The 142,908-nt window shown below is 39.2% G+C and overlaps 7 protein-coding genes across 21 annotated transcripts; 2 read left to right on the top strand and 5 right to left on the bottom strand.

Moving 5' to 3' along the window:
- Positions 1-28,992: 28,992 nt before the first annotated feature.
- Positions 28,993-44,720, bottom strand: adamts15a (ADAM metallopeptidase with thrombospondin type 1 motif, 15a). The gene is made up of 8 exons (XM_028030688.1): positions 43,196-44,720; positions 36,891-37,023; positions 35,855-36,022; positions 33,212-33,495; positions 32,959-33,136; positions 32,663-32,835; positions 30,448-30,623; positions 28,993-30,315 (listed from the first exon to the last, which is right to left on the bottom strand). Exons 1-8 carry the CDS (start codon positions 44,108-44,110, stop codon positions 29,520-29,522), a joined length of 2,823 nt encoding a protein of 940 aa, XP_027886489.1. The 5' UTR covers positions 44,111-44,720; the 3' UTR covers positions 28,993-29,519.
- A 1,141-nt stretch (positions 44,721-45,861) lies between these two features.
- On the top strand, positions 45,862-54,221 carry stk36 (serine/threonine kinase 36 (fused homolog, Drosophila)). Of its 4 annotated transcripts, none has more exons than XM_028030685.1 (20): positions 45,862-46,074; positions 46,158-46,298; positions 46,446-46,523; positions 47,040-47,170; positions 47,244-47,493; positions 47,684-47,777; positions 48,371-48,531; positions 48,630-48,787; positions 48,866-48,968; positions 49,097-49,147; positions 49,220-49,351; positions 49,433-49,609; positions 49,692-49,783; positions 49,874-49,937; positions 50,121-50,219; positions 50,300-50,374; positions 50,455-50,572; positions 50,661-50,787; positions 51,951-52,131; positions 52,333-54,221. In XM_028030685.1, exons 1-20 carry the CDS (start codon positions 45,991-45,993, stop codon positions 53,257-53,259), a joined length of 3,243 nt encoding a protein of 1,080 aa, XP_027886486.1. In that variant the 5' UTR covers positions 45,862-45,990; the 3' UTR covers positions 53,260-54,221. The 4 variants fall into 4 exon arrangements, with proteins under 4 accessions (XP_027886486.1, XP_027886485.1, XP_027886488.1 ...); XM_028030684.1 differs by having other exon boundaries at positions 48,368-48,531; XM_028030687.1 differs by lacking the exon at positions 49,097-49,147.
- A 1,166-nt stretch (positions 54,222-55,387) lies between these two features.
- atf5a (activating transcription factor 5a) lies at positions 55,388-60,489 on the bottom strand. 2 transcript variants are annotated; one of them, XM_028030689.1, is made up of 4 exons: positions 59,787-60,489; positions 58,635-58,883; positions 57,165-58,353; positions 55,388-57,052 (listed from the first exon to the last, which is right to left on the bottom strand). In XM_028030689.1, exons 2-4 carry the CDS (start codon positions 58,774-58,776, stop codon positions 56,866-56,868), a joined length of 1,518 nt encoding a protein of 505 aa, XP_027886490.1. In that variant the 5' UTR covers positions 58,777-58,883; positions 59,787-60,489; the 3' UTR covers positions 55,388-56,865. The 2 variants fall into 2 exon arrangements, with proteins under 2 accessions (XP_027886490.1, XP_027886491.1); XM_028030690.1 differs by lacking the exon at positions 59,787-60,489 and having other exon boundaries at positions 58,550-58,660.
- Positions 60,490-67,143: 6,654 nt separating this feature from the next.
- Positions 67,144-102,776, bottom strand: phldb1a (pleckstrin homology-like domain, family B, member 1a). 9 transcript variants are annotated; one of them, XM_028030442.1, is made up of 25 exons: positions 102,448-102,776; positions 94,978-95,076; positions 92,811-92,934; positions 91,729-91,899; positions 89,172-89,297; positions 86,532-87,538; positions 83,453-83,677; positions 83,228-83,359; positions 82,707-82,844; positions 81,503-81,631; positions 80,165-80,320; positions 79,221-79,331; positions 79,000-79,089; positions 78,772-78,888; positions 77,239-77,349; positions 76,929-77,087; positions 76,653-76,793; positions 75,247-75,366; positions 75,094-75,160; positions 73,841-73,985; positions 73,410-73,500; positions 72,528-72,674; positions 71,055-71,274; positions 68,877-68,962; positions 67,144-67,988 (listed from the first exon to the last, which is right to left on the bottom strand). In XM_028030442.1, the coding sequence occupies exons 2-25, from the start codon at positions 95,035-95,037 to the stop codon at positions 67,848-67,850; spliced, it is 4,014 nt and encodes a 1,337-aa protein (XP_027886243.1). In that variant the 5' UTR covers positions 95,038-95,076; positions 102,448-102,776; the 3' UTR covers positions 67,144-67,847. The 9 variants fall into 9 exon arrangements, with proteins under 9 accessions (XP_027886243.1, XP_027886242.1, XP_027886241.1 ...); XM_028030441.1 differs by lacking the exon at positions 102,448-102,776 and adding an exon at positions 97,544-98,104 and having other exon boundaries at positions 83,228-83,335; XM_028030440.1 differs by lacking the exon at positions 102,448-102,776 and adding an exon at positions 97,544-98,097.
- A 2,752-nt stretch (positions 102,777-105,528) lies between these two features.
- On the bottom strand, positions 105,529-109,502 carry h2ax (H2A.X variant histone). The gene is made up of 2 exons (XM_028030454.1): positions 109,419-109,502; positions 105,529-106,123 (listed from the first exon to the last, which is right to left on the bottom strand). Exon 2 carries the CDS (start codon positions 106,093-106,095, stop codon positions 105,667-105,669), a length of 429 nt encoding a protein of 142 aa, XP_027886255.1. The 5' UTR covers positions 106,096-106,123; positions 109,419-109,502; the 3' UTR covers positions 105,529-105,666.
- On the top strand, positions 108,821-116,330 carry LOC114152535 (uncharacterized). Of its 2 annotated transcripts, none has more exons than XM_028030452.1 (8): positions 108,821-109,203; positions 110,365-110,591; positions 110,871-111,414; positions 112,061-112,247; positions 112,468-112,707; positions 113,451-113,622; positions 113,889-114,037; positions 114,209-116,330. In XM_028030452.1, the coding sequence occupies exons 1-8, from the start codon at positions 108,937-108,939 to the stop codon at positions 114,298-114,300; spliced, it is 1,878 nt and encodes a 625-aa protein (XP_027886253.1). In that variant the 5' UTR covers positions 108,821-108,936; the 3' UTR covers positions 114,301-116,330. The 2 variants fall into 2 exon arrangements, with proteins under 2 accessions (XP_027886253.1, XP_027886254.1); XM_028030453.1 differs by having other exon boundaries at positions 109,094-109,203; positions 110,489-110,591.
- A 1,144-nt stretch (positions 116,331-117,474) lies between these two features.
- On the bottom strand, positions 117,475-137,550 carry c2cd2l (c2cd2 like). Of its 2 annotated transcripts, none has more exons than XM_028030451.1 (15): positions 137,168-137,550; positions 136,422-136,881; positions 124,731-124,826; positions 124,150-124,269; positions 123,825-123,935; positions 123,188-123,301; positions 122,933-123,032; positions 122,687-122,819; positions 122,393-122,457; positions 121,249-121,370; positions 120,859-121,030; positions 120,677-120,781; positions 120,290-120,384; positions 118,840-119,053; positions 117,475-117,883 (listed from the first exon to the last, which is right to left on the bottom strand). In XM_028030451.1, exons 2-15 carry the CDS (start codon positions 136,800-136,802, stop codon positions 117,630-117,632), a joined length of 2,082 nt encoding a protein of 693 aa, XP_027886252.1. In that variant the 5' UTR covers positions 136,803-136,881; positions 137,168-137,550; the 3' UTR covers positions 117,475-117,629. The 2 variants fall into 2 exon arrangements, with proteins under 2 accessions (XP_027886252.1, XP_027886251.1); XM_028030450.1 differs by having other exon boundaries at positions 120,290-120,423; positions 137,168-137,548.
- Between the last annotated feature and the right edge of the window lie 5,358 nt (positions 137,551-142,908).

Genomic DNA, 142,908 nt, shown 5'->3' with positions numbered 1-142,908 from the left:
CAGATAGTATTTTGCATACTTTGGTTGTACTAAATGGCTTCAACAAAGATTTATATGGCCCCTTACATAAACGAGATATTTTCATCCATACATCTGTCATTAACAAGATATTTCAGACATTACTGAACATTATTATTTAAATCTCATTTCTCCCTCATTTTGGGGCAAAGATTGAGCTTCAGCAGCACATCTTTGTGACGTCTTCTTGTCTTAAACATAAACAATTTTTTTTTCCATGTGATTCTCTGAATCACTGTTTGTGTCAACAAGCAGTGCAGTTAAACAGATTTGTTTTGTGGGCACACAAATGTTGGCTGGCAGCTTTGTGGGTTCATCTAGGTGGATTCAAACATTTCTTTGGAGATGGGCAAAGAACTAAAAATTCAGAGATCTCTTAATTGTATGTTCACACAGTGTGTGTTGTAACACATAATCTAAAATATAAACAAACTGTTGTTTGATTGTTTTCTCCAAAACAAGCTGTTTACTTTAAAATCCCCAAATATCTGATTTCAGGGAAACAACAGCAAACTATACACGTCATTATAATTACACAAATCATTTTAAAACACTCCCGATCTCAATTTAAAAATATATATCAAAATGTTTGTACTGATGTATAATTTCCATAAAAGACTGAAGAATTTGAATTTTCTGCAGATATTGGCTCTTTAATAAAACTTAAGTTTGTCCTGAAAAGTATTAAGAACTGAAGAAATAACAAGCATTAGGATAGAAATGTTTTTTTAATATATGCAAAAACTGATTTAACTCATCCACCCAGTGTTTCCTGCACCTTGTAAGCACAGACAATGTCTTAAATTGCCAGAAGAATGAGGCGTTGTTAGTTATTTCTCTTCCTTTTTTCCAAACATTTGGCCTTATTGTGCCTTGCCTGAATCATTCGAACTTTAAATCCTGTTTGCTAATTTAATCATTACTCTGGGATACATCACAGTAAATATTTTTGGAAGAGCTCCACTTCCGATAAGTTCTGCCTTCTCTGTAGACTGAATGTGTTATCCTGTTTTATATGAGCTGATAAATCGTGCAACTGCACCCACTGGTGAGAGAACGCTTTAAAACTGAAGTGGAAAATAAAGTGGAAAAACTATGCATTTCATTAGAAAATGATTTGTTTGTTCATGAATAATACAAGAACAGAGCTATGCTTGCGGTGTCACATCATCCACAAAAGAAGAGGCAAAGAGACAAGCATTAGTGTAGGGCGCTCTGATTGACCGCTCATGATTTCAGGCCATCTTTACATCTGACATTACATTTTCTTCTCATATGCAAATCAGGTCTAGATGTGAGTTTTCGTGAGTGGAGAAGTCTCCCAGAAAGCACTCTATGGAGTGCAGCTGTTCTCATTAGAGCTGTGGTCAGTGTCAGCACAATTTAGATGTGTTCAAGATGGGAGCTGGGATTAATGGAGCAAAGTTATCATCTGAGCTCTTCTCTGGATGAGACCCCAAACTAAGAGTAATAATCATGTCTCTTTCTCAGTTACCATTGCCAAGTCAGTAATGTTTTCTGCACCATTTAGCTTCTTCTCATTCTAACCAAGACCGCACATGACCCAGAACAATCCATCACCATGGTAAAATGGAGTCATGATGCTGCACTTTTCTTTAGCAGAAACTGGACTAGTGGGAAGAAGGATAGAGTTAAAGGAATAGTATGGACAATGAACTTGTTATGCAATTCTTTAGTCATGCTGAAGAGGACATGCATTGTGCAGTAGAATGAGTTATATTCATCTAATTGGACTCACAGTCCTCACATATTTCTACACCAATGCACAGGTCAGTAGGCAACTTGGGGTCAAGTGCTTTCCCTAAAGGGCATGTTGACGTGTAGAGGGGGAAACTGGAATCAAACTTACAACCTTTTCTACTCTTACTGCTGAAGCACAAGGCACTTCAGACAAAGTCTTATTGAAGTGTCAGTGCGGCCCGGTCAAAGTCCAGACCTAAATCTCATTGAGATTTGAAAAATGTGGCAGACCTTGAAGATTGATGTTCACAGATGTTATTTATCAAGTCTGGATCTGCTCGAGCAACTTTGCAAAGAAATGACAAAGATGTCAGTCATGTGGAGGGCTGGTAGAGACACACTCCAGAAAACTTGGAGCTGTAAAAAAAAAAAAAAAAAAGGAATTCACTAAGGCAGTCTGAATGTATATGCATTCCCCACTTTACAAATGAAAAACATTAAAAACAGTGCATAATTTTCTATTTATACATCACAATCATGGACTTTTTTGTGTTGGTTGCATGAAAGTTTGTGGCTATAATATGACAAGATCTGATGAGGTAGGGGTAATTTAAAGGCATAATGTTTAGTCTTTTAGCTTTGTAAATTAATCTTTTAGTTTGTAAAAAAAAAAAACAGAGGCTTCCAGCTCATGAACATATGTTAATCAAAGCATTTTCAGATGAGGATTATACACTTTTTGCTCATCATTTTCTGCCAGGATTTCAAGTCTTAAAGAATCAAAACTGTTTCCATACGAGTATGTTTGCTCTTTAAAACAAATTTTATATATTTTTAATTGTTAACTGTTAAAGGCCCTGCTGTGTTAAAGTTAGTGGAGCCAATTCTTCTGTTAACTGTGTTTCCATATGGTGTAAAGGCTCCACCCTCACACTTTAAGTTGCGTAATGCAACACGTAGTTTATGTACTGCAACTATAAATCAGTTTAAAACATCAAGTTCAGTTCAATTTGTTTTTATCCCATTAAAATTTAATTATGTAAAATACATAACCAAATCATTAAATTTCATTCTTACACAATCTAATCATAAGGGCAGATTCATATTTAACTGCATACAATTTTTGTCCCTGTTGTTCATTGTAATTTAAGGATATAGTTAGTTGAGCCGATAGCTATTATGTTTGGGTGAAAAGATTTTATTTTTGCAGTCAGCTGCCTCTTTTCCAACCACAGTCTGTGCAGGCGTGTCACATCCTGAGCCAAAGCAGAAATCCCAGATACTGGTGTTATTTCTAGAATCTTCTGCAAAGAATGTTCTTCAACCTTATCTTCATTAGGAGAAAATTAAATACTTGCTTCATGTGAAATGCTTGCAAAAACTAAAATATTTCATAATGAAGAAGACGAGAGATTAAATTCTCTCTTTCAGCAGGAGGGAGGCCAGTAGGGATGTAACTGTACATATTTCCTATTTAAGTGCATAGATTCACACTGACTGTGCTTTTGCTGAAAATAGACTTTCAGAGAAAACTAGGTGTGTTTCTCAAATGTCTGCAGTCAAATTGGTAGTGGCCCAGTTCACGGCTGCACAACTACTTGAATCTGCATTTCAATTTTCCAAACAAACAAACAAACAAAAAAATATATATAACCACTAAATTGATATCAGTGTATGTTAATTTGGCAACATTATGCTTTGCAGGTATAGTCTGATTATTCCAGGCACAAGGTTAGATACACCCACCATCATGGTTTATTCAAATCGGATATTCATTACTAAAGTAAACTGTCTTCAAATGGTCTGCAACTAAAATAAACACTGTGATTATGAACAGAATAATCTGAACACAAACTGAAAAGTAAATGTTAGCAGAGCTTTATTCAGCCTTACTGAAACACTTAAGATTTTTCAAGACTACAGATAAGATCTCCTTGCTGTATTACAGCCCTATCTTAAAAAAAAACAACTTTTTATTTTTCCCATGAAAAAAACTGAAACTCCTCTTTTCAATGAGTAGCCATCCAGCTATGTTTCTCACAGTTTTTAACATGTTTTTTTTCCTGTTCAAAATTTCATGCCAAGATTTCCATTTTATGTGACACACCATTTGTTGGAGTGCATCTCTTCATATGGATTCAATCTGGTGTGAGCTAATGAGTTTCGCAGGTGGCTGGAGTTACGTGCTTGACTGTAGTTGGAAAGAGAGGGAAGACCCCGCAGTTTGGGTGAGGTAACTATTGCCTGCATTATGAAAGCTCCAGACACACCAGTTACCATGCTGAGCTTCATCCTTTTTGTTTTACCACTACTCATTAGTTCTTTCTTGGAGAATCTGTAAAGTACTGCTGCCACTATCTGTGAAAGATACTGGATTCATATCTGTAAAGAAATGAGGAAGTGCTGCTATGAAGCTTCTGTTAAAACAAGAAACTAGGTTAGCTGACAGCTGTTTCAAGCCATCACTAAATAAAATGGATGGCTAAAACCTTGGGGAGAAACGAGAAGAAATGAGAAGGAAAAGAATTGAATATTCTGTCAATGAGTCAGAGTGCAGGTTGGGCTGAAGTTGACCTAATCTTTACAGATCAGAGATAGACAATGTGTGGGGGTGTAGTTGTGGGTTTATGGGTCACTGTGCAGCTTGAGCTGTTGTTTGTAGATTTCTACAAAGAATAGGGCAAACAACCCAATCATATTTTTACAATTATGACAGGTGTGAACATTTTATCACAAAACATTTTGAAAATATGGTATTCTAAGACTGACGCGACTTGTAGTTTGAAATTTGAGGAATCAAGAAAGTCCTTTGAACCTTCTTAGAAAAAGGAGCTGTGCCATCTGTAGAGGTGTGTCTGATCATTCAGATTTTTAACATGAACCAGAAGGAAGACGTACGCAACCTATAACTGCAAAGTTGCTCTTGCTAGTTCTTTGTTGTTTTATCCCTTTGAGCTTCACACTGTTGCTCTTAAGGAAAATGATTCATCACAGGGAATACACAAAGGCTAATGCGAGTAATGCTAAACAGGTTTATGATGTTAATAGCTCATATAGCATTATAAACTGTAAAACAGTTAAGTTTTACAAAACTGGAAATAGCCTCCAAATCACATATTTTGTGATAAATGGCAATAATATACAACAACAAGTCTTGCTTCTCATTACCAAGTTTTGTGTAACAACAAACCACATCAAGGCTTCACTGTATAAACTCATTCATCACTACTGCATATTGCAGTTCAGACTATATTGAAATGAAAATTGTGTGCGGATTTGGGTCAGCCTTGATGACCCAAATCTGGCTAACCATCAAACATCTCTGCCAGATGTTTGATGGTTAACTCAACTGTGCAGGAAGTTGCCAGATAAATTATAGCTTTGGCAGAGACTTCATGTGCGCATCTGTGTTTTCATGTTCATTTTAGCAGACACAGGCCTGTCTGTTTAATAGGAGAAAAACATATCCTTTATTTTACAGCAGAGTATAAAAATGGCAGCTCAGTCAAGTTTTTAAAACTGAGGTGACTACAAAACTTGTGATAGACATCTGTCATCTCAGCCCATCCTTAACACTTTCACTTCTTAACAAATACAAATGTTAATAAACTTTTATTTGTGAAAAACTTGACTAGATGTATAAATAAATAACAGCTCAGTCATCATTCAAGATTAAAATATACACAAAAGTTTTTTTAAATAATAATTATCCATAACCCTTTTAATATGTGCTCATTTTTCACTGAAAGCGCTGCCCTTTTGTGAAGTGGAGGGATAAGAATGAATGCTTTTCATAATCTCTGGCAAACAAAACTAAAAATGCATAAATTTTCAAAGCTTTTAGAAATACTGGGATGCCTGACTCCTTTGTGTGAACATGCAAATGTAGCATTAGTCATTACCAAAACACAAAAGTTGCATTTCAGGGACCTAACGGAAGTTTAAGGCTTTAACTGTACTTATAAACAATGACTAAACCAAAATACTGACTATACAGTCAGAGGATAACTAAACTAAGAGACTGAACTAAGTAAAACAAAACAAGGCAAGTAATAATAACTAAGGCAAGCACAATTAATTATAACTGTGAACCCATATACAAATATTAAATTGACATCATAGATCATGCGCAAACATTGGCGATTAGGCAAAATTTGAAACGTCAACACTGTCCACGCCTTCAGGAAATGATCGTTTCTTGACAGCCAAGAGTCCAAACCCTGTGGATGAAGCAAAGAGTGTAGCACAAGGAGCTGGTTTTGACCAGGATAAAGAAAAGAAACACTGTAAGTGAATGGAAAGGACAGGACAAGTATAAAACAAGCCAAGTGGTTACAAGTGGAAAAAATGGTTGAGAGAGGTAGAACAACTGGGTCACTTGAGGAAGTGACTCACTGACTGCCATGTAGACCTAAAAATGTGTTAGTTTAGCTATTCTTCATTACAATTAGATTCATTTTCCAACTTCCCTTGTTTGTATACTGTCCCTCACCACCTTGTGCCATTCTCTCTCTCTCTTTTTTTTCTTCAGTCTGCCGTCTGCTTGCTCCCCTCACATCTGCAACCCGTTAGCCAATCAGCCCTGGTCTATTGTTCCAATATTCACTCTCTCAGTATTTTACAAACTCTCTTTCGCTCACTCTTTGCTCAATCCCCTTGTTATTTTTCCATTATACCCCTTTGTTTCTCTGTACCTGTTACTCTGCTCATACCTATAAGTGTATTACTTTTATTAAATGTATTCAAACTCATCTCTGCCTTCAACACTGCCTGCATTTTAGGGTCAACTGCCTCATCATGACAATCAGGTTTTCTTCTCAAAATGGAACATTTGTTAAAATAATCAACCACTATTATTGGGTAGAAATAGGCTTCCACCATTCTGTTAAAGTAGTGCTTCATAATTTTTAGAGAGGATGACTTGCACACTTTGTGATTAAATAAAAGAATCATACCAAAAATCAAAAGGATCCATACGAAAAAGAGTGCATGAAGTTAATTTCATTTGTCAAAAGATAAGATAAATCTATTTAGGTCTTTGTGTCTGCAGTACTTTTAGTGAAATACTTGTGATGTATTGTCATAGAAAAATGACAATACATCACACAAGACTTGTTTGCTTACCCAGTAAATATTGTAATTTATGGCAAAGTAATGACTGATTAAGATTAACTCGAGGTTCAGGTTGCTGCTCTGCAACTTCTTACAAATTGGCAGAGCTTTGTGAGGGTGGATTAAGAATACAAACCACTCCCCCATGATACATGGTGGAGTTTGAAAGCTTTCTGTCTGTTTTAAACATACAAAAGAACTGTTGTGAGATTGAGGATTCATTAAAGCAAATAACAGCATAAAACCCCTATACACTGGCCTTATTCCAAGGCTAAAAATGATCCTTTTATTCTTTTTGCAATGCCAAAAGAAAAAAAAAGCACCATACTCAGCCTCTCCCTGAAAAGAGATCAGTGTATGCTGCACTCCCTGTGGAGAAGTGCACACCACTCCAAATCAGGCATATAATTTCGTTGATATGAAACTTATTTCAATACTGAAGTCAGATGTGGATCTTCTTTGGAAAAGAATCCATGATGCATCATTAGTTTTGATTTAAACTATCTTGGCCAAGCAAAAATGTGTAAACTGAAAGAGATCAGGTTAGAGACATAAACTCAAATTCATAAAGTCAAGAATCAATTTATAGAATATTGATTATTTACTATATATCATGATGTGTAAGGATGGTGGACCCAAATGCAGCAGGCTGAGATGGTGAGTAGATACTGAAGATTTAATGAAAAAACAAAATCTTACAATAGAAAACTGTGGGGAACGCAGGGAGCCAGAGCAGAACAAAAACACAGGGACCTGAAATAAGAGTGCACAGGGGATTAAGAAATAAATCTAACACTAAAGAGTGAATAGACATAACCAATATAATTAAAGTACAAGGAATAACTAGACACAGAAAATAATAAAACATAATAAACTAGAATCACTAGGACTAACTAAGTAAAACATAAACAACTTATTTAATGAAAGACAGAGACCAAGAAAATATTAACAATATCTCATCTGGCAAGATTTTTTGTGATGAGAACAGAGGAGGAGGAAAAGCTGTGAGCACTTAAAGTTTATTTTTATACAATGTAGAAGAGCTCACAAAAAATGCACTCCTTTGTTACCAGTGTTTAGTGATCAGTGAAACTCAGAAACAGGTTTGGTAAATTGATTTATTCTTTCATCTTGCACTCTTCAAAAATATTCAGATTAAAATTATTGCATAAAATGAAAACTCCTGTTGGCGTGTAGATTGCTATACAGAAAATCCGCCCCATCTGCATCCCCTCATTCTGCGGATAAGCTGATACAAACATAAATTATACTCTTCCACAACACTTTTGGTGAGAAAATTTTCAGTCTAGCAATTTTCCCGAGATTGTCAGGAAACATCTTTGTACAAAAGTAATGCTAGTGGGACTGGAATTGTGGTTGGACGGGCAGAAAACCAGCAGTAATCAACCCATGTCCCAAAAACTAAGAGAGCAGTTGGAACATGATTTCCTTCACACTGAAATTAGGTTTTACAGATTTGTTGCCAACCAGAGTGTTCAAAAAAAAAAAAATAATTAGAGCTCCAGGATACTGCAGGGTGGTCTGAGTCTGGTGTGAAAGGTGCTTTAAGAGCAGAGTGGAGTGGCTTCCTTCACCCCTTAATTCTGCCGGCTGTAAAAACAAATGGATGAATAGATAACGTCTTACAGCATTCAAACCCTTTCCTGAGTTGGATTATACTGTTCAATGACATCATTCCAGCTCCAGTCACAAATTTACACCTGTGTTAGGATAAAAAATGAGAGGCTTGGTTTGCTGAAAGAGCCCTGTAATGCAGTGACAGCCATAATGAAGACATGCATATCCTTTCAAGCTAAGTTCGTCGCTGAATGATGTTTTTGGCAGTTGACCAAGTAGGGCATATTGGTCAATATGCATCAGAGGTGCTGACTGAAGTCCCCAAAAGAGAAAGAAAATCACTCACATGTGTGCATTTCACATTTAGACATGCCTAGTCTGTCATTCGAACCTTCAAAAAATGATGCATGTACTTATCATTTTGCATACACAGCCTTCCAACCAAACAAGCATGAAATGGGGCAGGGTTATAAATCACTCATATCAAGTTCACTCCCATGCAAGCTTGCCTTGAGACACAGAGGGGGAGGCCATTCCTTTGCACACTATGTCTGTTCATAATTTCTCACCCAGAGAATTTGTGTTTTTTATATCTATTATTCAAAATAACAAATCAAAGCAAGAGTTGTGTCCAAATGTCTTGGTGTATACATTTGGTTTTGAAAAAAATACTTTACACTTTGTAATAAAAAGAGCTAGACCTATGGGTAAATAGGAGTAATGGCATGGGAGTTTGAGAGCATGAGAAGTCCAAGACCTTCTTGAGAAACATTTTTTTCATTTATTTAAAAATCCACAAAGCTGTAAAATAGTCCTTAGATGACCCCTAGTCCAGATCTGATTGGTCACTGGGATGCTTCACACTGAGGAGTGGAAATATTGTTCACATGTCCTTGATTTACCTTGGAGACACACGTTAGTGTAATTCAGCAAGTGATTATGAATAGCGTTTTCTTCATCATAGCCATGTTTTGGTGATCCAAAGTTAAGTTCATCCACACATTCAAAACCCTAGGCCATAAGGAACAGCCTGTTCTGTCCCTGAGTGACCTCAGCTGTTTGTGCAGAGACTTCTCCATCTTCCAAGCTGAGAGGTTAGTGTCCAGAGTTAGACATTCACAGAGATTCAGGCAGGGTCTGGGATGTGAAAGTTATTATTCAGATTTTATCAATAAAACCCTTTTTCTCCTATTTTTCTGAGAGCCTAATAATCTCCTGGTGCCTTTTGAACTTTTCTGCAAAGTGTTTCTTCCTGGTCATTAACTTAGTCTTCAATAGTAAGTACGTATATTAGAATTAGATTTGCTTTGTATGTCAATTGTTACATTTGTTTTATTTGTTTTTTTTAGTCTTGTGTGAAGGTGCATTTTTGTTCATTTTTATTTTAAAAAGGAATTGTTTCTCAGTTTCTTTACTTATATTTAACAATGCTGAAACAGTTTTATTGTATGTGTAATATAATCCCACGAGCTCTCATAAGCGAGATCGTCACAGTGACTAGCCAGACCATGAGGCAGGAATGTTGTTCAGTGGAAGACAAGCAAAATTTGTTCTACAAAATTGTTTCCCAATGCATTGTGTCATGACCTTCACTCCAGGGACCATTCAAAAATTCCCAGCCTGAACCTGGACATCAGTCATAATTTAATTTTTAAAAGAAAGTGACATGGACTGAAGAAACTCTGGCTTCGATTGTGGGTTTTCTGACCACTAAACCTGCTTCTCCTGGGACATGTTTCAACCTGAATAATAAGTAAAAACTCCCAGGGAAGCTTGCCAGCAAAGGCAAAGCTCCAAACCATGCCGTAGCTCTGAGTGTGTGGCTGGGAAGTACCGTATCAATTCCCTCACAACTTTGCAATGAACATAAGTAATGGATTTTATTTAGAGGTGTCACCTTACTTCAGTTTGCATTTGTACCGCTAGCAAGGCAGATAGTTTCTAGGTTTTTCTGCTCTCTCCACAGTCTTTTTATTATGAACCGCTGGGGAATAGTAAAGAAATATGACATAAATCTTCTTGTCCCATGACACAAAGCTGAACTTTGTTTTTACTCTTTGCTTTAAAGAGGAATATTACTTGAACCACAACGGTGGTTCAGGGACTAATATGTTAAGTTATTAATACTTCTGATGGTTCAGTGTATAAAAACACATTAAATAGAAAAACAAAGTTTGAACTAAAACTCAAATAAATTGATTTATTACTAACTTTCTCGTGGAGTCACATGGAAACTTGAGTTATTTTTCCTACAAGTATACCAATAAATTTGTCACAATCCTTAGGACTTCAAGCTCAGCTATATTGGTTTGCTTTGTCTTCATTATGTGATTCTGTTTACTCCTCGGTTTTGGTATTTTTATACTCTTGGTGTTTGATCATGCTAATGTTTCTTCTGTATTTGTTTTGCGTTAATTAGTCATTTTCCTTCAGCTTCTCCAGTCATTCTACCCACACAGCTGTTTGCACAACCAACTGTTCCTTGCTTTAGTAATTATTATCCCGGGACTTTTTTTTGTTTGCAATGGATTATTTTTGCTTCCAGTGCTTGATCATCCATGTATCCATTGTCTATAGCCGCTTTTATTAGAGGGTTGCAGGGCGGCTGGTGTTTATCTCCAGCAGTCATTGGGTGAAAGGTGAGGTACATGACTGTGGAAAAAAAAAAATCTTTCAAAGCTGCTGCAGTGGGAGTGGCACACCCAGTTGTTAGATTTAGGCGGCAATTCATTTTTCACATTTGGTCAGGCTGTTTTGGATAGCCTTTTCCTCTTAATTAATTTATCACTAAACATTTTATTTATTTTAGTTATCTCTGTCTGTATGGGAGGAAATACATTTCCCCAGTACTGCAGTACTTTTTATCTTTTTTAAAAAAAAATTTAAGTTGTATGTCTGTGTGAACTCTTTCCTAAATGAGTCACCAGAGAGGATTTGTGGAACCACATACTCTGAGGGGATTATTGTCCAGTAAAGTTTCTGGGAAAAAGGAATCGAGCCTTTATTCATCATGTAAACATCTCTGTATGTTGATCCCAGGGCTACAACAAATGGGAGCCACACAAAATCAACTTTGAGGCAGAAAGAATAAAAAAAGTGTAAATAGTGGTAATAATAGGAGAACACGGGACTTGTTTCAAACCAAAGAAAAACCTGTATTATTCAATTCAGTTCAAGTTTATTTAATCAAGGACAGCACAGTACACAATGTTGCTTGATAAAAACAAAGCAATCATTGTTTTGTACTGAAGGTTTTCTAGCCACAGGCCACGTGAAAATGCATATTAGAGAAAATGAGTTCTCCACAACAATAGGTTGGTGTACCTTAGTGTTCACATATTTGTTTTTGTTTCAGCCATTGGGAACTGAAAACACTTTTTCAGTTGCAAGAATCTATATTTGTAGGACCTGTAACAAAGACAGGGGTCAATAATAAAACTATCAATCGACATGTTTTACAGGGTTTACAGCATTTTTTGCATTTGTTTGTTTCGCAGAATCATCAGAATTGGAAACACTTTACCAATCCATCCAGCATAAAGCATTAGAACAAAAGCCTCCCTTTAAGCTGCAGTATGTAACTTTGGTCATTTCTTTTACATGTTTGTTGAAACTGTCACTATGTTGTGACAGTATGGCGTAAGACACATGACCTATTAAAAAAATCAAGCTCCTCTCCCAGTGCTAACTAAAAACAACCAATCTGAGTCCTGAAAATAATAGAGGATCTGTGATACTGTGGGCCTCTTTTACCTCCAAAGTACTTGTGAACCGGGTGCATTAAATAGCAGGAGATCATAAATACCAGTGCATTGGACCCTGCTAACAAACTGAAAATGCGTCATCACAGAGTCTTTCATAACCTGATCAAGTTCTGGCTGAAGTGTTCAAGGCAGTGACTATCTTGCTTAATGTTTGCTTGTACTGCTCTTTTCTGTCATGTACAATTACAGTGATGTTGTTTTCAAGGCCTTTACGACTAAAACAATCTAGTAGTGCTGCCTTGCTTGCACTGCCTCAAAGCCCAAGCTGTCATTCTTGGAGACATTTTAGATTTTGTTTAGGAAGATGTAAATCCTTAATCACATATTCAGCACATCTGACATCACCATGCATATTGATTCTTGCCATCTTATTTCTGTGGAAAACCACAAAAAGCTCTCCAGGTCACACGAATGATTCTTGGAGTGCAGCTGCTTTAAAATCTGGAATACGTAGTCTCATTCTTTTGTGCTCTGTTTGGCGTTACATTTGGCAGGCTGGCCTCTATTCATAACAGCCCTTTGAGCAATGGGCTCATAATTTAAGCTCTGGCCCATGTTCGGTTGGCGTTCCTCCACACAGCTTCATCTAAATGTGGGAGTGACTGACAAATGTACATAGCTCAATGTTGTCATTACCATGAAATAATAGTGAAATGGGACCGTTATGGTCTTCTGTACATCTGAAGGGGATTTAGGTCATAATAAATTTTTCTCTCTATTCCTACTCTTGACCTTCAGTGTTTGTGCATCTTTTTAATCAGATTTTTGCGTCTTTCATAAATAGTGAGGCAGAGTGTTATCTCTGTTGCAGAAACCAGTTTTATATGTATTTAAACTTTATCTTCTGGTTTTATTACTTGTTCTAGTCATCTTCCATCAGCACTTTGGTGTTTCTTTAATCGCCCATAATTGCACAGCGGATTTGTGGAAGTCCACAAATTTAAGATGATTAAAATCTTTTCAGAAAATCATGGCACATACATGTTATTATCTGGCATTCAACCAAATGCTCTTTGGACTTGAGTCATCCTAAAAGTGTAAAAAGAGAGAGAAAGGAGGAAAAAAAGCTAATTTTACTCCCAGTTATGTACAGTAGAGGATTCGTGATGCTGTGGACTGATAAAGATTACAGTGGCATTGATGGAAGCATTTACATTCATTGGCTTCTGCAGTTTTGTGTAGCGATATACCTTATTTTAATAGAATAGAATATACTTTATTGATCCCCAAGGGGAAATTGCTTATTAGTTGACAAGCTAATAAGGTGTGAGGTGTTTTATCTTTGGAGATCAGTTGTTTTGATCACAGTCTGTAGTGACAGGATTATATCAATTAATCGATCAAGTTTATTTGTATAGCACATTTCAACAGCAAGTTGCTCTACATAATAAAAACACAAAATTACAAAGTCTAATGGAAACACCATACAGTCAATAATTGACTGTATGATGGCACTCAGCAAAACATCACATTTGGATGAGTGCCATCACCAAAGTCACACACATTAAACAGGCAGAGACTGAAATTGAGAATTTACATTACTCCACAAGGCACAAGTATTTACTGAAAATTAAAACGCAAGTAAACAAAAACTAGCTAACATACATAAACAACAACGTTTTCCTCAAAATTTGAATTTATGTAGGCCTTCAGTCTTTTGCTCATAGCGAAGGACCAGAACGTACAATTTTGTTCAGCTGCTTGATTTGTTTTCATGGTAGCTTTCTCTTTTACCACCCATGAGAAATTGATCATAAGCTCAACTTTAATTTGGCATATAGTTGAGTGTGATATCCAGCCTCCGAGAGATGAGGTTGTCGCTGGTTCTCCCTACTTCAGTGTGACTCTTCTTTGGAAAAACAAAGTCGTTATTCATTGTCATAATCCCAGTAAATCCTCATGACCAATTTCACAGCTGCACAATAATGATGTGTTATAAATTTGATAAATCAGACTCACAAGAACAACAACTCAGGCTGACTCACCAAAAACGTTCGGCATCTGAAAGTAATTTATCAGTACTGATGTTTGGTTTGCATCTGACTGGTTTTATGCAAACATTTTAAGGAGCTTTACTTTGTTACTGAAATGGGATCAAAAATGAAAGAAAAATAAAGACTGGAAACAACACGTTGCATGGAGTACACAAATTATGACTCAGTCAAATTTGTCATTTAATCTTTATCATAATCAAAGACTTCTCTTATGACTGCCCTCATATGAACTCTGTTAGCTATTCCTTAATTTTGTGTCAAAGTACAAAAAAACTTCCTTGAATACTGCATATATTGCCCATCATTTCCCTAACAACAAAAATATTTAAATTTACTCATAATTTTCTTGTTCCCCACTCTTACCCTTTTGATGTTGCAAATAACATTCATTCATTTCCAGAGCTCTGGACACAGTTTCTGTGACTTTTAATCAAATCAAACTCCAGCAACAAAATTAAAAACTTTAACCACGACTTGATAAAGTTGCAAAGCAGCTTGACTTGAAAATACTTCATATCTTACACTCAACGTAAAGTGTGTTACAGTGAAACTAAGTCATATAGCAAGAGAAAAAACAATTTTCTTTGACTTGGAAAAGAGGAGAAAGTGAAGGCTACTATGCAGCATAACTCTGTCCAATGAGAGTAACACATTTTTAATTTTGTTCTAAATACATAAAGATGCATGCGTCAGGACTGATTCTTAATCGAAGGTCTGGAGACAGTGACTGTAATTCAAGTGCTTCCAGATGTTGTATCACCATTTTATATGGGATATCAGAGCTGCCATCAATGTTTGGGCATCGTGTTGGATAAGCTTCTGCAGAACTTCATGCTCTTACAATTGAGAGCTCTCGTATTATATTTTACAAACCCAAAGAAAACTTTAGAAGTTTTTTTTATCCTTTCCAAAAAAAAAAAAAGCCAGGGGTGATCCAGATAAAATTATTTCTTTATTGTTGTTCTTTATTTTTAATTAATGCTAGAAATACAGAGATCTAGCATATAATGTAAGATGAAGCACTCTGTTAAGTTGGAAATTTAATAAACGTTTTAGTGTGGGGCTGGTGTTGATCTGGGTGACAGGCTGGAACTAATTATTTGAATATCCTTTGTTTCCACTTGCAAGTTTTTAACCCTTCCACGGTCTGAAGAGACAGAGTTGCACTGACTCCACGTGGGTGATTACAAGTTTTTGCTTTTTTTGTTTTTGTGTGGTTTGGGGAACTGATCATTTGACAGGTCAAATCCACACACTTTTTTCCTGACTGACAGTGACATCTGCCGCGATCCTCTTGAGCATTGCGCTACATCTATGGGAAGGTTAAGACTATATTCAGAGGTTGGGTTCCTCTGGGTTCCTCCCACAATTAACAGAAAATTGTGTAAAGAAATCTAGTTTTTTGTTACAGATGATGGATGGATAGTTTACTCATGAATTTTTCTGTTTTTGGTAATAATAATTGTAAAAAACAACTGTGGCATTGATGTTTCTGATGTTCTTGAAGTTCCGTTTGATGGCATACAAATACGCCTTTTGAAAAAAGATGCATAAATTCTGGAAATGAATTATTAGTCTGTGAATAAATTAGAAATTTGCTCAAATCCTACTTTTGCTGATAAACATTCGCCCACTCTCTTTCAGATCTGCAGATCAAAAAGCAAAGTGGGGCTCGATGCCTTCCTTAGGAACGTTTAACATTTGTGGTGGAAAATGGGACTGAACTCACAAACCTCACTGCCAGATGATTACTGATGCCTGCTGAACAAGATGCATGTGTAAGCCTGAAGGCTAGTTCCTTATTTTCCTTATTTTTCATTTTCTATGAATTTCAGGCTGTTTTGCAGCAGAAGTTTTTAATTTGCGGCCGTCTGTCCTTGATTGCTGTTGTTCATAAATCATTAGTTATAATTAGAGCTCTCGGCTGCTCATTTAAAAGATTAGGTTTTAAGGCCAGAACCAGAAAATGTTATAATGACATGCTGTGTTTTTATGATGCACTTAAAAATATCACCATGACAATAAATTAGCCTTGTTCCGATTTGGTTAATTAAAATTTGAACCATATGTTTTTTATATACATAGAAAATGTAAATAAAACATTTCTGTTTTTTCACATTATCTTAATTTCTTTCACATATTTGTAACACTTTTTTTTACTTAAAACTTATTATTAATGTTCTTTTCAGAATTTGAGAAGACTAACTTTCAAATACTAATTAAGTATTATATAAACGGTGATGTCATAATTCAATTATTGTGCGTACATAAGCATCAGTTGCAGTACATTTTTGTAATGAAAACCCATTTGCAAATAAAAGTGCAACTCTTACATTTTTAGTGTCATTTGATAGAGTCTGACACTGTAAAAATATAAAAATATATCCTATGTATACAGTCATGTTTGATAAATTAGTTTATTGTTATTCCTGTAACTGAATACACCAACCGAAACACAATGTACAGAGTAAATACTCACAGACGGACGTTTTCAAGTATTTATTTCTGTTAATTATTGCCTGCTGCTCATACTGGGTGGATTTGATTCTAGTCCCTCAAACTCCTGGTGTGAAACACACTAACAGCACACATCATCCTGATCAGATGTTTTGCTGAAGAGATGAAGTGATTCAGAGTTGATGTGAAGGTGGATGGGGCTAACTTCAGGGCAATCCTGGAAAAAGAAAACCTGTAAGAGGCTGCAAAACTTCGTGCTGGAGTGAGATGTTACCTTCACCGACACCGACCATAAACATATAGCCAGGGCTACAATAAAATGGTATTAATGGCATCAATTAATCAGTATGTGGGCTGTGTAAACACTGTGAGCACGCCTTCAAGATTTTGCAGATAAGAAGACATTCAACAGAGTTCTTGTTTTCAGTGAGGTAAATCAGCAACACACTCTAACGCCTGGGGAATGGGTGGACCAGGATCATGACTGATCCCAGCTTGGCCAAAACCTGATGTTAAATAATAGGTTAACAACGACTTGATTTCTTGAACAGCAACATATTGCCTTGGCTGAAAAAGGCCTCCTCAGATAATCACCATTCCCTTCGGATACCACTGAAAACGCTGGTTTCTGACTGAAACCTGGAGAAAAAAACAAAACACAGATGTAATGTTATTTTGGAAGAAAGGTTAGCCTATGTCATTTTTAACCAACTTGTTGTTGTCTTTTCATTCCCATAATACAGGCAAAACAAACTTGCTTTGATATGGTTTGAGAAAAATACCCAACACAAACAGACCACCCAAAACACTTAGTTTATGGCAGCCCAAGCCAGGTTCCATCCTGCACCTTCATCGTTGTGTTATGGACTCTTGATTAATGCCATATTTTCACTTGCCCACGTTTGTCTTTTTGATCCAAATTACAGTGTGAACAATAAATGTCAGAACCTTCCAACAACCCCACTCCCACACAGTCGCGGTACTTCCCCTCTCCCAAAGACACACATGGTTCTGTTTAACCTCTTTCTTTAAACTCGGACCTGAGAAGCCACATCATTTAGGTAAATGGAAACCCAAGAGTTGAACCTTTTGATGAGCAACTCAAATAAAACGTTATAGTTTTGTTTTGTTCAGACAAACAGAAGTAGCTCAGCTGGCTGCAAAACGTGACAAGTGCATATTCAGTATTGTGCATAAAACATCATGCTTATAAGAATTCTAGTTTCTGTAAACTTTAAACTCAGTGTTATAATTGAAGAAATCCATAGGTGTCTCTCAACCACAGACAGCTGCTCCAACTTAAACTTATCATACACTGAACCATGTTGAGAAATAAAGGGGGATTCCCCCCACCAACCCACATGATTATGGTTTTGACCCCATTGAAAGAGGTAAAAATAGCACATTGGAGGGTAAAACACACTTAGAAATTCTACGTTCCTTCTTCCCTTACTTCAAAATACTAAATATATTTTATAAGAAAAGTGTTTGCATTATAAATTTAAAATTAGTTAGAAACAAGCAGCTGTACATGCTGTATGATGGCCCTTCCTGCCTATTAAGTCACGTTTCTGGCAGTTTTCCTCTAGAATAGGTTGTATGATGTGCGACTACATGCGTACTGTGCTGTGCGTGTCCCAGAGGAGAAGACCCGGTTGTCTGACACCGAGTGGTCAGACTGTTGGCTTCTGAAGATAGATTATTGATCAAAAGTTCGTCCTTCTTTATTTTAAATGTTAATATAGAAAAGGAAATGCTATTGCAATGCAGTATCCTCTAGTTTTTGTAGCTGTTTTGCTAGCTGCATTGACTTTTCCATGCTGATCGCATTAAATGCAGCAGGAGGAAACGGGCCATCAAGTCTTCCAGCTGAAAACAACTTGAATCTTTTTGTATCGACTCGCACCTTGTCTCTCCTGAGTCACAAGCAGTGAGAAACTTTACTGCCATTTCCGCTTCAATGCACAAGATAATGAGAATAAAACCAGGTCACCATTTGGAAAGTTTTACTTGCTGATGTAACTAATGTGTAAGTGATGTAAGATGTCATCTACTTGTGCCTGACTTTTGTTTTTGAAAAGGTATCTCATGAAAATGATCATGTTAATCTGAACTAGCACTGTTTAGAGCTCTAGACTTAAATTAGGAGTTTCGGTGATGAACTGAATTCAGTTTTTATCTGTGTGAATTGAACTTTAGTACCAGGAGGAAGTCTGCTACCTAAGAGTCAGCAGACTGGCAAGGGTTTCTTGTTTGTTTGTTTGTGTGTGTGCGTGTGAGTGAGGGATATTTTCTGTTCAAAATGGGTGAAAAAGAGCAGTTGGAACAATTTATTTTTCCCGTTGTGTCAAATTGTGACTCCAAAACTAAATTACCTAAAGAATCATGATTTATGTGTACAGTTAAACCCCTAATTGTTGCCCATTGTAGAGTTAATGCAGTATCTGATTTGTTTTGTCTGTATGTATCTGTGTAGTGCAATTGTAGTTAATGTCTGCATTTTGCAATCTGCTGATAAAGGTTTTCATTCAGTCACTGACCCTGAGTGCTGAGTTAAGAAGGAAGATAATGGTAATTATTCTTCTCTATCGGCTCATACTAAACTCTGGCCAAAAGACTGTCCTCAGTGAACCTACCAAACACTGACATACCAGACGAAAAGTTCACCCCGAGGTTGAGCGTTTATCTCCTTTCATATCACCAAATGGGAAGGCAGCCGGCTTTTTTCCATGAAGTTATTGTGAGTCAGATTAAAGAGCATGTTCTACACAATATAAACAAGATGTAAAAATAAATCCAGATATGTTTAACCTACTATGTTACTTTTTAATCTTTATGTATCATCTAAAAGCCAAAGGTGAAGGTTCAGAAAGAGGTCAATAAATCACCTTGTTGAGGGGGGAAGTTTAGAGTTGCAGTTGATTTTGTGTTTTGTTTCCAAGACATTTTAAAGGAAATCAAATCTCAAAACATTGATGTCGCATGGATATAATTTCATAAAACATACCAGGGGCCAATTTCTCTGACTTAAACTTAAACAACTTGTTTGTAGCGACTTTGTCAATAAATTTCGAAGTGTCCCAAAATGAAAGTATAAGTAACATGGAAATATATACCGATCTCCTATGATTTGCTCCGTCTCTTTTCAGAAATTTTCAACGCCAAAGAGGACAAATAATTTCCCCGTCGTTGCCTGAATATGTGCAATTTTCTCCGACCAGATAGACGTTTTCCTCACGTCTGATCTTTTTGTTAAATATATTTTACTGTGACTTTTAATTCTACCTCCTGTGTCCTGTTTGGACATTTGAAGCCCATGAACAAACAGATGAAGGCCAAAATATATTATGTGAGCATCTGTATCTCGCTTGACACGACCTCAGAACGGCAGGAGTAGAAAGACAACAGCAGATGAAGTTACAATGAAAAACACTGAATCATCTGCAAATGGTGAAATTCAAGTCAGAGATTTTCCAAACTGTGCATAGCGCAGCCTTTATGTCTGCCTTTAGAGTGTGACTAATAGATAGATAAGGCACAGGCCCAGAACTTCCTTGAATCCGGTAAACTTGCCGGACGTACAGCAGAATAACGAGGACACACTATCTGCATGCTTGCAACTCCTTAAAAAGCGACCTTTTCAAGGATGTTTCTCAACAAATGTATCAACTAAAAGGCCAGATGGATTCATTCACATGAGTAAGCATATTTCCAGACCAGAACTCAGCAGCAGAGGCGTGAATTATGTGTTTAGACCGAATGTTTTGCGGTTAATGAAGCCATCGTGGCATTCGCAACCCAAATGTGTCACTGAAGTGTCACACAGGGTAACTCGGCTGCGAGGCGCTGAATCACTGCGTTGCAGTTTTCCCTCAGCAGAGGTCAGCTGTAGGTCTATCATCACAACTCTGCAGGCAGTCCAGTTTCTGCGGAGCTCAGCACATTCCCACTTAGATTTGGAAAAACGGGGCTTGTTGAGCCTTTACAAGAACCCGTTTTTAATCATGAGAGCAACATACAAAACGCTATTGATGGTTTTTAAAATTTGTTGTGGTTTGTGGACAGTTCGACTCAACCACAAATAAAATGCTTACATCTGATCGGAAAAAAATATGTATCATTAGTCAAATAAAATAATAAAACTGAGCTTTTCACTTTTAAACGTTTGCAGACTCTTTCAGCCTTTTAAAAGTTTGCAATATTTCACAGTGGGTTGCTTTATTGTCATTGATGAAGCATGAAAAAGCAAAAGAATTTAGAGTGTCGGGATATTTATTTAAACGGGAAATGAAATGAAGCTTGTTATTAAATGCCAAGCCCTCACAGCTGTGGAGAGCATAACACATGAGAAAATGGGATGTATTGTTTATGAAATAAATTACTTGAAAGCCTTGTCTGCTTGTTCAGTTGTAAACTTTCAGTATATACATATCTTTCTTCCACATCCGAGGAAGATTTTTTTCTACACAGTCCACTGAAAAAATATCTGTATCTCTTGAACTTCTTCACATTTTGTCACATTTTATAGCTACATTATGTGGTAGGCCAAACTGAGTAGCATACAGTTGTGAAGTGGATGGAAATTATAATTTTTTTCTTTAACATGGTGTAACAAATAAAAATTTGAAACCGTGGGAAAAGGCCGGATTTATTGTTGCACATAAATATGCTCTTCTAGAGCACATTCATGACCTTTTTCCATCTATGAATATCTTCTTGCAATTTTGTTAAACGTCGGATTTGTGACAGTTCTTCTGTATAATATTTGCAGCTATGCTTTCCATTTTATATATTGAATATATAAAATATTCAAGGGTGAGGAGTGGAAGGAAGAGGCAACAAAGATGATAAAAATTTTCTGACACAGAACTGCCGCTTTCTGCGCACCTTAAGAAAAGATCTGTCTTTTTTCCCATGACATGTTATATGTTAGTTTTAGGTTTAACAAAAGTATACAAATGTCAGGAGTTAATCAAATTTTCTATAACTGGCAAATGTATACCCAAGAATGCTCAATGCCAGAATTGAAATAAAAACGTGTTAAAGTAAGGGTATGCACTTATTTTTCATCACATTTAAATGAATACATTTTTTCTTCTCCCATCTTAAAAGCTAAATTCAAGAAACTTTTTCAACCATACATTCCTCTGATAAGGCAATCTGGCCTAATCAAACACATCACACTTGCACCGAGATGGGTGTAAATCCAGGTGAAAGGCAACTGGTCAGACAAATAAATACTTCACAGGCTCTGCTCCAGTTTCTTTCCTTATCTTTTCTTATCTAGGTCAAACCCCTGAGAGTCTTTTCTTTTTCTTTGTTTTTGAAAGGCTGCTTTCTTTCACTAATTCAAAAAAATGTCTGAAATGAGACCGCCCGCAGATTCACAGACCTATTTCTTAAAGTCAGACAGTCAGACACGTCATGTGAAAATTGCACAATTCAACATTTCCACTTCAGCTCACAGCTGCACTCTTGGACTGGTCACAGACATGGACAGGGAGAATGAGTTCACATCGCTGCTCAACCGGTGGAAAATACTTGCAGTTGCATGACTGAAATGTTGACTGTGAAACTTGTGCAATGCAAAGTAGACTTTATGGGCTACATGGGAATTGCTGCAAGGTATGCTGGCCACCCATGCTTTATTACAACACTTTCTTGCAGATGATAGTATAAGTAACTGGCGTAGAAATCAAACAGGAGCAGATAATTCATGGGGGAATTAACAGATGAGTACTAGTATTCTCAAAGTCTCACACTTGTTTTGCTTCCTGGTGGCATCAGGACTGGAGAAGGTTTTCTTCTTGAAAGAGGAGGGAAGAGCAGGACTTATGCTGATCATGGAGAAACACTCTTCAACCTTCAAAAACAGTCTGATTCTGCAGGTTGCATGGCAGTAATCTTGCAGTAATCAATGCTGTTTTCTTGTTTTAGTTAACTGATCACTAAATAAAATGCCGGCTCTTTTACATCTATCTACAAAAAGCTTTCCAGATGCACTTGCAGTTTGTGTGGCCCTCAAATATGTGACATTTTTAACCTTTTCTTTTTAATTTCGGTTGAGCCGACTGACTAACCAATCAATGTGTGAAGGAGAGTGTTATTGCTTTCATTTAGTGTGTTCAGGGCCAGACTTTGAGGTTTCATAAAAACACAGTTTTTTCCAACTCAGAAGGCTGGATAACTTCAATCCTTTACTGCTTATTTTGTAGTTTCAATTCTAAGTAAATATTGCTTCACACTTAAATAAATATACAGTGATTATTAATTTTATGGTTGGAATGTTGATGTGGTTGCAATGGAAGATTTTATGTTAATTGTAATGTGATGTCTCACAATGGGATTGTTTTAAAATATTTGATAAAACTGTCACTGTGTAGTGACAGTATGATATGAGGCAGATAATCTGTGAAGAAGTCGAGTTCCTCTGCATCCCTGTGGTCCTACTGCCACCTGCAGAAATACACCGCTCTCAGTCAAAAACAACCAATCAAAGCCAAGAGGAATTGATAAGGATTGTGGGTCAAAATGACAATTTTTTTTAGTTTGCTTAAAAAAACAACTACAGCTACCGTGGTTATTAGATGTTGAAATAAAGACTTTTAACATTCATTCCTTGAGTTATTACAAATCCATCCATCCATCTTCCACTTTACCCGGGGTTGGGTCATGGGGGTAGCAGCTTAAAAATGGAGGCCCAGACTTCCCTCTCCCCAGCCACTTGTTCCAGCTCCTCCAGGGGAATCGCAAGGCGTTCCCAGGCCAGCCGAGAGTCATAGTCCCTCCATCGTGCCCCGAGTCTTCCCGGGGCCTCCTCACCAGGGAGGCGTCCAGGAGGCATCCTGACCAGATGCCCGAGCCACCTCAACTGGCTCCTCTCGATGTGAAGGAGAAACGACTCTACTCTGAGTCCCTCCTGGATGACTGAGCTTCTCACCCTATCTCTAAGGAAGAGCCCAGACACCCTACGGAGAAAACCCATTTCTGCCGCTAGTATCCGCGATCTCGTTCTTTAGGTCATGACCCAAAGCTCATGACCATAGATGAGGGTGGGAACGTAGATTGACTGGTAAATTGAGAACTTCGCATTTTGACTCAACTCTCTCTTCACCACGACAGACCGGTACAGCGCCCGCTTCCCAGCAGACGCTTCGCCAATCCGCCTGTCGATCTCCCGCTCCCTTCTTCCCTCATTCGTGAACAAGATCCCGAGATACTTAAACTCCTCCACTTGGGGCAGGACACCCCCCCTGACCCGGAAAAGGCACTCTACCCTTTTCCGGCTCCAGACCATGGCCTCGGATTTGGAGGCACTGATCCTCATCACACTTCACACTCAGCTGCAAACCGCTCCAGTGAGAGCTGCAGGGGATTCCACCAGAGGTCTGACCGGCATTCTCCCCCACCACCGGAGCCGACTCACCACCAGATAGTGGTCAGTGGACAGCTCCGCTCAGCACCTCTCTTCACCTGAGTGTCCAAGACATACTGCCGCAGATCTGATGAAATGATGACAAAGTCAATCATCGAACTGCGGCCTAGGGTGTTCTGGTGCCAAGTGCACATATGGACACCCTTATGCCTGAACATGGTGTTCGTTATGGACAATCTGTGATGAGCACAGAAGTCCAACAACAGAACACCACTCAAGTTCAGATCGGGGGGGCCGTTCCTCCCAACCACGCCCCTCCAGGTCTCACTGTCATTGCCCACGCGAGCGTTGAAGTCCCCCAGCAGAACAAGGGAGTCCCCAGGAGGGGCACTCTCCAGTACGCCTTCTAAGGACTCAAAGAAGGGTGGGTAATCTTAACTGTTGTTCAGCCCGTAAGCACAAACAACAGTCAGGACCCGTCCCCCACCTATAGGTGGAGGGAGGCTAACCTCTCGTTCACCGGGGTAAACCCCAAGATGGGGTGCAACAAGAATGCCCACTCCTGCCTGACGCCTCTCACCGTGGGCAACTCCAGAGTGGAAGTACAGTATGTCTAGCCCCTCTCAAGGAGACTGGTTCCAAAACCAGAGTCATGCGTCGAGGTGAGACCAACTATTTCTAGCCGGAACCTCTCAACCTCACACACTAGCTCTGGCTCTTTCCCCACCAGAAAGGTGACATTCCACGTCCCAAGAGCGAGCTTCTTCAACTGAGAATCGGACCGCCAGGGTCCCCTCCCTCGACCCCCACCCATCTCACATTGCACCCGACCCCTTTGGCCCATCTCATAGGTGGTGGGTCCATGGGAGGGGGAACATGTTTCCTCTTCGGGCTAAGCCCGGCCACCAGGCACTCGCCATCGTGCCCCCCCTCCAGGCCTGGCTCCAGAGTGGTGGAGCCAGGCGGTGACCCGCGTCCTGGCGAGGGAACACTAAGTCCGAAGTTCTTATCCATCATTGGGGTCTTCGGGCTGCGCTTTTTCTGGTCCTTCACCTAGGACCTGTCTGCCTTGGTGACCCTACCAGGGGCATAAAGCTCCAGACAGCATAGCTCCTAGGATCATTGGGGCACTCAAACCCCTCCACCACGATAAGGTGGCAGCCCAAGGAGAGGTATTACAAATCCTTGAAATAGATTTTCCTATGATGGATAACGTTTGGTTTATTCCAGTATGTCTAGATCCAAATCTTGAAATTACTTCTTCCTTTTTTCGTGCTCCTTTCTGCAATATTCATGCTGAACTCTACAAAATCATCTTCTGGTGACCCTCCCCTCCCCTCACCCAGCCAGTCTTTACATTAGTTCCTGATAAGCCTTAATGAGCCGCAGCTGGAGATGGTTAGACCTGTCAGCCTTTCAGGAAAGAAACCGACCCACACAGAACTGCTGCACTCAACCCAGTAGATATGACAGACCCAGGACAGTCTGAGGGGCTACAGGCTGAGGAAGAGATAAGACACTGAACATGATGTCATGCCTGATAGCCGAGGAGTTCAAACCCAGAGAGCAAGAAGGTGGCATTCTCCTTTTATGGAACTGGATATGAATAAATGTAAGAGAGAAGACTTCTTCCTAACCTTTGCCCTTTTCCGTAAGACCAGATAAAAATCTGGAGATCTTTTTATCCAAGCTTTTATGAAAGTCTAATTAAAGATGGATAGTCCAACAGGCTCTGGTCAACTTCAGGCCAAAATTGCAACTTTTGTTAGGCAACAACCCCCATCGACTGTGGCGGGGCTGCTTCAAGAACCCAGGAAGATGCTTCTTCACAAGATGTAAACCAAAATGGAGTGGCATCAGATCTTAGATTTTGTTGTCTTTGGAAGAAAAACATGAAAGTTCTCCTGCCAGAGCGAGACTCGTGTGTTTGTTTTGATTGTATTTACCCAGAATGCCCTGAGCTGCAGTCCGTTTCCTGCTTTTAAAGCGGGCTCACATGTTCTTGATATTCACATGTGCATTGGAACAGCATTGGGATTTCCTTCAACCGAACCAAGACTTTTTAGGCAAACTACAGTTCGCTTTAAATTTTAATGCACACAATCTTGTAAAAAAAAAAAAAAAAAAAAAAACTTCCTGGGCATTTGACATTTCTATTTTGAAATTTTATATTTTATAAAACATACATACATGTTTTTGTTTTTATGAAATGGCTTGCTCTTAGAAAATTTATATTTTCAAAAATGGATCGTTTGAATAGTTCTTTCGAACAGCTCGTTGAAGTGAATGAATTCTGAACATTCGATTCCCTCCAAAGAGGCATCACTAGTAATCAATTGAATAATATTATTGTTAAACATTTATTTGACAGTGACTCTTTTATTTGTATGACCAGAAGTAGACTTCTTGTTCCTTACGTGTTATTTTGATCAGTAAGAACATGTAAATGTATATTAGTTACACGTATAAATATATTACACGTCTACATAAGTTATGATTTGGAAAAAAATCAGATGTACCATTGACAAATAAATTAAACCTTGATCTTTTTAAATGTTCTCTTCCATTCCCTGGAAGAGAAGGGATTTATTACAGACTGATACAGAAGAGGTTCATATTAGTAGTTCATAGTTCATTAAACTTGAGCTTCATTTCAATTTCCAACATAAAGCTTTCAACACACAGAGCTGTGGTTTCTGATCCTTCCTTTTAGTGCTTTTTTTTCTTTTGCTAAAATGTTGCATAAGGAATCAAGTTTAAATTAATTTTGTTTTCAGATGTAAGTTTCATCACAACCTACTGAGAGCCTCAAATCTGAGTTCAGTAGCCATTGCTCTAAAGTGTCTGTCAGGGTTTTTACAGTCAGAGAATGCATGTTACACCTCTTACATCAATAAAGGAGAGAAAAGTTTAAATATCATTTAATTGCTTTATTTTGGAATAAATATGCAGAAGTCAATAACAATTACAAATACATGTGAAAAAAAAAAAATTTGCACAGAGCTGAGAAAATGTATACATAGTATACAGTACAGCTCATGTAAGTCATTGTTTTCTTTTGCTGTACAAAGTGCAAAAGCTGATTAAGAACATAGAAAAATATAAACGACTAACACTAATATAACATCCATTTTGTAGTTGATTGCGAGATGGATCTTATATTGTTTAATCTGGCCTCTTAAAAAAATAAGTACATAACAAATGGCAGGATTACATCTAGCATTCAGGAACAAGTTAGTTCAGACTCTGGGGCCAGGAATAAAGATATACAAGGATAACAACATTCCCTCTGTGTTTTTTTATTTTATTGACCTTAAATTATTTGCGGTATCTGTTCCAGACAGGCTTGACGTAACAGGCTTTAGGACGTGATGACATTGAACAGCGAAGGCAAAAGGCGGAGGTCAAACGAGGGTCGCAGATTAAAGGCTTTGCACAACAAGTCCATATTTTTCATACATGAGTGAATGTTAACCAGTTTGTATTATGTCAGGGAAATTGAGAGGTTTAATTCTTATTTATTAATTTGTATCAGGAAGATATGTTTTCAAGAGTTGCTCTAATTATCCAATTTTCTAAAATGATATTTGACAAACACAATCAGTAGAGAAAAAGAGCTTAAAATTTGGTGGAGAGGTGAAATGACCCAAAGGTTTCTTCAATATTTAATAATATTTTAGATAGTGTCACAACAATGCACAAATAGACGAATCATCTGAAGAGATACAAATAAAAATTTGTTTTGAGATTTTTGAGATATGGCATACTGTTATGGATTTTTAATCAACGTCTCTTTAAAACGTAGAAGAATAACAGCAAAAATATTTTTTACAACTCTACTCTGACTTTTATTAAACATTAGTGGACATCACTAAAAGGGCAGTCATTGTAAAACAAGTTTGACTATTTAAAAACAAAGACAAAATGACTACACACTTTAGCATTTTTTGCTAATAATTATCATGGTTAGCATTAATAACCAACTCATTAGTCTCATTGTGCATATTCTAGAGAATTTAGATCTTTAGCTTGGCTAACTGATTTCCAGAAAAACATTTTCAAATGCAGCATGTTCTATCAGATAAATATAATATATAAAGGATAAATATAATACTCCGGTGTATGCGGTTGGGCCTTACTGCTACCTGTTTTAAATCTTGGTCTTTCAGAGCCTAAATAAACTGCAAACATCTTAGTTTTGTCTTGGTTTGCTTCTCAAAATCTCTGTGACAAAATTTTAAGCACCTCAGTAATACTGGAAATGACTAACCTAATTCTCCTTCACTCATTAACAGCATTAACACCATTACAGAGTTTATCACGGTGCTTATGCTGGTTGGAAAAAGAAAACATTTTTTCAGTTTTTGACTGGTCGATTGAAAATCGGGACATGTCAAGCTCAAAATTAGTCAATTCCAGTCACCAGCATCTCTTTGTGAAGACATCCAATTTTGAAAAATCATGTATGCAGAATACAGACTTGATATGGAAGTACATTAGCCTTTTAAGGTTTATTGAGCAATAACAGAGCACTGATGTCAAACCAGTATTTTAGATTATTGGAACATAATTAACCACATAATGAAGATTTGCCTTTAAATTGGTGGAAAAAATAAAGTGTCCTATCAATGCTGTCGACAGTCATTCGCCTTTTCTGATTCTGTTTAGCTGGAAACATAATTATTATATTGCTAATAAATAACTGTTGCTACAGCAGTATCTGCATAACTTTGTGAATTTCATGATGATTTTATGATTAAATGAAGACACTGTCGGGCGTGCCGTGGTGGCATAGTGGTTAGCGCGACCCACATTTGGAGGTCTCAAGTCCTCGACGCGGCCGTCGCGGGTTCGACTCCCGGACCCTGCGACGTTTACCGCATGTCTTCCCCCCTCTCCTTCCCCCTTTCCTGTCAGCCTACTTCATGAAAAGGGACTCTAGAGCCCACGAAAAGACCCCCTGGAGGAGTTAAAAAAAATAAAAAATGAAGACACACTGTCAGGAAACATCAAAAGTTTGCCAGCTGTCAGTTTAGATAACTTTGCAGATTTTTTTGACACCCAGCTGACTTCACCAATGTTTGTGAGATATAGCTAAAACTCTGACATCTGTGCAATTTAACTATTGTGACATAAAATGGATTGCAGACTCACTCTGTTAAAATAGGCTGATTGCTTAAAGGTTCTGTATCAACTAGCAGTGCAGGGGATCTATGTTTGATTTGACTTTCAAATTGAGTAGCTTTCATCAAGCTACAGCGAGGTGATTTTTTTTGAAAGCCAAACTGATGTCATTGAAACTGATCTGCCAGAACTCATTCCTTGGCTGCTGCTCTTTCGTGTTCTTGTTTTTCTTCTGAGCACTCTCCATTAATATCCTCCAGCAGTCCAACAATGCAGGATGCAACAGCTGAAACCACTAGATATGGTGTAATACTAGCTAGAGGGTTCGTTTTGGTTCCTTTGAAACACAGAATTTTATTTATTATTAACATTATTTTTTTAATATATAGTTTCACGTTACTGACAAGTGCTTAGGTTACAGAAGTCCAGCTCCTGAGGTTTACGTAAGCCCTTGCAAAGATCCCTTGGGAGCAGAAGCCCAGTGTGGTCTTTGCAGTGGAGAGGTCGTCTCTTGAAGCCCTTCCCACAGGTTCTGGAGCAGGGGGACCACTGCCCAATATACCAATCAGCACAAGGGTCTCCGCAAACCCTGGTGGCAGAGGGTCTTTGTGAAGAATCACAGTCCAGCCCTGGCTTGCCATCTGATTTTAGACACTGCACCATCCTCCTCTGGAAACCACGGCCGCAGGACACCGAGCACTCTTCCCAGGGTGCAGATATCCATTTCCCGACAAGAGCATTCATCTTGCTGTAAGAGCTTTTAAGATTGTCTTCCTCATCCTCCGTCATTTCGTCTTTTGTCAGGACGCTGTTCTCCAAATTTGCACGCTCCCCCTTCTTCAGCATTTTGTCTTCCTTGGTCTGACGGTGAAGGTAAAAGGAGTAGCGTATGCGAGGAGGTGTTATCTTGCCTGCACACAGCACTTCCACAGTCAAGGCCTCTCCTAGGGGATTCACGGCATGCAGGGTCTCGGAGAGGCCGGTGGTGCCGCTGTAGCGCAACAGGCTGTTGTTTACAATGATGTCTCTCTCGCCAGCGGACACAATATAATTCCCATTGAGAAGGTAATGCCCCTTGCTGTTCTTCACTGCCAAGTAGTTGTCATCACCCATCATTCCCTTGTAGCCTCGCTGACGGATGTCCACATTGGCAGCACCCACTGGCAACACGACAACGAAGTTGTAGCCGTGCCTGCATGCCAAAACATTTACAGTCAATGAGTGCTTTTGTCAAGGGTGAAGCTAATGAAGTTCTGCTGAAGTGAGAGTGGGGAAAAAGGCAGGCACAAGAATCCCTTAGTGGGATGTCACTGGTTTTACTCACACAGGCTTGGTGAAGAGTCCCGACACCTTCTTGCAGCTCTTGTTGTCGCCTCCACAGACTCCACACTTATCAAACTTCTTTGTGGAGCCAATTACTCTGTCACATCCAGCTTTGATGCACTTCCCTTGGACACAAACGCCTGTGGAGTCTGGCGAGCATGGAGTCCCATCAACAACCTGTATTATACAAATAGAAATCAAGGTCAAATTTCCATACTTAATAAGCTACGTTAAGTCCAACTCTTATGTCAATAAGAGCAAGAAAACCTATTCCATTAAAAAACAATAGTCTTAAGACACGTTTCCACTACTTCAACCATTCCTAGGGTAGATTATTAACCCCTATGTTTCCACAGCATTTACCAGTGTACAGATAAATTAACTATGTCATATGTAACCAGAGAAAGTCCCCAAGCCGTAAGTTGCACTTTTTTATCGAGCAGGAACCTTTCATTTGAGTTTTGAAATTAAAACTAAAAATGAAAATTATTTAACTTTTTAAATAATAAAAGTTGGATTATTTAAAAATCCAACTTTTTAAATAAGTGGATTTTTTTTTCAGCTTTGTAAGTCAGTTATACAAGTTTACATCTCGCACCTATTACTAGCGTTAGCTGCAACACATTTTAAACCACTGATATGTGTTTACAAGTAAAAATAACTAGCAGTCTGGTGGGTCACTGACAACTTTGTTTAATCATTTGCCAATTAAATGCTTATCTGGTAAACTGCAGTGAAAGTTTACATAACTTCAGTTATAGGCTTATTACATAATTATTCATATATTATGCTGCTCATCTGTGTGGAAGATTTATGCCCCTTTTACACAAAGTTTTATTTAATATAAATGTCTGTGAATCTTACAAACTTCCTCAAACATTGAAGTGATTATAATCCAGTTTTAAAGCGTGAACACTGTGAAGAACATGCAAATACAGTGAGTGGTCAGAGCTGATTCTTCTTTTCTCTCCCCTTTACTAATTATCGTAGTTTGTAACAACTCTGTATGTTATAAAGTGCAACTGCTGTGACAAAATTATGAGTCATAGCTTTATTGCAGAAAATCTCAGCTTATAATTCTGCATTTGGAGCCTCTTTTCCACTCTCACCCACTGAGGGAGACCTTGACAAAACTGCAGTAGGAGGAGTCACTGCTTAGCATCTGCTGAGGTAATGAATCTGTTTTGGACTCCAAAGTGGAAACATTCACAAAAGAAAATCTGTTAGGATGATGTACATTTCTATCCCGATTTTTTTAATTATTGTGAACTCTAATCCTTTTTGAACTGACTCCAACACACCAATTTATGCTTTCGGATTAGCTGTTGGGGAAAAAAAGAGTATATTTTCATTAATATCATGTCTCTGTGGGTAAAATATCCAGTGGTAATTCAGAGCTTTATTCCTTCAAGGACTCAGAGCTGGAGAGAGGAGTGAACCCACTTCTGCTCCTGCTCACCGGACGCCCTGATGTCTGATGGAGACAAGCTGTTATCCCTCCATTGCCTTACTTCTCTCGACGTTAAGATGGCTCTGTACATAAACACTATTTGGATGTTTTACCCTCTTAGCTGCTTTTACAAGTCAATCATGACCATATTTTTTTTTTTTTTTGTCAAAAGAAAATTGCAAACGAAACTTTATCGAAGTCAAAACTGATTTCTTGAAAATTATACACTGTATTTTATGTGATAGGGCAATAAATGGTAGGGAAGTGGAAGGCAGTGATGTATTTTTATTTTTTTTACAGACAAAAATCCAGCTGAGAAAAGAGAGCATTAATCGGAGAAGCAGCCAAGTGGCAGATGGTAACTGTGGAGGAGCTGCAGAAATTCACAGCTCAGGTTGTAGAATCTGTTAATAGGACAAATATTATTCCAGAAATCGAGTTTTCTGTAAGAGTTGAAGGGAAAGCCATGTGGAAACTAAGTGGCTCCAAACCAACATTGCACATCACTGTGATCACCATTGTGAAACATGCTGGTCACGTGACAAAATGAGAGAAAGTTCAGAGTTTAAATAGTTTTGAAATACAATGCACTTATCCTGACCCTTAAAATAAATATATTTTTTTATTAAAACCTGAGTTATTACTTGTCCCATGAGTTACTTTATCTACAGGCTCAGTTTGTTCTAAATTTAGTTCAACAGGAAAACTAATCTAAAAAAATAAAATAATAAAATAAAGTACAAGAGTAAATCCAACATCTGCTTACTTTGGGAGACAGTACATAGAAATAGCCAGTCCCGTTAGCTCTGCAGATGAGTTTGCATCTGTCCTTTGGTGAAACTCCGGAGTATTTTGGCACCCACACCACAGACTGGGCAACACGGCTACTGCTGAAAGTCTGGCCAGAGGTCTCACACTGCTCTTCTCGATACGTCTTATCTACACAAAGAGATGGATGAGGACAGAAAAGAAGAGATGAAGCTGCTGTTGGGCGTATCTAACATGGGACTGGGTTTTCAATTCAGACTTTCATTGTTAAAATTTTCTTTGAGTGACTCCCACCTGTCTCAGGGCAGCGGTTGAGGCTGCAGGAGCGATATTTGACCCGTACTCCTTGGCAGTATTTGCCCCCGTTTGAAGGGGCTGGGTTGTTACATTCTCGTTTAGACAGCTGGACCCCGCTTCCACATGTGCGGGAACAGGAACCGAATGGACCCCACTTACCCCAACGACCATCCAACTGAAAGAATAATGTCCATTAATCACACCCTGTTGTCTACTGATGAGACTTAGTAAGTCCTTCCTTCAGTCATACCTTCACAGTTTGTAGCTGTTTGTCAGAGCAGACGCCTCGATCGCAGACCTGCCCGTCACCACAGCGGGTCCCGTCTGCCCAGGGGAAATGTCGAGTCATGCACACCAGATGGCCGCTGGACTTCCCTGTGCACCACAGTCGGCTGCATGGCGGCTGCAGGAAAGGGCATGGCTTGGAGCCTTCTCCGAAGGCGAGCTCACACTGACGGTCGAGATCGTAGGAGGAACCAGGCAGCACATCTGGAAGAACTAGTGTTTTCTGAGGCTGGTCGAGCAAACAATCCCCTACAAGACAGAAGCTTCGGTAGTTAGTAAGAGTAAATAAGTGAGACAATTTTAGAAACATCTTATGACGTAGGACAAAATTTTACTAGCTTTGCTAAACAAACAAACAAGATCACTTTTTGAAAAACTGCATGTTAAGGTCAGAACTTTATCTTCATCATGAAACATGGCAGAGTGAGTATCATGTTTGTGCCAGACTTGCTATGTTAGGTCATAATAATAATACAGTATAAAACAGTGAAAGCACTACTGGATCCAAATTAAATAACTTTGCATACTTTGGATTGTCATGGTCTTTTATCCCTAACTAATAAAAATGGATTTGGTGTGGCCAGTTTAAAAAAGCTGATGAATTTAAGCTGTTTTCACAGATAATGGGACTGAAGTTTCCTCAGCTGTTATCACAAAGCAGTATGTTTTAGTACAGGTGTAATGAGGTCTTACTGTACAAATCTTGTTATATTTAATTGATACAATGCTTTTTTTCAGTGAGGTTTATCACTGGCAGGTTTTTTGCCTAAATGATTTGCTTTCTCTCCAGTTCACACACAAACATACTTTTCATAGAAAAAAATTAAAGAAATTAGTCCTAAAACACATTCCAAAAGTCAGTCACATAGAGGTCATCTTAAAACATGCTCACTCCATCTCTGCTAAAACAAAACAGTGAAATCATTGTGCATGTTATCTTCCCACATCTTTCTTTCATTTGTCCTCACCCTGTTCCCATTAAAGTCCAAATCTGAGATGGGACTGATTGTGACGAAAGAGTAATGACAGTCATATAAAATACACACTAAAATGTTTTATTTTGAGCCTAGCACTGCTTTAGCCATGCTCAATATCTACTTTTGAACTTTGGTCAACTTTATTGTTATAACATCAAGTCCTGCTAATGTAGTGAAAGTATTTTGCCTCTTTAATTTTCAATTCCTGCCAAATATCAATGGTTTCTGAACCTTCTACTACAAAACTTTGCAGATGTCAGTAAATTTTTAACAAAAAAATGTAGAAAACAATGTGATCCATACTTATTATCCCTGTAATAATTGCTCAGTGTTTCTTTTGTTTTGTTTTGTTGTTTTTTTTGCTTTGTTGGGGGGAATGGCACCTTGTGGGATACACGTCATTCACATATATCCCACACTCTACAGCCATCTTGACTCCAGCACATCCATAAGTTCCCCTAAAAACCCACCAGCCCACCCTTGTTGCTGAACATGCAGAAACATTTTGACCAAACATGGTTAGACTTTTTTGTGATACTGGTTTAAAATTAAAGGCAGCTTGTAAATTATGCAAAGATTAAAGCACTGTTACCACTAGATACAGATGGCACACGAGAACTTTCCAAGTAATGAGGTACTTTAAGAAGGTGGTTTTGATTCCTTGCAATCGTCCACAACTTCTCCTTGTGGGCAATCTTTGCATCCAAAAGCACTTATGTGCAGAGGGGGAAAAAAACAGTGTCTGACTCTGAACTGCTGTTGCATTCCTGCTATAAAGCTAAATGGATACGCAGCAGCTGGTGGTATATTTGTTTCATTCCATTTCACAGCAAATTTGGCAGAGAAGCCAGACAAATTAGCTGATGGCTAACAGCTATATATACACTCACTCTACACCCAATAAACTGAACCGCTCCTCTTCCTTCCTAATCTCCCTCTGAAGAGCAGTCAAAGAAAACAATATCTGTGTAGCGAGATGAGCAGGTAGCATTATTCTGGAAACATCCAGCCATTTGTGGCAACAGCTATTAAAAGTCAGTGTTAGGAGAACGGGTTGTAACAATGTCCTGAAATAAAAGACAATGCTTTTGGTTGTGTTAAGAATGATTGTTAGCCTTTCTCGCAAATTTATATTGTAGTATTTTCATTTCAAAAACGGAGGTGAAGAAAAACAAAAGATGTTTGCCTGTTTGTAGTGAACCTGCATGGGAAGCACTGGGCAGAGCCATCTCGTCTCCAAACCACAGTGGTGGCTCTCGCAAAGCCAAATCCTGTAATTTGGGACACATGTGGGTGCAGTTTTGAAATAAGTTTTGCGTTGCTCTAAGGCTGGGTCCTGTGGTTTGGCCTGGTTGGCAAACAATCTGCATCCCAAATGTATGAATTGCTTTTTTTTTTTTTTTTTTGCAATTTTCCTCTGAGCTCAGTAATAGAAAAGGTTTGGCTGATGCAAGACTAGAAACCCAAGGTCTGATGTTTGTTTAATAAAAACTCCTGTTGTCTGGAGGAAAAGCACAAGAAAAAGTCAAGAGCTTTTATTTTCACTCACATACCCAAAGATCAAATCGTAATGTGGTTCAATTCAAACACATTAACATTTCAAGATATTAGAAATATGATCAATAACTCACCATGCCCACTGTCCAGAAACTCGGTGATGATGGCAGCACTGCAAGGAGACCAGGGACTGGTGCGGTTGATCTGAATAAGCGTAGGGGACATCATGTGGTTTTCCTGCAGCTTTCCAAACACATCTTCACAGGCCTTCACATTGTCATGTGGCATGTTGAACACATGGCCTGTTGAACACATGTCAGATATCTCTATTATATAAAGTGTCTTTCAAAAGTATTCAGGTCAATTAGAGGTCTTTACATTTTGTCATGTCACAACCACATACATCCGTGTATTTAATTAGAGTTTTATGACATAAAGCAGCACAAAGCAATGCATAATTGTGAGCTGGAATGTTTAGGATTGCTGCTCTGCTGGGAGGTGAATATAAACTTCAGTCCCAAGTTTTATGCAGCTTCTAACTGGTTTTCTTCCAGTACTGCCGTGAAGCTCCATCTATCTTCCCATCTACTCTGATTAGCTACACGATCCCAGCGGCTGAGAAAAATCCACACAACATGATGCTGACACCGCCGCGTTTCCCATTGGGGAAAGTTGTCTTTAGTTTGATCTGCAGTGTTATTTTTGCTAATAGGTTAAAAAGTAAAAAAAAAAAAAAATTGTCATTGACTCAGAACAACTTCTTCTTCTACAACTTTCTCTCTAACATGTTTACTAATGTTCTCTGATACCTTTATAGAACAGCTGGATTAATAAATTAAAAACTAAATCCTACACAGGTAGACTGATTTTCTAATTAAAAGGAAATTAGTCACACTGCATTTGATTTAGGGGTATCAGAGTAAAGGGACTGAATGGAAATGCATGCCACATTTTCAGAGTATTATCTAATATGTTGTTTATTTCATAACTATACAGCAGCTTGTGTTGGTCTATCAGATAAAACCCCAATCAAATATGTGGCTGTAATGCGACAAATTGTGATTAACTTCAACAGATATCAATCATTTCTGGAGGACAAAATCTTCTGAATATACATGCACAACAACAAATGTGTGTTTTGGATGAAGCCATGTCAGAACTGGGTATTACCGAGCTCATGAGCGGTGGTGAAGGCCGAGGGGAGGCCGTCGTCTTCGATGACAGAGCAGCTCCTCTTCGGGTCGCACATGGTGCCAACGTCTGCCATGCCAAGAGTGTCGCAGGTGGAGGCTCCACAAAGATCCTGCATTAAAACAGCAACACATCTGAGCAGGGCAGGGGGCGAACACAAGCCAAGCGAGAGAATCGCTTGCATTAGCAGATTTTTCGGCCACGTAGACACACTGGAAACCTGTTGTAAACAATCAGGAGCTAAGGAATAATGTCAGAAGTGGAACCCCATGAGTTATTATTATTTTCCTTCTAATGCTGTACCAAAAATGCAGCATGAGAAGCAAAGCTGAAATGAGAAGGAAATACGATGCTTGGCTCAGTTGTAGGAAATATGCTTCCAAAGGAATAGCAGCATGGCTTGCCAGATGGTTACTGTGTAATTAAGGTATAAACATTGGATTTTAAAAAGGCTGCGCCTGTCGCACTTTAAATAATATTTCTTGGAACATTAAGGCATAAATTCAGTTTGAAGAAGCAAAATTGGTATGAAAACATGGCTACAGATTATCAGATGATACATCTTATGGCGCTGTTGCCAATCATCAGTCCATGTTTGAAAACAACTAGAACAAAATGTTTGAGCCAAAATTATGAAAAGGACACTACATACCAGAAAAATATAGGCGATAGAATTTCAAAATCATTTTGGGACAACAATCCACCACAATGTCGAGTGCCATGTTGGATTACTGTCAGTTTATTTAAACCCTGGAACAATTTGCTGTGAAGTGGAAGAAACTGAATATAAAATGTGGAACCCCACACAGGACTGAAGAGCCAAAGTCAAAACTTTATATCAGCAAGTACTGTTGAGATCAAAATTATTCATACTGCAGTAATCTCTTAATTTTGGCACCATGTTTCTTCTGCCTGGAGTTAATATTAACATTAACTTGAACCCTGTAGAGAGATTAGGATGATGGCAAGGAGGCCTTCCAACCTTTATCACTTAAGATAAATTGTCAGAAAAAAACATAATCTCAGCTATTATAAGATACGTTGCTGTAATTTCATTGAAGATGATTCCTCTGATTATAGAAACACGTGTTTTAAATCGAAATGTGAGTATCTTTTCAGAGATTTCTGTTTAATTTCATATCAGAAGCAGACTTCTTGGCTGAAGGCTCTAAATTTGCAGCTAAGCCTGACTTTGCAGTGATACCACACGGCTGACAGACCTAAAGAAATGTCATGACTGAGTATAATGCCATTACACTTAAAGAAGAATGATGTTATTCAAAAAGTGGGAATATTAAATATGATTTAGTTTTTTTTAATGGTCTCTGTAAGGAGCTGTGCTCTGGAGACTTGGAAAAGACCCAGTAATGCTCAGTATTGCCTTTCACCACCCAGTCTTTAAATCTTCCTAGTGAGAAACAGTGTTTAGAGCACACCGTCTTCTATGAGGTAACTGTCCCAACCTATAATATTTCCATGCCAGAGCTGTTTCCAATTGACCCATTTCTCCATTGCTGAAGTTTTAAAACCCAATACTTGACTTTGTGTCCGTTTCAACCTGAACCCCGTAATCACAGGACTTTTTTTCAGCACTGGTTGCCACAAACAACTGCCCATCTGCCTGGAGCTGAAAGAGGCCTCTAACCCTATGAACTTCTCACAAACACTAAACTCCTATGGCAGCCGGCATACTCACTGTCTGACCACGTCCAGCCCTGAAAATCCTGGGGTGAGCTAAATGCGAACATAAAACCCGGTGCCAAGTGAAGACATTGAGTGCTATGACAAATATTTCCAAAAGTAAACCGCAGAAACCACAGTTGTTGGCCTGTAAAAATCTAGTCCAGATGTGCTAATGTGTATTGTTGACATGTGAAAATTTGGACAGGCTAAGTAGAAGAATAAGAAATAACATAGCAGGAGAGAAGAAATTGCCATATTAGGGAGTTAGTTCTTTGCTATGACTTAATTCGCCCCACTGGTGTAGAGCTTTTCTTTTTTTTGTATTCAGAAACAAACACCTCAAACTAGAAATATGCTAAAGCTTTTGATTCCTCTCTTAATGATCACAGTTTCTTCCTTTTTTGTGCCATATTAGGAAATAAACATGTGGAGCCGCTGACAGGATCAAGAAAGTTTGATTGTCCAGTCTATGTAAGTTTTGTGAATTTGGAGAGGGGTTATGTTTTTGTGGGGCTGTTTCAGAACTTATTAAATGTTTTTAAAAGCTAACTGGTCCTCGTATAACCAAAGCAGAAGCTGTATTCACATTCTCTACAAAAAGTTGGGATTATTCCAAATGTGCGGGTTGGATTACGTCAGGGCTATTCCTTGTCTTCAGTCCTGTTTGTGTAGGTCATATGCTGGATCTTTAGACATAATTTCCGTAGAGGAGATAATCTGGTTTGTTTTTGCAGATTATGTGGCTCTGTTGGCATTTTTAGGTAATGCACTTCAATGCTTTCTTGTTCTGAAGTGATGGGAGATGGACAGATAGATTTGGACTTTGTCGGGGTGCTTTCTCCCTCAGCCATTCTAAGAGGCAATAAAATAAAATACCATAAGCTATTAGCTACAATGCAATACCTCTCCCAGGGGAAAAACCACAAATTTATGGTTTGATTTGACCTCTTGGCTGCTTTTGTGCAGTAATCAGACAGTGTAGTATAATGACATGAGCAATTTTGCAACATTCATTTAACTGTAATCAGGCCATTAGCAGGGTTTAAGCCCAAACCACAGTTGCCTCTGGACAACATCAAGTTGGTCTTCATAAAATCTACAAAATTACTCTGTCGGTTAGTTAACAGCACACAATGGAAGAGACTTTAATACCAAATAAATGTTACGGTAAACAATAAAAAACACACTGACTAAACCTTACAGTCAACACTGACATGGATCAACAGAAGATGCTCCAAATGTTCCCCTTGCGAAAGAAGATATATGGAAAAACTCAATTGTAGGGTATCTAAAGCTAAACCTCCAAATTTTCTTAGTCTCTTGGGAGGGGAAGTAGCCAATTTCCCAAATTCTGTTCAGTATCTTGAAAAAATATTCATGCCTCAAACATGAGTATGTTTTGTTGGGATTGTAGGTGACAAAACAAAACCAGGTACCACATGAGATGCAAAATGTGCAAAATGATTAATGTTTTTCAGATTTGACTGACAAAAGCCATGCTGTGGGGAAGCTCTTTTCCAGCAGGAGAGGGAAGCTGGTGATGGGAAAAAGGATGAAGTTAAATACAGGGGAATTCTGGAAGAAAGCTACAATGAAATAGTTTGACCCACAGATGTCAAACTGTGATACACCCTTTGGGGCAGTCTTTCCTGTTACTCGGGGGAGGCCAAATTATTTGCAGGAAAAATAGAAAATTTGTGCATAATTGTCAGTTAATAAGCCCCAGTAGACAGAAAGATGATTTGCTTAAACATGAGATTTGGTGACCAGTCTGACTCATATTACTGGAACAAAGCATTTACAATGTATTCTTCAGCATTTTCTACTTTCAAACATTGTAACAAAATGTTAAATAAAGAATATGTGAAAGATCTGACAAGATACAAGATGACTGAAAAGTATATCAACTTTTCCAATATAACTGCATGCAATTATATTGGATTTTCCATTAGAAACCTCTGACTTTTCCCAAGGTAATTCTGACTTCAGTTTTTAAGCTAAGAACTGATGTGCACAGATGTTCTCCATCTAATCTGACAGTCCTTTGAGTTATTTTGAAGAGAACCATGGAAACAATTCGAGTTACTCAAAGTGCAAAAGAACAAAATATTTTCTTTCCTCTTTGCAAATGTTTGCTGCTTTTTTTGTTGCTCTGTGAAATAAAATCCCAATGAAATACATTCAAGTTTGTGGTTGGAATGTGACAGAGAAGCTAGAACTGAATTAGAAATGTCCTGCTTCCATGCCTTAAATGGTAAAACATGTTAAGTTACAACCAATTCCTGATCATATTTGGTAAGACTTTTTAAAACTGTCCTTCTGATTGATTTGATTGTATAAAAGCTAACCAAATTGAAAACTTATATTGCTTTCTTTTGGTCACAAAATGTACAAGAATATTGATCTATTTTTTATTAAAACCTAAAGTTTTGTTTGAGCTGAATCATTTTAAGCAGGTTTTGTGCATACTGTAGGTCTTGGCCATGCATGCTGTAACAATTGTGTTCAATTTCTGAACATTTAAGTTGCTGTTAATGGTTTGTATAAGAAATTTCTTGTAAATGCTGTTTTTTGTGCTTGTAACAGTCCTTGATTAAAGCAGATGAGGTCACTGAAAGACATGCTTGCTGCAACAGAGCTGGAATCCCTTGTCGCCTGCCTTCCTGCTTTATATAGCAAATTGTATCCACATTACTCATCGTGGGCCGGCCCTGTGCAGTTTATTAGGGTCATCTGAACTGGCTCTGTAGTTTGTAATGTCAGCTGCGGAGCCAAAACAATCCGGATTTTATGAAATACCTAAGTGCAACCTTTTTGAGTTCCGTGCTCTGGAGACTGAGGGAATGTGGTGCAGAATCAACACAGCACAGATAATGAATGCGAGAGGAAGTTTATGTCAGATGCAATGGTGTGTTGTAAAGATCCAACTGTGTGAGCTGTCTGCAGCTGTGCAGAGTTGCTTGTTCCTGGCTCGGAGCAAGCAGCTGGGGCAAATACGCTGAAGGATGCGACTCTGATCAGTTCCCTAACCGATTCAGTCCTCCCTTCAGGGGCCGGTTTAATGAGGTGCAGGCAGGATGGTGGGCAGGGCTGGAAAAACCCCAGCTGGAGGAGGGCTGGAGGAGAATGGGAAGGGCTGAACGAAGCAAGATGCTTCCAACAAGTGCATCCCAGAGGACACTGACGTTTAATGTTTGGCAAAAGTCAGAACTATACCAAAGCTCACAGTAGAAGTGGCCAAAAGTAATTCAACACCTTATATTGCATTTTTCTTTTTATTCTGGATGGACCTGCTTTTGGATGAATCCTGTTTTACTTTAAATCAGGGGTGTCAAACTCCAGTCCTCGAGGGCCGCTGTCCTGCAGTTTTTAGATGTGCCACAGGTACAAAACACTGGAATGAAATGGCTTAATGACCTCCTCCTTGTGTAGATCAGTTCTCCCAGCCTTGCTAATGACCTAATTATTCTGTTCAGGTGTGGTGCAGCAGAGGCACATCTAAAAGTTGCAGGACTGGAGGCCATGACAGCATGGCAAAGTGTCTGTCATGATGTCTCAGTCTAGAAAGCTTGTTATATATGGTTTAAAATTTATACCTACATAGTGTTTGTTCTATGAGGTTTACATCAGTGTTGTAACACTAGTTGTGTTGAGGTTTTCCACAAAGATGGGAATTATGTTTCAGAGCTGACCAAAAAACCGACAAGACTGATTTTGACAGGAAGACCACCATGTATGTGAAATATGCCTGTGTGCATACATTCTTTTGTTTTCGTTTAAATCTGAAAAATTAGGTATGCGTTTTTGTTTTTAGCCATTTAGAGTCGATACTTCATAGAGCCACCATTTGGCATCTTGCAGCTTCAGGTCTGTTGGTGTATGTCTTTACTTGTCTGTCCTTTCTTCTTCACAAAATAACTTGAGCGTAGGCAAATTAGACGTAGGGCGTCCGTGTACATACATTTTCCAAGTGCTGCTACAGATTCACAAATGGATTTTGGCCTGGGATTTGATTAGGCCACATAACACATGAATATGAGTCCATCTAAGAGCTCTTCATTGTAGCTCTGGTTGTTTAGGATCATTGAAGCGCAGGAAGATTAATCTCCTCCTCTTTCTGAAGGACTTTTGCAGCCTCTGGCATATTTTTTTTCTGAATTCATCTGAATCTAGGTCAGTCCATCTTCCCATCAACTCTGACAAGATTTTCTGCTCCTGCTTAAAGGAAACATCTCCACAGGATCATGCTGCTACCACCAAGTGTTACCATGGTGATTATGTGTTCAGGGCAATGTGCAGTGTGTGCATAGCACTTTGCTACTGTGTTTCTTGGTAATACATTCCATTTTATTTAGGGATAACAGACTAAAGAGGCATAAATACATAGCATGTAATAGTTTCGATAGTTTTTTAAAAATAGTTTCTTTCCAATAATGTGTTTTTCTTACTTTATATCATTTTAATCTACAAATAAACATCTTGTTTTGGTCTAACGTTATCAGATTCCAAAACAATATAAGCTTGTGGTTGTATATATGTTGAAGAAAGGCTCTAGGGTGTAAATAGTTTTTCTCGCCTTATTGTGAACTATGTTATCTTACCTGTCTAGTAAAGAGAATCGCTGTATCCCAGTAGTCCGGGTGCTTGTCGTTGTGTTTGTTCATCTTCTTTTGCCAAGTGCAAAAGTTACGCAGCGTCATGGCTGCGTTCCCGGAGACTTTGGGACCTTTGTCCTCCTCGGATATAATCACGATCTTCACCACTGTAATGCTGATGGAGTTGAGGATGCTGGGGTGCCTGTACAGCCTCGCTGCGACCGACATCAGCGTCAAGAGGTAGTGCTTCAGGTCATCCCCATGGAAGCTCAGCATGGACTCGTCCGCAGCCACCAGCGTCTCCACGTACCGGGGGACAGACGCGAACCTTTTAGCTCTGCCCATCTTCTTCAGCATCGTTTCGGTCACATTATTGAGGTCCGTCATCTGCTTATATTTCTGCAGGGATTGCGCGTCTAAGGGGCTCAGATCGCTCTCCACTGCGCACCTGGAAGTGGAGTTCTGCTTGAGGTCGTTGCTGGGTCTGCGTCGGACGATGTGCGCGTCTTGTGCGCTCCGGGTGTCATTGCGCACCGGGCGGATGAAATATTCCCAACCCTGGAAGCCAAAGGCGCCATTCAAACCCTTGCAGAGGCTTAAAGCAGCATATGAACCTCTGTCGCCGTTCACATATCCAGAGTAAAAACACCCTCTCAAGTCAGTGCTGACATCAGTGTTGGAGAACCAAAACCCGTCTTGGATGGAGATGGAGGGAGCAATGAAATCTGAATCTTGCTGTAAATCGATCACTAATTCTTGCTGGAAAGCTTGTATCTTCATGACATGCTTTCTAACACTGATATCCAAGTCGTTGTTAAGATCTCCCCTGTCGTCATCCAGCTTAATCGGAAAGCAAATCTCACTTTCCATGCATCGAATAAATTTGACAAAGTGGAGGAGAAAAACTGTCCTGACAAACATGTCGATGTTTGCATCAAGTGAGGAACGCTATGACCAACAGAGCAAAGAAAACTAAGCTGAATGTAAGATCTCAGCGGAAGCGGAAAAGTGCACAGATAAGGGTGAAGAGCATTATCCAAAGCGCAGGGCTCTTAACACAATGCCACCGGTCGTACAAGTTCACTCAGAGTAAACTCCTCCCGGTCATGGTCCATTTTCATGTTCCACCTGTAAGCGCTGAGGCGACCGGTGCTTTCTGAGGACGGAGCAGTTCTGTCATATGTTAAAATATGGACACACAATCTCTCCTTTACCGGGGGCAGTCTCTGGAGGCGCTCATAGGATGCACAGTTCAGATGAGGACTTCATCTGCAGTTCCTCACAACTGTGTAACGACCTTCTTTTGTTGACTAAAGTTAGATTACACTTAATTGTTCTGGACCGATTTGGATATCCTTTAAACTGAATTGAATATATATAACTGGAAATTACATAGACCTACCTTGAAATGACAATTGCGGTGAATTGATGCTACGTAAATAAACAGAACTGATTCTATATACTTATCTAGAAGGGGTGTGACACATTTGTTCCGGGTGGGAAAAGAGACAAATTTAAAAAAGATCTTGTCTAAACATGCAAAGCATCACAAATCTACTGTTGTAACTTGATTCTTTGAGAATTTGTCAGTTGGCAGCATAAATTATAGGGAAATGAATATGGTACGTATCACTAACAGCAAAAGCCAGGACGCGCTTGTTGTTCGGATAAAACACTTGCGCCCTCTAGCGAATAGCTGAGTAAATAGATGCTCTTCGGTTTTTGCTAAATCCACGTTGCAGTTGGCACAAAGGGAGGCTGGGCGAAAGAAGATAGGTACACGAGCAGGCCTGCTGCAATTTTAAAGCAATTAATAATATGACCATTACAGAATAATAAAACTGTTATCAGTCATTCAATCACTTTATGTATAATATTTTTTATTCAGTCCATTCCAGAGTGTTTGACTGTGGTTAAAGCAGACCCTTACATTAGAAATGGTAAAACTACATTAAAAACTAAGAAAAACTTAATCATCATGGAGAATTTCAATATATAATTTCTTATTAGAAAAAAATGCAGATGGAGGCTAGATTTGATTTTCTATATAACTTTTCTAATTTAGCTTTTTCTAATTCCCCTTGAGGGTTTTATAGGTTTACTATTATTTTATTATCTTCATTTTATTTAATTACATATTCAGTATCCAGTCAAGTTCTCCAGAGTCCCGCTAATGATCTGATTATTTGAGTCAAGTGTGTTGAAAGATTTTGTTCTGTTTCGTTCTGACGACAGTGAAAGTGGTGATGATCACATTCACAACCAACAGCGCCCTCTGATGGTTGCAGATTTCGTTGTAACAAAGCCACAGAGCGCTTTGTTTTCCTCATGAAGAAGCCCTGTTGCTAGGAACGCAACAGCTGTTGCTAGGCTTAGGGCCCCCGTCCATTTCTTTGTCCACAGAAATGCCGGATTTGAATTATTCACTATGTCGTAAAATTATTTTAAAATATATATTTATTGTTGATATGGTGCCGTAATTTGTCCAAGCTATGATAACTTCTAAAGGTTTACGCATGAAAAGCCAAATTAAAGGAGTTAAATAATAACTTTTATTGCTAGGCAGTTAAGTAGGTCCACACAACCGTTTCTTCAGTTACTCGAAACACAACTCAACATTAACTTTAGGCTTTGTCAGTCTCCAGACGTAACAAAAAGCATCGTCGTTAGTCTTAATAACTTGTTTTATGTAAGTTGTACGTTTTGCTCATAACGCTGACTGCCACTTGTGTTTTCACATAGGAGCTACATTATCATCGCAGTGTTTGTTTCGGCTCGACCGTTAGCCCGCGGTGGTTCAGATGGATTCTTATCACGTACTGAACCTGGTGGGAGAGGGCTCGTTCGGCCGAGTTTATAAGGGGAGAAAAAAGTTCACAGGCAAGGTAAATTTTCCTTTATCCGAACTTTTTATTGCCAAGTTTGTTTGACGCTCCGTCTCATTCATTTTGTTGGTTTACATCATTAGGTCGTAGCTCTAAAGTTCATGCCGAAAGTGGGTCGGACTGAAAAGGAGCTGCGAAGTTTGAAGAGAGAAATAGAAATTATGAGAGATCTTCGGCACCCAAATATAGTCCAGCTCTTTGACAGTTTTGAGACTGAAACCGAGGTACTTTTAACTCTCTGCTCAATTTGCTGTTGTTTGCACACAAACACACGCAGACACGCAAAATGAATCAAAAAGTATAACCTTTGTAAGAATTTGCAGTTTCTAGAACATTTGCCTTGTCAAAAATCTAATGTTTCGTTGTAATAGGTTGTGGTTGTAACTGAGTATGCAGAAGGCCAGTTGTTCCAGATTTTGGAGGATGATGGAAACTTGCCAGAAAGCCAGGTATTCATTGCTCAAAGTCATGGCGTGTGTGAGATCCAGAGGCAGTGGTAGGGCCCACACACAGTGGGGGCTTATCCCAGACCAGAAAATGTTCTACTGTCTAATAACAGCAGAACCAACCACACCTATTCACTTTAGACTTTTTATAGACTACTATAGAATACTTTAAAGTAAAATGTTTGTTTGCTGTATTTATATAGAATACTTACTTGTACTATTATTTTTGGTTGTTTTGTTACCTAACTCTGACGTATGAAATAATGAGATATAAAACATATAAAGCACATGATTACCTGAAGGACGATGCAAGTCTGTCCTGTGTGACTTCTTTTTTAGGTTTCCCTGTTTGTAGTTTTGTATTCTGAACGCACATTCTTTCTACAGAATATGCTGTCGTAATCTGATAAAAACTATTATTAAAACCATAATAATGCAGATCATAAACTTTAGTTTTGCCTATGACTTTCTCCACTTGATTGTACAAAATGCATATTTGACTCCTCAACATTTTCCAAGGTGCGAGAGATTGCCTGCCAGCTGGTCTCTGCTCTGTATTATTTACACTCCCATCGCATCCTTCACCGTGACATGAAACCACAAAATATCCTGCTTGGAAAAAGCGGTGAGGTGAAGCTCTGCGACTTTGGGTGAGGTTTCGTCTTTTAGTGTTTAAATGCAGCTATTTCCAAACTTCTTATTTACCCAAAAATCTTGCCACAGGTTTGCCAGAGCGATGAGCGTCTCCACCCTGGTCCTGACTTCCATCAAGGGAACACCGCTGTACATGTCGCCTGAGATCGTAGAGGAGAAGCCATACGACCACACCGCTGATCTGTGGGCGCTGGGCTGCATTTTGTATGAGCTCCACACGGGGGTGCCACCATTCTACACCAACTCCATCTTCCACTTGGTGCAGCTCATTGTGAAAGATCCGATCAAATGGCCGGACACGATGAGCGACAGCTGCATGGTACAGTACAGCCCTTTAGCATCCTAAAGTTTCCAGTCAAGTCAAGTAGATTGAACGAACTGTTCTGTGTGACAAGCAGAGGAAAGAGATTTTAATCAGCATGTTAAGTTTCAGATTCGTTGTTACACATCCCAACCAATACAATCTGATCAGCCATAAAGAAAAACATACGTTTTTGTGCCTTTCACAGAGTTTCCTGAAAGGTTTGTTGACTAAAGACCCACAGAAACGTTTGTCATGGCCAGACCTCCTGCACCATTCCTTTGTTGCTGATGGTGTTTTAGGTAATCCTTAAACATTTTTTGTATCATTATAGATGATATCTGATGATTTCTCTTCTACAAGAAAAATGTATTCAAGTCATTAAAACACACCTGACTACTGAAGTAAGAATTTCCAACTCAGGTTATTGTTAGACAATACAACATTCTTGAAAAACACAGCAAAGAATAACATTTCTGCTTTGTCTTTTTGTATTGATGTCATCACAAGAGGTACAAAAATTAAGCTAAATTGTTTTCAAATCCGTGCAGTATTCACATATATGTCTGAAATGTTACACAATCTCATTCATAAAGTTTGAAGGAGGCAACTGTAGAGATATTTGAAACACCACTGATATTTTGCCCTGTGTTTTCTCACTGTGCAGGCAGAAGCTTGTTTTGGAAGAGTAGATTTTATCTTCGTTAAATACTTACAACAGATATTGCCAAAACAAATAGAAAAACTGACTTCTTTTTGTTGATAACAAGCTTTATATTTTGGACCATGAGTTTAATAGATTTTCCAAAGCTTTAAATAGTTGTCTGTAGGACTCTGTTATTTCAGATTGCTTACATTTCTAAATTGAATAACTTTGTTTTTGTGGCGATAGCAGTGATGTCAGACACAAACCTCTTCAGCCCCCTGACGGTCACACCTAGCCCAGACGTGGTGGCCATGAAGATGAAGCAAGTGGCAGAAAAATCTGTGCCGACGTCAGGAGAGAGCATATTAATGAGAAAGGCCAGGGAGGAGATGGAGCTCAAAAAGAGAGAGGTTAGCAGTGACGGTGCTAAAGTTAGCTAGCGGTAAATTTGAGAGTTTTTGAGGTCATTTTCAGATGCTCATTTAAGCTGTTTGGTGTCGCTTAACAGAAAAAGAAGGAAGGATGTGAAAGGATGAATTCTGCTACAGTAATGGCGTCGCCTAAAGCCCTCTGCATTGATGTTCCTGCAGCTTCTGGCCAGTTGGCCATGACAGCCAATCAAAGCATGAACCCGAAGAGTAAAACACGCGCCACATCAAAACAAAGGTTTGTTTCAGGAAGCATAGAAAGTAATGAAACCTGTACACCTGAATTATACTGTTACTCTGCTCATTTCCTCATCAGGGGTCAGATCAGCAGAGACTATGAACAGGAGTTTCCCTCTGTTGAGGTCGGGCCGCGACTCGTGCTCAGAGGGAATGACAGACCAGCCGCACTTCATAGGCAGGTCAGCAACTTTCAGCTTTCACTCTGCATTTGCAAAAGTATTTGTACTTTTTAAGCTTTTCACATTTTGTCACACGTGAGCTACAAACTTCAATATATTTATATTTTGTTTTGGATTTAATGTAATAGGTTATCATAGAAAGTGAACGACTGAGCCAAGCCGATGTCTGTTCAAGGGATGTAAGTACTTTTGCTGCGATTTAGAAAGTATTGAGACAACTGTCCTGAGAAAATAATTTCTTCTTCCTTCAGGATGTTGCTACCGAAAGGCACCGGGAGAATCTTGTCCAGGAAACAGACCTAAGCAAGCAGCAGAAGAAGCGTATAAACTACAATGACATCATATGTCAAATTAAATCTAGCATTACAGCATTTCAGGTCCAGGTAAGTGATTTTATTTTGTTTCCACAATTAATTAATGATTCTGTCCTAAAATAACTTAAAGGTTACTCTTGTTCTGTTCAGCTGATAGGTGTTGGTGTTATAAATGTGCAGCATATTGAGCATGTGCTAAAGGTCCTACGTAACTTGATCCTGACCCCTGACCTCGAGAAGTCTCACCACATCAGCCATGAACTTAAACTACCACAATCCTTCTTTGAGCTGATCAGAGATTCTGTTTCAAACTCTGATTTTATCAAGGTCACTTTTCTGTAATACAAGCACACCTAAAATAATTCTTGTTTACTAGAAACCTGCTGACTTTCTTGTATTTTCTCTTCAGGAGCAGAGGAATGTGCTTACTCTTGGAGAAATTATTAAATTTATTCTGTTCTACTGGGAAAGGCATTGTGGTTGGGTGGAAGAGGAGCCCAGGTTTTCTTCCTTTCTTTTTTGTTGAATACTGTACAGCACAACTACAGGCTGACTATTTATTACATACCTTCCTCTGGTTTCACCCTGCAGACTGGAAGAGTTCGCTAAGCCGCTCGAGACGATTATCAATCAGTCAAATCTTACTGCTCTGGCAGTAAGTATTCACTTAAATCAGTCCAATAAGCACATTTTTGTTCTTTGGAAGTACGACGTCTTCTTCATCTGTATTGATTTGACCATGACTTGTGTTCCTGACAATATTTTATGAGATCAAGCTGCCCCTTTTAAATCAGATTAGATTTTGATGCTTCTTCTCTGTTGTTGTTTTTTTTTTTAGCCGCTTGCTGCTTCTCTTTTATCTCTCTTCACTCTACATGGTGTTGATGTTTTTGTTGACGTGGAGAATTTGACTTCCCTGCTGAAAATGCATCCCTCGGTACCGAGCAATGCGTCATTCATTACAGTCTATTCTTTCCTGCACTTGTTTATAACATGTTTGTTTCTGTGCACTCTAAGCCTCTGGTGTTGCCGCCTCCTGGTTGGGGACTGTATGATGGCCTCCTGTCTTTACTCCTACACGCGTTGTCTGAGGTGAGGCGCTGGACAAAACATACTACATTTTCAGGAATAAATCTCTACTCATTGTGAGTTTCATTTATTATTTTCCTCAGGATGACAATGCATCAGTCTCATCTAAGTTAAATCCACATTTGTTCTTGGATTTGTGGAAAAAAGTTGGTTCTTCGCTCGCAAGCCCAACGCCGAACCTGGACTTCTTTTCAGCAAGTGGTAAAACCCAAATCTCAAAACTATTTTTTTTTTTTCCATTTAGTATTGAAAATGTCAAAAATGACCTTTTTTTTCTTTCGTTTTTCAGGAGTTTACTCCTTTCTGTCTATTGCGCTGCTTATCTTCACAAAGGACCTACACTCATGCATTCCTCTTTTTTCTGACAAAACATCTCAATGTGTATACACGCTCTGCTGGTTGCTGAGCAACGACTGGTTAGTGTTTTACAACGCCGTGTAAAGCACTTACAACTTTTCAAAATTTTCTTTTTATAATAGACCAATACCAAGTAGTGCATTAACGTGATGTGGAAAGAAAATGATGCATCATTTTTAAAAATGTTTTTTTTTTCAGATTAAGATGTAGAGTTTATTTCTCTGAGCCAAAAACTTTTTAGAACCGTCATTTCTGCCCATTCTTCTTTGCAAAATGTCTCTTGCTCCGTTTGGATGAAAAGTGCCGCCAGTTTTTAGGCGGATTGTGCTATAAAATGGCACAATCAACTAACTATGTTGCCTTCAGTTGTTATGAAAATGATGCATATGTTAAAAATAATTAAAAATACATTTTAAATTGGGAGTCTATCTCTTTAACTCTCCTGCAGTCTTAAGTAATGGGATCATTTGAACTCCACAAGTGTTTTTTTACTCTGTACACAATCCGGTGGGGTCACACTAACCTCATGTGCGCTATTACCAGTTTGTTTTGTGCATATGTGGTTTCGGGAATTGACGATCTGACTGGACAACACTCCCCCACTTCCCTGCTGTCTGACCATAACATTTGCTGCACTCTTCCAGAGCGCCGCGCTAAGAAGCTTATGCTCTTTCTGACACTGCCTTCAGCATGTCTTCACGACATTATGCTGTTTTACCGCCATTCTTAGGAGTGTCAGACTGAGAAGTAGTTCCTGTGTCAAGCTCGGCAGACATGCAGTTCTACCACGTGTTTCATAATTGCTGCTGCCGCTAGTCTGGAGGAACTGTGTGGCACAGACTTTAAGGCAAATAGGCGGTGTATTGTATGAGCAAGCATTTAGGCACACCTGAATGGTTGACATGGGAGATTGAAGGATTTCCCAACATGTAAGAAAGAATCAAAGCAACACTACAGGTGTGTTTTTGATGAGGGAATAACATTGTAACATGATATAAAGCTCAAAAATGTTGGTTTTACATAACAAACTTCTCCACGGTGTCATTTTTTAAAATTCCTTCCACTTCACAGTAATGCACTATGTTGTGTTTGCTTGTCACTTTGAATCCCAGTAAAAATTGCTAAAGTGTGTTGTCCTAATTTAACCATTATGGATTAGAAGTCACAAATCCACAGAGCTCCAGCACTGTGAGCTAACAGCAGCATCATTTATACCCTGCAGTCCTCATTTATCAGCCAAGCCTCCCTGTGGGAGCGCCGACATGGAGCTGAGCTGCGATGCCCTGTCCACGTTGAGCTGCCACCTGCTCTGCTTTCCGTTTGCTCTGGACCTGCCGCCACACACCATGGCCGGCGTCCTGCAGGTGTATGACAGCTGTCAAGTTGCTTCCAGCCTCCTGCAGGTCAGTGGCCTTCCCATGCTCCTATTAAGACCTCAATGTCAAACAAAAGTCTGATGCAACACACAATGGCTCTTGCACCGTGCTCATCTCTGAGAAGCAATACTTTACAATTTAACATCTTTGTACTTTGCAAGGCAGAGCTGTCAAATGTTGGATGTGTGACAAGTGCTCTGATATTTTTTTTTTTTTGTGGCTTTGCAGGTAATTCAGACATTCCCTCCTTCTCAGCTGGAGCTGCCTCTCTCCCTGCTGAGCCGTTTGCTGTTGTGTGATTCTGAGCGCTCTGTGTCCCACGTCAGAGGAGGTGCTTCTGGCTTTTTTTCGTCAACTCAGAGCAACCAGCTCTTTCCCTCCAAAAATCCGACTGCTGTGACCAGAACTGCCAGCTCTCTGCTCTCTGACTTGCTGCGGCAGGATGAGCTGTGGGACTGTGCTGTGGAGCTCCTGAATCTCTTGTCCCAAGTGGCCCGCTGCTCCTCTCATCCCGCTTCCCTTCGGATATCTGTCGAGGCCGCAGCGCTGCAGCAGGCGCTGACTCATCCGTGCGACCAGATCAGAGCTGCCACATGTAGGTTTGTGGGGAATTTGGAACCATTCAGAGCTAATCAAGCACGTAACCTGCAGGCTGACATTTTCAGACAGATGATAGACTCTCTTAATGACTCCTGCGCACAGGTGCGGCGGATGGCTTGCAGGGCGGTGGGGAACTGGCTGGGATACATTGCAGCAAAGTTTAAAATGGGAGGAAGCTGCAGTGACTCTTCAGGGTGGGGCAAAGAGAACAATCTCAGTAAACAAGCGCATTCACCTGTCGAAGCAGCTGGCGACGCGGTGACGGAGCAGATGTTTGATGCAGATGAGCAGAGACGGTGGACAGACGAAGCTCAGAGGTCAGCGACCTCGCTGACCTGTCTGCTCTCGGACCGCGACGCCGTCACGCGGCGTCACTGCTGTGCGGCTCTGGGAAACCTGGTAAATGTTGACGGTGTCGTGTCGGTGTTGGATGAAGACGTGTACAGCTCTCTTCTCAGAGTCGCGTGCAATGATCCAAACAACGACGTGAGAGAAGCTGCGATCGCAGCTCTAAACCTCTGCAGCCAGCAGGATGCGGTGCAGCGGGGAAGTTAACGAGAAGAGGGACGTCAGCACTACACCATATCCCTTAGAAGTGTGCTGCACAATGGTTGGACGACTGGAGCAATAACGAAATCACACTTCTGACTGCTTTAAATATGCAGTGGGAATAAAAACTCCACCAACCTGGGTTAAAAAAAAAAGCTTTTTTCCAACATGTAGAAGCTGCAGCGACCTGCTTGCTCCTTCACCTTTTTCTCCAATTTTATCGTTCAATCTTATTCTGCAAAGTTAGGTGAATTCATGTTCAGCTTTCTAGCAAATACCTAAAGATTTTAGTTCTTTACAAATGTTTCTGATTTTTATCCACCTGGAGAAAATCTTTTTCCATCTGAACAAAACATTACCAGTTCATGATGCTGCCACCACCACATTTCACAGTGGATTTTGTATTCTTGTAACTGATGTGCAGTTTTTGTGTTTGTTCCCAAGTTAGCCTAAAGTTCAAGTTGGGTTTCTACATAATGTAGCAGCACATTCTTCCTCAAGGGTTTAGGTGATTTTTGTCTGGTCAAAATCCCCCCTTTTGTTTTGGAAGAAAAGGTTTGTGTCTTTCAACCATTATCCTTAATGGTTGAAAGACACATGGAGAGTAGAAGAAACATGTAGACCAGAACTTCCTGTTGGTTATTTACTGTTGATCCTTGGTAATTTGCAACATCTCTACAAACAAACTCTTTAGCTAAAGGATGTAAATGTCAAGAAAACCGTCCCAGAACTGCTGACCTTTATTTAATGTTAAATAACTCCACTTTGGTTAATGGCAGGTGTGTACCAAAGAAGACTCCATACCGAAACGGAGTGGTTTAACTAAGTAGCTTAGGATGTAAACAGGCAACAACCAGGTTACTGCAGCTTTTGTATTCTTCTTTATTTGAACCTTGTCACTCATTTGTTTGTTTCCAGTTTAGCTGTACATGAAAAATATCTCATTAAAATAAAATATTTAAGGGATTTATTATTGCACAATTTTTTTTTACATCATGAAAGCTCTGTATTTTAACAAGCAGGTGTAGACTTTTTATATATTTGTTCCACCTTAAGATGCGTTTCTCGGTTTTATCATTCCTTAAAACTTTTACAGGCGCTAAAACACAAACACCTAAACTTCAGCAACAGCGACAAATGCCACCGAGATCAATTATCTAAAAGTAAAACGAATTCAGATTGCTCTTAATTTGTTGTTCATGTTTAACAGCTATTTTCTGATGAAGTTTTTTTTCTCGCGTTAAAATGTCAAATGAGGCATTAAAGGTGAAGCATTTATTTTTGAGCGCTGGCTCAAAATGGGAATCCGTTTAGCGATGACGTTCATTTATACATTTCAAACATACATTTTTTTTCTTCTTAGAGGCAATAATGTTTAGAAATTAATACGGCAAAACACACTATATTTAAATCATTGTCATTTATTTTATACAGGCTGTGAGCTGCAAGATTAAGAGGCTTTGAGTGCATAACAGCATTTTAATGTCTCCGTTCTTCTAAATGAATTAAGGGTCGTTTATTGCAAACGAAAGTGGGGAGGGGGGAGATTATCTTTAATAAATATTTTAAACCGCAGAAAAAAACATATTTTACGTCGCGGGGATGTGATGTTTCCTGTCACAGCGGAGTTGTTTTCAGTTTTGAAATAAAACCGTCGGATCGGGCTGCGGAGTTTTAGGGACTTTTTTTTTATGTGAACGGATTGGATCGTAAATAATTTTTTATTCACCTTTTTGTTTATTCTAAATAGATTTAAAGCGCTGGCCTTAGATCCCTTTGCATAAATAAAAGGGCCCAAAGGATGAACGCACGGAGAACAATTCAACAACTCACCGCCAAGTTTAAATGATTAATACAGAAAATGCTCGTTTCATCTCTTTGCATTTGCTTCAATTTAACAAGAAACTAAAGACACAAAGACGATCAGATCAATAAGGTTGGATGAAAACTAAATGCTTTTGGTTTTCTTGTTCTTGTCCGGCGTCCCGCGGAATCTTGCTTTAATCTACAGAAACCGAAATTATCCAACTAAAAGAAAAGAAGAAAACACATTCAGGTCAGTTGTTTTTAATTCAGATCCTGCAGGTTTAAAGCCATTTCAATTCCGGAAGGTTGAGGGAAAAAAACACACGGGTTCAAGTTAATGACGCTTTTATTTATGTTTTTTTTTTTAATGGAAAGTTTACACCACACAGAAAGAAACACACATAGTAGATAAATCGCTTTAAAATTACAAAGAGATACAATGAGTTGTCGGCCCGTATTTTTTGGTTTAAACATGTTTTGTTGATAGTACACCGCAGGGGGTTAAACATCATGAATCCCATGCCAAAAAAAAACAAATAGAAACACAAAGTGCAAAAAATAATGATTGTCTAAAAAAATAAATGTGCAAAGAAAAAAGGAAAAGCTTTGTAAAGTAATGTGCAAAAGAGTTTCTATTAGTTAAATAAATGACTTGTAAAATATTTCACACGGCCTAAAAATAAACAATCTGATGAATTTGTTTCTTTTTTCAACATTTTTTTTAGAAAAAGAAAATCAACACACTACTCCCTGAACATATAAAAAGTTACAAATTAGTGCAGCTCAGCTGGAGACCTATAAAACTTATTGCCTTAAGCAGTTTAAGGAGACAATCCTCATTTCTGAATCTCTAAATATTCTGTTTCAGAGAAGAAAAAAATACATTAATGGAAGAGCATGCAGAGAAAGGCTGCTAAAACACCACTAATTACAATATAAGCACCCAAATATAAAAGTTTTTTTTCAACATCTCAGTTTACTTTAAAGCATTTAGGATTACACTTGTTTGCACAGAATTAATTGGAGATTTCTTGCAGCAGTTGCTGCAAAAATATTGCAGCGATTTGATCTTTTATATTAAGTTATGAAACAGCAGAGGAATTAGACAGTCCCAGTATGATCGTGAGAGCAACTCAAGTTGTTTAAAAATATCTGAAGTCATATTTAAATAGGAAAAACATATCAGATTGTTTCACAGAACTTTCTTTAATTTTAAAACTTAACAGTTCTGATTAGTCTACAATTACAAGGAATGATTGTTAAAGAAGAAATGTCGGAACCTCATTATAAGGAAAAGTTTGTTAAAGCTGAAATGTTTCACCAAAACACAAGTACTAATCCATCTACTTCCATACAGCAACTTTATTCCAAAAGAAATAATTAAATAGGAATAAAAGGAGACTCTTTAGATTCTATTGCTGACATCAATTTCAATGTAAGGCTAAAAATAAATACGTAACCTGCTGTTTAAATGACATTATATCCCCCCCCCAAAAAAAGAAAGTTATTCAGTAGATTCAGAGAAAGAGGAAGATCTGTTAAAGATGATTGTCAGGTAGAGCATTGCAGCGCCACAGTGAAGGCTCAGGTGATTTCAGTGCCAAAAACAAATGAGAACGAATTGATTGAAAAATTCAGAAAACAATTCACATCAGCAAAGCATGCAGTGGCCCCCCCATCATAAAAACAACACCAATGGAAAAAGAAAAAAAAAAAACATGAAACATTCAGTTCACGAGAAGACAAATAAAAGTTGTGCATTTTCTCGGCTTTGCCCGGTCTGAGTGTACTTGCAGTCATGTGGCGTTACGGTGTTGTGTCCTGCTTGAGCCTTTGGCTGCGTGCCTTGTAAACTTCGATCAGCAGGTCTTTAACGTACTGGATTTCACGTTCCACGGACTCTGCCTTGTCTCGCAGCTCGCGGTTCCTCCCCTCCAGGCAGTGCAGCTGCTCCTCCAAAGAATCTAGCTCCGCCCTTTTTCGCTGGCGATACCTAAGTCAAGCAAAAGATGTTGAGTTTTGTTTGTTTGTTTTTTTTTTTAATCGCAAGTCATATGAAAATTGTTGCTGCTTTTAAAGAAATTCAGTAGGTGCGAAGATTTTACCTATGGGCGGCGGTTTTGTTCTGATCCCTTTTCTTTTGCTTTCGCTCGCCGCCTTCGTGTGGAATGATGTCTTCTTCGTATTTCACAGCGCAGTGGTCTTCTCTTAGCCTGCATGCCTGCCTGTGCCCTGAGCTGTCCAGATTCAGACTCTCCCTCGCCATCAGAAAGCATTCTGGGGCCTGATCGTCAAGGTAATTGCAGTGTAAATCAGGCTGTAGCATCTGCAGACTCTCTGTTTTCACCTGCTCGTTGATGTTCCCCAAGAAGCTGCTGAAGGCCTCGGACTGAGGCGTCGCTGGAATGTAACAGCTTTCACCGCTGTCGGTTTTCCAAGACACGGTGGCCTTGGTCACCTCCACGCTGGCCTTGATGCTGCTCAGCACCTCGCTGTTCGCGGTGCTTCCGCTGACCTCCCTCATGCTGTACATCATCACATCCTCTTTCTTCTGAGGAGGGTCCAGTGTTCCACCAAAGCCAAACCCGCCACCAACAACCTTGGCGCCACTCATCACATCTTGGGTAAAGCAGCAATTTTTCTCGTCTTTGGATAAGCCAGCACATCGTCTAAGCTCGATTGCATTACCCAGGCAGTAGCTTTTCCCTACCAGCTGCTCGTCCTCAACAGAGCCGTAATTACTCGCCAGGGCCACAGCAGAGTTACCTGAGTTACTTCCTTTGGAACCCAACACGTTGCTTTCATAGCCTTCGCCAAACCTCATGCTCTCCAGAACTCTTTTCCTACCACACCCACTGGGGCGGCTGCAGCTGTACGGGGCATGTCTAGGAATTTTGGATCGCCCTATGGGCCCACCACAGATGCTCAGCAGGTCCAGCTCCCCGGTTGCCAGGGTAACAAGAAGTGGGTTGGACTCCGATTGGGTGGACGCAGAGTACGAGGCGTATGGCAGTTGACTGAATGGCTGAGGACCCGCCGGCAGTGGACCCCTGTCGCATTTTCCCAGCCTCTGCCCTTTCTCTGGCAGTGGCTCAGACAGGAAGTAGTCCTCAAGCTGGGCGAGTTCCTCTTGCAGCAAAGAGGTCATGACCTCCAAGTCAGAGGGCACCTGGATATCATTCTGAAGGGGTGAAGGGGGAAGGGAGGCATTGGTGGAGGAGGGAGGGGAAGGAGGATTTGGGAGGTACGAGGAGAAATCCACTTCTTCCGTCATCCAGTCAGTGAGACCATCACCTACACAGGAGGAGGAAAAATGTTTGGAACAATCTGTTAGATGCACAAAATGTCAGTGCTAGGAGGAAAAACAAAAGTTTAAAATATCAAGCTAGCAATGCAGGCACAATTTGATCGACAATCGTAAATGCAGAACATTTTTCCTGAAGTCGCCCGACAATATCGACAAAACAATCGTAGCTAGTTTTTTACTTACTGTTCAAGAAGGACGAATGTGCTGCAGTGCCGAGCCCACCTGAAATGGGGAAAAATATAAAAAAAACGCACTCGCTGCGACTCACCAATTAAATGCGGGCTCTTCTCTGACACCTCCCCCCTGCACCCCTGTGATTGGCTGTGGTTAGCCTGTGGGTGAGAGAGAGCGAGGGGGTCTGCCGGGCAGACACGAAGAGTCCTCCAAACATGAGCTGATGTTGCCATCATTTTGCTTGTTGACGCCTTGATTTAGTCCAAGTCCGAGCACACGCTGAGAGCGAGCGGGGTCTGACAGATGGGCCACAGAGAGCAGGGCAGGCCGAGCATAATGAAACCTGCAGGGGCAAGAGGAGGCAGGGATCAGAACGCCGTGCAACTTTGAAAACATCCGGATTATTCAATCAAATCATGAAATAACCAGTGATAGACAGTGCTTCCTTCTGCAAGTAATGTCCACACAATAACATGTTTTGATGAGATGTAGCAGGAAAGAAAATGGCTACAAATCAGATGAAGTTACATGCAAATGCCCTTAATTAAAGAACCAAAATGGACTATCTCAAATAAAAAACTATTGTAGCAAAAAGTGATCCAGAAGACACGGCTGTCTCCTTTGGATATTTAACTGGCCCTCAAAGCAAAAGTGCAAAAAGTGCACTTCACATCTGAAAACACGTGGGACCTTTCAGTAGTGCTGTCATGGGCTCCAATGTTGATGTAGAAACTCCACAGTAACCATGTGTCTCAAGTGAGAAGCACCCTGGTGGTTAAATGGGATTAATGAAGATCAACTACCTCCAATCCAGGTTCCTTTTAAATTAATCCTCTGCTTGATCACTTAAACGGTTCAGATTACAACAATGACAATTTATAGGCTGTTACCAGGGAGTCGTTTAATTTTCATAATCTTACACAACAACTGGGTAGTAAGTAAGTAAGTAAGTAAAATAATTTAAAACTATTGGGACATACAACTGAAAAGTGACAATATATGCCTGAATTTATGATACATCTAAAAGGTTGAATGCACGTGTTTACACAAAAGTACGGTTTAGCAAAAAATATATATATAAACTCTTATTGAAGTAACCACAAAAAACGGTGACAACTGGGCAAACAATACGTTTAAAATTAAACAGGAAACTGCAAACAAAGTGGGAAGTAAACAAGTCAGTGACCTCCAACGGTCAGCCATAACAACAACAACAAAAAGGAAGAAGTAGAAGAGTTTGACTTACTCCATTCTTGCGGGGAAACTGTAGAGCACTTGGGGGTGCGTTGCTAAAGCAAAGCACGACTTCGTTTCTGGTCCAGCGACGTCAACAAGAACTCAAAGAGTCATGTTTAGCTCCGAATAACCCCGGAACGACGCACAAAAACAGAGAGGGGAAGATGCTGCTTTGTTGTGGTCGACCTGTAAACTGAGGAGCCGCCTGGCCGAGACAAAGCATCAGTTCATTCACACCTAGCAACCGACTGCGTCACCGGGGTGGAACGTGTTGTTGTTGTTCTGTGTAGATCACTCCGCCCACTCCCTCCCTCCGCGGAGGACCACCGAAGGACGGCCCACTCCTTCTCCCAGCTGTTATTGATGACTTGTTTCAAAAGTTGCGATTCCAACATCTCAATTAAGTCATTTTAGACGCAATCATAGTTTAGTTGTGTCAATTCCAGGTCATGCTCTTGCCGTGAAAACACAGAACGTTTAGTAAGACAGAAAGTAGTTTTAATAAGTCAGTTACTGCAGGGTTTTGATGAGATGTAACAGAGACAAGCCAGCAATGTCCGTTTCTAAACTCAGCGGGGCAGTACTGTTCATATCCAGCAACTTAAACAGTGTATCTCCGTAGTGTACATAGGATTCAGTTTACCATAGACCACGGTATATTGTTGTAGACGTACTATTTTACTCTTCGTGTTCAGTAGGAGGCTGTTGCAGGTCCGTTGCATCAGTGGTCCTCGCTCACTGTGATTGGCTGTTCGACCTCCTACTGCCGCGCTCTCATTGGCTAGAATATGGTCGCTGCGAAATATGATTGGATAGTGGTAGGCAAGGCGAAGCAACAACGTTGTCTTTTTTTCCCCTGCAGTACAGACGGTGCACATGTTTCATGTAAACAAACCGGGTGTGGTGACAGGTACAGCACTTTTCCACACTAACAAAAAGCTGCACTTTAGGTTTCAGTTTTAAATATTATAATTATAAATATTATAATAATAATTAGTTCTTATTTTTGAAAACCAAAATTGCTTTTGCTGATTAAATATTGAGTTACATTTTCTGATTATATAGTTTTTAAAATAGCTTTTAGTATTATAATTCTAATTTTGACTTAAATGGTTTTACTTTTAATGTATGTTTATAGTACGTTTATACCAACTAGCTCATCGTTCCACAAGCAATTTGTTGATGAAAATGTCAGAAAGTCAATGAATAAGACATTAATTGTTCAAGATAATACATTGTTATCCAAATGCAGGCTGAGTAGCATTTTATTTCTTGCTAATTCGGTGATATACAGCCCACATAGTGACTGACAAGGTCTATCAATTATAATTTTGTTAGAATTAAAGCTTTGTTTTTCTCCTCTCAGCAAATCCCAAAGCTGAGTGTATGCTGTTCTTCTGTTGCTATAGCAATAGCGGACACTGCCCTTATTTTAGACTTGTTTTCTGGTTGCTGTTGCCATGGGATTTGCATCTCTCTCTCTCTTCCCTCCTTACCTACTGTTCTTCTCTCAGATTACCTCTATATCACCAGACGTCTCCGTCCGACCATTCCTCCGTCTCATTTGCTGAGTTGCTTTTCTTCAACGTTATCTGTTTGCCAGAATCAATAGGTTTATTTACAGTTCTGCTCAAGTGACAGATTGATAGGCCAGTAAACAGTTTGTCCACTGGGAAGCTTCCAACTCAGATAATGACATCGTCTCGACAGTGGAGCTGTCTGTGCTTAAAGTGGAAAGTTGAAACGCACATTGTTGTAAAATACTTCTTGTGTTTTTGCTTTTTTGTCACACTTGCAGGTTTCAAACTGTAAAAGGAATGTTTAATACTAAGATAATCTGAGTAAATTATAAACACATTGATCAAAGAATGATTTCATTAAAATTACAAGTTATCCAAACCACCCAGGACTTTGATGTCTTTGCTTAGGGTTATGATTTTACAATTATAAAAAGGCTGGACAAAAATGGCATACAATGGACAGTAGGTCAAACAAAACTCAAATAATTATACATAGATCTTTGTCTTCTTTGCCAAAACAAATCATCATGAAATGAGGAATGTCTGGCCAACAGTTTTTGACTTTAAGCTCAGTTGCACTTGAGTTATGCAACAAAACAATGATCCAAATCACATCAGCAAGTCCGTCACTCAATAGATGAAAAAAGAAAACACAAGTTTTTAGTGACTGGGCCTAAATTCATTGTGATGCTGTTGTTTAAACTAAAAAGTGTGAGGGGTTTTTGTGCACAAGAACACTTAAATCTAAATGAGAGTAGCCCAAAAACATCTTAACAATCTCATAGTCAGTTGTTGCAAACACTTAAAGGTAAATCTTGGCCAGATCGTTTATTATGGTTAGAAGCCAATAACTTTTTCACAAAAGTGTATGCTGGTCTGGGTTGAGTCTTCCCTTAAATAAATGAAATATTGTAATATCATCTTTGTCACACATTGAAACATTAAATATTGAAATGTCATGAAAACAGAAGAAAATCTGCGAGAGGACAAATATTTTTCTCAACTCTGTATTTGTTCTTCTATGTCTCGATGATTTCTCTATTGAGCCTAACATGTTGTATCTGCTGTATAAGAAGCAATTGGAGAGATTTGTAGAAAGGCAACCTGATGCAATCAAGATAAATGTGGTCGTAATGGAAACCAGATTGAGATAGTAGTAGCTGGTGAAGTTGGCAGGTCTCACAGGAAACCGCTGACTGCTCTCTCTGTTCGTATTAATTGGCCCACTGAGAGCTTCCTGTTTATGTGTCATGGTAAGAGATAGCCGAGGTGCTGCTCATGAGTGGATCGCTGCTTTTCTCCGTTGTCGCCACCGTGAAGAAGAACAATTTGTTTATTTTTTGTTTTATATTCAGGAAGACACCTGCTTAGAACATCTGTAGGGCTTACAGGATGGAAGACAGATTTTTCAAGTCACACAAACTTCCCAACTGAAGTTAACAAACCCGCTTCGACAGAGCGAACGACATTAGATCAAACTGATCCTCGAATGTGTTTAAGATATTTGAACATAACTCTTCCATAACTGATGCCCAGGCTAATTGAATATTGTGCATGAGCCGAGAAGTTGGAAAAGTCTACGCTTGCATGCCAAGTGCATGTATGGCACGTTAGTGAGGGTTACAGCATCATTTCATCATCATCTCTCTCAGAATTTATTGTCCTCAACTTTTGCCCCTCTTTGAACACATGAGGAAAACATGCAGTGCAGTTACCACTTGTGAATGGAAGCCCCCTCAGAGGGGATTTGCGGATGTCCCTGCTTGTGTTCAGTCCAGTGACTGCTTGCATGTTTGTGCGTTTGGCATAAAAACAGGTAATCAATTCTCGACAAGGTAACAATTTAATTTCCTTCATGAATTTTAAAACAAGACTAACCTGCTTTGGTTTCGAACCGTGACGAAAGCGGTGACTCGCGGGGTTGTGTTTATGTACTGGTCCTCGAGGACTTGACGGTGAATTAGAGGTGTATGATGTAAAGAAAAAACAAAAATACTATGAAGTCCTTCTTTGAGATCCCACAGGATATCACTTGCTTTTATCAACTCGAACTCCAAAGCGCAAGATTTGTTGATCTGGCACAATAAAGTAAACTCCTGAAAGTGACGGTTGATATCATGTGTCAGCAGTTAGATACAAATTTTGATTTTTTTATGTTGTGGAAAATGGCAAATAAGATAAAAAAGAAAAGTACAACAGTTCAAAAAATAAAGTTAGTGTGGCGTTAAGTCCCAGAAGATCCATCCAGGTTATTTACAGCACTGAGAGTGTGATTCAGTGGTACAAAACCCCAAAGGCTCATCGTCTGTCACCTTTGAGCTTTACAGCTGATGTGCAAGATAGTTTCATGGCCGCTTGAGACAAACAAAAAAATCATTTCAATGATGAAAATCTGTGTACTTTGAGTTATTTATTACACTTCAGGTTTGTGTTGCAGCTTTGTTTTGTGTTTTTACAGTTTTTATGTACTGTTACTGGATGCTTTCAGGGAGAGGTTTTCATCAAACACAGGCTGCTCTGCTGTGCTGCAAATGGATAAACGGTACATGAGGTTTAACAAGTGCAACATGCAATATTTTTCCTACTTCTTCTAAAGGGTCAGCAACATTTTCAATGCAGTCACTTTTGTCCTTTTTCATAGTAAATAAAATCTGTTGAGGCCTGTAAAACCCTTTGAAAAATTATGAAGCCTAATATATAATTATTATGCAAAAATGATATGATTTGAAGTTAGGTTAGAAAAACCTACTTGCTTCTTTTTATCCTTTGTGAGATCTTAGACTAGTGAAGCTGTTCTGCTTTTAAGAGCTTTCTCTTTATATTATTAAACCTTTTTAAATATAACTTTGTGTTATTATTTATTTAATTCCACAATTCAAGAGAAGCAACATTGTTCTTGTTGTGTTAGTTTTGCAACATCTATGAAATGGATGAACTTCCTCATGTAATTCAGCTCCAGATTAATCATTTATTTAATTTAGGTGCTTTGGAGCCGGGAGGAATCTAAAATCTGTAGGATAGTATCTCTCAGGGATTGATCTTAAATATCAGCTTCTCTAATAGGCACTACATTGTGTTGGTCTGTCACACAAAATGTCAATAGAAAACATTGAAGTTTTCAGTTTTAAAATGACAAAAGTTCAAGAAAACTTACCCAAAGTAGAGTTATTCAGCTAATTTTTTTATTGCAACATACAAAAATAATAATGTCCAGCAGGTGGTTACATGTATGCTGTTCATTCCTTTGCTGTCTTTATTCTTGTCATTTATTTCGCCCTGTTACAATATTTGGTAACACTTTATTTGAAGGCATGAAACCGTCATAAACACAACACCTGTTATAAACATGAAGAAGTCTTTATGAATGTTTATGACTGTTGTCATGAAATGTCAGTCGGTAAATAATGACACGTTTAGTGCAAAGTTGACAATTGAATGTCCTTTTTTTATTTTATTTTTTTTACCCCTCCAGGGGGTCTTTTCGTGGGCTCTAGTGTCCGTTATATGACAGTAGGCTGACAGGAAACGGGGAAGGAGAGGAGGGAAGACATGCGGCAAATGTCGCCGGGTCCGGGAGTCGAACCCGCGCCGACCACGTCGAGGACTCAAGGCCTCCAAATATGGGTCGCGCTATCCCCTACGCCACCATGGCACGCCCCTTAATGCCCTTTTAATGCAAGTTTTAGTACAACTTTGCATTAAAAGTGTCCTTATTTACCAAATGACATTTCATGACAACAGTCATAAACATTCATAAAGACTCCTTCATGTTTATAACAGGTGTTGTGTTTATGACAGTGTACACCCCTTCAAATACAGCATTACCAAATATTTTTGGCCAAGTATTGTAGCGGTTGCCATAACACCAAAAAACACTGATTAAATGACCAAGTACTGTATTATAATCTCGTCTGTTTCCATTCATTACAATGAGAGATCTATGTAACGCAGTAAACATCAGGAGGTAAGTTCTGCCGTTTCAAATGAAACCTGCTTTGATCCGTGACGCCTGCGTGTGTGTCTCAGTAAGCAGAAGGCGTGTTTAGGGATGGGCATCGGAAATCTTCCCTCTTTAATCTCCTAAATTAATCTGAACTCACATGTGGATATGAAAGCGTATGAATCGGGGGCGCACGCTGTGAAGGCGGTGGAAGCAGAGCCTTTGACAGGGAACCGCTGTAAACTTTCTGCCTGAGCTGGCAGGACGTCTCTGTTTCATCGGGAATTTGAAAGGGTTGTTTTTAGACAAGCCTAATTTCTCCCATTAATGCTGGGAAACTCAAATGAGAGCTGCGCTGATTTGCAGCCCATCTTATTTGAACTGCAAGGCCTGGGCGGCGAAGGCCTGGTCTACTCCTATGAAAGAAAGTAGAGATCATCCTGGGCTCATTAATATTTCGCCAACAATAAGGCGAGGTGCCACTCATGCTCGTCGCCGCGGTAATGAGCTCACATTGCCCTCTTAAAAGATCTGTTTACTATGCGGCCTGGTGCTCTGGAGGCTCAGAGATACACAGATGTGTGGAAATCTCTCCCAAGGTCAGAGGAATGCAAATCTTCATAAGGTCGCAGACTGTCTCTCTTCTCACCTGCACGGATCTCAAAAAGGACAGCAGCTCATTTTCATAAATATTACACAACATGTTTTCACTTCAACTAAGGAAATAGGGGATTAACATTTCAAGTGCTGAATCTAATTGCTATCTGTCAGGAGCAAGGTGTGTTTTCATGATTAACTACACATCTGCTAAATATTCCTCCGATTACTGCAGGTGAATTAATCATGCAGTCCAGTCAAATGTTATCATTATCAAAGCTCCTCATTCACTTTTCTTTTTTCTAATCTATGGTGGATGTGATGTGAAATAGGTGCAGGAGAAGGAGGTTCACTTCATGAGGAGATAAGAAGTATGTTGTGCTGCATGTGTGGGGTTCAGATTTCTCCATGTTGAATCATGCATGTTGCATGTAATTTCATTTTCTCTTTTCATTATTTTTATGTAGCTCACCTACTGCAGACAAGTCATGTAATTAATTAGGCTACCGAAAGAAAAAAAAAAAACGCAAACATGTTGGTCTGATTTGAGTTGATCTGGTCCATCTAGTATAAATGTATTTAAACAAAATAAAAAAGTTAATGAGCCAATTAATACAACACACCACCTGAATGTTATGTAAACAGATAAGGAGCGAGGATTTAAAGAGAACACCTTCGTGAAAGTTAGCAGCTCATTAGAGTGTGTGAGGATATTTACAGAAAGCTCGTAATTAATGACTTGTTTGTGTAGCTTCTAATTAAGAGAGGAAGAACAGGGTTGTGACTTTGTTCAGTTTAACTAAAATGTCCCGTTTGCTGCTGGTATGGCCGGGGGGGACAGAGACGCTTTGCTTTTATTTAAATTATTATTGTTATTATTTTATTGCTACACCTTGTTTTGTATTATTATTGCTTTCATTTCTGTGCCCTCTGTCAATCCTCCACTCTAAGTGGAAACTTGAAATGTAAAAAGTGATTTTGCTTTTGTCAATTTTAAACGATTCAGATCATCGAATAACTGCAAACAACAACAATAAAATATAATCTTAGTCAATAAAAATAAATCCTTTCACAAGTGATAATTTTATGTATGAAGGGATTAAGGCTATCCTGACAGTATCTGTAAAAAGAATCATAATGTAATCAGTTTTTGTGTCATCATTTTAATAAAGTTAGTCGGGGGAATAAGATATTTTCTGCCTTGACACTAAGGTGACCAATTTCCTAAGCTGCCAGGACAAAACACTAAATAAAAAAAAAAAGGAAAAAAAGCACTAACATGTTATCATTAAAAACACAAAACAAGAGTGTCTGCTTTATACATTTTTATTTATATTTAATGTGTATTTTAGAATATCTTAATAGCACTGTAAATATTGCTTTTTATAGAAATTTTACGAGAAGTATTTGAGATTTTCATATAAAGTACAAATGTATCGCTCTGTTATGTACCTGGATGAATAGCTTTTGGGACAATATATAAATACAGATATTAACAAAAAATCATGCAAAAGTCATTCACTGTATATTTGTATTTGGCACCAAGCAAAGTTACATTTTACTTTGTAACATCCATTGTTCTGCTGAAATGTTTCTAGTGAGTTTAGTGCTGCGAATATTAAATATTTTCTGCATCTGGATAAAATGTTAAAATATATAAAAAGGTTACAGGGATAACACTGCATGCTTATATTATCTTTAGAGGTGTAAACAATTTGATGTTAACAAAAAAAAATTAAGAAATCTTGAACATTTTTTGCCTGAAATTGTTTAAAGCACATTCAGAAATGACTCGGCTTCGTTTCTTTAAAACGTGCCTCTGTCAGGACTGAGCCCTCGTTCAGTTTACGGTGTCGTGAAGTCATTTCCTCTCCTCAGACGTTCCTGCGCTTCAAACATTCACTCCATTCATGTCAGCTCCAGCAGGAAGCAGGTCAGCGCGCCGATGTCCACTTGCCTCCTTTTCTCCTCTCATGATCATCCTCCTCCTCCTCCTCCTCCTAGCGTCCGTCTCTCAGCTCATAAACTGTGTGTAGCCCTCCGCGCCCGTAACTATGACGTCCATCCAGATCCTCATGGCCTCCGCAGACGGGGCCACCATGTAGTAAAGCCGGTCATGAGTTTTCACACAGAAGGTCAGAGCTGGATTGGGACTCTGGGTCACAACAAGAGGAGATTTTATTTGACTAAAACGCAGAAACTATGCAGACTGTTTTCATTAATATCCAGAACATTCATTGGCAACCCTGGTGAAGATCTGCAAATAATTCTTCTCAGCCTGATTTTTTCTTTTTTAAATTCCAACCTTTATGCTGCGTGAATCTATTCAGTAGAAGTAAAAAAAAAAAAAATCCAACAGTGAGAAATTTCCTACATTGTTTAAGATAGATATTTGACCACTAATTAAGTCCTGAATTCGTTCTGATTTAGGATTTATGTCTGAGGACTGAAATGGAAGAAGAGTGATTTTGTCTTTGGTGAATCATTAATTTACTAAAAGATCAACCTGGCCACCAAATATTTGTAAATTAAAAAAAGAAGGTTTTGAAATTTTGAAGAGTTTCTGGTGAAATGCAATTTAACAAGTCTTAACCGGCCCGCAGCATCACAGATCCTGCTCGGTATTCAGCCTCTGTTTTCCCACCAGTTGCAGCGTCATCAGCCTGGATCTCATCGAACCGGATCCAGTAAAAGTCCAGATTAACATTTCTTTTTATAGTACGGTTAAGGATGACGATATTTGTTCAACCAGCAATTTTGTTAAAACAAACAAAAGATGAAGTTAAACCTTTTACGACATCTCTGTCCTAAAATTTTTTCCCTGTCTAATTATCTGTACAATTTGACTCAAAAGGAATTTGTTACAATCAAACACAAATTTGAAGCTTATCAAAGACATTTGATTTTATCTGCTTAAAAAGGACACCAACATGTTTTTTTTTTTATCAATCCCATTTCTCACAAACTGTTGAATTTGTAAAGAAATAAAATTGACGCAAAACATCTGAATTTAGAAAAGTATTTATGATAGAGGAGCGTTTACCTTGGCGGCGCTGCGCAGGTGATCGTAGTAAACCTCTTCAATCGCCTGGAAGTAAATGAGCCCTTTCAGCTTGGTCTCATGCTTGTCTGAGACGAGAAAAAGAAAAATAAATATATTAAGTTACATTACATTACATCTTGTTGCACTGATGCAAGACCTCTGCCAGACCGAACTCCAAACAGGAGAATCAGCGGGCGAAGAGAGGAAACCGTGTTATAATAAAATGAGGGCAGGAAAGTGTTTCTTTTTACCTGCTGAGAACGGTGGAAAATATTACAAATACCTTAATCTTTACTTTAAAAAACATACGGCTTTATGAAAAATAACACAAATAGAAATATAACAGAAATATAAATGAAGGGTAAGAAAACCAATAAGGCTTAAATTTAAGTGAAAGTGGACAGAAGAACAGAATATTCTTTTTTTCTGTTGCTTTTGCTTGTTTTTTTATTTGTTTGTGCATTTTTAAAATAATAATTTGAACACTTTTTAATCAGATAGATGTTGCTTCTGGTTTGAATGAAAATAATTTGAAATCTGAATCTGCCAGGGGTTTGAGTAATTTCAGGCTTTGCTGCGAATAAGCAGAAAGAGGAGCTGAAACTCAAATTAAAACGGCAAGAATGGACACAAAAACAGAAATAAGGGATAAAAGTCTTTTCCCCAGCAGCGTCTGATCCATGAATAGGTATGAGCAGAAGTGTATCAGAGCAAAAGTTAATTAGACGTGTGAGTCTATTTCCAGCTATGCCTCAAGTCTTTGCCATCCTATTAATCTGACTTGTTTTCTTCAGTTGTACTTTCTGGATCGTCTGCCTCTCTCTTTCTCTCTCTGTTTGTGCCTTTTTGCTGATGGCGAGGGTGAAAATTGGCATAAGTGTTAAGAAGAAACTCAACTTTTTTGTATCACATTTCATGTTTTCTTGTTGAAAAGAATGAGCTTAGAGCAGGTCAGAGGTTCTGTCAGATGTCCGGTCTCAGTTCTTTTGTCCCTCAGGTTTCACACTCACTCGCTCCACGCCAAAGAGTTTGGGGAGTCGTGTTGCAGTGAAACCTGACGTTGAAGTTCGTTACTTGTTGTCACTGAGCTGAAGGGTTTCTGTGGTTTCTGGGCTTTTAAACCTAAAGCGAATTTTCTTCAGAGAAATTCAACCTTCAGACTCTCTGAATTGTCTCGTCCAAACAATCAGGAGTCGTCCCTTTGACTCTCCTCAAAGAGCGGAGATGGAAACATCCTCCAACAATTAGCGGCGGCCTTTTGAGTTGCCTTCCACACTTTGTTCCCACTTTCCCTTCTTCATAAGTCAAATCTGCTTAGTAATGAGATAAATGTTTTTGAAATGTGAGTTTCGTTTTATTAGTCACGAACAAGCCAGGAGCTAGCCTCCACCCTGAGAAAAACACATCCAGAGAAACTATTGCATCTTGTTTCATCACCGTCATCACCATCATCTTCGTCAGGAGTGAGCGGGTGAAAAGGCTAGGCGAGTGAATGGAGAGAGGAGCAAAAGGAGCAGCGGAGTCAGGGATGGAAATGTGCTTGGATTCTATTTTGAAATTGATTGTAAAATAATGCTTCAAAACATGTTTGTGAATTATTCAGAAAACCCCTTTTGTGCCAGATTCTGATGGACGTGAAGAACAAGAAGCAACAGTCTGACTTCGTTTTAAACAATAAAGGGCGGCGGAGAATAAAACTCCACTTTTTAATTGGGAAAATGTTTATCGTCAGAGCAAAGTGCAGAATCGTTAGAGGAGAAGCGGTGCTGTTTTGTGTGGGATAAGCCCTAAGCCATAAGTGGGGATCTTTAAAAGTTAACAGGTTAAATCAACGCAAATGATCAGGAACAAAGTGAAACGGTGTGCAAAATAAAATCCAACATCAATAATTTAGTGAGTTCTGTTAATGCAGAAAGCAAAATACTGGATTCAACTGAAGCTGGAATGTTTAGGCCTTGAAAGCAGAAGGAGTTTTAAGAATTTTGGAAAGCAGCGTTACCTAAAGACATATGTCATTTAAAAACTTTGTAAACAACACTTTTTTTTATTACAAATGAGATGATTTATGCACATCAAACTAAGAACATTTGCTGCCAGATCTTCTCAATCGATGGTGTTTGACATGAAAATTAGCTCATTATAATTATAATGAGCCAATCCAGACCAATTCGTCCTCACCGATGTAATAGCAGAAGTTCCTCTTCAGTCGGTCAAAAACGAACCAGCGTTTCTTCCATGATTTGATCTTGCCTCCCATCTTCACCAGGTGGCCTTTGCACATTTTCTCAGTGAGGATGACGAAGGGGCAGGTGTCTATGCAGTGGCCACACGACTCTACATGGGCGCGCAGGTCAAACTCCTCCTTACGGTTTGGCAGGTAGCGAGTCATTGGACGGGCCTGCGACAGGAAAACATCCCATGTTGTTTCTTACTAAACTGTGAAAAGATACTAAATGTTTTAGTAGTGATTAAGCAGAAAGCTGTCTTACTGAGAGAATATTTCTGACTTCAAACATAGGTTAATGTTGGCTGCAGGTTTAATTTTATATTGTCATTCATTGAAATAAATTTCAGTAACAGACACAAATGTAAAAAAACAACAGTTTTTTAAATACTAAACAAGGTTCTCCTCTTGGATGTTTGCTAGATGAAGTTGATCGGTTTTACGCCTCCTCTCTCTCTGCTTTTGTAAACCTCTCTTTTGCTGCAGGAAACAGCGATCTCATAATTAAAACAACAAATCAATGTGTGTTTCCCCATCCTAGGGTTAAGGAAGATCAGCCAGATCAATCTCCAGCACTATTGTAATTGTGTTTTGTGGAAATGCAGCGCCAGCAGAGAAATAACTGTGGACTTTTGTGAAAGCCCGCTGAGGGACCGCATGTCTTTGGATAAAGTTGTAGGGTGCAAATACAGGATAATAAAAATAATATAAAAAAGGGGTAATTGAAACCAAAACACCAGACTGAAGACTTTTATCATCCAGTTTTTGGTAAAACGATACAAAAAAGAGAAAAACAACACATCAGGCAAATGAAAATTATTGAGTTTCTTTTAATCTATCATGCGATTAATTGATTTATTTATTGTAACAGGCCTAGTTGTCTCTTTCGAATGCAGACACCGCAGCTTCTGGTGATTGTTAGACAAACAAAATGCTGCGGTTCTATAACAACTTGCACACTTTATTTTTAACCTTTTCAAGTGGCATCCTTGCAGGCAGCAAAGTCAGCTTTTGACTGTAGAAGTGAAAGTATTTCTACTATGACAAATAAACTGAATTATGCTACCGAGATATATTTATATTTGTTAGTTTTAAGGCTTTTTTTCACTTTTATAAGGGGTTGCCAACGTCTACGTTGAAACGCTGATGTTGGCATATTTAAGTTTGATTTTTCCATAATTACTGCTGGTAAACACAGTTGTGATTAAAGTCTAGTGTATGTTATTTGTATCTATTATTTTCCACCCTACTCCTCCTCATTTCTTTTTGTCTTTCCCTCTTTCTCTATCCCCTCCCCTCGGTCCTTCTCCTTTCTTTGACAATCTTTGATCTTCCTCCCTTTATTGCCTTGCCTCTCATCCTTGTCCCCCTCAAGCCTCTCCTACCCCTCCGTCGCCTCCCTCTTCTCTCCCTACCGCTCCACTGACCTGGGAGAAGTGCTTCTCTCTCATCTTCACCTCCTCCTCCACCAGCCTCCGCCTGTGGGCCGACTCGTCCTGAAGCCTCCTCTCGGCCTCCTCTCGCCTCCTCCGCTCCTCCTCCAACATCTGCCGCCGAGCCTGCACCTCCCTCTCCTGGGAGCGTCGGGACAGAAGAGAGCGCAGAGAGGAGACCGAGGGGGAGAGACAATAAGAGCGAGACGGGAATATATGTTAATGGCAGGCAAATATTGCGATACAAAGCAGACAACTGTCAGAGGATGCACCTGAGAATTCAAGTCCCAATCCAGGGTTTTGTAAAATCTATCCCTTTAGTCTGCGAGTGGAAAAGGGGAAGCTTTGCTGACGTAAAATGATCCTTTGCAGCTTTCAGATACTTACTCACAGGTCTGCTTTATTTCAGCATTAAAAAAAACTGATAAAAACAAAATATTTTATAACTTTATTTCAGAAAGTCTTCTGTTTGCTTTGACGTCTCAGGTAGATTTAATCTATTGAAGAAGTAAAACAGGAGATTTTCCTTAAACATCTCCGAGTCACATTTCGACTACGCTGAAATACTTTGTGATTTTTATCAAATAGTTTTTACCATTACTTCAGTTTGGTTACTATTATTATTTAATGATTTAAAATATTGTGAAAATTTACAAATTTTCTTTTGCTCATATAATAATATCTCTATCATGAAACATCAGTTATAAATTGAACACTGCTTCAAATAAACTTCTAGAAATGACTAAGTACTGATGACAAATTATTGTGTTTTCATGTTTGTGTGCTTGTTTCCCAAGAAGATGAAGTGATGGCAGACTGACATGCATTGTGTTGATTTTATGTGAAAGCCCTCCAGCTGTAGCGTGGGGAACTCACTCTGTTCTCAATCAGCCTGGCTTTCTCCTGCTGCGCCTCCTTCAACATCTTCTCCATCTCCTCTATCCTCTGGGCCTCCAACCCACAGGCGCTACAAGTCGCACAGGGGAAGTTTGCATTGATTACACGGATATGACAAGGCTTCGCATTAGAACAGGGGGCCGGAGGGGGAGGCGAAAAAAGGTAAACAAACACGCCTGGAATCAGAACAGCAGGAGAGCGAGAGCAAGGCGCGGACTCTTCATTAACACCGCGGTGGAAACCTAACTTCAGAAACTTGAATGGGTTTGGCATGGCAACAGCCAGCGCCGTCACGTGAGCAAAAAGGCGTGTAACAAAGCCCGCTGTGACAGGAACAAAGCCTAGTGACCTTTTCTTCAAACAGAGAGGGCAGACTTGGATGTTCCCATGGAAACAGGGCAGTCTCTCACCTTTCCGGAGTACAGGCGGAGTTGCCAGTGGAGACGCTGGTCTCCAAGCTGTCGGAGCTCTCCAGGCTCAGGGTGTCGTACGCCTGGGTGCCGCTCGGTGGCGGCTGGTGGTGCAGGATTGAGTGATGGACCGTCAGAGATGGATCTGTGGGGACACATGGGGGAATAGAGTTACTTATTACAGCCTACAGCGCCCTCTGGTGGCATGAAAGGGAAACGTGTCAGTACACTTCAGTTTTAGTTTGACGAAATATTGATTTTAAGTAATTTTACTTCTCATGCTCATTTTTTTTGTTTATTTGTTGTGATTCGAGATATTTTCTTTATAGAAAATGATTAAACTTATGCATTTATTTATTTTTATTGCTGCCATTGAGCACGAAAGTCCTGGATTAAAAATTTTCTGGCATTTTCCGTAATTGTTATGTATTTAATATATCTATTAACACGCTTCACACATTTTTAGTTAAATATTTTGTCATATTCTCTTGGTGCCCACCTCCCTCCCCTTCCCATGTGCATGCAGGTTCTCTCTGGGTACTCCTGCTTCCTCCTGCAGACCATACACAAGACCATTAAGTTCAATTACCTTTATGGATGAACCGATGAAAATACAGAAGGATAGCTAATTTACTTTTATTTATTCTTTTTATTTTTGATCTCAGTTACATTTAGATTCTTGTCTTAATACTATTTTGTTTCCTCATTTCTTTTAACGATCAGTTTCTGTGCTTTTCAGTTCTGTTTTTCATCTCTTTATTCTTTCTTGCCTTGTTTGTTCCCTTCTTTATATAAGAAAAATATTCCCAAAATAAAAACTGATTGTTATTTAAATAGTAGTGAGTGTGATGATACACTTTTCAGCCAAAACCTTAAATCGCCTGACAGATAAAGTGAGTAAAAGCCTTTATCTCTTTATGTTCTTCTTTGCTCGAATGTATTTAAGGTGCTGTGGTTCAGTCACCAACAGAGCTGCCATGTAAACTCTGACATTTCACAGCTTTTATAGCAGCATAAAGAGGGCCTTCACTAAATTAAGCAGTTGGTTGTAATGTTCTTGCTGATAAATCTGTACTTTTTCAACCCACTTTCTACACCAGCAGTGTGACGTGTGAAAGCAATAAAACCGATGCAGCCACATAGCTTTGCACTGCGGGTGGTTGTAAGGAATCTATACTTCTTTTTCATGTGCATTTCTTTTTAGGCACAAACTGTGTGGTTCAGGCTGGCAATTGAAAGAGGGAGTCACGTACCTTTGCACTGCAGAGCTGTTTGCTTCCTGGAGTCCATGTCTAACAGGTTTTTCTCTCTCAGCATCAACTGTAAGCCCCATGAAAGACAGAAGACAGCATCATGCTGTGAACAGCTGTTAAGGCCTGATGAGAGTTTAGAAGCATGAAACTGACCGTCGTGGCGGCATGTCTGTCATGCATGACGCCGCTGGAGAGAGAGAGGAGTGCAGTGCTGCAGATTTGAGCAGGCGATGGTCCCTGTCCAACCTCACCATCTGACTTAGACTTTAACATCTTAGGAGAAAAACAAAACAAAAAATGTTGTTGTGATGGGTGCTAATTGTTATCGTTTTGTTTGCACATCCCACTTTTGGTTTACAGGTGGATAAATACAACTCTGGGCAAAATGAAGAGCCCACTGCACTGAACCCCATTGAAAACCTTATTGTTATTCCACCAAACAATGATTTCTGAACTCTTCTTGAGTTAAAACATTATTATTGTTGTGAATGAATATAAACCTGTCTTCTTTGCATTATTTGAGTTCTGAAAGCACTGCATCTTTTTTGTTATTTTGACCATTTCTTGTTTAAAGGCTAAATTTTTGCTTGGAATTTCTGAGACATGTCAGTAGTTCATAGAATAAAAGAACAGTATTCATTTTACTCAAACATAAACCTATAAAGAGTAAAAGCAGAGAAACTGCTCATTTTAAGTGGTCTCAATCTTTTCCATAGATGTAAACTTACTCTTAAATGACAAGCAGCACCAAAAGTGATTGTGCAATTACATTTCTAACCACCAGAGGGCTTCCCACATCGGTGGTCCTTTAACCTTTTCAACAAGTGCAGCTTTGGTAAATATTGAGTTGGTAGACATACCAACACAGATTGAAAAACAGTGTTACAATAAGACTTATGCATTCCCATATTGTTGTGATATAACAAGGAAAACATGAAAGGAAAACATTCTTATTCATTTACCTTGCATTATTGGTGTAATTTGTATTTAAAAAAGTTTCAAGTTGGAAGAATTTATGGAAATCCAATATGGCTTCCTTTAGTGCAAAGCTTATTTACAACCACATGGAAAAAGGCATTTTGGAAGATTTTTATTCTATAAAGCTCCCACACAAGACTATCTCCTTTTGATGCAGTGAGATACATTGTTTTAGTTTGTGTCGCTATAGTTGGCCAACCTTTTTGAAGGGATTGCTCAAAATGTTTTAAATTGGCTTTAATATCTTACAGTAAATAAGTATAAATCTGATACTGGCCTAGTGTCGAAAATCCAAATTCTGACTTTGAAACTCAATAGAAGACAGTGGAAAAAGGCACAATAACTTGATCCTGATTGGCTTCAATTTCTACACTTAGCTTCAATACTGCACTTCATTTTCCAGTGGCAAACATTGATTGTGCATGAATGTATAATTTTACTTCTTGTTTATCTCTCAAACAATCATGCCACTATGTCTAAAAAGACAACCTGCTGTAAATCCAAGCTGTGTTTTTTATTAAGAACCACATTTGTAGGAGCAAATGAGGAGCTTGTCCTGTTTAGTGAGTAAGTGAATTTACCTGCCCATGTCTGCGTGAGGAAAAAGACTTTGCAGGCAGCGGTGGAGGACATGACTGGCAGTCTCCAGCAGCCATGATGTCCTGGTACCAGCGCTCAAGATTAATGGGAGTCATTGCATTCCTGCTCAGCTCAGCATGGCTCTGAGGTAATCACAAGCATCCAGCCAAAGATTAAGAAAAGCAAACCACAGTGCAAGAGCTCAAAAAAAAAAAAAGATATGAAGTTGTGAGAAAGAATGGAGAGCGGTGACAAATACGCTTCTAGAAGGGACAAACCTGTGCAGAAAGAAAGGAGGAAGGACCACATGCAGCTGAGTGGCACGAGAAGGAGGATTCAGACGAGGCAAGTTGGAATGATGGAGTAGAGGTGGAAGAGGAAGGCCTAGATCTCTGCATCCCAAAGATCTGGCTTAGCTGACTCACTGTGATGTAGTCCTTTGCAGATGCAGAGAAACACAGCATATATTTGCATAACAAAAAGAGGGAGCAGAGTGTGGGGGAAAAAGTGTTAGAAGGTGCATCTATTCAAACATTTAGGTCTTTCGTTATTGGACAATTCATAGAAAAGTGCAGAAATGCAGAATACCTCGCATGGCAGAGCTGGAGATACAGTTAGAGAGAGGCAGTGGAGAGCAGCAGGGGAGGAGGAATAAGGATCTCCATACATCCGATAGACATCAGACAGCCTGAGATACTCCTGCACAAACAGCCACAGCACAGGCACAACAGGGCTGAGGACACACCCGCACTTACAGGCGCTCAGAGATTTCACAAAACATGATAACGATGCAACTCGCCTTTGTATTTGAAATTACACCGTCACACAAAACTCATGTCCCTTAAACTTTTTTTATAACTTTTAAGCCTCAAATATCAACTTATTTTATTGGGATTGTAGTGATAGATCATCACAAAATAGAGCAAAATTGTAAAAATTAAACAAAACATGGAATTTCCTCTATATGAGATCAAAAAGCAGTGGCATGTGCGTTTGCATTCAGCTCTTCTGGTGCTGTTGTACTATATTTCACAGCAATGAGGTATCTGTGTTTCTGACATTGCTTTGCAAAATAGGTCGTTCTCAGTCAGACTGCATGGAGAGCCCTTTAAGAGCCTTTAAGCATCCAATCTAGAAAGCGGACCAATCAGAAAGCAGGAAAATAGTTTGATCAAAGCTTTTCCATTACGGCTCTGACTTTATGTTTGGGGTTGTTCCATGTGTTTTCCAGCAATTAAAGGATTGCTCAGTATTTATCTACATCCATTTTCTATGCACTCAACTCTGACCAACTTCCCACTGCATGATACCGCCACCACAGCATTTCACTGTGGAGATTGAGCATTCAGGGAGATGTGCAGCGTTAGTTCTGAACATAGCATTTAAATTTAGCAAAAAGTATCATTTTGATTCATATATAATTTTGATCCACTACATGGCTTGTGGAAAACTGTGATCCTGATGTCTTACGCATTTCTTTCAACAATAGCATTGAAAGAAATGCCATTCTTCCATACAGACAACAAACCAAACACTCTTTGGTCCAAGAGGAAGTCGTCCACCAATAACTCAAATAATCAATAATACTCATCATCATCAATAATACCCCTTCAGCCACCTTGTGTCTTTTTGCTGCTTCTTCGGTTAATTTTCAGATCTTTCTCACTCAGTCTGAAGTTGTGATACAACAGATTTCAGATGACAAACTGAATGGTGCTCAAAGTTTGGGATTTTAACCTAAATCTGGTTTATTCTCCAGAGCTTTATCCCTTATTTGTCTGCTGTAATTTTTAACTTCTGCAGCCAGCTGTTTGAGGTGAACTTTATTTAGGGGTACCATGGAGCTAATACAAATGCAAGCCACACTTTTCAAATTTTCATTTGCCAAAGACTTATTGGAAAATGAGAAAAATGTTTAAGGGGTATGAATACTTTTGCAAGGGACTAAAATCCTAAAAATACACAAATTTTTAAAAACATCTTAGATGTTTTAAATCCAACTTTAAACTCAAACCTTCCAGCACACACTGCAAGCCAGTTACTGTCTTTAGCATTATGCTAACGCAGAACATGCTTGGAGTTACTGGGGCTTTTGTGAAACTGGGACGTCCTCAGAGTTACCTCTTGCAGCCTGACAGGACAGAGCTCAGGGGAGGGGTTGTGAGAAGAGGAGGGACAGGGGCTATGAGGAGGACCGTCCACAGAAACAAGGTCAGGCTCACTGATGTGAAGCGATTCCTGTTCAAAAAGTTTACCTGAGTCAACAAAACAATCCACTTGTGCGGTAGGTAATTGTTGTCCAGCTGAGCTGTGGTTTGGTGTTCTGGTGTCTCACATGTACCTGCTCACCTCTTTCATGCTGCTGGAGGACTTTGGGAAGTTTCTTCCTCCTGTCAGGGTGTGGTATTGCCTCTCAAGGTTGCACAGTGTGTCTTGCTCCTGAGAGGGGGATCCAATAAGCTCTTACCATGCCAGCCCAATGCATTTCCTTTAGACTATTAATTAGCTACTAATTTCTGATGCAGAATTAAGGATTTGTATCAATCAGAGTAGTTTCCCTTAATCCCCACCTTGTGTAGAAGCTGCAGCATTGCTGTCCGGTCTTTTGCGATTTTCTCGCAGTCTTGGGTAGCCTGCATCCCCAGCTGCTTCACCTGAGCTTCCAGAGCAGCAATCCTCTCCTGTTGATTCAGATGTTTCTTCACTTTGTGAGAAGATTCTACCAGTCAAAGGTTTACATACGCATATTTTTAACCATTATTCTTTACATATATAAACGGCTGATTACACAAGATACGACTTCAGTGGTTTTACAAAACAAGAAGTGGATGCACAAGCTTGAAGACCCAGCATTTAAATTAGACATACTGACTCAAATATTTAAACAACCCACTAGTATTTTGTTGCTTAGCAAGCTGCCATCAACAAGTTTAAGGCCTAATTTTTTACTTGATTTTTGATATTTCTTATAAGAAACTGAAGAGCTTGTTTAACTTGGTTAGTTACCTGTCTCAGACTGAATTTTTGAGCATATTCCATAAACATTTTTAATGTTAGATTTGTTCCTGAAGCTTTGCTTTTTCTACTTTTCTGAACACTCCAAAACCATGACGTCTTCCAGCAACCCTGCTGTTGATTTGAGGTCAAAGTTTGAGTTTAAATTCCCTTCACTTGATACAATAACCAAGCCACTCAGCATGATGCCTCCTCTGCCATGCTGGGCAGCTAGTTCAGCTTTCTTAGGTTTGAAAGCTTCACCTTTACTCCTTCAAACACACTTCATAGCTTTGCCTAAATAGCTCAGTCTTTCTTCCAGCTGACATTCAAACTTATGTCTACTAAAGTTTATTAGTAGAAACTTTCATTTCCTGCAATGAAAATTAACCAAAGTTTTATGTTGCTGAAAATAAAATAACATCACAAAGAGATAAAAAATTATAACACATATTTTGAAGAGTGTGTGTAAACTTATATTTGTTTTTTGTTCCCTGCGACATCGCTGCATGTGCCCCACCTTCCTGTTGGCGACACTGCTGTGATACTCGGCTCGCTCCTGGATTAGCTGCGAGCAGCGGGCTTCCTTCCTCTCCTCTAGGCGGCTCTCCTCCTCCAGCTGGCAAAACTCCAGCTCCTCAAACTGCTTGGTCCCACACTCCAGAGCCTCGACTTTCTGTCCACATACACATAGCAGTCAAAATGAAGCACGCTGTTTAAAACCAAGCAGGCATGAAGAGAAAAAGAAATTAAAATGAAGTAAATCCTCTAGATTAAAGATTAAAAACAGTAACTAGCCTGGTCTGTGTATGCGGTAATTTGTGAAAACCCTATTAAACGATGGAATCAGCTCTGCTACAGGATGTTCACATAAAAAAAAAATACATTTCAGTATTTATTTAATTGAGTGCAAACCTCCTCAGACTATCAGATTGGTATATATTGTCTCAAGTTATTAAGAATAAGTATTGGGGAATAAGATGCTACTTTTCTTAAAAAGAAAACAGATAAAAAATTGGGTAAAAAATGTAATCTTTTTAGTAGAAACTTTCATTTCCAGATTTAAATAGAAAAAAAATAGGACTGGACATCAATATTTAAACATTTCTAGGTAAAGAATTCAATACTGAATGGACTGTCAAATTGTTATTTTTTACAAGACTGAATCAAACTCTGTATAAAGAAATAAGACTATAACGTTGTTGCCGTGACGAGAAAGTGCTCACCACAATCCCATAAATTCTTACTATTTAAATTTTCTTGAAAAAATCCAATAATTACATCAATAAAATGTTTCAATTATAGTTCATAGTGTCAGACTGTTCAACTGTTAAAGAAAATAGCTTTTTTTATTTAATACCCTGGCAATAAATAAAAGAGAGCTTAATAAATATGTTCTAAAAGAAGTGATTCCATATGTTTGCAGGCTTGAAACCAATAAATGTGACGAGTTGTTTTAAAAAGGTTGTTGATTCAAGTTATTGTCAGTAAATGCATGCACACTTTTTTGCTTTTAAAGCAAAGCTGTTAATAACATTAGTGCTTGTTAAAAATACTACAGATGCCACTGAACAACCATAAAATGGGAATCTGCAGTAAATAGGAGACCAAAGCTTCAGCTGCAAACACAATGGTGGCTGTTTTAAATGATAATAAAAAATGACCTTCTTTGACAAACCCTACATATTCATGTAGCAAAGCAGAAGGGCAGAAAATCTAAAATTAAATTGCCCTTTTTTCCAAGTAGTTCTGAGTGCTCCGAGGGCGATACAGTGTTACATTATTTCTGTGCAGGTAAAACGGTGCTGTAGCGTTCAGGAGAGCATAACTCACTGTTCCCAGCCACGAGAACACTGACCCTGCTGAGCGGCTCCTGCAACTGTTCCCTTAGAGACAAGGGGCACATATCAAACTGCCTCTTCAGCTCATTGTACTCATTCCTCTGCTTTTCCAGGGCCTTCCGCTCAGCCGACACATTAGCTCTGCCCTAAAAACACACAAAGACAGACACACCCATACACCCACACGCACGTTCACACACAACCGTGCCCACATACCAGGGAGAAAAAAAAATCAGGGGCAACTAAAAATCCATGCAGTCACGCTCTAAAGCAGATTAGTATAAGGCAGTTTGTTTGTGTTTTTTAATTAAAGGAGGCAGGAGTTAGGTTGGTACAGTAGTTAGAGGTTGTAAACATGTAGCTCTGTTAAACTGGGAGACGGGTAAAGCATACTTCTGTAAACCAGCACAGCACTTTGAGATGAGTGGCAGAATTTCTGCCGTTTGTTTGCTGTGCTTCGCGGTTTACTGGGCAGTCAGCGGACAATAACGGTGCCTTGCAAAATTAATTTTACCTTGTGAACTTCCTGCATTTGTGTCATGGCACAACCGCAAACTTTGAAATGTTTTATTGAGACTTAACATGAGGTAAATATCTGAGAAATCTGCTCTGCATTCGATGGAGAGGATCTGTGATCATATATTTTTGAGTCATGCAACAGATGTTCCCTGGATTTTGATTTTCTTTGCAACACACAAAAATGGTTGCATCTAATTGCCTCTCTGAGATTGTGTGTTTATGTGTAAGGCTAATGTTTTGTTGGAAGGTGAACCTCTGTATGATGTGTACAGTTTTCCCACACAGACATTAAATCTTAGATTTTGCAGTGGGGTTTTTTCATCATATTTCTTCCATAATGTTCTCCAAAAAACCTCTGATGCCTTCACAACGTATCTGGATTCATACTGAGATTAGATTACACCAGTTGGCTCTATTTATTAATTAAAATCCAGGGAGATCAATACTTTGAGTTCATTTATCGCACACATTCCCAATAAAATACACAAAAGTTTGTTGTTGTGACGAAATATGTTAGTGTTTAAAGATCACGAATGCTTTTGCAAGGCACTGCTGAGCAGTTTATGTCTGCCGAGAGCTCAAAATTTGTCCATAAAGAAATGTTTCATGTATTCGACCCAGTGAAAGAAATAGCATGTCATTTACATGCATTTAACCAGCGTTTGTTGGTAACCTGACATGCTTAGTAGATCACACTCTCACCTTGTCCTTCTCTTTCTGAGTGGCCTTGTCCAGCTGGCTGAGTTTGAGCTGCAGCTGAGCGATGATTTCATTTTCAGCCTCCACCTGCTCCTGCTCCGCCCGCCGCTCGGCCTGCAGCAGGGCCTGCTCCATCTCCACCTACAGACAAACACAGTAGCAGAGTCTCATTGAAGACCAAACATATAACATAACTAAATAGAAATTAAATTAGGTGCACAATTGTGCTCTTATCCTCAAAATTATACATGCATCTGCACTAATATTTGGTGAAATGTCACCTAGCAAGCTAACAACTCTTCCTAACAGAAATGGTAGAGAATAAATTTCATTTGCTTGGATTACAGAGAATCCACTGAGCATTTAATCTTGAGCTCCCAATTTTTAACTCCACATAGGGGGGAAAAAACTGTTCAGACTGATTATTAAAAGCTCCAAATAAATGTGGCCGTTGTGGCAATAAGGAGCACTTCTGACCTAAGCTGTGCATTTACATGAAGGTCAGTAAGTGTGTGTGTGCTGACCTCCTGTTTGGTCTCTTGTAGCTGCTGTTCCAGTTCACCAACTCTGTACTTCAAGTCATCAACCCGAACCAAGACCCTTTTCCTCTCCTCCTCCAGGTAGACCTGCTCCTGTCCAGCAAACAGCTCCTCACACTGAGTGTAGATTTTTATGTTAAAAAAAGAGAAAAAAAATCAAATATCCAGATATTCACATTATCCTGAACACAACGTGTGCATGTGTTTCACCTCTTGATGTGTGCTCTCTGTGCTACTGGACTCCTCCCTCTGGATTTCCTCATCGTTCTCCCCCGCTCTCTGGGCTCGGTGTGCTCCCATTAGAGACGTCCCCCCTTCAGAGTCTGGGTCCACTCCTCCAGAACCACGCAGCCCACTCCTCACCAGCTCCGCGGCGCCGTCTTCCTGATTAAACTCCGCACAGAGATTCAAAATGGTCTCCAGCCTCTGTCGCTCCTGTAGGAGAGATGGGAGTTGTGAGCAACGCTGAGCAATATTCCAGATCACACAGAGGATTAAACGTGTTTGTCCTTGGGTGACATTGTCCCAGTTAGGCACCTGTCACTTAACCACAGGCATGGGGGGACGTGTGTAACCTGATAGTAGGTCCTCTCTCAGGAGGGGCCTCCAAGTAAAACCTTACTGGTTGAGTTTTGCAGGAAATTGTAACAAAGAAAAAACAACAGTCTTTAAATTAACATTCTTATTTTTCTTTTGCTATTCACCACATATACTATATTATTCTCTAATGCTTGTCTCTCATTGTGCTAAACAATGGGACTCCTACTTTAATTTACTAAAACATGGTGAGAGATGTAGTCATCACTCCAACCTGACATTAATTAGAGGCCTGGTTTAAGAATACAAGTCTGCCTATTTTTATAGCTCATGTTAATTTGCCCTATAAATTAGTCCGAGAGTAACAAAACACACACAAACACTGTTTGGTGCTTTAGCTTTAAAACAAGCAGATATGATAACAGTGATTTAAAAATGTTTTAAAAGTTCTAGGAGAGAACAAGGCAACACACATAAACTTTAATACATTGAATCATCACACCTTCTATGTTGTGTTTGACGTTTTAATTCAAAAAGTTTCTGAGAAAATAAAGCTGAAATTAAAAAGCCACTTCTTCTCTTCTTCTGGTTATTCTGTTTCACTCTTACGATGAGATAATTGCATGGTATTGATTTTTAGAGTGCAGAGTCAACCACAAGAGCCAAGTTGGATGGAAAACAGTAAAGCAGTCAGAAGGTCAGATATTGGGAATTTATCTTGATGAAAGGAAGCCCTTTCTTTGTCTCTTTCTGGAGATCAAGAGCCTGTGCGCTTTGGGTGTTTAAAACTTTAAAAATGCTTAAAAATACAAAAATTTATTGTTTGCCCTTTGACAAATGCTTTGTTATTAAATGAACAGGCATAGTAAAATAAAGCACATTCTCTTCAAATTCCAAGTATTTTCTTATTTTGTTTGAATTTGAGATATCTATGTTATATTAAACACAGAGAATTAACAATGGGTGTCCTTTTTTATAATAACTGAAGCATTCTCACTTCCATTTGAAAACAATTACGTTAGCAACAAATAGAAGAGAAAACATGTCCAATATCCCATTATCACATAGTTTATATTACAGCTTATAATTCATAACTTTTGGTCTTGCTTTGTCTCCTTGCTAAGCCAAGTCTTTGGATTCAGGCTTGTATAATTTGTGTCATTTCAGTTTTTGTAAGTGCAAAAAACATGAAAAACACAAGGCAACAAGTTTTAGTTTGTTTATTGCTCTGATTGCAGTTGGGCAAAAAGTGTTCCTGAGAACACCTGTGTGCTGACAGCTCTGTAGTGATTTCCAGATTATAAGTCATTAATGATGTCATGTGCTTCCTTAATTACTTAATTCAAAGTCTTTATGTCTGCAGCTGTGCAGCGGGATACCATGTTGACATGCAGAAAGTAATCCATTACAGGATGGATCCTGGTTTTTATTCTGGAAATAGTCAGCTTAGCTTGTTGTGCAGGCAATTACAATTGCATATCTTTACTAGACACAGTTCAGTTTTATTTACAAAGTCCCAAATTACATCAAAAGCCAAACCAGGTCACTATTGAAGACAACACTACTGGTGTTGTCCAATTCATTTTCATATCTGAAACATAATACGATAGCATGGAAGTGGTGCCTTATTCTGTCTGAAAAGTTCATAAAACTGTGAAAGAATCGTATTAATTGGTTTAAAAAATATATACCAGAAGCTAAAGAGATATCAAGTTTTGTCCATTTCAGGCTCTGGAAGGATCAATGTTTGTCCACAAATGATTTAATCCACAGTGTTGTCTCTTTTTTTGGTTACCAGAGACCATTTGGTCCCTGAAACAGTCTCTAGACACATAAGTCCCGGCAGCGACCACCCACCTCTCTGATCATGTCAGCTGCCAGTGGGCAGGTCCGGGTGGGAGCCGAACTGAATGTTGAAGGGTGATGAGAAAAGACTGTGAGTGCTTGACTGAAGATAAATAACACACACGGAATCTATGATCTAGTGTGGGAATAAAGAAGAAAGAGTCCCGCGTGAAGGGGAGGCAGCTTTGAAAGTAGATGCTGCTCATCTTTCCGGTAAATATAGTGTTGGGCAACAACCAGCCACACCCTCTGCACCGAACCCTGAGACGTCTGTAAGAATGCCCCCCGGATCCGCTGTCACCAAGGCCACACGGGCTGCCGATGCCAGCAACGTTCGGAGGAGAGATTAATTACTGGCTGAGTGCCAGAGAATTTGGAGAAGATATGAAAGCAGTTTGCCATGGCAGGAGTCACTAAATCTCTTCTCTGAACTGTTTATCTCATTTACAGTCTTGTTCATTTGTAAATTTGTCCTGTAGTGCTATGAACCAACCAATGAGCTAAATGAAATACTCAAAGTGTTTTTATCAAAAGCAATATTTTATATCTCTTCAAGCCTCTCTCTGTCAGAAATTTTATTCTAGTACCAATAAAAGTAGTAGCACTTACCAATAAATAGTACCAATAGTACCAATAAAACCATTACTCATGGAGAGAAATGAAAGAATAAACTCCAACCAAAAAGACAAGATAGCTGCTTATACAGTGTGCGACAACTCTTTCATTGGGAAGTTTCATCTCTTTAGCATTTTGTTTTGGGTTTTAATTCTCATACACTAAGGTTTTCAAGCTAAAGATCAATCACACACAGCTCCACAGATTTCAAAAGCGATATTTTTAGATGCAGTTCAAGAGTAGACCAGAGTTTAAATTCAGTCACATCTAATCACATGCAGTACTCACTTACCATTTTCTCCATTTCCTGCTCCTTCAGCCTCTCTTTTCTCTGCCACCGATGGTACTCCAGCAACTCGTCCTCATTATCGCTGATCTCAGAGATACTGTTTTTGCGCTCCCTGGTATATGGTTTTGTAGGATTCCCTTCTTTGCTGGAGGGGGTCTTTCGCTCGTTGCTTGGACTTGCCAGAGGAGACAACCCAAACACTGAACCCAGCCCCGAGGTAATGCCAGTTGCTGGTCCAGGCCATGAAGGTCTGCCCTCTAACTGCTTCTCCATCCCAAAGAGAGACGATGGGTTCTGTGGATATGGAGCCCTCATGGCTTCTGCTTTTGGTGTTGTTAAGAGTTTGCGCTGGCTCTGCGGACTCTGAGGAACTGCTTGGGATCCTGCAGTCCCCCTGTAGGACACAAAGGGACTGACCCGGGGAAGCTCCCTTAGGTTGGAGGAGCTGGTCATCCTATGAGGGACATCAACATCAGAGACAGGCTGACCCAGCTCTCGCATTGGGCTGGGGGATCTCGTCTGAAGGGAGGAACTTCTCAGTTGAGGACTGGATGGAGCAGTGCGGGAAATTTTTATAGAGGAGGGTTTTTGACTAATGCTTGAGTTTTCTAATCCCTTAACATGGAGCTTGGGGCTTGACATTGTCTCTTTGCTAGCATTTCTAAGTGACTTTGGACTCTCCTGAGTTCTCTGAGTCCCACCAGCACCATTCCAAGCCACCGAACGTGAGGTCCGTGGATAAGGAACCGGTACCACCAGGGGTTTATTGGTGGCATTTTGAGTGAAAGAGATGCTGCTGCTGTTTTCTTGATTGGAACTGCCAGGCGGATTGGCAGCTTTTCCATTTGGCATGTCCAAAATAGTTTGTTGAGAAGGCTGTTTATCAAACCCAGAGGATGAGGATGGTTTCAGTTTCAGGGAGTCCTGAAGAGTTTCTGCCATGCCGTTGAGTTTAGCGTCATTGTTGTCTGAAAAAGACTTGTGGTTTCCATTTGAGATGTTGCGGGGGTCTGCACCGGGGGAGACAAAAACATTTGTCCGTGAGCATTCCTGTTATAAAGAGCTAGAGGACAGTTGCAAAAACACACAATATGGGGCAACTGTCCTCTGTCCTATTTACCCACAACACACCCCAGGTCATCTATAAGACAAAGAGAGGAGGCCATTTTTCTGTTCTACGCTTATTCACACCCACATTGTTGGTGAGAAGTTAAGAGACTCTTATTAGGGGCATGAATGGCAGGGCACTTTTGACAGTATTTGGAGAAATTTCTTTTTCTCAAAAACGTAAAATGAGACCACAAACATATTGTTGCCTTGAGAAGTATGTTTTAGTATAACTCTGTCTGTACTTTTAACCACTATTGGGGATAAAATAAAATTTATAGAGTTAATTTATAAAGGTAGGATGCTGGCATGGATTTGGCTTTACATCATACTCCACAAATATTGTACAGTTTCATCAACCAGGAACCATGGATGTTCAATCCTATCATAAGATGGAAAAGGTTGGCACACCAGTGTCATCATCCGCACAATATAAGTAAAGCCAATTACAGGGGACCGACCAAGAAAGACTTTTTTTTTTTTAAATTCAACACATTTAAACATGACTGAAAATTCCAGCTTTGCAGAAAAGTTTTTTGGACAAAAAAAATGTTTGGCCACAAATTTCTTAGAAGGAAATAAGATGAGGCTTTCAAGCTTAAGAAGACTTAGACAACTGCCAAGAATGGTGGTGGCAGCATAATGCTTTGAAGCTGTTTTTCTTTCAGAGATAGAAGTGCAGTGCATAAACTAGATGGACATAAAAAGTGGACTACTCCAAATGCTTCACATCTGCTCAATTTAAAATCTAGAAGATTGAATTCTGGATGAAACTGAATGTTTCATCCACCAACCATCAGCTTCTGGAATGACCACATCAAATATATGGAAAATTATAAATACTAGGCTTTGTTCCTGGCTACAAAATGCTTAAAATGAGTCTTTAAAAGTCCTCTGCAGTAGGAGAATCTCCTGTACAACCTGGGTCAAACCCAGTTAGTTGCTTTGGATGCTCCTTAGAGGTATTGTAACCCTGCAGGGAAATAAAGCAGCTAAATTTAAAACTGAGCCTTTCAACTCATTCAAAGCTGACAAATTCAGGGCTTTGCCAGGAAAGACTGGACTATGCGCTACGGACAGGGTGTGGTGGCCATTACTGTTCAGGCGCCGACAGCCAAACTAATAAGGTCACAGGAGAATGGGTTCTAAATATCACAGGTGGGCAGTGGGCCAGAAGGATCTTGCATTCACAGAGAAAGTGTACAAATGGCAGGACACAAAGATTGCAATGAGGTCACCACACTGAGAGAACATGTAGACTAAATAGATCACAATGTAGGCCAAAGATAATTAGATTTTTGTTTACCCGATCGAATTTAATAATATTTAAAGTCACAGTCAGAATAAAAATACTACTTCTACTACTAAGAAGATATTTTCCTTTCCATTCTGGATAGAGAAAAAAAGATTTACTTTTACATTTGTATAAACAATTGTTAAAGGATGGTTATTTCTGGATTGCAGGAACAGCTCAGAATGATGCTGGATCTGAATTTTATGGGGAATTTATGTTTTTTGTTTGCTTGTTTTTTTTACCAGAGGGGAGCGGTTTGACTGTGTTCACTCTGAGGCTCCCTGCAGGCAGCATACTCTTCATCCTCTGAGCCTCTTCGGGATGGTTGAAGCGGAAGAAGGCAGACTGACCAAAACACAGCATGCACCCTGCCAGGAAACACAGGCATACGGACAAAGATGTAATATCTGAATTTTATGAGTTTATAAGTAAAGATGTCTGGTCATGACTTTCACAACAACAGAACTTTACAAAAACATTTGCTTATTTGAATATTTTTAATTCTAAATGGTTTATTTTTGTAAAATGTTATCAATTTAACCAATCTAAATTGAATGTCTAATATGTTATACTTTGTTATTTTAACTTGTATTCTACAATATATTTTTGCTGATTTGTATGCAGATCTTATCTTAAAGTTGAGATGATTTGCTTTAGTTTGCTTAGAGTGTAAACCAGACAGTCTACAAATATACAGAACAGTTAGCTTAGCTTTCAGTAATTAATGATGTATTTATCTAAATAAACTGGTAAATTCAACAACAACAGTTGGTCAAATTACCTCCTTACAACTTCATTGCATTTTTACCCTCTTTGTATCCTGAAAGTCACATTCAGAAGCTCCAGTTCCAGTTGCATTTGTTCCAGGGAAAGTTTAACATTTATCTTTTAGAGTCCCGAAAGCTGCTGCGTTGTTTCCAGGTTGAAATGCCTCCCAGTCACAATCTCTTATTTGAAATGTGACGATTGTCCTTTAAATTAGAGTAACAAGTTTGAAATATTCTTGTTGAGCAGCTGCTGCCTCCACACACACATGCCGGCTTCGAATGACATTCTGTTCTGTTCTGGACCGGGCTTAATGGAGAAAGGGCGGAGGGGGAGGGACTGTTTGTGGTTCTTTTATGGTACAGTGCCAGTCAGACGTTTACATTCACACTTCAAATGCATCATTGGATGCAGCCTTTCTTATGATTATACAAGAAAACAATAACTAGGGGCGTATACTTTAACATATGGTCGATATTAACCACACCGGTTACAAAGTATTCATATAGGCTCATACACCCCAACCTACATTTGGATTAATGTCAAGTAACATTCTGCACCTCTGGTAGCCTTCAACAAGCTTCTGACTGAATTGTTGACATCTCCCATCACAAATACTATAGTTCATTTAAACTGGTTTCATCCCACAGGCACAACTTTTAGGCATTGTTCATACATTTGGCTAATTTTAAATCACTAGGTTTAATATTATCTAATATAGCCTGCTTCTGAAATGGGTTCATGTGTTTAAACAACTAAATGTGTCAAGATCTAGCTGCTGAGTTGATCAATTTAAGGAAAAAAGTCATTTTTATTATTTTTTTTCACTTTGTGTAGTGTCAGGAAAGCAGTCCCACTTTTCATGACGCCATGAAAAGTGGGACTTTTCATGGCAACTATCAACTACTTGATAGTTGGTACCAGTGACATGCGGTGAGATTCATAGCTGATGAGGCACTGACTGAATCATAATCAGATTTACAAATATAGACCCCCTGAATGTTATTGTTTACATATGGAAATTTCGCACATGCGGACAACGCTGGAGGGCAACAAGGCTATTCCTTTTACATGTCATCCATAGCCGCGGAAGAACAATTCCGTTAACTCAATGAAACTTGGAAATGTAGGTATTATTAATTTATTACTATTCTCCACAGCAAAGGGAAGGGAAAACCCATTGAAGTACAACTCAAAGCCACTTCTTTCTTGCTCTCTGCATCAGCCAAGCTACACGCAGACTCGTTGGCATAGCAACGGACAACAACGCCACTTTATGTTCAACACCAAAAAACACTGAAATACGTCCCACACGAAGAACAGAACATTCAGTCTGTTGCAGGAGTGTGTTGGAATGTTTTATGGTTTGAAATATTTTTCTTTCACTACTCCAAACATGCTAAATCACTGTGCCCAAACATTTCAATCTTTTTCATCTGACCCTAAAATGTTTAAATTGAATTTATTTGACATTTCAGACAGCCAAATATACAGTTTGGTTTATATGTGACCTACTAACACTATTGCTAACATTAACTATTAGCTAACACTAAATATTACTTAGTGTTAGCTAAACAGATATCTTAGCTAACCCCAAGATAGTGTTAGCTAAGTGTTCGCTAACACTTAGCTAAACACTGTTTAGCTAAACACTGTTTAGCTAACACTAAGTAATATTTAGTGTTAGCTAAGTGTTAGCGAACACTTAGCTAACACTATCTTGGGGTTAGCTAAGATATCTTGGGGTTGCAGATTTGAGGTTGTATGTAGTGCTTTCAACCAGTTTGGTTTAGAGAAAATGAATTTCAGACTTACCCTCTAGTCTTGTTTTTAAAATTAATTCAACTTTTTTGCTGTTGAGTTTTTCCTCAAAGGCATCATTAGAGGACAAATGTAATATAATGCGATGCCTACAATGAAACTTCTGACAAGCGTTGTAAGCTTGAAGGGGGACAAGAGAGGCCATTTTTGCTGCATGTTGTTTTTACTTTATATGTAATATGTATCCACTTTTTATGCCTGTCGCTCTCCTACCTTGTGTGAGGCGATAGGGTTTGGTGATGGGAAGTCCATCCACAGAGCACTGGTTTCCACATGGGTACAGGGTAATGTTCCCTCCTTGGTTTTCAATGTAGCAGTGCTGAGCTGCAATGCCTGGGCCCTGCAGGGGGATATCTGTCCCACCGCTGCCCAGCGTGGTTCTCCCTGTAACCAGAAAAAGAAAACATCAAGTGACTGCCTGGAGAGCTATAAAACCGGATACTTCTGAGAAATATTGTAAGGTTTCTTAGGTCAAAGTCAGGAAAGCCAAGGCCAACCGAGTGTCAGAGGTCAAGTCCACATGGGCGGAGTCACAGACGCTATTTGTAAATATGTTATCAACAGGTGGAAAACTCTGGAAAGTCACATTAGTCTGACAAAAAGTTCATGATGGGAAATCAGTCAACTAGCACTCATGGATGAAGCATATTCTGGGGTCTTTATCTTCCCACAGTAGATAACCATAAACATACAGCTGAAGCACTCAGCCTCTCGCCTGAACGTTAGCTGGAGAAAGGCACCAGCACCCGTCCCGTCCCCACTAGGGACAAGGGTGTACAGAAAATAGATGGATGGATGGATACAGCTGAAGCTACACTTGAATGGTTTGGATCAAAGCACATTAATGTGTTTAAATGGCCTAGCTAAAGTTCAGACTTAAATCCAACTAAAAATTTGGAACAAGTCAAGTGTTGCATAATCAATGTTCAAATATACCCTCATTCAAACTGACTAAGTTTGAACAGTTGGTACAGAATTAGGCTTCATATTTACACCACATTTTCAGATTTTCATTAAACTGAAAAAACTAAAGAAACAAAACTATAAATTAATTACCTCTTCTTAATTATGTACCACATTGTAAAATACTTTTTAAATGCACTGTAGAAGAGCAACAAATAAAAGAAAACATATAAAAACTCATTAACCTATTCAAAAAGTCCAAATATTCCACATGACAGACTTAGCTGTAAATGCACATTTAACTTTAGTGTAATTTTACTTTACACTATATTTATAAATGTGTATTACTTTTTAAAAAACTGTGACTCAGACAACAACATGAGCATTTTTACCTTCTAGCAGTGGCAGTAGAGTGATGGCTGTGCTCAGGCGTCCACTTCCCAGGCTAACCAGATGGGGGCGCTCTGCCTGAACTTTCAAGGACTTGCCCGTTTCAATCAAATCTAAAGGAGTATTCTGTTAGAAAAACACAAGAAAATCATCGTTATTTAATATCTACTCTGTCAGGATACCTGTAAATATAACAGATGGATTTGGGATACAAAGTTGTTCTTACCCTAGCAATGAGGTGAAGTGTTATTTCTTTAATTAAAGTTCTTTAAACTTTAGTTGTTTTTTTAAGTGACTGATTTCTCATCATGCCTCACTGAGTACATGCAGTATAGGTTTATATTTGGCCACAAGCTTGTTAAACTCTTTTACCACAGATTGAGCTAATGTTCCACATTTTAACCGCAGTTAATTTCTAAAAGTGGAAATTTAAGAGGAGAGAGTTTCTTAAAGTTGTTGGGGATGGTAAGTGGGAAAACAACATGGAGACATGAGAAGTGGCTTAAGTTAAAAAAAAAAGCCTATCCACAGGTGGATGAAGTAGAATACCATAGAAAGTAACTCTATGGTATTAACATGTGAAGAGGAAACACAGCTATCACTGATGTTTTGTTACTGAAACCACAGATGCCTGCTTCACGTGTGTGAGCAGCAGCTGCACTAGCCATCGCTCACCACGCTGCACTGTGGCAGTTTTAATCTTTTCAAGTCTGGGTTAGAAAAAAGAAAACATGAGGGCAATCAGAGGGAAATGCAGCATAATTATTATGGAAGTTCTCATAATGGTAAAGACATAATCAAGATGCAGTATTTTGAGTTTCAGGTATTTTTTAAACACTGGAAACATGTCTAAAATAGCCTCATGCACAGTATATACACACTTCTAATCTGATAATGCAGGACTGTTAAAATATAATAAGAAAAGCAAAATAACAGACACAAAAATAATACTGCGGGTACATTTCATCCACAGAGGGTCAAATTTAAAGAACCCTCTGTGGGGTCCCTTAAGCCCCACAAAGGGTTTATGGGACCATAAAGATTTTTTCAAATCTTTGGGGTAGTTTCTAAAGTCTGGTTCATATATAATATATTTATATATTTGTAGCTAGTTTAAATACACATATACATGCATACATATAGATATAAAGATATAAGACATGCATACATATAGATAAAAAAATTAAGAGATTTCTATAAATTATCCTTTTCTCTGATTTTACTTTTTATAGGTATATGTTTGAGCAAAATGAATATTGTTTTCTGAATGACTGACAACATGTCTATAAAATTCAAAGCAAAAATATAGTATTTATTTGCAGAAAATGAGAAATGGTCAAAACAACGAAAAAGATGCAGTGCTTTCAGACCTCAAATAATGCAAAGAAAACAAGTTCATATTCATTTAGATACAACAAAACTAGTGTTTATACTCAGGAAGAGTTCAGAAATAAACACCTGGTGGAATAACCAGGAGGTTTTCAGTGGAGTCCAGTGCAGCGGTCTCTTAATTTTTTCCAGACCTGTATATATAAAACACACAATTCGACAGGTGTCTCCATCACCTGTCGAATTGTTAGGCACACTTGTTTAATGGCTTCTTATAGAAAAAACACCATGTTGACATCAGAGGTCAAAGGTAAATGATCACACTGAATTGAGAGGGCAGGAGGTCAACACTTGCTAGCTAGATTAACCAGATGTTACACCCCAGGTGTGCTGACCGCCATGTCTGAATGCACAGCACCTGAACCAGCAGTGGACCTCACTCACCCAGTGCTGTCAGCTGAGAACAAGAAGCTGAAGCTAGAATTCGCTGGAAAAATTGGTTCAATATGTCTGCATTTCAGCTGCAACATTCAGATTACAACATCAGAATTTGACTCAAACAGAATAAAAGCCTGAATCTCTCTGACTCAGATTAATGGCTCAATCTAGTTCTGGTTTGTGTTGTGTTGTGGTGATGTTTTTCTCGGGACAGTTTGGGTACCGATACGCCACCACAGCCTCACTACAGCCTCACCGCAGTAGATATTGTAGTTGTTAAAGTAAAAGTCAAAGCAACTCAGGACTAAATACACATACATGACTAAGATTAGTAGGATCAGGGCAGCAAAAGCCCCTGAACACATCACATGTTGTTTGATCAAATCTGAAGAAATAACTCACCTGTAAGACCTGATGGGTCTGACGCTCATGCTCTACTTTATTCCTCCTCATGCGGTCCATGTTGGCCGTACTGTCAGAAGAGTCTGACACGTGTAGATCCTAAAGCACACACACACACACACACACACACACACACACACACACAATGTTTCAGGCCATGAATGGGAGCGCTGGGAATACTGCTGAACTACAATGGGAACAGTGCTTTCCTTAGAAACCCTTCTGCCCCAGTTATACACCCATGTGACCAAACCACTACACTGAAGAATTGTTTCTCCAGAACCATGGACAAAACGACATTCATTCCCTCCTCCATGAAGGCCTAAGTCCAAAAAGATTCATACTTTTATTGATGAAGCGATATATGTTTCATTCATGGTGGAGGGAAGTAGCTCTGCAGGCTCAAACACACTTCAGTGTTCATATCGGTGCTTCTTCTCTGCTTGTGTTTAGTCGCTCAGTTAGTGACTCAGATCTGGCAACACGCAGCCAGATGCAGAAGATTAGATTCAGCTGTCTGCTCTTCAGACAGAAAGAAAACACACACCCGCCAGGAACAGCCATGCCTGGCACAATCCCAGCCGCGCACATACGCAACCCTGATGACAAATGTGTTTTTTATAAACGCTTTCATCCCTGTCTTCTACTATCACTAACATCTCTGCATCCCAAGAAGCACGGAGTAGACACAACCGCCTACAGCCTTGTCTTTGTTTAGTCTAGTTTATTTTGATGAGCAAAAAAAAGTGCAGCATAATTGTGGAGAGAAAATGTTAGAAACTTTACAACCATAAGAGCCATTTTGCTCTCAGAACAGCCAAATAATACCTGCTTAAAGCTGAAAAAAGAAAACGTCTTTGACAAATATCTACTACCCCCACATGGCTACACCAATATCTTGCCATTACAGAACCAGTTTTTATTTCAATTTTTTATTTATTTTTCTATTTTTTTAGGCTTTAAAATAAAGAAACAAAAAAGACAATGAATATTTTTAAAAAGAAATAATGATAATTTTAGTGTCATTCTTTGCAAATATTGCAGGAAAAATTTGAAGTTAAAAATTTGAAGTTAAAATTTGTAGTTAAAAACATTAAGTGATGCCTTTTAATTTTTATTCAAAGATTTTAGGAGCTACTTGGAGCTCCAGAGCTGCAGATTTTAGACCCCGGGGTCAGGCATTATTCAAAGTTGTTTTTTGTTTCATTTGGGGGGGGGTTATGAAAAAAATCGTGAGCAGATGTTAACTCTGGAGGAGCTGCAGAGATTCACAACTCAGTTGGCAGAATCTGCTGACAGGACAAATGTTTACAGGTAGAGGAAAAAGGTGCTCTGGCCAGACGCTACTAAAATATAACTTTTTCGTTTACATAAAAAAGATTGCACGTCTGTAGGATACTGTGGCTTGGCCAAAACATACTACTATCCCCACAGTGAAACATGGTGGTGGCAGCATTATGTTGTCCTTTACTAGGGACAGAAAAATGGTGATAATTGACAGGAAGAGTGTAATAGTAAATACAAAAAAATCCTGAAAGCTAACCTAATTCCTTTTGATACATTTGCATCAATTTAATGGTCTATAATTTAAGAAAATCACAAAAAAAGGCATTGATGTTTTGTGATTTTAATGTGACAAAATGGGAAGAAGTCTAAGAGCTATGAACACCTTTAAATATTTAAGAGAAAAGTTCTGCCATTGCTTTTTACATTCCCTTATAGAGTGTCTCTTATAAAAGAAATCCACATTCTAAAACAATAAACTTTCTGTTTGTTTGCAAGACATGTCAAATAAATCATTAGGCTACTCTGTGACTTTCTGTGATTATCACAGAACTGGCGTATCAAAAACAAGTGAGTTGTCATCACTTATCAATTAGAATAACTACAAAAATAGCCAGAAACCCTCCACAACTTCCGCACTCCAACTTTAGTCCACATGAGACAACACGCCGTTCAGCTGGCGTCTGATGTCACCCCCAGACAAAGCTGTCGGCTGAAACCGCACGCATCTTACAATCATGTTCAGTGTGTGAGTCCCAGAGGACCTCAGGAACCCGGAGAACAAACCGTTCCCTCTGTACCGTCCTGACACTGGAGCCCTGACGCCTCTGCTGTCAGCCCAATGCCTGTCAACGCCGGCCCTGTTTGAGACGCAGACACAGGACCAGAAAGTGGGCAGGGTAATGTGTCCCCGGTCTGCCTGACTCACACACACACCAACACACAGTTGCTGCCACAAACCTCAGAGATACAGCGTACACACCCAGGCCTGGGAGCTGTTTTAATGCTTGAAAATGCCGGGTCTTGTGCTGTAACCTGTCATTATGGGGGCAGTAATGCCCTTCAGAGCTGCCACAAGCTTCTGAAAATAGATACTGCCAGCTACACAGTCTGGACTGCTACTTTTAAAGTCCTCTGCTAGGAGCAAACGACGACAAAACAGAGGAAGCTACCGCATTTTAAAATCAGTCAAATAAAAGGGAGGATTTTTTTAATATTCAGCATGTAACCATTACAAAGAAAGCTGAAAAGTAGTTATTTCGAACAGACATGCAGTTCTTACCATTTCTTTATTGTAGCAGAGTCCAGACAGCAGTAGGATCCATAGGTCAGTTTGAAGAAAATTAATTCCCAAAGCACTCCCCTCATTATTCTGTATGTCTTACCCCTTGCTGTTTCTTTTTTTTTTCTTTCATTCACTCTGTGAGTTTCTCCACTCATTCCCTCCTCCCAGCTTGTTCTCCTCCCCATCCCGGTGCAGAATTACATCCTATCAGAGTTACACGCAGCAGAGGGGGACACCGTTTATCGCCATGCCCTCCGAAAACATTCTCAGATTTCCTGTTTATTGATTCCCTTTCTGTATCCAGCAGAAGAACCCGTTAAATAAATTACATAACGTCTTGTCTCACAGGGTCTTTAAAATGCATTTCACCGCTACAAGGCCTCTTATTGTCCAGATTATGTTGGGCAGGTGTTAACAGCAAGACCACAGCCTTGTCTGAGTTCCTCCTGTGAGACCCCTACCTCTAATGTAACAAGAGAATTTTAATGCTAGGAAGTTGTTGAGCAACAGTGTGTGATGAACCAACTAAGTGAGCTACAATGGGACAAAACGAAACCTTTCTTCTTAAAACATCTGTGATGATGGAGTAGAGAAATACCCTGTCCCACAGGAAGTGAGCAAACACGTCTCTTCAGATGTCCCTGTGGAGCATTGTCTGGCCCACTGACAAAGTCAGAGAAAGTGGATGGGAGCAGGAGAAAGAGTCCTCTATTGATCTCAGAAGGCTTTTCCCATGGTCGGGGGCCAGGGAGAGGAAGGAGAAGGAGGAAATGAAGCAGATGATGACTCACTGAGGAAAATGAAAACAAACAAACACCAGCAGCTAAGTAACAAGTTGGACTGTAGACTCATAAAGTCTGCAGAGACGACTGAAAATGTGAGTCAGTTGCTCTGTAGGACGATGTTGTCAAACTGCTTGCATGCTAAATTGCTTGAGAAAACAAAAACAACACAAAAAACATTTCTTACTCCACAGTAACTTTCTCAACTACATTTCTAATTTATAAACATGTCAGCCTTACGATTCTGTTCTGGACAGAGCACACAACAAGTGAGATGCTGTATGTCAGTGTAAAATACAGAGATTTGTATCTGTATGCAGGGGTGGAAATTAGCACCCGCCACTGGCCAAATGCAGGCAAAAGTATGAAGTGGCGTGTAAATTAGAGCAACGCACCCGCCACTGTGGCGGGTTGGCAATTTGAACAGAAGAAAACGGGGGGAAAACTGCGCTCAGTTTGAACTTCTGTCCAGGGGAAGACTGACCGTCTGGAGTCCCGACTGATGTACATAATGTCCATGTCAGGCGGCCCTACGATGTCATTTAACAAAATTTATATTAAATCTAATTTTTATCGACCGCGAAAGCCCATTGGTTGATTTTATTGACGGACATTGGGCTTATCCAATGAATCTAGACATATCTTTAATAAATGCTATCAGGGAGAGTTGTTGCCAAACTTTGGAAATGTTCAACATATGATTTCAAGAATGTTATTATTGTGTAGTTAAAGTTTGCCGTTAGTAATTACTTCAAATTAACTTGTTGCCCTACAACCCTGTTAAGGTGTCCATGCTTTATGTTAAATTATTCTGTATATGTACATCTGTATGGTAAACTTATTGTCAGTAAATTGGTTTTCATAGAGTTAAGAATATATCATACGTTTTCTATAATTTGCTTGTACTTGTGGGGTTTGTAATCGAAAGGAAAAAAAAAACAGTGGCTGGTGAAATGTCTGAGTGGCCAGTAAAAAAATTTTAATTTCCACCCCTGTCTGCTTAGTACTTATTGTTGTGACATCAGTTCCCCTGACCTTGGACATCACTGTTAAACAGAAGAAAACAGAAATATTTGGCTGTAACATTTAAAGTATAACAGCGAGGCCAGAGAAGCCCTGGAGAGTTATGGCGGAAAAAGATAATGGACAAAACACCAGATGGCAATAAATCTTGAGTTGTTGTTTTTTCAACCATTTTTGTCATAAAATTCAAGATCAGAAATTCCCCTTGATCAAGTCCAGAATACAGAAATAGATCAAACAGAATGACTTTACGCTACGACCACAGTCCTTTGTGATCTCAACAACCACAGTATGTCGGGTTATCACTTCCTGGATGACACTGGTATGTTTGCTCATACATCACAACTACTGTGACTGTCTTTAGTTCTCAGCATTCTTAAGATTAGTTTTTCACACACATCTATAGTATATATATAAAGAAGATTCATGAAGGTGAAAAGAAGTAGACAGATCTCTGCTCACCTGATAAAAAACGTTTTATTGTTCAAAACTATTTGCCCCAGAAACCAATAAGAGTTTTCCTTCAAAGGAAGCAATAACCTAAATACAGCACAGTTCATGTTATGACCATGACAGCCCTAGCAGATATAGGAATCAGATCATCCAGGTAATGGCAGAAGTTGTTTGTGAGCATAAGGTTTCTTAAGTAAACAAATGCCTTGTTTTACCTTAGTAGTTAAGTGGCTTCAATCGGATCAAAACATCTACTGATGTCCATGATTATTTTATTAAATTACATCAATAGCAACTATTTTTGAGTGTTCCTCCTAAATGTTAGCAGTAGTAGTGCTTTATTTCTGCGTTTAAACTATCCACTACATATTTATTGGATTAAAGCAACTTTTTAGGGTCAAAACAAAAAGTAGTTGTCAGAAAAATGGCAGTAGATAGATTTGCTAAGTATTAGTGGATTGTTAGATACAGTCCTCTAAATAATGTTTTGATAACTACATTTCTCTCTTGCTGTTAAGCCGTTACAAATAAAGATTGATTAGGAATACTAAACTCAGACTTTTAGCTGCTTCCGTTTACTGTTGCTGGTTTCTACAATCTCTACATGGCTCTCCATTACAAAGTATTCTGGTGATATTAAGAGAAATGGGAGTGCTGTTTGTCTGTGCACATCGGATCATATAAAAAGTTTATTTTTTGTTTTTTGATCATGAACATCAGCAGATATTTTGTTCCTGTTTCTTCTCTGAAAATGCTAGAAAAGCAGCAGGTATTATGTTTACCTGGATGCAGTCAGAATATGAGGACTTTGAATTTTGGTCACAAATGATCAATCAAGACTGTTAAATTACTACAGAGAGCTTTGTAATCCACGAAAAGGCTGCCATTTTGTTAGGTCTCCAAATTATTGCTCTCATTTCTTCTGACTTCCCTGTTTTTACAGGGAGGATTGTTTACCATCAATGTTTTCGTCCTGGGTGGCCATCGAGCTGATCAAACGCTAGAGTTTGGGGTTTTGTTTGTGATTCAGCTATACTAAGGTCTGATAACGAGTATCTCATTTGATACAGATTACGCCTGTCCTTGTAGCTTTGGAGAATAGCTTAAAGTCTGACTTTTTAACACAAGCATCTTTCAAGTTTCAACAAAGCAAAAGCCGACAAAAGTGCCAAAGGTCAGGCTTTGTTGTTGATTAATGCCTTTTACATACATGTTACTCAGACAGAAGGAAAATGCTCTATTTAAGTATATGTTTCTCAGAAGGGTGGAGTTGCAAGGTCAACAACAATGAAATATGGAAAAGTTCCCAAAGAAGTAATGAAGCCTGCACATAATTTTTTTATATTATTTTCTCATTCCTGACTTTGGTTGCAACTGTGTGTAGTGGTGAGATCATTACAGACTCTTGAAGGCTTTGACTTGCCTTCTGTCTGGGTTACAAGTCACAGTTGGACGATGGTTTGGATCAGTCATTTTGAGTAACTTGTACAAACATTGCTTAAAAGCAAAGATATCACAATTTCAGGTTGGAAATTGCCTCTAAAAGGGGTCAGTTTGGGAAGAGGTGTGGAAGATCAGCAGGTGAAAATAATTATTTTAGTCAAAGAAAATGATTTACACTGAAGTTACAGAGTATCTGTTCTCCTATAAAAACGGGGATTTCCTTGCCCTTAATTGAAGCACTTCCCTCCACACTTAGCTCAAATTGTGCTCCATGTACCAGCCTTAACAGATGCAAACACAGCCTTTTCTAGATCCTTAACCCTAAACTTAAAAGTCACCAGTTTAAGCTTTTAATGAATGCTAAGGACAAGACAGACCATCTGGGTGAAGGACAGGGTTTACAGATGGGTCACAGATGTTTGTGAGTCGTTCTAGAGCACTACTTTATTTCAATGTGACCAATTTTACATGTCAGAAAACAATTCTTATGCTGTGCAGAAACAAATCAAATATTGAAATAAATAACCCAAATAGACGTCTGTACATGTCCTTCAAAGCTTAAGAGTCAGTCACATCTAAAGTAAATCATAGAAGCATTCATACCGCTCCAAACTTTTATCACATGTTGCCACATCATAACCAGAAAGGGATTATGCTGTGGAGGTAAGTACAAAACGATTCTGGGTGATAACCTTCAGCTTGTGTTGGAGTTTCACTTTCCAGTAGGACAACAACTCTAAAAATGCAGCCAGAGCTGCAATCAAATGGCTTAGATCAAAGCATATTTATGTGTTAAATTGACCGCCTCTGCCACATGTGCACCTCGCATTCCCTTCAGAGAAATACTTCACCGCACTGTAATTCCACCAAATCGCATTACTAGTTTCCTAAGCCCCAAAGCCAGCCAGATCTCTCACGCAACGAAAAGTTCCCATTCACAAAGCCAGCTGGGTTTGACTTCTAATCTGTTCTAAGCCACATGACTCCCACCTGTGCCCACTCTCCTGAAAAATTACTGGACAAAATGTTTGCTAGGAAAGACAGTGATGGAAAACTGAAACCCTGGAAGTGATAAAGATGAATCTAAACGCCACATAATATACAAGTAGTGAGGATAAACAGTAATTATGACTTTAGCACTTTGCATCGTACGCACTCGCACAGCACAAAAGCACATTTCTTTTTTTAAACTTTAATTACCCGAGTTGGGAAAGAAAATTTTCTTTCCTGAAGAGAGATTCGACCCAAAGATTAAAGACGTGAAGTGGGGCATCTTTCCAAAACGTCATGTGAAAAGTCTCCCAGTCGTCTGAGGGACGGAAACATGCTGTTCTCTCTTCGCTGCTGCTCACTTGCTTTCAAAGTGAATGTTTTGGTGCGCCTCCACACATCCGAGGCATCCGAGGTCCATCCCTCCTTCCATCCTTCTTTCTCACCCGGGTTATTGTTACCTTCTCTATTTAATTTACGTACACTGTAGCTACCTATAGTACTTAAAAGGTTGAATTGAACATATATTTTGTGAAACCATCTTGATTTAAAGGGATGAACTTTTCTTCCGTTTTGAGAGCAGAATGGGAAAAACATCAAATTTGATTTTTCCTTCTATAGTTTGTTTAGTTTTTCATCCTCAGACATAAAATATGTGCCTAACGTATCCCTTGTGATGTGACAGAAATAGCATGAAATTACCAACATTTCCTTCAGCCACAAACTGCTGGGAAGAAAAAACAAGACGGTTAAATTTAAGAGCCACTGCAGTGAGTGAAGCCTTGGTTCACAGGCAGGCTTTTTTTTTTTTTAGCCTAGATGTTGGTGTTGGACACGTTGTCAAGGGTCGGGGTAATTGGTTCAGCCTGTCTGGGTTCAGTTCAGACTTGTTGCGTCATGCTGCTTATTTTTGCCAGCCAGTGACAAAACCAGACAAAGGAGAGAAAGAGGTGGATGAATCTCTGAGTTGTAGTAGAAACATCTGTGACATAATCTCATATTTTAAGGTTCCTTGCAACATAGTAGCGTCAGCTTAAAAAATAGTTTGATCCAATGGGTGGTTTTTATTTTTATTGTTTAATTTTCCATAAAGGTTCTTTGAGACATTTGACTGTTGGACAGTAAACGTTCTTCAGCTGCTCATCTCATAGGAAACAGTCAGCCCCTAGTGGCAGACCATGTGATCTGCATTTCACTATCATAATACATTTTCTCCCTATCAATACAAGTAAAACACCTTATTCTGGCATATAATTATTTGAACAGATGAATGTGACACCTTAAAACATCTGGAAATTGTACCCAAGGATGAACTAGACTTGTGGGGGTCTTATCCTCCTGATCTCTTCAATGATTTCATTAGATTTTGTTCAAAATAAAAACTATATTTTTTAGCATGTCAGCTTAAGCAATTGCATGTTTATCAGTTCTTCACCTAATTGCTTAAAATATCTAAAAAAAATCTCTCATTCTTGGACTTATCAAATTGAAACAAATTTGATCATTCTAATTGATGTAAACTAGGGAATATTTGATTCATATTCAGTGAAAAGAGAGAAAAAAATGCACAGGTGGTTATTGAGTTATTGTGTCATGCAACAATGACAGCATAATTATGTGATCCACATAAAAATCTTTAGACTATGAGAGATCCTTTGAAAAACCTGCAGTTCATGTTGCACAACTCAAATTAGGTGCAAACCCCATGTTTTAGAACCACTGTGCTAACTAAAATCCACAAAAGGTGGCAGTAACTAGTTATATTTAATAACTTCTTGGATGCTTCGTATTGTCACTGGACGTTTACCCTCTTTTAATATATACGTTACCAACTCTTAAGTATTAGTTTTATAAATTTTACACTGAAAAAACTTATTTGGAAAAGGTTTTCTTCTGCCTGAATTTGTTATTTTGTAATTATGTTTTTTGCATATAAATATTCTTTTTGTTTTAGACTTTAAAATACAAAAACTATACATACAACTTTATATTTTTGTTACTCTGAGGACATCATTTTTAAATATTTGATCAGCTGTTGTGATGAAGTATTCAGTACTTGAGTAGACCTTTTGCAAAATACTTTTTTACTTCAAAGAAATGCCACTTACTGAGGTACAAATCTTGGGTTCTCTACCAACCTCAGTTTTTTCTAGGTTAAATTGCTTGTATTAGAATTGAATACTGGGCCCATTTGTCTTCTTGTGAACTGATAGCATGATCTAAAAGAACTGAACTGACACGTAACCGGTTTTTATGTTTGTGGTGGTAAACAAGCTGCAGATGTTTGTGTTCTTCGCATGCAACAAGGAAACACCTGGAGATGCGTACAGATCCGTTAAAACATGTTTTGTTGGCTTTAACCGCAAAGTCAGAAAGAGACATTCAATTCAGATAGCATGTGGAACGTAAAATTTAAACATGTATTGAACCCAATTAACCCGGTTTTGACTTAGGTTTCCTTCCAAGGGTGTCCAGAGTCGGTCCTTGAGGGCCAGCATCCTGTATGTTTTAGTTCTCTCCCTGGTTTAACGCACCTGGATCAAATGATGGCTTGTTAGAAGGCCTATGAAGAGCATTAACATGCTGAAAAGGTTGTTGGAACCACCAGGGAGAAAACTAAAACGTGCGGGATGCTGGCCCTCGAGGACTGACTTTGGGCACCCTTGCACCTTAAGTTTGCATAATCAGAAGACATCAAATTAAACGAAATATCCAGACACCAAAAACTTAAGCCAAAAAAATTGCAATTATTGCAATAACATTTTTCAATTAAGGATAAAAGGGTATTTAAGTTGATTTTTAATTTATGCAGTCATACCAACAATGTTAGCTTGTTTCATTATGCTATCTAATTGCAAAACTAGGTTCCACATTAGATAGTTCTGAACCAAACTTTATCTTAAAATTTAAAGAAAAGATCTTTTATTTTAGCTTAGTCAGACTCCAGATTTCCAAAGGGCTTTGAAAACAAACCTAAACACTTTGTGCCATGGAATTCCTGCTGCCCTCAAAAACCTTAAAGCAAAAACAACTCCCTACTAACGAGACTGAAGTAAAGTCCATCCCTTTAAAATACATTTCAGCTAGAACAGACACCAGAAAGTATCACAGTAAGCTTTCAATATTTACCTTCCAAAGCTGTACAGTCAGCAATTCAATTCCCAACTGTTTACATTAGAAAGGACCATAGTGCTAACCAGGCTAACTGATTAGCTTCCCCCAGCATTTTTATTGCTAGGACTAGCAGTAGCATCAGCTACTTTGAGGGCAACAAGTACTATATAAACCAAATTGGAAAAAAATCGTCTTTATTAAATAGACAAGGCAAATCGTGCGAGGCAAGACAGTAGTTAAACGGAAAAGTCGCTCTTATGAGTGGATGGGTGGCCCTTAAAAGGGCCTTTGGTTTTGCAGTCATTAACCAGCTGGCTAGTACTCTTGAGACTGAGAGGAGGCCTTCTTTCCCGCTTTCCCGGAGCTCGGAGCGGACTGACCGGTCTTCTTTGGCAGCAGCACGGCCTGGATGTTAGGCAGGACCCCGCCCTGAGCGATGGTCACGCCGCCGAGCAGCTTGTTGAGTTCCTCGTCGTTGCGGACGGCCAGCTGGAGGTGCCGGGGGATGATGCGGGTCTTCTTGTTGTCTCTAGCCGCGTTGCCAGCCAGCTCCAAGATCTCGGCAGTTAGGTACTCGAGAACGGCGGCAAGGTAGACCGGGGCTCCGGCACCCACTCTCTCGGCGTAGTTTCCCTTGCGGAGGAGACGGTGGACACGGCCCACGGGGAACTGGAGACCGGCACGGGAGCTGCGGGTCTTAGCCTTAGCGCGGGCCTTGGCTCCGGTTTTTCCTCTTCCAGACATCTTCTTGCTGCTTCTTCAAGTTGCAGAACTGTAAAGGTAGTTCAAACGATAAGAAAAAAAAAGGTAGCGATGACCTGGATATAAACCTCACTTTGATCCCGCCCCTTACTGTGATTGGTTGCTATGGGCAGATAGTCTTAGTTCATTGGATCTGAAAGGTCAACCCCAATAGAAAATCAATAACAATTGGCCTATCACTTCTTACATTAGACCAATGGAGATGAGTGTTGATGGATGATCAAAAGCGATTGGTTAGTTGTTTCCCTCCCTATTGTCAGTGGATGAACTGTTTGGGGTGGACACAAAAAACCAATCAAGTGACTTCCCTCCAGCTTTAAACTTTTGGCGCTGTTGTAAAATTCCGCGTGGAAATAAATTCACTTTGAGGGCAACTCAAAAACTTATAGTAATTTTTAAAATAAATTATGTTCAGCTGGAAAAAATACGGCCTTTGTGTTTCATTTCTGTTTCCATTAAAGTCCAATTTGTTACTGAACTCTTGTTCACAATACTAAGTAATAAAATATTTTTTAGAAGTAATTCTGACTAATAAGCATAAATAAATCCACACACCTGTGTATATATATGTTTTGCATTAAGAAAAAATATTTTGATTACAATCCTTCATCTGTTCCCTTTCCCCACATGTTAACATGTTGCAGTAAGGTATTTTAGTGGGATGATCCTTCTATGTTGTAGATCTACACAGAGTAGTGCATATCTGTGATGTGGTATAAAAATGATACTTTATTTTATAATTTTTTCATATATTGTCCTTTATGGCCCCATAGCTGATGGAAAGGCTTTAAACATGACGCCTCATGACTTTATTCTGAGCTCTCTTCAGTAAATACTAGGCTTTTTTAGGTGCTGGAGTATGCATTGTTTTGAGCACAAATGTCTTTGAGAAATTTTCCTTACACAACACTTGTAAACATTACTGTAACTTATTACATTTACACAAAATCCAAATAAAAAATGTGGGTTATAAAAGGGTGTGTGGGGTTTGCACATTTGTGCAAGAAACTGTGTGTTACTCATGTTCCTATATAGAGAGAAATATGCATTACTGTTCTGTAATTACCTTTGAAATTGTACTTTTTCAGGGTAATGTACGAAACATTTTTGGGAATCCAGCAAATATTGGGGGTTCCAAACAAATGAAAAAAACTGTTCAGCAAAATCCAGAATCACTTGTTTTCTTACAAGGAGAAACAGATGAACTGTGTTTTGTAGAATAGTGTTTTTTATAAGGACTTTGAATGTTCACCACAGGGTTGTGACAAATGCATGAAGAGCAGAACACTGTGAGGCCAGGTCAGAATCAGAATGACAAGCGGTCTGAAACAACTCTGCAGAGGTGAAACAGCCAATGATCTCACACATGTAAAGAGACCTTCTCAACGGAAAGCATCAACCTCTGCTGAGGCAAACAAAGAAACGTCTTTCACAGCAGGTTTGAAACAGAGATCTGTGCCCCTCACCCACTCTAGCCTTGCAGCAACACCTCCTTCCTGTCATCTTCTGATAATAGAAATGGCTGGTAACTGGCTCCAGTGAGAATTTACATCTGATTAAATAAACATTGTTCTTTATTACTGGATGAACTTTGTTTTCAATATGCTGTTTGTCAGTAAAAAAAGAAAAGTGAAATCAAAATCCCAAACTTAACTCACTTTTGTCAACATGAGCTACTTGGTCACTAAACGTAATGATACAGTATTTTAATGTGCATGTCTTCTGTATCTTAATGACCTGTAAAAATGAAACGCATGAAATATGTTGCAACGTCCAGCATATTTTACTTGAATCATGTGATAGAAATGTAAAAATTGAGACAAACATTTGTATTCAGCCCTTCAGAATCAATATTTTGTTGAACAGCATTTTAACTACAGGTTAGCAGCTTTTAACTTTGACTTTTTTGGATATCCTTCTTTGCAGTTTAGGCTTGGTCAGATTGGATGGAGAGCATGAGTGAACATCAGTTTTCATGTCCTGCCACATATTCTTTACAAATGGACGTTGACTAGCCCATTCTAACACAGAAACGTTTTCTTCCAAATCTTGAAAGGGGCATTATTATGTGTTTTCCAGCCAATTGAATATTTTTATTCAATTGGCTGGAATTGAATAATTGTTGGCTGGAATTGAATAATTCCACACAATCATATAACAATGTTACCTACCGTCGTTATACGAATGAAAAAATATTGACTTTGTAACGGCTTAAAATTGGGCCTCTGTCTCTTTAACAAAGTATTGTTTTGCACATCTGACTGGTTGCCACGGGAGATTAAAGGATTTCTCAACTCATGAAAGAATCAAAGCAACACTCCAGGTATGTTTTTGATGAGGTAATAATATAATGTGATGTAAAGCTCATAAATGTCAATTTTACACAATACCGCCACTTTAACGAACTGAAAAGTTATTTTAAGCTAACATCAGATGAGAGATCATAAACTCTTGTAAAATTTTATATATGTATTATTTTTCAGTGGAAGACTGAGCAAAGTAAATCTTTTTTAGCTTTACATCATGTCATAATGTCTAGAGAGTTGCTTTTATTCAGTTATGCTGTGTGAGGAATCCTTGCATCTCCCAGTGGCAGCCATTCGGGGGTGCCCTAACGCCGCCTTTTCCCCCAAAGCTCCGCCTCGGAGCTTTCAGTCTCCAAGCCGAGCTTTCTCCCCCACGAAGCTCCCCTCCCCCACGGCTCCCCCACGTGGCTCCACCAAACTAGCTGCAACAGCAATGAGCAAACACCCGGTGGAACTGCGCATCTGCGGTGCTCAACATTCAAACCGCTTCCCAGTCCAGTCCTTTGCGGATTAGGAAATGCCTCATTGGAGGAAATGCGTTCTTGGATGCGAGGGAGACTACCCTCTTTTTACGCTTCCCAAGGATGCCACGATTCGCCAGAAATGGTTGGACTTTATTTTTGGAGACTTCCCTCCTCCGAAAAAAAACTGGTATATTTGTGCGAGACACTTTACTGATGACAGCTTTCTAAACAAAGGCCTGTTTGATAAAGGACTGATAGGAAGATTGTCACTATTAGACCATGCAATACCAACCAGGCTTAAACCGTTTGAGTGGGGACAGGTAAGCGAAACAACAACTCACATTGTTTTGCTATTATTTTTGAACGTAATCTTAGTTGTAACTAAGATTACAATGTGTATCCTGGAGCTGTCTTACTACCAGGCGGAAACGTCTTGTACTCGCTCCGGTTTGGGTCTTTACATGGGATCATTCGCATAAAGTTCAGCTATATCCAGATAGTTGCCATTTTATATAAAATAAAAACGATATCATACCATGCTGCTTCTTTGTAGGACAAAATACAGCGTAGCGAAGAATGGCAACTGCATGAAGAGGCTTTGTTGTGATGACGTGAGGAAGGGGGGAGGGAAATGGGGGGATTAGAAACGGTAGGAGGTTCTTAAAGAGACAGTGGACAATTTCAAGGCGTTAGATATTTTCCTTCAACAGCCCTTATTTGACGAGGCTAAAGTTGGCTTCCGATTTGGGAAACGGCTAAAGAGCGATTCCACTTAATTTTCACTGCCTTTGATCATTTTTAATCTGCTCTATAAAAGTACAACACCTAGACACCATTCTGCACGGATTGCAAGAAACCAAGTTTGTGATTTATGAAACCTTTACTGGAATAAAGGGTGATTCAGCACTTATGAATCTGGATGACACTACTGTGATGAAGAAAAAATGAGAAAGCAGAAAGTTAAAAGTTGAAATAACAACAAATAATGCAAATTTCAGAGAATTCAATTGTAGTGTGTTTCAGATGCTTAAAAGGTGCTTAAATTGCACTAATACGACCCTTTTCTGAAGTTTCACAAATCAAATAAAGATTTCACAAATCACAAGCTTGGTTTTAAATATTCTGCAATCAGTGCACAATAATCTAGTCCAGGTTTGAAGTGCATAGTGGTTGTAGTGAACAGTTACGTGGGATGATTGCTCTTCAACCATTTCTTGAATCAGAAGCTGCAACCGGTTTCCAACTTCAGCTTCATCAAATACCGCATGGTTGAAGAAAAATGTATGACAACTTGAAATTGTTCCCTGTCTCTTTAAGAGCCTCCTTCTCTTTCCAATGTATTGCGTCATCAATATATTGTTTAGCTATGATTACTGTTGTCGTTGTTGGTATTGTTTTTCTTATTTGGTAAGATGTTTCGTTTCATTCTGTTTTCAGTAATTGGTGCATAGGCCCACCACCTGTTTCTCCCCTGTACACAGGGCACACCTGTCTCCAGATCGGTTGGGACTTCCTGTGTAGTAGAGATGAAGTCCCAAGGAACATCCACAACACCACAGACTGCAGAAATTGGTATTCAGTGTATGCTTGTGACTCCCACCCTAGATGACCAGGACAGCAACGGCCCTGAAAGTGATGAGGAACCTGAGACTGATGAGGAGGACACGGACTGGGCACCTGGTGCAGAAGAGTCTGAGGATGAGGACTTGTATGTTGGTTTCATAGACCCTTTTCAAGTAAAATGATATTTCTATTATTAATTTCTCATCAATACTACTAATGTAATATTGCCGCAACTGTTCTTACTAATGAGCAATGTTGAACAGACACAAAAACTTATTGCCTAAGAAATACAATTCTGCCTTGAAAAAGGTTTTGGGAAGACAAACTTGCATGATTAGCGTGACTAATATACATATTCAATGTTGTCCCAGCACTACCTACAATCAATTTTAAACAGGTTTATTTTGTATTTTTAATGTTGCAGCGACCTCAAAGACGTGGCCGAAACCTGCCCAGCGGCGGAGCGTAAATTCATTGTCTTTGAAAGTTGTTTGAGGACGCTGTTCGCTGTGTGTGTCGTCTGCTCCGGGGCCTGCACAGTGACGATGAAGCAGATCATGGGCACCATGGTGGCCGTGAGCAGTGTCTGCAAGAGGACAGACGGACACACCCGGGTGTGGTACAGCCAGCCGGCCCACAACAGCATGCCGGTGGGCAATTTGATGATGGCGGCAGCCACCTTATTCAGTGGGTGTTCACCAACAATTGCCCTGAACCTTTTCCGACACATGAGTGTTGGAATCTACAGTTTGAAGACGTTTTTCAGTCTGCAGCGCTGCTATTTGGTCCCTGCTATTCAAAGGGTTTGGAACACCAAGCAGCAGGCCATGATTATGAAGAGAAAGGGAACGCCACTAAGACTGGGCGGAGATGCTCGCTGCTGCTCATCACGGCATACAACCAAGTATGGCAGCTATTCCTTAATGGATATGAATACTGGTGTGGTGCTCACCACCCGTCTAGTGGAGGTATATTCTTTTTTTTTATTCAAAATGACAATGCCTATGTAGAGGAGACGTCATCAAAAACTATATCTATCATTATGCAGAGAGACTCCTCTTACTGCAACCCAGAAAAGGAAATAGAACGAACTTAGAATCCAGAAAGAAATCTTCCAGAACAGCAACATTTAGTTTTTATTATTACTTATAAACTGTGGAGTACTCATTACTTTTACAAATTTAGAGGACAAGTCCAGAGAATATACTTACTTATACTTATCTAGCAACCCAGACGTCCAGAGGATACTTACTTACTTACACTTATTTAGCAACCCAGGACAGGGATTAGAACAAACTTAGAATCCAGAAAAACTACTTTAGCAATTACTTTTTAGACTCCTGTTCTTCCAGCCCAGAAAAGAAATTAGACCAGAGGATACTTACTTATACTTATCTACCAACCCTGAACAGGAGTACCTAGTTTACATACTTTAAATCAACATTAGATTCTTTTTCTTCTTTTGCTCTTTCCTTTGGTTTGTTATTTTGTTTGTATTTCATTTTAATTCCTGTAAAACACTTTGTATTGCCTTGCTGCAGAAAATGTCCTATAGAAATAAAATTACCTTTACCTTTATTATGGATTATTTCCAATCTTCTTTGTGTCTTTCAGTGCAATGAAGTGCAGAGCAGCGCAGCAGTGGAGTTGGAGGGCCTGAAACAGGGGATCCGCTTCCTGGAGCAACATGGCCTCACTATAGCTGAACTCATCACAGACAGACATATGCAGGTCTGCAAATGGGTCAGAACGGAAAAGCCCGACATCAGACAGCGGTTTGACGTATGGCACGTTTCCAAGGGTGAGCTCTGTGGTTCAAAACAAATTTGATAAGCAAATGCTTTGTCCTGAATACTGAGACAACATTGATGTGATTCAACCAGTTGCTATTGACACCCAAAACTAGTTGTTCACATGCAAAAGGTGGACCATCAGCGTAACGGCAAACCATTAATGTCCTGATGGTCGATCTCTGTTCTGATGGAAAAGACGGGTAACATCACATTGGCTATTTTTTGCAGGCATCTTCAAAAAACTTGTGGCAGTGGCCAAAAAGCCAGGCTGTGCTTCAGTGGGGCTGTGGGCTCAGTCTATCTCCAACCATCTGTGTTGGACAGCAGCCACCAGCGGTGGAGACGCAGACATGGCTGTGCAGAAATGGACTTCTGTGGCTCGTCACGTCTGCAACATCCACGAGGGCCACGGCGACATGTTCCCGCGGTGCGAGCACGGACAGATGAACAGACAGTGGGTGGAGAACGGTGGGTAGTGCAGGCAAATAATGCAACTTTCATATTATCAGAAAAAAATACCGTAGCAGGTTCTTAAGTGCTTAAAGAGTAGCATATAAAAGATAGATATGCATGGTTGAAATGGTTAATCAGAATAATCGTGGTAGTTATTGTTAATAATTGTCTGAAAAAGTTGTAATTAATTGTTAATTGGAGTATACAGACTCAAACGAAGCCATTTCGCTGAAATAAAAACATACTGAAAGCAGTAATTAAGCCAAAACTGTATAAAAACTATATGCATAAATAAAGCTTTTTGTAAATATGTTCTACCCAGAACTCCTACGTAGTTTTAGCTTCATTTGATTGAAATTCTGTAAAAATCAAAAGCTCCTATTATGCATCTTTTGCTATCCAATTATTAATCGGTTAGTGCAACAATTAGTCTATTAATCTACAAATGATCAAGTGTTCACTATAGGAATGCTCTGTTACTGCATTAAGGCAGTAAAATATTTATTTTCTTTTTTGAAAACGTAATTCAATTACTTGTTTATTTGCGTCTTCATTTATTTCCAATATTGTATAAAATAAGATTAATGGCTCAAATGAAAAATCTGCAGAATGTGCCAAGTTTTTTAGCCGATTAATGATCTCAATAATAAATTACTACACCAATCTTTAGTTGCAGCCTTACATTGAATGGACTTCCATTAAATTCTTACTATGAGCTTGTATAAGATCCCTAATGTCTGCATGTTGTGTGTCGACAGGCAGCAGAGCACAGAAAGAAATCCAGGCGGTTGTCCTGAGCTCCAGGCTGCTGGCGGACGTCCGTCAGCTGTCCCCTCCAGAGCAGACGTCGTACTTGCAGTCTTTTCATAACGTCGTCTGCTTCTTCGGAAGTAAACAGGGGCATTTCCTTCGTCCCTCACTGGAAGCAAAGTATGCTCACTGTTTGTTCAGACAAATAAATAGATAAGTAGATGGGTAAATAAGAGCAGATGGTCATTTTGTGAATATGTTGCTTGACAAAAAGTAATTTTATATACAAATGCATCTACAAATATTAAAATATTATGAAAAAATGGAAACTAATTCTTGTAATTTAGATGATTTTTGCTTTGAAATAAAAAAAAAAGTAATATCTGATTCAACTTCTTTATTGTATCCTAACTTTTGTGAGATGCACCTGTATGTTGTGCTTGCAGACTGATTTTGGCAGCTCTCCACTTTAACGAGAACATGGCAAATGAGCAGGCCAGGAAACAGGACAGGGCTCAGCGGTGGAAGGTGTCCTATCCAAAGTTTAAGAAAGGTGGCGCTGTGGTTCGGCCTGTGAAGGATTCTCACACATATGGTGAGTTTAATTCTTTAGTTTGCAACAAGATATCCAAAGGAAAATCTTGCATGAATCATTATTTGGAGCTTATTTGTGTGTCTGCCACATATGGTAGTCAATATTTTTTTTCTTTTTGGGAATATGATTTTGACTTTTATCCATAATGCTTCTATTGTCCTGTCATTCCAGACTATGTCAGACACCTGATGGAGCTTGTGTGGCAGATGCGGCTGGAGGTTCCCTTCTATGAAGACGTAGATACAGAAACTTCTGTTTCTTAGCTCTGGTTGTGCGTTTAGGGTCGTTGTCTTACATTTGTTTCCATCTTAGATCAAATTTGCTCTTCTAGTTCTGCTTGTTTTAAACTCTATAATTTTTCCCATCAACTCTGACCCACTTCCATAACCAGGTTAACGAAAAGCAAGTCCAATGCATGATGCTGCCACCACCATGTTTTGCTCTTAGAGCAGTGTGTTCAGGGTGATGTGCTGTGTTAGTTTTTCTTCATAAAGGTCAGAAAGTTACATTATAGGCTCTTATTACATTTAAGGTATTTTGGACTTTTAATTAGGTTTATTAGAGTAATGGGGGCTGAATACAAATGCTGGCAATCGTTCACATAATTTTGTAGCTAAAAAGTTGAAAATCTACATTTAATTTTCTCTACGTTTCACGATTATGCACATATAAAATCATGTTAAATCCTAGAAATGCACTTAGGTTTCTAAGTAAGTGAAACCTTATTTATATATCATCTCTCAAGACACAAAATAAGAAAGTGCTTCACAACAGTCAGTAATGCATAAAAAAGACAAATAGTAATAATAGTAAAGAAAAGAAAAGCAGATTTAAATGTGTTTCTAACTGACTTTTAAAATAGAACTGGAAATCCAGTTTTGCAAAACTGCTGCAGTAAATTGAGAAAATGTAAAAAATTCTAGGGTTATTAATACCTTTACAAAGCACTATACAGTATGTCCCAATAAACAGCATTTACTGTTAAAAATAAAATAAAATACAAATTCTTTCAAAGAAAAAAAAAACCCAAACAAACTTCTGGAACAAAATGCAAAAACAACTTGATGTTTGAAAAATAATTTATTTGCAATAAATTAGATTTTTAAAGTACGATAGAGTTCATATGTATCCTAAAATTTAAAGCCACTGATTTACATAAACGTCACATTTTTATTTAGTCTTGCAGAGTTACCTTGAGAGAATGAAGTGGCTTTTCTCACGTTGTTACACATTTTAATTTAATTGTACTTATTTTTTTAAAGCATGTTTCTCAGAGAGCAGTGGCTCCAGCTTTGGGATCCTTTAACATCGCTTCTGGTGGATGAGGAAAAAAAAAAAAATCTGGATATTTAATTATTTAATTAGTTTTTTTCTGATGTCGCAAAATTATTGCAGTCACTTCAAAGGTTTTCTGAAAAACAGCTGAAATCCTGTACAGTTTGGTGCAGCAGTTTTCCTCCTAATGTACAGTTACTAATAATTGAATTTCCAGCCCTGAGTGCAGTCCCTCTGCTTCCACACAAAATCACATTCCATGATCACTTTGCCTGAGCTGAGCCACCTTGAACGCTTTCCAAACGCTCTGACAGTTTTGTAAATGCTCATCATTAATAAAAATTATCTGAGTCTTTTTAACAATGATTTTGATTTTTGCTTTTTGTCTGGGTGGAATGATGTAACAATCAGATTCAATAATATTTTAAAACAACCTTGAATTTGTGCAGGATTTTGTCTAATCCACACAGGGACGACATTAGATATTCAGTCTCATATATCATACACCTTCACTGATATTTGATTAAATGACACCATCCAATTTTTTAGTTACTAAAAAGCTTCTGGTGTAATTCTGGCTGAGTTTGTGACCACTCTTTACAAAAATTGGTTGGTTTCTTGTCACATTCTTGGCTTTTAATCAAGCTAAATAATTTTCTATGCGGTTAAAGTTGGGAATTTCCACTACCAACTAGTTTTAATGAGTGTTTGGGACTATTGTCTTGTTGGAACTCCAAACTGTACCCTAGACTGAGCAATCCAGCCAAAAATATTACCTCAAATAAAAAAATTATAAAAGTTTACATTGTTCAAGCACAATCCGGTGCAGGTTTTTCATAAACAGGCAACAGTAATGTAATTATTTACAAGAACATGAATCAGAAAAAAAGAAGCATCTGCTGAAAGTGGGCAGCTTCAAACGCCACTGAAATTAGCTTCCGTCTATATAAACAAGCTAATCACATGCTTGATAAAAGTTTCACGATTAAAGACAAAACTGGTTGTTTAGCGGCTAGTGGTGCTTGTACCTGAAATCAGCTGGTAGATGGTTTAGATGCAGAAGTTGGTTGTGGAATAGAGGAAGTAAGTTCTGATGGAGTCCCAACATTAATGGACCGCCATGTTTAAGAGGCAAGTCTGCAGAAAGAATTCAACTAACTCAATAGAGAGCTATTGAAGACTGGAGGTATATATATATATATATATATATATAGTGTATATATATATATATATACACTTGATATTCTGTGGATTACAGCATCAAATCCAAAGTTTTTAAACAATTTCATTCAGTAAAATTGCTTTAATTATGATTATTATCCCACCCTAAAAAATCATTATAATGATATTTAATGCCAATAAGAAAATCAAAACTTCTGACTGGCCACAATGTGATAATAAAATAGTCTGGATTTTCTGTAGAGAATTATTGTACGTAGAGCTCTATAACACAGAGCAAGTAGTGTTGTTGCACAACAATGAAAGTATTTACAGCAATGAAATCCCTTTGAGTAACTGACCATTTAAAACTAAATTCAGAATGAATAAAATTATTGCCCAGCATAAAAAGTCTGTCTGAACCTTCAAAGACAAACCTAACATATGATATCCCACAGAAAACAACTACATAAAAACAAAATTATTATAAATGCTATATCTTTTTTGATTTAGGGTATAAGATAAAACATGAAACAAGATTTATTTTTAAGCAGATATACCAGAAATCTATCTCAGCTGAACTGTGCTGTGCATTTATGTTACCTAAATGAATTTAAAAAGAAATTTGCATAGAAAGCACACCTGTTATTAATTTACAGAGTAATGCAACTAGAATGACTTGGTTTTGGCAGAAGAAAATAAATAGCATTTAAGAGACACACATAATAATAAATTATATTTTTACAACTTTCAAAATTTGACATGTGCCATTTAAAAAAAAGCAGAGAACCTCAGTCCAAAGTGCATCCAGCAACGTCACACTGGCGAGTTTACATAATTATATAGTTTTAGAGTATTTCCATCACCCATCTTAATCAAACAGAGTCGTTTGTGTTTAAATAGGGATAAGAAAAAAATCCCCTATCGCGATTGTTTTCACTGAGCAGCAGACCTCTCGTCAAAGAAAACCGAGTTCACCAACCTATTTTAGATTAATCTCATGATTTTTTTTTGTACTGAAGGAGTACAAGAATCATTTCAGAGAGTTTTCCTTCCAGAAACATCCTTCCTTCAGGAAGTGCAGGTTGTAACCCACTGGGATTGTCAGCTTGTTAAGGGCTGATCACAGAGCCTTTGATATTCCCTTTCATGATTATAATCAATTATCCACAGAGCTCGCTCCTCCGTTGGTAGCAGCAGCCTTGCCTTTCGATTTGCCGGACGAGCGGAAGGAGAAGCGCTTGATGATGCGCCGGGAGAAGCTGCCAGACTTTTTGCGGGTGGGGCCCGTGGCCGGGGCTGCAAAGTTATTGCCCATGTTGGAGATGTCCTCGTGGGACTGGCTGAGACAGGGCTCCTTTTCTCTGTGTCTTCTGCGGAACAGCAGCTTGGAGCCGCTCTGGAGGAAGCCCACTGGAGAAAGCGGAGGAAAACACATCACTCACCCACAGAGCTACATAATAACCAGCTGATTCCTGACATAAAACCTTCGTTGATTTAATTTATTAGCACTAATTATGCTTGCTGAACAGGCAATTTAATCTGGATTCTGCACATGTTGCACTACAGCCTCTAGAGGGCAGTATTTGCTCAACCAGACATCTGTAAACTACGATTGGTTAAATGAAGTCAGCGTTATGTAGAGGTACCAAAAATTATACTCACGCAAGAGTAAAACTACTTGGACATATTTTTACTCTATTAAAAGTAAAAAGTAGATATCCAAGAAATTACTTAAGAGTAATAAAGTATTTGGTAAAACATCTACTCAAGTACTGAGTAATTGATCAAATTATCAATTATCATTTAATATTTAAAAATAACATAATCAGATGAACCAAAATGTAACCAAAATGTAAAATACCAAATGTTGGTATTTTAAGGACCAAAATGACAACAATTCATACAAATAACAAAAAATGAAAAAATTAGGCAAAATATATGGTTTTCCAAATCAGTTTCTTTCAATATAAAACTAATGAAACTTTAACAAAAACTCAGGTGAATTTTTGTTTAAAACATGTTTGTTTTTCATTCAGTGAAGTTACTCACAGCAGGTAGAGAATCCAGAAATTTTACTCAAACAGAGTAGTGATACTTTATAATAAAATTACTCCAAAAAATCTCCTAAAAGTACATTTTTTTCAAGAAAGTTACTCAATAAACTGTAAATGAGTAAATGTAACTAGTTACTTCCCAATTTTAGAGTTATGTAAGAATACAATATGTACTTGCATTGTAAACAAAATAGTAAAAAATCATTTAAAAAAATGTAATCTATAATATAAATCATAGTTTAAAGCAAATAAGAACAGGTAAGCTCTCATATTGCAAAACGAACATTTTAATACCTCTTCCTCTGACGTTACCTTTATGGTCCTTCAAGCTGCGCGTCTCCATGGCGCCAGCGGACCCGGTATCAGACTCCACGTCATCCACAGAGGGGCGCTCCGACACGTCAGAGGGAGTGGTTTCATCAGGGTCCTGGTGATGCCCCGACCTGAAGTGGTTGCCGTGCATGGCCGCATCCATAGCGGCCGCGTAGCCGGTTGATAGTGCACAGTTGTCCTCGGTGAGAGGAACCTGATCGAAATATGGAGACGTTCATGAGTGATTATCAGAGAGAGAGGTTGGTGACACTGAACAGAGCTGTTGGTTTTTCTATTACAGCGATTCCAAATGTATTTGAAAGCCTATTAAGACAGAGCTGAACACCAAGGTCGAAGCCTATGGTCACTTTGGAGGAGCTGCAGCGGATCACACAACAGGTGGAAGAATCAATAACTAGTCATCCTCTCAAAAAATGTAAAATTTTGGGCCCCGGTACACCCAAGTGATCATATTGTGGGGATGCTACTCTTCAGAAGAGGTGAATATAATTATGATTAAATAAACTAATTGTACCATCCTGGGGGCCATTGCTTTCCTACGCAGTTCCGTTTGATTCTCATTTCCCTTCGGTACTCTGCGTATGATTTCTCCCATTGAGCTCAATTTCTCACGTTGGATTTTAACTGGGTCAGTCAGTGAACAGACAGAGAAGTTGTGAACGATGACGTCGATTTTCTACCCTGTTTTAGAATTGTAGTTTGCCTGTAGCTTTAGCAACGGTAGCGGAGGAAGTAAACAATGTGGTTCAGTCTGTTGGCCACACTTCCAAATATTAAATCAACAGTAACAGCCGCCTTGTCTGGCTCAGTATTTGTTTCTTCGTAGTGGAAGACGGTTGTTTACAACGTAGGCAATTTCCAGTAAGCTTCATAGCGTCGAACTGGCGCATTACAAACGAGACAGCCAAACGTTAGCGACTGGGTAGAATTTAAAACTTCGACACAGTCCACAAAGTCTCCAGGAAGCAATCATTTCTCAATTTACAAGAGTCCAGACCCTTTGTATGAAGCAAGTAATGTAGAACAGACCAGACTGTGATTCTACAGAAAAACAGGAACAAGTTCAACGTGTATCAATATTTTTGCACTTTTTCTGTATATATTTCTATATATAATCAGAAATCTGTGTCTACATTCTAACAATATGTGGCATCTTTCATTTAAACACACTTGACACTTTCTACTGATGTCCATGCAAGAATTAGGTCAGAAGATTTCCATTCTACTATTTTCTGGTACAGTGGAGGGGATGTAATTGAAGACTAAATATAGATCACACACATTGTCAGGCTCAATGTCATATTTTCTTAATAATAGGTCCAAAGTTTGAAATAACAATATTTTCACTTTACTAAGAGTAAGCAGAAGACAGAAAATATGATTCTGATGTTTAGTTGGATTCCTTAGGACACTGTGTCCGCTCTCTGACCTTTGACACGCCGGAGATGATCAGTGTGCTCCTCTTTGTTGGCGTCTTCCGGGCTGATTTGGATGCCGACTCTGTCAGCTGCCGAATGGCCGTCTCTGCAACAGGATCCAGGCCATTAGACAGGCGACTGCTCTCTGAGCAACACAAACACACACATCTATGTCAGCGCTACACTAATAAACCGGAAACAACGTTTGTGTCTAAGCATGACATTTGGGATGCGAGTGCTACAAAACAGGTTTTTGAAGAGAAGCGTCCAGACAGACAGAGTGCATAAAGTGTAAAAGAAGTGCATTCTTCTTTACTCGTGTTACATCCCTGCTTGCAGCTTATCCTACTTTGCATCTGTTTTGCAAAACAATGTCTGGTTTTCAGTGTGGGACTCACTGCTCGGGTTGGGGCTGCTGCTGCTGCTGCCTCTTTCGTCCACCAACACGGCTGCTTTCTTTTCGCTCACCTCGACTTTGGATGGTGAACGCAGCGGGGAATCACCTGAAAGGCAAAGTGACTGTACAGTTACTAATCTACGGCAGCTAGGCGCCATAAAATTCTCGGCTCTACAGACAAACCTGGACTGCGATCAAGCTTCATTCGCGACTGCACGGTGGTGACGGTAGTGACTATGGTGCCATCTGGCGTGATTGTTCGATCCACGTCGACCTTCTTCGTAGGGGTCAACGAGGAGCGAATAGGGAAAGCGTTCTGGGAACTGCGAGGGTCTACGGTTTCTACATACAGCAGCTAGAAAAATACAAGCAATAGGTAAAGATGTAACATTCAACAGAAAAAATAAAACTGTAAAGATCAGAAGAACATGGTAACTTAAAAAATTCAAACACTCCATTAATGGGAAAATGTTTAAGTTGAATTTGTGACAGATTTTAAAAAAAAAGCTTCTAATGGATGAAAGTAACTTTATAAAAGTTTTTTAAAAAATTGTAAAGGCATCTTGTTCTCACTTCGGTGCTGATGGTAGCATCTGGTGCTGAGCCAGGGCCAGCGCTGAGACACACAACATGTTGCCCAGTCGGGGTTTTAGACTGAAGGTTCATGGCGATGGCGGCGTGACCAGGAAGAAATTCTGTCAGGGTTGAGCATAAAGAAATGTCACTACAAATACCTCCAACACACTTTTTTAATTTTTACCACACATACAGAATGTGATCCTTTACTGTAGTTGAGAGACTTTTCAAAGTTTTATCTCTCTATACCCTCAAATCCCAGAGCAATTTGTTAGAACTTTCTGTAATAAACCAACACAAATGTCACATGGTTGTAAAGTGGAAGTGTTTTATTTATTTTTTTCTGTTTTAAATTGAAGCTGCACATTTTTATCATCTTGCACGCTAAGATTTTTTCCCATTCTTCTTTATGAAACAACTCATGCACATTCAGATTAGATGGAGAGCTTCCCGAAACATCAATTTTCAGGTTCCTGCTAGTGAAACGCTTCCCACAGGATGACACTTCCACCACCGTGTTTCAGAATGTGGATAATGTATTCAGGGAAATGGGTAGTGATAGTTTCCCCATCACACACAAAAGTGTTCTGCATATTGGAAAAAAGTTACATTTTGAAACTGAACAGAGTTCTAACATGTCTGCAGTGTTTCTTGGTTTTTATTGTGCTGTTTCTTCATGAATTTTCTCTAAGAAACCTCTGAGGCCTTCACAGAACAGCTGGATTTAAATTACACACAACAGAGCTGCATTTAAAAATTAACTTACCAAAGCACAACATTTTATTCTGGAGTAGCAGAGTAAAGGAGGTTGAATACAAAAGCAAGTCTGCCCTTTCCAATTTTAACTTGTAAAAATAGTTAAAACAATTTATGTCGTGCTAAATTGTGTTGGTCTATCAAATATTTCCCAGTAAAATACACTGGCATTTTTAATTTTAACAACGCTGAAAAAGTTCATGAGGTTCAAATACTTTTCCAAGGTACTAAATAGTGAGCATTTCCTAGAAATAATCTATTGCAGCGAGTCTGCCAGCTGTGCAGTTTCAGACGCGGATGATTTTGCTTGAACAGTCTAAACGATGTTGCTGATCAGGTTCGTGGACTGCTGCCAGCAACAAACTGCTATTGAGCTTTTCCTTACGCTCTCTTGTGCCGCTCCGCTCCAAAAGCCTGAACCTGAGCTCTTTGGTTTCCGGGCCAAGCTCCCTTAAACGCACAAAAAAAAGAACTTCTCAGAACCCGAAGGAGAACATATGTGGAAGAGTCAAAATGTAAAACACTGTCAAATACTTTACTTTGTGAGAGTATTTTACACTGATTTACACAATAATTTGCTGTTAGCTTGTGACTCTTATGCTGATAAACCTTTACTTATGTTTTACATAAAATAAAAAAGTTTATCTTGCAGAGCCATGAAGAACATGTGGAAGCTTACAGAGTCATTTCTTCGCTCCACTCCAGGGCAGTGTCGGGGTTTCTCGGCACAGACAGGAAGCAGGTCCTCCTCTCTGCCGACGGCTGGTCCAGACTCAGGACGCAGCACAGCTCCCCTGATCTGGACCACAGGCCTGTGTGGTCAGACAACACAGCGAGGAAATGAGAGCTCGACTCTCAGCAGAATAAAAAAAATTTTTTAAAAAGCTAAGCGGAAACAATTTGATGCAGGGAGAGAATATCTGACCTTTACTTAAGGTCACCCTGAGCTGCTGGAGAAGGAGCCACCTCACTAAGAACCCGTGGGATGTGGCGCTGTCTCCCACTGAGAGATGGTCCATTGGGGACTGAGAGTGTGCAGGGATAAAAAGTGCAGAACGGAGTTTTAATCCACTTAAACCCATAACCTATCAGCAGAATTCAGCCCCTGGCATTCATTCACGCCAAAGAATAGATGATAATTAATTTGTCCTCTGAGTCACAAGCAGAGTGCTTTTCTCACCACACTAGAAAACACGGAGGCCTTGAGGTTGAGGACCATGGCCGGGTGGGCGCTGAACAGCGTGTCTTCAACCATTCCTTTGATCATGTCCAGGTCTGCTGCAGCCTCCGAGCCCTGAGAAAGTAGAAACAGCAACATCCAGTCCTCCTCTAATGATGCTGAGCATCATGGAGTTAAACAGAACCAGTTAAAATCCCTGCTTTAATGTTCATTTCCTATTATTTCAAATCATATTCTAAATTCTTCTCCATTCACGGTTTGTCCTACATCCCTGTTTTCTAATTCCGACCGTCGTCATTTGTGAAATTAATTACTGACGATAAATATTTGGTTGCCACAAATGAACGGGGGCATGCATGCTCAAGCTGCAGCATTAAGAGTGGCATTTCCTCCGTGACTCACGATGAGTTAAACGGGCTAAAATGTGACTCACATGCAAATTCCTAAGAGGTTGCTTCAGATTTATTAAAAGAATCTGGGAGCAGAAAAAACAAGCAAAACATTTACATGGTGTACGCTTGATTTTTAAAATTTGAATGCGTGGACGCTCTTGGTTGGAAGAGACAGAGCTGTGATAGAAATAAGACCTTCACAGCTATATCAGATGAGCATGGTGTCGGTTATCGAATGTTCTGACCTGTCTCTGCAGTTTACACGGGGACACGGTGAGAGAAAATGATGGCTGCTTGGAAAAAGTCCAAGATATCAGCAAGCCCTCGTCCTCTACTTCCTCCAGGGACACATCCACCTGTCGGAGACGGACAGTCAGGTAACCCATCCGATGGAGGGACAAAAAGCAAGATAAAAGCAAGAATAATAACAATAATAGTCAGTGGACTCCATCTGTAATACAACCCATGTGTCTGTAGTAGCAATTTTGACTAAAACACTTTAATAATTTTCTGCCTTTTTTTTTTTTTAAAAAAAGAAAGAAAAACAGCTCTGGCCTTGTGCTTTCATACCTTAGCCATCATAGGTGCAGTAGTGATCTGATACGTATCCATGGAAACAGCAGCGGGTGACTGCTGGGTCACAGTCACAGGAAACGTCAGCGTGTCTACCCAGCATTTACAGTGTAACACCTACAGAAGGAAGACAGGACAAGACGTGTCACAGAAACCTATCTTGGGTTTGCCTCTGCAAAACGTGGCATCCGACATGACGGGACAGAGGAGATAAGACAGGTTTCACTGTCAGAAAGAGAAACTCTGCCTGGAGCAAGTATCACTCGTTATCACACAGATTACTCGCAGATTTATCACTGTCAAATGTATTCACACAAGAACTGAGGTGATAAAAAAAAGTCATTTGGAGACATATTTGTTCTGTAAAGCGTTTAAGACATGAGTTAGTCTTTATTATCTGGATGTATGATGAATTACCCAGTTAAACTTTAGTGTGTTTAACTGAGATTTTATGTGGTAAAGGTGTACCCACTACTTTTTGTTGGCCTATCAAATAAAATGTAAATAAAATAGATTTCAGTTTTTGTTACTAATATGGAAAAGAAGAGGGCAGTATTAAGACTAAATGTATTTCTTACCATTTTGTTCGCTGACTGGTCAGTGCAGGTCACGCTATCTATTGCAGAGCCAGCGGTTAACTGGAGACTGCTGTCAAAAGTTATCTGGAGGGAACTCTGGTGGAGGAAGAGAAGGAGAAAATTGTAATAAGTATACAATAGGAAAAATAGGACACGCACATGGCGTGTGGCAGGAAAGATTCTGCTGTATTTTGCCTTTCACTAACAGTAAAATACAATTCTCATATTTCTTGTTTATCAGGTCAGACATTTAAATTTAAAGCATATTTGATTCCAGTTGTGGTGTCTAAAGTAGAAACCGTGCAATCAATGCTTCTTCCTAATCTAAGAGAGAGAGAAAGTCATTTTTAGTGCTTTCCAAAGTTAAATGTTCTCAAAAGTGTGCCTTTCCAAACTGCTACTAAGATAATAATTTTTAAGATATTGGAGAAATCTGTGTTCTGCATTTGAATGCCTGCACTTAACCGAATAAAAGCAAAGGTAGCTTTCTGGATAAGTGGACTAATGGTAATCTGGATCTATGCATACTTGCAAAAATAAAAACTATGAATAAAACATATTTTTCTGGTAGTAAGCAGAAATTGATAGAAATCTATACAGACCCCTAATAAACGTCTACTGATTGGAGCTGCTCAGCCAATCCTACGAGTCAGTTGTTCCAGCAACGTCCATTATAAAAACGGCATCAGTCAGTGCTTAGTCATGCAAACTAAGCACTGACTACATTTCCTGCCTGAGAGTCTGGCTGGGAGGATAACCCGTACAACACAAACTGGTGTCTCATTACTGAGAAGAAGTCCAAGGAAATCATGGAAACACCAGTGGTCCGGTTCTGTGCATATGAACCAAAACGTTGGTTCAATTGGACGGTTTTAACTGGCACAGATGATGCAAATGTGGTAAAACAAATCTCCTATTGTCAGAGCATATGTTCCGCTGGGTCCGAGTCCAATCTATGTCAAACACAACAGTAGAGGCGGGGCAGAAGAGCTGAGGGGGATATAATGAAGTTTACGATGTGTGTGTGTGTCTGTGTGTGTCAGTGTTGCAGGCGGACAGGCAGGAGGCCAAATGCAACACTGCAAGCTTACATAGGTTCAAGTAGACTAGCACTGCAGTCACATGACTGGTCTGTACAACTGGCTGTGTTTACTTCATTTGGCTGGCTAGAAAACCTGCACAGATGTCCAATCATTTTGTACATCCAAAACTGCAGAAAATATGTGATGAACTACAGATTGTTAGGTTTATGTGGCTGCTGTTAAATAAGAGATTGGTGAACCGTAAAAATATGATCGGAACAGAAGAGATTGATAGGTGAATCGTCGGCAAAGATGCAGGAAAAGACAAAAAGGCGAGAGTGAGGAAGTCTGGGAAGCTTCACAGAGCCTGAGCCACTGAATCATCAGAAAAACAAACACAGCAGAAATACAACACAAATCAGAATCAGCGTTTCCAGCACAGATTTGTGGTTCTTTGGAGCCTCAGACACAGTAACCAATTGATAAAAAGCAGGGACAAGTTTCTATTCTCGTAAATGTCTTCAGGAAACACTACAGCCACGCTGCCAACATGGATCACATTACAATACAGCCTGAGGGAACGTTGGGTCACCAGAATTGTATTCTCTGTGTGTTCTATCTGAGCTCATCTCATTGTCTGCTAATTATCTGGGCTGAACGTTTTACTCTTCCAGCTTCATTAACCCATCAGTGTATCTGTCTACTGTCTACATACCCACTTCTTTTTATATCTGCTCTCATTAGGCCAACAGGAAGTCTACCCTGGAGAGGTTGCCAGTCCTTTACAAGGCTCATTCAGAAAAACAAAAATGAAGGAGTCATATGTTACTTCTAACAAAAACTAGGATTTGGACACAGATGCCATTTCTCTTTTGAATCAATAAAGTATTTTTGAACATTATCAATGAGAACATTCTGAATTCATGCAACTCCAGCAGTGTCTCTAAAAAATATTCAAAAAAACTTAGTTGTTCACTTATTACTAATGATAATAATATTCATTAGGTGTGATTGGAGTGGGATTTGCTCATTGTTGCAATGCTAACTCTTAGCAATAGAAGTGGATAACACTGTGTTTGTGTCCATTTTATGCATTCGCGTCATGTTTATTAATAGACGTGCCAGGGTGCTATGTGCACCACTGGTTCGATGACATATAAACTTTCAGAAGGCCTGATAAAAACTGAACTCAAGGTTAGCTGGGGAACTCTGACTACACAAGTCCAGAGGATGTTGTAGTAAAACAGTGCAACTATTGATAAGAAGCAACGTAGCAGCAACGTAGCAGACTGTACCGCTCTGGCACATCTTCTATCAGGCTGTTTGTGAACGTGATTTTGAATTTGAAACAAATTTTCTAATTTTATTCTAACTGAATAAAAAACACTCGCATTGAAAGACTGAGGAATGGAATCTTGAAAATTTCTGCTTAAGAATTTATGTATTGAAAATATTTATAATTTATGCATCTTATTCATGTGTAACTTCTTAGGATCCTAGCATATACAGCTCAGGAAAAAATTAAGAGACCACTTAAAATGACCAGTTTTTCTGATTTTACTTTTTAGAGGTAAATGTTTGAGTAAAAAGAACATTGCTCCTTTATTCTATGAACTACTGACAACACGTCTCTGAAATTCAAAGTAAAAATTTTGCATTTATTTGCAGGAAATGAGAAATGGTCAAAATAAGAAAAATGATGCAGTGCTTTCAGACCTCAAATAGTGCAATATTAATTTAGAAACAACAACACTAATGTTTTAACTCGGTTCAGAAATCAATATTTGATTAAATAACCAGGAGATTTTCAGTGGGGTTCAGTTCAGTGGGCTCTTCATTTTTTACAGAGCTGTATTTTGGAGTAACAACAAGCGAAGCTTTTAATTTAGTGTAATGAATTATAGAACGTATAATACTTATTTACAATTTTCGTGTTTTGTGAGAAGTACTATGCAAAATGTTTCTGTTTAATCGCAGAATTGAATTTTTGCTTGTCCATGAGAAGGACAAGTGTGCAGACAGCCTCCTAAGGACATCCATGGTGTCATTTCAGGTTTGTCAGCATCACTCCCTCTGGGTCCAGCTGGTTCTGTAAAGCATGTGGGTCAGCCAGAAATACCCCGGCCCTCTGGCTTCTGATGACCCTTTTGGATGATTCCTTTTGTGTGCTTTCTGTTTACTTTGCAAATCTGAGGCCAAGACTATAACAAGTAAAAACTGTTTGCATAGGAGTGCAGACACATGTGGTGCTCCTTCTGGGGCATTCTGATCACGTTTAAATTGATAAGGTTTATAACCGCACGTGACGAATAAAAAACAACGCCACTAATCTGAACATTTGCACAAAGACACACTAAAAGAAAAAGACATACTTAAGGAACATGGCTTCCATGATACACTGTAGTTGTAATGAAAACTGCAACATATTGAAACAAAAAATTTTCACCTTGAAAACAAGAGCTTTAGTTGAACAGCTTTAATCTACATGTAATGACTGAGCAGACTTTTAGTTTTAAATATTTTTGCACACCAACTTCCTCTAGCATAAATATATATAAACTTGTCTCATTCTGATGATTGAACTTAAGTCTGACTGATGAGTTTTGGCTTTGAGTGTTTGATATTTTTGTACACTTACTTCCTCAAACATAAATGTTGATAAGCCTCACTCTGACGGCTGTATGAAAGTTTTAGTACTGAGTTCTGGGTTCTCCAGATTAGATGCATCAAATTTCTTGAAGCTGTTGTTCATTGACAGGTCCAGGATGCCATTTGTTTTTAATATAGTCCAAAGTATAATAGGAAAACTACAGAGCAAAGAGTTACTCTGTCTAAATCTACAGCAACAAAATGTGAGAAGTTATCATATCTGTCTTTCTGTGCATTATAACCATGAGCATACAAACTCCACAGGTTAGAATGATTGATACTAAAATACTCAGGGATTCATTTAATCTACTGACCAGTCATGTTTTAATGAGCCTTGACTACACAGACAAGTGATGACTCAGTGGTAATTAATATTCCCGTTGCACAAATATGTATTTACCTTGCACTCCTATGTTGTACAAAGATACAATGAATGTACCAGCATGCTTTTAATTTTCATGTGATCTTGTGACATACCTAGTAGGATCTTTAGCTAGGACAGTCTGCCACAGATTATTTGGATATGTAAAAATATGATGTGGCTTGACTCCAACAGCCTAGTGACACAGTTTATACAGCACACATCTGTGCTACTGCTAAAACAAAACTAACGTGACACCATAATGTCAATGAACCAACTATCACATGATTTAATCTCATGCTACGCAATGCCGACGCTCTGTCTGTACTGATGAAGATTCAATCAAGTTAGGTATGCTGATGTTGTGTTTTGTCTTCCTTTCTAATTGCTTCTGAGTATATTATTGTTGGAGGAGGACTTGCTACTATCAGTTATTTATTTTTGCCATTTTGATTTTTTCCCATCAGTAAATTCCTTTGTTTGTAGCATCCATCCATCCATCCATCCATCCATCCATCCATCCATCCATCTTCTAACACCCTTGTCCCTAGTGGGGTTGGGAGGTGCTAGTGTGTATCTCCAGCTAATGTTCCGGGCGGGAGGGAGGGTCAACCTGGACAGGTCGCCAGTCTGTCGCATTTGTTTTTAGTAGTATCATTGATTTCCTCCCTTTTGGGTTGTAGCTCTTTTTGAGTCTTATTTCAGCTCCTTTTCTTATAACTAGTCTCCATCCCTCAGTTTCTCTTTCATTCTGCCATTAGCCGCTCCACCTCAGCTGACTAGCTTATCTAGTTCCTTTGTCATTTCCCATCCCATCCACGTCCTGTTCTATATGATTCCTCTTGTAAGTTCTTCAGATATTTATTACTAGAACTGCTCTTTCCACAGTCAGTCTCTGCCCTGGGGTCCTATAACCTGCAAACAGTTCAGTCAAATGCTCCAAGTGGCTGCCGCGGCGTGGTGGTATGACCTATACTTTGAGTAATTAATTCTTCAAATCAAGTCATTACCCTTCAATGCAACTTCTTGTAACAATTGGTAAATTGAACTGTAATGAATTGTAAATGACAAGAAATTGAATAAACATAATATTAAGGCAGGCAAAATTATCAAAATTATTAGGCAAATTATTATTAAATTAGGCAAAATGATTATTATTAAATGACACAATTATGATTTTTTTAAAACTGCGATGACAATCAGCTGTTATTTGACCACATTTTTATCATTGTTCTCTTTTGTTTCCACCATCACAATGTCCATCAGCACTGAATGAGGGTTTATCAATACAGTCACTAAGTCGTAGTACAAACAGTACTGGTTTACAGAATGTGAATGTATGATACTTGAGTAACATAAGCCTTGTAAACATTACATCCAAACTGTGCATCTGCACATGTTGGTATCACGATTACAACGGTGCTTTGACGTGTCACGCAAAAGGTTCGAGTCAAATTGAGACCATGCATTATCTTTTTGTAGTCTAACCAGTTTTGTTCAATCAACCTCAGGGAACTGACAATTTTAGTAAAAGTTGGCTATTAAAGTAAATCCGGCTGCTGAAGATTAATCTCGCCCACAGCTGTGACTGAAGGATAAAACGGGTTGTTTCCTGCACTTTCATATTAAATGAGCTCTGAGTGCCTAATGTCCCCTGTCGTTAGGAAGGAATCTACAGTGCTTGAGTATAATCACAGGGCATTAATCTTCCAGCAACTGGCAGCCATTGAAATTAACTGCATCACCAAGCTAATCACAAGCCTCTTTATAATTGCAGATTGTGAGAGAACGTGGAGCTTCCTTTCAAGCAGATGCACCCCGTTATGTGCTTCTCCATCACCCCGTGATGACTGCTCCGCGTCTTGTGTCAGCCATGGATGCTGCTGCTTTATATTCTGCGTATCGAGGGTGGCCAGTCTGTCAAGCCTTCTGTGCAAAGTAACCCAGTCAAATCACATCTCCGAAGTCATAAATATAACAGCTTGCACAGGAAATACTTCAGCATGCAGATGGATAAAGAACCGAGTCAAAAACCAGACATTCTGATGTCTTGAAGGTGTAGGAGGACAACAGGAGGACAGGAGTGATGTGACCTCAGTAAAATTATACCTGGCTGATTTGTACAGTGGCTCTCAAAAGTATAACCACTCCTATTGAAATGTCAAGTAGGATGCAAAAAATGAGACCATGATACATAACTTCAAAGCATTTTCACATTTAGTGTGATATTAACTCAGTAAAACTCAAACAAAGAGAAACTTTCTTGTAACTCAGTTGCACAAGTGTGAACACCCTGAAACTGAAACTTCGATGAAGAACGTTTTGACCACATTGAATTGATTCAATTCTCTTTGGTAGGAATCTAGAATCTGTCTTATTACTTTAAGAATATCAAAGGAGTATGTATGACGCAACTGCACTAACAGGTGGTCACTTTACAACGCTGTTTGGAAAAGTAATGTGGACAAACTGGGCGTTTGTCCACAGTCTATGCACTCGACCATCTGCTCATCTGCCAGGCCAGGGTGACGTAAATGTGTTTTCTTCTACACAAGGGACCACCACTTCCCTCCCTGGTCAAATAACATCCAGCCCTGAGTTTATGACCACAAGGACTGAAAGAACCAACAACACATGCTACGATAAAACTATCATTCAAAAAGAGCCAAAGCCAAGGACTAGAGAATAACAACGGCAAGCTTGTCTGAAACCCTTCCATGCAGCATTGATAGGACACACAGGAAGCTCTGCTGAAAGTGAGTCTCAGGCCCTCTGAAGCCTTTATTACTCTCATCCCATTGTTGTGGCCTCTGGGTGCCAAGGTCAGGTCTTCCCTGAGGAAAACAATTCTGAGTCAACATTACAGAGACAGAATGAGGATTCCTCGTTGATGTCAGCAAAATATTAATGAATAAACCCAAAACAAGCTTGATTTTTTTAGTAAGTTATAAAGTCTATTTGCAAAAAAAAAAAAGGTTTTATTTCTGTAAATATAATCAGGAGGCCCATCTTTTTCTACAACGTGCAGCTACACTCACTCAGGGAAATACAGCAGCTTGTGTTTTATGAGCAGTCTGAGAACTAAAATATGTCATTTTGACCTTAAGCAATTAAAATATATCTGTGACATTTGTCTCACTGGGTCAAAAGCAATACTTTATTCTCCATTTTCATATATTGTAAATCATAAAGTCTTTGTCCTCTTTTTAACAGGTCCAGATGAGACGACGTGTTGAAGCCGATTGTGTTGTTGACATCTATGGGTCATAAATTGTTTTGTTTTGTCAGAAATCAGTGTTGCTCTGTCAGGTTATTTTGTCAGCCTCGTCACATTAAACAGTTTCTGACATGTTTGTCTTGTGGTAAAAACAATAAATAATTTTTTTTTCTCTCTTTCTTGTCCATCAGATTCATTGTCTGCCTCTTCTCATCTACTGCAGGGATGAGTTGCTATATGTTATTATAGAATTATAAGCTTAAGTAAATGTATAGCAATTTCCGAGAGTCATTACACAAACATTCAAAAATAATAATACTATATTTTGTTCCCTATTGCTCAAAATATGGTGTAGCTGCCGGCCGTGGATTTTTGCATTCATTCATTTTTCATAAGTCTAATGGATCAATATGGCTGAATAGAAAAAAATTAGGATTAATTGAAAACGTGTACATAAACATGCAGTCAGTGATGGTTTCACCATCTTCTAACAATAGCCTTTCTCGCAAAACGGTTTTAACATAAATTGACAAAGACGGCCTCCTTTCTGAGTTCCCTCTCATTGTTCAGAAATCATAAACTGTCTGTGATGTTTTAAACATGCGCACGCACACCCCCTCGCACGCACACACACACACACACACACACGTGATCTTTCATAAATGAAACTGGCACAGGAGATGAGTGGAGGCTCCATAAAGAGTTGTTGCAAACAAAACATGCACAAAACTTTCGTGAACGCGACCCTGAGATACTTGAACTCTCCCCTTCTCTGGATCGAAAGCCTGGTCTCAAATTAAATTTTAATAAACTACAAAAACAGAGTGATTAACAGAATGAATATTTCTTTTTTTGTTCTTCAAATGAAGTTCATGCATTGTACTTTTCCAGCTCTATGAGTAACAGAGTCTGTGATTTCAGAACAGAAAAAAAAAAAAATGTGATTCTGATTTTGTTTCCATAATCAAGAGACACTCTTTGAGTTGTGCGTTTAAAAGAAAAACTGAAAAAGGTGCCCTCTGTTTAATCAGTATTTTATCCTCTGAACTTTCCTGACTTTCATTTTCAGTAAGACAAACACTCAGCTTTGTTATTTACACCACACCCTGCTCACACATCTGATTAGGTTTCTTAGACAATTGTTTTGTCTCATGCAGAAACAGAGTGGTGAAGCGCGACTCAGAGCAGAATGTGACTCTTCAGGGACTCTGGAGCAGATCGCCGCTCTCGTGTCTGTTTTCGCCTCTGCTGCAGGAACCTGTCAGGCAAGAGGCGGACGCTGGATGTTTAAGAGAGGCAAAGAATGCAGTAAGGCTGCTTCTTGCAACCAGACAAAATCCTAAAGCAGGTTTTTCCTGTCTGGTTTTTGGTCACTAAGTCAAAAATGAGAGCATCACAGCTGAAATGAAGTCAGATGGCTGCTGCAGCTCGATGGAAAACGATAACAAACTCCCTGAAGGTTAAAATCACTTCAATCTGTTCAAGCAAATGTTGGAAAGAAGAGAAACACATAGCTCAACACTCTGTTATGAATCAACACACCATAGCAAGAGCAAATGACCTTGTAAAAATGTTGACTGTAAGTGAGAGTGACATTATCCACAATGAACTGAATGCTATATTATCTGGGCTAAAAGGTCACTCAGCAAGAAAGAAGTCCTCTCTTCAAAAGCAACCAAAAAAGTCGACAGTCGGGTACAAGTGTTTTTGGATACTTGTCCTGTGGTCTGAAAAGGAGGATGCTTGAAAGCTTAAAAATAGCAATACAGTGGTGCCAGCATCATGTCAGGTGAAGAACTGGTGCGATTCGCAAATTGGAAAGCATTGAAAGGAAAGAACTTTATGTGGATCTACCAAAGCAGGATGTTAAAACATCAGCCAAGAAGTTAAAAATTGCCAAAAATGGGACTTCCAAATGGACATTGAACCTAATTATAATGCTAAATTGGTTATAAAGTAGCTTAAGAGCAATGATTTGGAGTATTCATCACAAAGCCTTGAGCTCAGGCTCAAAGAAAATCTGCAAGAACAGCTAAAAAGGTGTGCGGGAGGAAGACGGCCTACACAGATGTTACACAATTCTGTCAGGAGGAACGGGCCTAAATTCCAGCAAAAGAACTAGAAATACTTTTAAGTAATCCTACTGATCTAAAACTAGAAATGTTTAGTCTTATTTATTGACCAACAGTCAGAAAAAATAGCTTTGCAATGTACGTATCTGGTTTTAACTGTACATCATCTGACCTTTATACCTGGAAGCAAGGATTATCTCGGCTAGAAAGGGTCCAAGTGAAATCTGTGGCTCTTAAGGGTTCGACAACAATCCGCTGATTTGCATGCAACCCAGACACATTTACAGACAGATTGCGCAGAGATTTTATTGCTATGACTGAGCTCAGCACACTTTGGCTCTCACAAAGACAAACAAGACCCAGGCAGCTTTTCTCCACCTCACCATGTCGGCCAAATCCAAAAAAATGAAAAATGTCTCCCTCTTTTTAACCATTTCTAAAGGTTAAAGGTGAAAACAGCTGAATCTGAGCACAATCCCTATAACTGCCTTGCTAAAAGGCGATTGTGCTATTAGTGACCACATGTTGGCCGAGTGGTGGTTTATTTTATGACTGCATGGCCGTCTTATGAATGAATGTACAGTAAAGTGCAGCTAGCATCTGGAAGGAGAAAACAGTGATTAAAGTGTCCAAAGTGCAGCCAAGGTTCAGTGGAGGCTGGCTGAGTTACTCGTGACCAACAGCTTCAAAGGGCAAAACGGATCAACTAATTAGGGCCTTGAAAGATAACTGAGCTGGCACTGGAACGACTATCACTTTCTGCAGTGGACTGAAAATGAGACTTTTTCTAGGAAAAATCATTTTACTCAGACAAATTATGCTAAATTATTCTGTAAAAGGGTTCACACCCTTTCACCGTTTCCCCTTTTTGTCACCTTACCACCACAAACTATTGTTTTTTTTTTATTGCAATTTTTTTGGTGATGGCACAAAGCAATTGGCGAGTGGAACTAAAATAGTAAATGGTTTTCCTAAATTTTACTAATAAAAATCAGAAAAGTATCCTGTGCCTCTATATTCAGCCTCTTTTGCGCTGATCCCTGTAAATACAATTCCACACAATCAAAAATCTGGAATTAGTGGAAGAGTGGCAAGAAGACACAGCAGTCAATAAAATGCTATGCGTGGGTAAACAACCAACAGCGCATAATCCCAAACAAACAATCCCCGTGGTGAAACATGGTGGTAGAAGCATCATGCTGTGGGGAGGCCTTTCTTCAGCGGCTTCAGGTAAGCTGGGCAGATTTTATAACTAAGCTTCAGCTATTTTGAAAGGACGAAAAGCTGGATGTTTCAGTGTCTGTACCGGTAGAAAAATAGCCAAAAGATTTGCCACCAAATTTTGAGGAAAAGTTGCTCTAAAAAGCCTACATACCAGACTTCTTAGATTCTTCATTTGCAAATAATTTTGAATCTCACACGTTTTTTTCTTTCCACTTCACAGTTTGTGCTACTTTGTGTTGGTCTATCACGTGAGGTTTGCGGTTGTAACGTGACAAAATGTGGATAAGTTCACAGGGACGAATACTTTAGGGAAAGGTGTACTTCGGAATCCCATCAAAATTAACAAAGGTGCTAATACTAAAAAAAGAAAGAAAGGAAAAGGCAAACTCTGCCTAAATTAGACTTGAGTGCTAAACTCATCATGTCTGATTGACAGGTCGCCCGGTGTTTACCTGCTCATCCAGGGCCGACGCTTATATTTGGCAGCGGTGAGGATGAAGTCGCAGTATTTGGGCTGCAGGTTCACTGAGCGGATTGATCTGACCCCCTTTAAACTCCCACACACGTTCGCTTTGTAGCATTTTTTTATAAGTGGGGAGAGTGACAGGAGGGCAAGGGGGAGCCTTTCTTTGCCCCTGCAAGTCCCCAGTGGAAACACCTGACTGTGAAGTCCAGACTTTTGATTCACACAGATCAAAGGAACTATTTAAGGAAAAGGACCTTTAGAAACGCATGATAAGCCTCTAACAGTTTTCAGTCTGGCAGCTGCCCGAGACACTGACCACCACGAATCTTTCACGTATGCAGCTTGTTTTGACACAAGCATCTGGAAAAAAGGTGAGATGTGATTTTCTGTCTGTGCAGCACACATCCATCTCACACTATTTTTACTATGTGTGGGTGTTGCTGTGGCTACGCTGACTAGTCTCGCCTCTTTACTCTTTTGTGCATTGATTGAGAGCGGTTACGCAAGCCTCTAACCATCCATCCTCTCACCGATTAGAAACACTCAAACAAAAAACCTCCCACACCTCCCTCCCACGGGCTCATGAACTCCAGCTTAACTATTCACGCCTCTATTTAATCGACAAATCCCAGGTGCATCAGTGTATGAAACACCTTTACCTGCTTAAGCTCTTAACTCACCCCATGCCTGCACGCTTGCTCGTTCAGAGCCTTCACCCAGGTTCTTTGCCAGTGCTCCCTGAAGGACCTGAAGGAGAACAGAGAGGTCAGCAGGCCTTTGACCCCAGCCTCAGAGGCAGCAGCTCCATCCTTGCCAGAGCGCAGCTTCATCAGCAGAAAGCCCCATACGCCTCCAGCCTGAGTCTGTTGGGGCTGAGTGGAGAAGACATGCTGCTGCCGCTGCAGCCATGCTGTCTCTCGGCCACCTTGCTTGGCTGCCTTCCTGGATTTCCAGAGCCGCAGTACAGTCAGCGAGTACTGGAGCAGCCATCCCAGCACTATGAGCAAGGAGGCGAGGAAGAGAGTCACCAGACAGAGCCAGCTCAACTCCTGGAGCTCCATCAGCGCCTCCTGCAGCCTCTCATATCCTCTGGTCCAGCTGGAAAGATCAGAACTGAGAGCAGGTCGACTCACTTTTAGCCTGGAGATGAAAACACACAAACGCAACGTTGTTATTTGTGTATTTACAGGTTACAACAGAGGGATTCAACGTGCAACCCCCCGCCCCCCTGCACCCTCCCTAACTTTGATGTGGTTATTTTTGGGTCACCCAGCATGTTTCCGAGGCACTGCAGAAGCCGATGTAATGAAAACTGCGTATATCTTCCACTGCAAATAAAAAACGACTCATGCAGACTAAACAAGAGGTCTACGCCGCGCAGACCAACGGAGAAAAGACAATCAATCGACAGCAGCTTCGCACCAACCTGAAGTTCAATTTAAAGGTTCCGAGCTGCAGCCTCCAGGTAAGCGAAAGCGAATGAAGCTTTCTTCACGGCGACACGGAGCGAACCCAGCGGCTAAGATAAGTCCCATCTCCGTCCCTTCAGGGATCTGTCCGCCGCGGTCTCCCCGCTGTCCTCTACGGATCCCAAAGCAAACCTTCTGCTCTCTGTCAGGACATTACAGCCTGGGAGAGGTTTAAAACCTGTGCTGAATGTACAGCCCTGCCGCTGATACCAGCGTATTATGACGACCTGACAGAGAAGAGCAGTGACCGCCAGGGGGCGCCGTGGAGGAGGAAAGGATGAACCAAAACAAGCTACGCAAGGGAAGAACTTCAAAATAAAAGCAGGCACTTAGAAACAAACAATAATATAATGTAATATAATATATATAATAATATATATAAAACGGACTATAATATAATATAATATAATATAATATAATATAATATAATATAATATAATATAATAATATATTATATATAATAACATATTATATATAATAATATATATAAAACGGACTATAATATAATATAATATAATATAATATAATATAATATAATATAATATAATATAATATAATATAAAACTCTTTATAGCTATTTACAACTATAAAAAGTTGTAAACAAAGGAAGAATTTATTATTAGTCTAAAAAGTGTCTTCCACATGTCATATCTTTAGGGCAGGGGTGCCCAAAGTCGGTCCCCCAGGGCCGGTGTTATGCCGAGATCGCCAGGCCCTGCACCTGTACCGGGCCGACGGACACTGGAACCAGTGCCACCGGCTGCTGATCCAACACCTTGACACATCAGAAGAGACCCAAGTGGATCAGAACCAGTAGGAATTTAAAGTCAGGTTTAAACCCTGAATGGATTATTGGTTCTGTCGGATCCGGATGTGTGAATGAAACGGATCAATTATGAAACGGCGCCGCCTGACCCAATCAGAGGTTCTATTTTTTTTTTTTTTAGGTTTTCCTGTAGAAGCTCTAAACGTTTCCCCTCATGGTTCTGATCCGATACGCCGCTGTAAGAACCGACCAGAAAACACCAGAACTCTGTGTTAAAGAACCGAGCTTCTTTATTTACATTTGTTGCCATTTAACGACCGTGTCTGTGATTGCCATGGTTACACGGATGGACTCTGCTGTCGGGGTGTGTGTGTGTGTGTGTGTGTGTTTTCTGCTGCTTCATTGATCGTATTTTTAATAAAGTTGAGGTAGAAATAAATAAAATGCCTAATGAGTTTATTTCCTTTAAAGAATCGATTCAAACATTTGGTTGTAAATTTTTAATAAAAAAATCATTTTGGTGACAAAATAAACTGCAAACAGAAACACATGGATGGATATTTAATCTATTTAACATTTATTGGTTGAACGTTAAGTTGTAATGTCAATAATTTTATTGAACTAGAATCCAGAATCATCTAAATGACAAAATCAATCACATAAAATATTTAACATTTTTCTGCAAATGTGATGATTTAATTTACATTTTATGTAAATCGGTGATGACAGTGATACAACAATAAATATCTTGAAGTAAGCTTTGTGTTGCTTGTCTTTTTTTCTTTTATACGTCACACCAGAAGCAGAACAAATGTTTTTCTGATACGGTTAGAAATTCCACAAATCACAATTTCAGCTAAAACTCAAAACAAACCACACCAGCGTTCTCTGACATCGGTTTCTACTGTCTGACGGCCGCAGTTACCATGGTTGCTGAATGTTTTTGTTGTTCACAGGTTGTCCCGAGGGTCACTGACAAAGACGCATCTATGCACACATACTTAAGATCAATTTCTATCTGTTGTGTCCCACTAGCCTGGAAAAACCCAGCTCCTTGATTTACGCTTTGCTTCATACATCGGGTCTAGACCCTGGGCTACTGAGAAATGATTGCCTAATAGAGGTGTGAACTTCAAGTTTCAAAGAATTAGATTACAATACCAAGTTGCTAGCTTTTGGCCGTGACGTATAAAATGTGCCAGCTCAATCATGAAGCTTAATGGTAAATGCAAACCATCCAAAATAGAAATGCCAAGCCAAATGGCATCTTTACCGGGAGTAAAATGTCTTGAACATTCTTCTTGGTCCGACTTTAATTTCTCAATGCTAGGAGAAGTAGCCAACACAGACTGAAAGACTTTGTTCACTGCGGAGTCAGTGAACAAAACTACAAGCAGATTATAACACTAAAGGAGCCCAGAAAAGCGATATCATCGTTCACAACTTCTCCTTCTGTTCGCCGATTGGCCTGGTTGAAATCCTACTGGAGAAACCGAGGTCAGTGGGAGAAATCTCAGACAGAGTACTGAAGGGAGATGAGAATCAAGCTGAATTGCATGGAAAGGGATTTGCACAGCTAGTCTATCACATCGGGTTGAAGGGGTAACAGGTCCAGAAAGGAACCACAGACGTCCCTCCCAGGCCAGACTTGACACATAGACCATCTTCATCAGTTCATTTTAAATCCTGCATCGTATTCTAAAACAATCTAATTATTATTAATAATAATGTCACCAAAAGCTGCAAATGCTGGTCATCTGATGGAGACATAAGAGAGAAGCTGCTATTCTTTTAAAAAACAGATATAAACATTTGTTTACCAGTTTTAATAGTTAAAATACACAAAAAACCAACAGACTCATAACCAGTTTACAGGAGAGCATAGAAATGGACTCATTTATCTCCTTCCCGGCTATCAGCAATGTGGGCTGCTGTTGGTGTCAAGCTCTCAATTACACAGAAAAAGCTGGAAGACATTACATTCTGTCTATTACTTAAATTTCCACACCATACAGAACAAATGTGTTGGAGTGGGTTGTTTACAACCCATCAAATATGGAGCGGCAGCATCATTTCTTTGGGATCATTCTTTATTCTACATTTATGCTAACGTGTAAAATGATTAAACCAAAATTATTTCTTTGTAGCTCTTCTCCAAGCGGGCAAAATTTCTTGTCACATTTTACAACAACAGCATTAGCAAATGTCTGTAAGTTACATTTAATTTTACTTTCAAAATATTCTTAAGTCAAGTGTGATTCAAAATTTAAATCTGATAGAATGATAAAAAAAAAACCTACTTCAATTAATGGTTTTAATATACTATTGTCAAACTAAACTTAATATTTAACTATTAAAATCCCTGTTTTAATCCCCAGCCTCCTGAAATATACACTTGCAAAGGGTTAATAGTTTGAGTCATGCAGAACTGATCTGACCGTTTCCATAGCAACGTTCAGAAGCAAGACATTCCCCCAGAACTACAGTGAGCTCATTGTAGCTATGACGACATCTATGACATAGATCTATGTCATAGATCAAAGAATATCTGAGGTTATGAATGCTCCATCTCAAAACATCAGGTATTTTACAAATAGCACTTTGACAGATACCACTTCAACCCCTCGCTCTCTTTTACTACGATTTTAATATGGAGAAACTATTAACAGCCGCCGTCTTTTTTCCAGTGTCTTTTGGTGCTGGGTATTTAATAACGACTGGCGTGAGAAAACTTGTGACCTCACTATTTCCTGGTGTCACAGTTGATTGTAGCAGCTCTCAAGACGAGAACATGGATTACTCCGACTACCTGTTCAACACTTTTGGGACTCAGAAGCAAACGTTACCTGATAGAGAAGACTCACAGCACAATGAGTCTTCAGATTATGATACTGAAAAAGAGACTTCCCCGGCTGGGGAAGTTTGCTGTGAAGCAAAAATAACTTCAGAGGTTGAGTCCAAAGACACCAAAGACTCAACCTCTGGCCCAACCTCTGGCCCAACCTCAGATCTGTCAGGGACATTAAACAAAGAGACCCAGGAAGAGAAATCTGTCATATTGGACAAATACCCCAAACTTCCCAAAGCTCCCAGGAGACGAGAACCCATCCTACCTGGCTGCGACGTCTGCAACGAAGAACGAAGACGTCGTGAAGAAAGGAAGAAACGTTCGCTCGGACGTAAAACAAAAAAAACGTGCTGCATCACATTTTGAATGCCTGTGAGACGCATCTAAAATTATGAGGTGGTGAGCCTATGATTCGGATTTTACACCAAATAGAAATGATAACAGATTCAAGTTATGGATCTCAAAAGGCTTAACTACCTATTATTCATTTGTCAACAAAGGGATATTTCAGAGTTTTGAAACCTTACAGAAGGATCATGGACTGGAAAAAGATGATTTTTTTAGGTACCTGCAGGTGAGACATTATTTTAATAGAAATTTTAAAGAGGTGTTGAGAAAAAAATGATTCCAGTTTCATGGAGGTATTTCTAACACTAATTAAACCCAGATCAGACAGCAGAATTATCTCTAAGTTAGACAATGCCATACAGCTATCTAAACATGAGAATACAGAATACATAAAGAGGAAATGGGGAAAGGAAATTAAGGTAATAATCTCACAAGATGATGGGAAGAAATATGTCAACTGCAGTGGGTCTCGACCGGATCAAACACATGGCGGGAGTTTTGTTGGAAAAACATTGCACGATTTTTTGTTACACCCATTCAGAGACGATATCAAAGTAACGGGGACGCCTGCTGGAGACTTGGTGAGTCTAAAGGAGCCAACCACTTCCATGTTTTTTGAGACTGCCAAGTAATAAAACCATATTGGGAAGAGTTCCACAAACATATTGAAAATATATTCAATGTAAAAATTTCATTCAAATGTGAAACGTTGTACTTGGGCAACCTACAGTTGGACACATGGACCAACCAAGACAAAAAACTTCTGGCTATACTACTGGCAGCCAGTAAGAAAGCCATCACAAGGAAATGGCTAAAACCAGACCCACCCACTATCGACGAATGGATTGAAATTGTTTATCAGATTTATGTTATGGGAAAGATTTCTTTTTCCCTCCAAGTTGAAAGAGGAAAGTTTTATAAGATCTGGACCAATTGGACTGAGTATATAAAACCAATTAGATCTGACTTCATTTGATTGTTCTTGAGAACTACGTGCCCTGCCCTTGTATGTTCTTGTGTTTTTTTTATTGCTCGAGATGGTGCAATCCCCATTATTGTTCAATTCTGTTCATTTTTGTTATTATTCACAACAAAATTTAGTAATAGTCTGTAAAAGAAAATACCAGAAAGGCAGTATGGACAAAATCACTTGGATTCTCCGGTTGTATACTCATGTACAATCTTAGATGGGTAAAGCTGTAATTAACGAATGTGATGGAAATCTCTCTTTCTAAATAAAAAAATAATTACAAAAAGAATTGCACAAAAATCCGTGAGGGACGGCGGAGTCCCTGCTCGAAATTCTGTGAACGAGGAGTACGGAGCCTCGTGCCAGAAGCCCATTAAAATGCTGTCTACATCGTTTTAAACTGTGTGATTGTGAGTGGGAATAAAAATAGCAACAGGTATTTTGTTCCATATAACACAGTAGGAGTGTAACAGGTAAACCTTTTATGGATGCAAACTCGACTAAAAACCCACCTGTTTAGGATTGTATTTGAAACATAATCAATTACAAATTTATTGATGGACCTGACTTAATGTCCTATTTTGATTGTTGATTCTATGTTGCATTGTGTTTCTGTGTTTGATATGATGTAAAGCCCTTTGAAATGCCTTGCAGCTGAAATGTGCTATACAAATAAAATTTGATTGATTGATTGATTAATGGGTTCTCTCCGGGTGCTCCGGCTTCCTCCCACAGTACAAAAAGATTTTGTTCACACTAGATAATA

The sequence above is a fragment of the Xiphophorus couchianus genome, chromosome 11, assembly GCF_001444195.1.
Source record: "Xiphophorus couchianus chromosome 11, X_couchianus-1.0, whole genome shotgun sequence".
NCBI lineage: Eukaryota > Metazoa > Chordata > Actinopteri > Cyprinodontiformes > Poeciliidae > Xiphophorus > Xiphophorus couchianus.
Note: the sequence above shows the minus strand (reverse complement) of the source record. Positions and strands in the feature narration are given on the sequence as shown.

Coding starts and splice junctions, on each gene's coding strand:
- adamts15a (XM_028030688.1), bottom strand. CDS start 44,110: ATGTTTGTCAGGACAGTTTTTCTCCTCCACTTTGTCAAATTTATTCGA. Junction 32,836..32,958: donor CAACCGCTGCCCTGAGACAG/GTGGGAGTCACT, acceptor CTCTTTGTGTAG/ATAAGACGTATCGAGAAGAG. Junction 30,316..30,447: donor GGACTCTTCACCAAGCCTGT/GTGAGTAAAACC, acceptor TTTGGCATGCAG/GCACGGCTACAACTTCGTTG.
- stk36 (XM_028030684.1), top strand. CDS start 45,991: ATGGATTCTTATCACGTACTGAACCTGGTGGGAGAGGGCTCGTTCGGC. Junction 47,494..47,683: donor CGATGAGCGACAGCTGCATG/GTACAGTACAGC, acceptor TGCCTTTCACAG/AGTTTCCTGAAAGGTTTGTT. Junction 50,788..51,950: donor TGGTTGCTGAGCAACGACTG/GTTAGTGTTTTA, acceptor TATACCCTGCAG/TCCTCATTTATCAGCCAAGC.
- atf5a (XM_028030689.1), bottom strand. CDS start 58,776: ATGATGGCAACATCAGCTCATGTTTGGAGGACTCTTCGTGTCTGCCCG. Junction 58,354..58,634: donor GAAGAGCCCGCATTTAATTG/GTGAGTCGCAGC, acceptor CCTCCTGTGTAG/GTGATGGTCTCACTGACTGG. Junction 57,053..57,164: donor AACAAAACCGCCGCCCATAG/GTAAAATCTTCG, acceptor TGCTTGACTTAG/GTATCGCCAGCGAAAAAGGG.
- phldb1a (XM_028030440.1), bottom strand. Junction 87,539..89,171: donor AGTCAAACCGCTCCCCTCTG/GTAAAAAAAACA, acceptor CCCCCGGTGCAG/ACCCCCGCAACATCTCAAAT. Junction 83,678..86,531: donor AGCAGGAAATGGAGAAAATG/GTAAGTGAGTAC, acceptor TCTCTCCTACAG/GAGCGACAGAGGCTGGAGAC.
- h2ax (XM_028030454.1), bottom strand. CDS start 106,095: ATGTCTGGAAGAGGAAAAACCGGAGCCAAGGCCCGCGCTAAGGCTAAG.
- LOC114152535 (XM_028030452.1), top strand. CDS start 108,937: ATGCCTCATTGGAGGAAATGCGTTCTTGGATGCGAGGGAGACTACCCT. Junction 109,204..110,364: donor AACCGTTTGAGTGGGGACAG/GTAAGCGAAACA, acceptor CCCTGTACACAG/GGCACACCTGTCTCCAGATC. Junction 112,708..113,450: donor CAGACAGTGGGTGGAGAACG/GTGGGTAGTGCA, acceptor GTGTGTCGACAG/GCAGCAGAGCACAGAAAGAA.
- c2cd2l (XM_028030450.1), bottom strand. CDS start 136,802: ATGGAGCTCCAGGAGTTGAGCTGGCTCTGTCTGGTGACTCTCTTCCTC. Junction 124,827..136,421: donor AGCAAGCGTGCAGGCATGGG/GTGAGTTAAGAG, acceptor TTCCTCCACCAG/AGTTCCCTCCAGATAACTTT. Junction 123,033..123,187: donor CCTCCGTGTTTTCTAGTGTG/GTGAGAAAAGCA, acceptor GCACACTCTCAG/TCCCCAATGGACCATCTCTC.